This window comes from Chiloscyllium punctatum, chromosome 8, assembly GCF_047496795.1.
Source record: "Chiloscyllium punctatum isolate Juve2018m chromosome 8, sChiPun1.3, whole genome shotgun sequence".
Lineage (NCBI taxonomy): Eukaryota > Metazoa > Chordata > Chondrichthyes > Orectolobiformes > Hemiscylliidae > Chiloscyllium > Chiloscyllium punctatum.
In genome coordinates this window covers 49,855,589-49,978,296 of record NC_092746.1, presented here as the reverse complement: position 1 = coordinate 49,978,296, position 122,708 = coordinate 49,855,589, and the positions used below count along the sequence as shown (strand labels likewise).

At 41.2% G+C, this 122,708-nt stretch overlaps 1 protein-coding gene across 1 annotated transcript; it reads left to right on the top strand.

The window, feature by feature from the left end:
* The first annotated feature begins 5,050 nt into the window (after positions 1-5,050).
* Positions 5,051-91,236, top strand: galnt12 (UDP-N-acetyl-alpha-D-galactosamine:polypeptide N-acetylgalactosaminyltransferase 12). The gene is made up of 10 exons (XM_072575498.1): positions 5,051-5,625; positions 42,736-42,905; positions 56,327-56,516; positions 64,348-64,533; positions 75,288-75,405; positions 77,926-78,102; positions 78,808-78,939; positions 81,639-81,752; positions 87,479-87,634; positions 88,008-91,236. Exons 1-10 carry the CDS (start codon positions 5,234-5,236, stop codon positions 88,146-88,148), a joined length of 1,776 nt encoding a protein of 591 aa, XP_072431599.1. The 5' UTR covers positions 5,051-5,233; the 3' UTR covers positions 88,149-91,236.
* Positions 91,237-122,708: the final 31,472 nt, after the last annotated feature.

Below are 122,708 nucleotides of genomic sequence, written 5' to 3'. Positions count from 1 at the left end.
TCCATGAATTTGAATCCACTTTGTGAATTTGAAAAACAAGCAAATAAAAAGCAGGTATTTTAATGGTGTTAGTGTTGTAAATGCTCATCTGATTCGCAAAATGACCTTTTTTAGGATGGGAACTTGCTGGGTAGGGTTTCTGTTTGGGATATAATTAACAGTGTAAGCAAATTTTGAGCATGTTTTATCTTGAGTTCCCCTCAAATGCATATCAGAGTGAACATCTGACTACACCACAATCTGAATCTTTTTGAAACATATTTACACATATATACAAAGTTTTTTTTTAATGAAAAGATATTCCTCTAGTTTTATGGTGTTCTATTGTTGTGGAGTCAATTACAAGAGCTGAAAATGGGTTTATTGTGTACAATGAGCACTTTACTCATGTGCTGCACTACACAGATTAATCAGACTTCAAATCATTTAAAGTACTTTACAGAAAACTATATAGAGAATTATTAGGTTTGTTCAAGTGTATAGAATGCTGTTTCTTATGCTTGTTTTAACAGCTTTTGAGAATTTAAAAACGTTTACTATCAGTGATGCAATAGTGGCATATGGTCAAGAGGAGTGGTTATCTGTATTCGAGAGAATCTTATTGCATTAAGTCAAACATGGAACTCTCAGTTGATTACCGCCTACCACCCTCCTATAGCTGATGAATCAGTATGATACGAAACAGAAGTTCCAGAATTACCAAGCTAATCACACTTCTACTCAACAAATAAGAAACTGGAGATTAGGAAAGGGTTTAGTTGTGCAGTCCTATGTCGTCACCACCAACAACAGCAAAAGTCCTGTTTGGGGAAAATCAGGAATTAGGAACAAAATTAAAACAACAGGACTTCAAGAATTGTAATGTCTGGATTATTACGTGCAAATTGGCAAAGAGATAAGAGTAGGGAAGTCAACATGTGGGAATCTCGTGGGACTCTGGCAATAGGAGGAAACTATACCATTGGGATGGGCACAATATGAACTGACCTAGGACTAAGATCCTAGTAAAAAGGCTAAATAGGTCTATTTGCAATCTGTTACCCGATTTGGCCTTGGTTGTGCTACCAAATGCAAGTGCACATTATCACTGAGACTTCCATAAACTATCTCAGACACTCTCATTTGTTATCCCTGGACACAGCCAGATCAAACCATTCTTGCCTTGTCCCTCGCATTGTGCCTTGCATAAACTTGAAGTCTCCAGACCTCTGCTGAATGACACTGTCTCTGTCCAACTCCATGACATCTGGGATCTCTGACATATGTCTCTGCCATCTCCACCCCAGTTCTCTGCCACCTCTACATCCCTCTCTTGGATGTCTGAATTTAGATCTAGTGGTACTGGCACATATTTCCTTGAAAGTAGTGTCACAGGTTGACAGGGTGGTGAAAGCAGCATTTGGCTTGCTTGATTTCATTGATAAGGCCACTTTTGGAGGACTGCATACAATTCTAATCACCCTACAATAGAAAGGATGGTACAAAACTGGAAAGGATGCAAAGAAGATTTAAAAGGATGTTACTGAGAATGCAGGGTTTGATTCTAAGGAGGAGGTGGAGAGGCTAGGATATTATTCCTAGGAGCTTAGGAGGCTGAGGGGTTATAAACCTTATAAAGTCATGAGAGGCATAGATATGGTAAATAACCAAGATCTTTTCCCTGGGATGAGGGAGTCCAAATTAAAGGGCACAGGTTTAAGGTGAGAGGGGAAAGATTTAAAATGGACCTCAGTGGCAACTTTTTCACACAGAGGTGGTGCATATACAGAACAAGCTGCCAGAGGAAGTGATAGAGGCTGATACAAGTATAACATTTAAAAGATATTTGGTGTCCAGGTAGCGAGCCGTGGAGACTGCCTGTTCCCCTTCAGCGGTTATGTTTGAGTTCGTGTCTCACGGGAGAGCGAGCATGCTGCCTCTGCCAGTGCTCTCGATGTCTTTAGGGAGATGTGTGCACTGGGGTGGTGGATCAAGTGCTATTTCTCTATCCAACTCTTTTGATTTAGTCCCCTCCTCCTCCCCAATCCCTCCTTCTCCTCCCCCCGAAACTCTCCCCCATCCCTCCTTCACTTTCCCCCATCCCTCCTTCACTTTCTTCCCCCCATCCCTCCTTCACTTTCCCCCCATCCCTCCTTCACTTTCTCCCCCCCCATCCCTCCACTTTTCTCCCCCCCATCCCTCCTTCACTGTTCTCCCCCCATCCCTCCTTCACTGTTCTCCCCCCCATCCCTCCTTCCCTTTCCTTCCCCCCATCCCTCCCCCTCCTCCCCCCATCCCTCCCCCTCCTCCCCCCATCCCTCCCTCTCCTCCCCCCATCCCTCCCTCTCCTCCCCCCATCCCTCCCTCTCCTCCCCCCATCCCTCCCTCTCCTCCCCCCATCCCTCCTTCACTTTCCCTCCCCCATCCCTCCTTCACTTTCCCTCCCCCCCATCCCTCCCCCCCCACCCCCCATCCCTCACCCCCCCTCCCCCCCATCCCTCCCCCCATCCCTCCTTCACTTTCCCTCCCCCCCTCCCTCCCCCCCCTCCCCCCCCCACCCCCCATCCCTCCCATCCCTCCCATCCCTCCCCCCCATCCCTCCCCCCCCCATCCCTCCCACCCTCCCCCCCATCCCTCCCCCCCATCCCTCCCATCCCTCCCATCCCTCCCCCCCATCCCTCCCATCCCTCCCCCCCATCCCTCCCCCCCATCCCTCCCATCCCTCCCCCCCATCCCTCCCCCCCATCCCTCCCATCCCTCCCCCCATCCCTCCCATCCCTCCCCCCCATCCCTCCCATCCCTCCCCCCCATCCCTCCCATCCCTCCCCCCCATCCCTCCCATCCCTCCCCCCCATCCCTCCCATCCCTCCCCCATCCCTCCTTCACTTTCCCTCCCCCCCATCCCTCCCTCCTTCACTTCCCTCCCCCACTTCCCTCCCCCCCATCCCTCCTTCACTTACCTCCCCCCATCCCTCCTTCACTTTACCTCCCCCCATCCCTCCTTCACTTTCCCTCCCCCCATCCCTCCTTCACTTTCCCTCCCCCCATCCCTCCTTCACTTTTCCTCCCCCCATCCCTCCTTCACTTTTTCTCCCCCCATCCCTCCTTCACTTTTTCTCCCCCCATCCCTCCTTCACTTTTTCTCCCCCCATCCCTCCTTCACTTTTCCTCCCCCCATCCCTCCTTCACTTTTCCTCCCCCCACCCCTCCTTCACTTTTCCTCCCCCCATCCCTCCTTCACTTTTCCTCCCCCCATCCCTCCTTCACTTTTCCTCCCCCCATCCCTCCTTCACTTTTCCTCCCCCCATCCCTCCTTCACTTTTCCTCCCCCCATCCCTCCTTCACTTTTCCTCCCCCCACCTCTCCTTCACTTTTCCTCCCCCCACCCCTCCTTCACTTTTCCTCCCCCCACCCCTCCTTCACTTTTCCTCCCCCCACCCCTCCTTCACTTTTCCTCCCCCCACCCCTCCTTCACTTTTCCTCCCCCCACCCCTCCTTCACTTTTCCTCCCCCCACCCCTCCTTCACTTTTCCTCCCCCCACCCCTCCTTCACTTTTCCTCCCCCCACCCCTCCTTCACTTTTCCTCCCCCCACCCCTCCTTCACTTTTCCTCCCCCCACCCCTCCTTCACTTTTCCTCCCCCCACCCCTCCTTCACTTTTCCTCCCCCCACCCCTCCTTCACTTTTCCTCCCCCCACCCCTCCTTCACTTTTCCTCCCCCCACCCCTCCTTCACTTTTCCTCCCCCCACCCCTCCTTCACTTTTCCTCCCCCCACCCCTCCGTCACTTTTCCTCCCCCCACCCCTCCTTCACTTTTCCTCCCCCCATCCCTCCTTCACTTTTCCTCCCCCCATCCCTCCTTCACTTTTCCTCCCCCCATCCCTCCTTCACTTTTCCTCCCCCCATCCCTCCTTCACTTTTCCTCCCCCCATCCCTCCTTCACTTTTCCTCCCCCCATCCCCCCTTCACTTTTCCTCCCCCCATCCCCCCTTCACTTTTCCTCCCCCCATCCCTCCTTCACTTTTCCTCCCCCCATCCCTCCTTCACTTTTCCTCCCCCCTTCACTTTTCCTCCCCCCATCCCCCCTTCACTTTTCCTCCCCCCATCCCCCCTTCACTTTTCCTCCCCCCATCCCCCCTTCACTTTTCCTCCCCCCATCCCCCCTTCACTTTTCCTCCCCCCATCCCTCCTTCACTTTTCCTCCCCCCATCCCTCCTTCACTTTTCCTCCCCCCATCCCTCCTTCACTTTTCCTCCCCCCATCCCTCCTTCACTTTTCCTCCCCCCATCCCTCCTTCACTTTTCCTCCCCCCATCCCTCCTTCACTTTTCCTCCCCCCATCCCTCCTTCACTTTTCCTCCCCCCATCCCCCCTTCACTTTTCCTCCCCCCATCCCTCCTTCACTTTTCCTCCCCCCATCCCTCCTTCACTTTTCCTCCCCCCATCCCTCCTTCACTTTTCCTCCCCCCATCCCTCCTTCACTTTTCCTCCCCCCATCCCTCCTTCACTTTTCCTCCCCCCATCCCTCCTTCACTTTTCCTCCCCCCATCCCTCCTTCACTTTTCCTCCCCCCATCCCTCCTTCACTTTTCCTCCCCCCATCCCTCCTTCACTTTTTAGTTGATGTAACCATTGCTTTTGTCAGTGTTTCATGAACCACAGGATTGTTTTCCTGCTGGAAAACATACAATGGGAAAGGATTTGCGCAATAGTGTCTTTTTCCTGTGCCACTAAACAAGGGGAAAAAATAAAATACATTTGGACGGCTATATGAATAGGAAAGGTATATGGGCCAAATGCCATGAGTTTAATTTGAAAAAAAAAGTAGTCGGCATGGATTAGTTGGGCTGAAGGGTGTATGTCCCTGCTGTTCAAGTCTCACCCCTCACTATCACTTGTGTCGCCCTCCTCCGGGAACTGGGTCATCCTGGTGAACCACACCCCCCTTTACGTCACCTACAGGACCTGCGCATGCGCACCTGCTGTCAGCGTGTCACGCTCTAGCGCCCGCCCCGGTTGGGTCTCCAGGGAAACGCCTCAACATTCGGCGGCTTTCCGCTCTAGGCCCCGCCTACCGTGTGACCGCGAGACACTTCCTGGACGAGTTGCGGAAAGTTTGTGTGGAGCGGCGGCGGCGGTTTGGGTGTGTGAGTGCCGCACGGACCTGAGCGGAAGGGCCGGTAGCCCGGTGTGTGACCGTCCCTGAGCCGCGGGAGGGGCACCCCCACCTCTCCTGTCCTTGGAGGGTGGGGGGCGATGTTGCTGGCACGGAGGCGGCGGTGCTGTAAGCAGTTACTGCTGCTGTGCTGCGGGACGATCGCCCTGGGCTTCGTGGTGCTGAGCCGGAGCGGGCAGCAGGACAAGCGGCAGCCGCGGGCTGAGCGCTGGGAGCCCGCGGCTGACACGGGCTCGGTGGTGGTGGCGGCCGCCGCCGGCCACTCCGAGTACGACCGCCTCCGGAGAACCGTGTATGAGAAGCCGCGGCTGGATGAGAGTGCACTCGGAGAACTGGGCAGAGCGGTTCACCTGAACCTGGAGGGCGAGGAGAAGCGGAAGGAGGAAGACAGTGTGAGCAAACATCAGATCAACATCTATGTCAGCGACAGGATCTCCCTGCGGCGCCGACTGCCCGAGAGGTGGAACCCGCTGTAAGTGAGACGGAGGGACTGAGTGTTACAACTGCAATTCACTGTACACACACACACACACCAACAACAACAACCACCAAACGGTTCTATAGCACCTTTTAGCAAAGGGGTTGGGGGTGGGGGGCAGGAATTGTCCCAAGCCTCTTCACTGGAGGGGTGACTGAGCCACTGAAGGACATCAGATGGGAAAGGATTTGCACGATGATGTATTTGTGTGCGAAGTTGTTGTGAAGGAAGTCATTCTGTGGGGACGCGCAAGGAAGGATGAATGGGACGGGAGGTTTGGGGAGAAAATGCCAGGGGACGATGAGCTTCAGTGTAAGGCATAGCCAGACCGGCCAGAGTTGGTGGGTTTCGGATAAGTTGATTTGCAGGAGACGATGGCAAAAGATTAGATTAGATTACTTACAGTGTGGAAACAGGCCCTTCGGCCCAACAAGTCCACACCGCCCCACCGAAGCGCAACCCACCCATACCCCTACATTTACCCCTTACCTAACACTACAGGCAATTTAGCATGGCCACTTCACCTGACCTGCACATCTTTGGACTGTGGGAGGAAACCGGAGCACCCGGAGGAAACCCACCCAGACATGGGGAGAACATGCAAACTCCACACAGTCAGTCGCCTGAGTTGGGAATTGAACCTGGGTCTCTGGCGCTGTGAGGCAGCAGTGCTAACCACTGTGCCACCGTGCCGACCAAAAGGGAAGAGTTGCAGCCATAGAAATATTTCCCAAGAATGCTAAGAATTTTAAAATTGAGCTGTTACTCAACTGGGAAGTCAACAGGTACAATGGTGACAGGTGAATGAAAGTTGGTGCACCGTTAGAGTGTGAGCATGGGAGTGCTGGATGACTGTACCTTTATGGAGTCTGAAATTGACTGCATTGGAATAATCGTGCCTGGAGATAATGAAGGCACCAACTAAGATTTCAACAACACCTAAGTTAGAGATTTGTTTAGTAAGTGTTTAGGTGTGTAGTGAGTCAAGTTGTGAACAATTTACACTGGAATGTTACCAGAGAGGAATAGAGTTAGGTTGGAATTGCAATTGGTCACCAGGATGGAAGATTTTGATATTTTCAGTATATACTTCAAAGAAATTACAATTTATCCTGTATTGTCAAGCAGTTTAGTGCATATAAAATGGGCAGATAGCAATGTTCGTATTGTAGAGTTCAGTTGAAAGCTTACAATGCCCTGTCCATTTCTGGTGCTGCCACTGTTTTCTGTACCAGCATGGAATGTGTTTAAAGCAGCAGTTCCTAGATAACAGAAATTAATTCATTAGGACAATACAGTAATCTACAAGTTTGTCATTTAAGACAGCTACATTGTCAAGGAAATCGTTTATGACTGGAAGCTGCCCCAATGTATTAGTCAGTTAATATCAACTGAGCTATAAAGAAAGACATAGAGATTGATATCTTTTTAAAGCTTAAGAAAACAAGTGAAAAATATTTTCCCTTAATTATTGTGCATTATTTCTATTGGTAAGTGAATTTTAAAAAAAAGTCCTTGGAAGCATGAGAGTTTTGGTAGTAAAACCAACATTTATTGCCCGTCTCCAAATGTCATTAGAAAGGTGGTGGTAAGTGGTGTTCTTCAGCTGCTTGCAGTCCGTCTGTTTTAGATAAGCACTCAGTATTCCTGAAGGCAGTTGCCAGAATTTTGATTCACAGTGAAAAATTATAATGTTGTGATGGTGGTGAATAGCTTAGTGGGGTACTTGAAGCAGTCACATTTCTGTGTATTTCCTGCTTTTAATCCTTTTCAGTGATACAGACTGTGGGCTGAGAAGGTACTGTCTGTGGAGAGCTTGGGAATTGCTGCTGTTTATCCTCAGTATGAGGCATTGTGCAACAATGATAGTGAATACTTGAATTGAGGAGCTATCAAGAGGGTTGTATTGTCTCGGATGTCAAATTTCTTGAGTGTTCATGAATGTGACTTAGACGTTTAGAATTCATTAAACAATTTTCTACTACTTTTGCTGAAATATAAGCCAATTCACAAGATTGATTGCTCTTTTAATTATGGATATGCAGCTGCCCCTTTTGAATCTCACTTTAGAAAAAAGTTGTTCCAATATGGAAAGTTATTTTGTATTAATAGTAAATGACAGTAAATTTTAGATTAATTGTTATTTTTGTCTAATGTTGACAGATTTGTTAACCAAAGTTATTAAAAGATATTCGGCAAAGGCAAGTATGAGTTAATTCCTAGATCAGCAATGATCTTCTTGAATGACAGAAGATGCTGGAAGGGCTGTATGCTCTGATCCTTTTTTGACGTTGCTATGTCTCCACTGCTCTGTGTCACATCTGACTTTGGAATTCTCAACAGTGCATTGTGAAATAGTTGTTTGATTTGTTACATTTAGGGGCATAAAGTTTGCTTTTGGGACTGAAATTGTTTCTTTGTATCTGGCGATTTGTAAATTGGAATGCACAGCTTGGCTAAGTGGAAGTAGGTTTAAAAGTAAATTTCAAAAAGGAATTGGCTGTATGCTTAAAAAGGAGAAATTTGATTTACAAGGATGTTGCCAGGGCTGGAGGGTTTGAGCTATAGGGAGAGAATGAATAGGCTGGGGCTGTTTTCCCTGGAGCATCAGAGGCTGAGGGGTATAAAAGAATGAGGGACATGGATAGGGTAGATAGGCATGATCTTTTATTTAGGGTAGGGGAGTCCAGAACTAGAGGACATAAGGTGAGGGGGGAAAAATTTATAAGTTACCTCAGGGGCAACATTTTCATGCAAAGGGTGGTGCGTGTATGGAATGAGCTGCTTGAAAAAGTGATGGAGACTGGTACAAGTAGAACATTTAAAAGGCATCTGGATGGGGTATGAGAGTAGGAAGCATTTAGTGGGATAAGGGCCAAGTGGTGGCAAATGAGAATGGATTACTTTAGGATATTTGGTCTGCATGGGTGAGTTGGACCAAAGAGTCTGTTTCTGTGCTGTACATTTGTGTGATTCTGGCAGACAATGCGGGATAATCCAGCATTGGGACTATTTGGATAGCTTTTACAAGGCTGGTATGACATGATATGACTGAATAACTCCTTCTGTGGTCTATGATTCTTGCCATTTTCCCATTACTTGCCATCCTACGCACATAGCAATTATTATATACTGTAACTCTGAGAATAGCAGTGAATATTGATAATGTGAACAAATGACTAACGACGTTAAAGCTAATGATTGGAAGTGTAGATGTTCTTTGAAAGATTGCTCATACGCCAATGAGAATCAGATTCCCTGCAATTGTCTGTTAGTATAGCAGGTGAAGTGAATGGTGGTCACTTCTACATGTGCATTCCTGTATATGGGATTGGAAATCCAGGTGAAGGTATTACATGCTTGCAAGTAGGCTGTGAAGCTTTCCTAATAATTCTGTTTCACTTTAAATCAACCTTTTGGACATTTTGAGACCTGTCCTTGGCAGGAGACTTGCATCAGACTTCAGACCCAGAGGTAAGAGCATTGCCACTTTGCCCTGGTAAGTTTTTTTTTAGTGAGTCTGTGCAAACTTCTTTTGTTCTGACCAGGTGAGAGCTAGTGAACCAGTTCCTCTCTTTTCAAACTATTTGATTTATTGCAATAAATGTTTCGGATTTTTTAAAGCACAAAGTTAACAGGAGAGGCATATAGCTTTTTTATTTGCAGTCATAAAGAGCCAATCGCATGGTCATATTGAGTGAAAAAGCTATTTTATTAGTTGCTGATCCTGAGAAAAATAATAGACATATGTCAAGCATATGGCCTCTCTGCAGTTGCATCTGTGAACTTGCACACATTATGCAGGTACAAAACTAAAAGGGAATAGTGTCCATTAGAAAGGAAGACAAAAGAATATTCAGTTTAATGAATCCTTTTGAAGCGTAGGTTTGAACCTGAGGTCTGGGTTCAGTAGTTGAATACAGCAGGAGGGAAGGTTGCATTTACTTTCAAATTTTTATTTCCCTGACACTCATTCTCTTGCTTTTTTTGTGTTAAACAGAGCAAGTTTATTTTTGTGTGTGAATGAGAGAGAGAACTAGAGAAAGCAACTTTTTTGTAGCGATCTCTGGAAGCCCTCAGAATCTTGTTTCGATAAACAGGATGTCTTGTATTTCCAAGAGATTTCTTTTTGGTGGGTCTTTTGTGATTGCAATTATGATCTAGTAATTTGGCAGAGATGCCTGAGACCGAATGGAATTATGGAAAAAGTGCTGGTTATATATTCATTGAGGTGTAATTGGATGAACACTAGGTGTACATATGGGGAGCAAGCAGTTGATGTGTTTAGAACTTTGCCATATCTAAGTTGAAATAAAACTTTGGAGCATATTGCTGGACCTTTTTGAAGTTTATCAACAGCCATATTATCCATGTCCTGTACTTTACATTTGCCAATTTCTTCCTGAAACCACCATAATCTTTAATCAGTCTAAATTGTGGATTTTCTCTCTTTATGCACTCTTCCTGAGAGTGATTTTTAAAAAAAATTCTGCTTTGAGATGGCTTTGCATTTTTAAGCTGTTAGCCGTGTCTCAATTCAATTTGCAACAGTTCCTCTCCAATAGAAGTTTTAAAAGATGTTGTGCACTGACATAGTGTTGTGCCTTGTTTTGATGTCCTTATCACTATTGAGATGATGTAGCAGACGTTAGGATTTTATGACAACAAGTGTGCAAGTTATTCTTTTAGAGAACAGTGTGTGTGTATTGTGCAGCCTGAACAGTTGAGGAGGATTTGTTTTATCTCAAGTTTTTTTAAACTTCATTCACAGCATAAGTGTGTAACTGGCTAGTCCAGCATTTAGTGCCCAAAGGACACTCAGGAACCAGATGGGTTTTTTCAACAATTGGAAATGGTTTCATGGTCATTGCTGGATTTGAAACCCAGTCTCCAGAATGTTATGTGCAATGATAATACCATTAGGCTATCCCTTCCCCATGTGTGAAAGCAACAAGTGCTACCTATCATTGTTGCCTATAGTTAGTCTTTTCATTTTTAATAAATATTTTCAGCCTATTTTAGAATATTTGTATGTTTGTATCATGCAATCATGAGTTAGGAGTTGAAGAAAGCCATTTTGGCTCCTCTGACTTGTTCTGCCTTTTTAAGATCATGTGGATGTGGCCTCAGGTCCACTCTCCTGCCAATCTCCATATTCTTTGACGTACCTTCTAGCTCGTAAACTATTTAATGCAGCTTTTAATAATATTCAAGGACCTGCTTCCATTATTCCTTTGGGAAAAGAGGACTGCAAATTCAAGTCTTTGGGAGAATGAAATTCTCCATGTCTATCACTTAAATGGGCGAGCCTTTGTTTTTAAACTGTGTCCCTTTGCTCGAGTTTCTCCCACAAGGAAAAATATCTTGTCATCATCGCACTCTCAATTCTGTCTTTCTCTCCCCACTCATCACTTCTGCTCCACCCCACCACCACCACAACCTAGGATACAAAAGATTCCAATAAAATCATTAATCTTCTAAATGCGAATGGATACAACCTCCACATGTCCAACTGTTTCTCAGAAGAGTACCCCTTCATCAGTTGAGTGGACCTTCTTTGAAGTGTTTCCAGTGCAGTGTGCCCTCACTTATATGAGACTAGATCTGTACCCAGCACCCAGAAGTGATCTCACCAATGCTCTGTATAATATTTGCAAAACTTATACTTTTTATTTTTTATTCTTCATGCCTTGGATGATGACATTCAGTTTTCCAGTAACACTCAGCGAGATGGCCAGCGTGCCTGGAGTGGAGTGGGGAAGATTGTTGGACTTGGGGTAGGTGTGGGCAGTCAGCAGCTTGTGCGCCCGGTCAGACCACATGTGGAAGCCTCCTGTGTTGATCTACTGCAGGCTCTTTATAGGAAGACTGTAGTATTTGTCTTTTTAATTTTATTCCTTATTTTTCTGAGGTATACTATGAATAAGGTAACATAATTCTTTTCTTTATTACATATCTTGTACCTAAGATGGTACTGTAAACGTTTCACTGTATTCCTGTACTGCCGTCCTTGAGTACATGTGACAATAATCCTAACTATTGCCTTTTGATACTATCTGTTCATATTTGTATTATCAGAGCACCCAAATCTTTCTGCACCACAGCATTCTAGAATCTCTTGCCTTTCTAATCTTTGTGCCAAATTAGAAAAAGTCATATTTGCTTACATAACCACATCTTTCTCCCCTGCCTCCAACTCCTCACTGACCTTACAATATCCCACTGTAAACTCCATATATTGTCATAAGTTACCGTTCTATCTAATTTTGTGCTTTTAGCAAATTTAGCAGCCATGCATCTGGCCTTCTCCAACTCATTGGCACGTGCTATGTTTATTTGAGATCTGTGACATGATAATACTTTCATCATTCAAGCTTGAAAATAAAATGCCTCTTCTCTCTCCTTCCTGTTAGATAACAATTGAACATAGAACATAACAGCACAGTACAGGCCCTTGGGTCCTCTATGTTGCGCTGACCTGTCCATATGCCTACCCAATAACCACTTAAATGCCCTTTTAGTTGGTGAGTCTACTACTGTTGCAGGCAGTGTGTTCCACGTCCCTACTACTGAGTAAAGAAACTACCTCTGACATCTGACCTATTTATATCACCTCTCAATTTGAAGCTATGTCCCCATGTACTAACCATTGCCACCCGAGGAAAAAAGCTCTCACTGTTCACCCGATCTAGCCCTCTGATTATCTTGTATGTCTTAATTAAGTCTCCTCTCAACCTTCTCTCTAACGAAAACAGCCTCAAGTCCCTCAGCCTTTCCTTGTAAGATCTTCCCTCCATACCAGGCAGCATCCTAGTAAATCTCCTCCGAACTCTTTCCAAAGCTTCCACTTCCTTCCCATAATGTGGTGACCAGAACTGTATGCAATGTTCCAAGTGCTGCCGCACCTGAGTTTTGTGCAGCTGCAGCAAGACCTCATGGTTCCGAAACTCTATTCCTCTCCCAATTAAAAGCTAACACATCGGATGTTGCCTTAACAACCCTGTCAATCTGGGTGGCGACTTCTCCTTGTATTGCTCGCGAGGCAAAGCTTTTTCACTGTGCCTCGGTACACATGACAATAACTTCAATTTAATTCAATTCAACTTTCAAGGATCAATGTTCATGGTCACCAAGATCCCTCTGCTCATCTACACTACCAAGAATCTTACCATTCGCCCAGTACTCTGCATTCCTGTTACACCTTATTAAACTCCATTTGTCACCTCTCAGCCCAGCTCTGCAGCTTATCTATGTCCCTCTGTAACTTACAATATCCTTCATCACTATCCACAACTCTACTGACCTTTGTGGATGACACTAATTTACTAACCCATCCTTCTACACCCTCATCCAGGTCGTTTATAAAAATGGCAAACAGCAGTGGACCCAAAAACACATCCTTGTGGTATGCCACTAGTAACTGAATTCCAGGATGAATATTTCCCATTAACCACCATCCTCTGTCGTCTTTTATCCAGCCAATCTCTGATCTAAACCGCTAAATCATCCTCAATCCCATGCCTCCATATTTTGTGCAATAGCCAACCTTATCAAATGCCTGACTGAAATCCATATACACCACATCAACTCCTTTACCCGCATCCATCTGTTTGAGCACCTTCTCAAAAAGCTCAAAGTTTGTGAGGCACGACCTACCCTTCACAAAACTGTGTTGACTATCCCAAATCAACTTCATCCTTTCTAGATGATGGTAATTCCTATCTCTTATAACTCTTTCCAACACTTTACCCACAACCGAAGTAAGGTTCACTGGTCTATAATTACCAGGGTTGTCCCTTGAACAAGGGAACAATGTTTGCTATCCTTCAGTGTTCTGGCACTATTCCTGTAGACAATGATGACATAAAGATCAAAGCCAAAGGCTCTGCAATCTTCTGACTGGCTTTCCAGTGAGATAATTCCCATCCGGCCCAGGGTACTTATTTTTACACTTTTCAGAATTGCTAACACCACCTTGTGAACCTCAATCCCATCTAGTCTAATAGCCTGTATCACAGTTTTTTCCTCGACAACATTGTCTTTTTCTAGTATGAATATTGACAGACGAAAAGTATTCATGTAGCGCTTCCCCGATCTCCTCTGACTCCACACACAACTTCTCACTACTGTCTTTGGCCCTAAGCTTACTCTAGTCATTCTTTTATTCCTGATATACCTATAGAAAGCCTGAGGGTTTTCTTTTGATCTTATCCGCCAACGACTTCTCATGCCCCCTCCTGGCTCTTCGTAGCGCTCTCTCTTTAGGTCTTTTCTGCCCAACTCATAACTCTCAAGCGCCCTAACTGAGGCATCACATCTAGTCCTAACATAAACCACCTTCTTCCTCTTGACAAGAGATTCAACTTACTTTGTAAACCACGGCTCCCTTGCTTGACCACTTTATCCCTGCCTGACAGGTACACACTTATCGAGGACCCGCAGTAGCTGTTCCCTGAATAAGCTCCACGTTTCAATTGTGCCCATCTCTGGAGTTTCCTTTTCCATCCTATGCATCCTAAATCTTGCCTAATTGCATTGTAATTTACTTTCCCCAACTATAACTCTTAGCCTGAGGTACATACCCTTCCCATAACTAAAGTAAACATAACTGAATTGTGGTCACTATCACCAGAGTGCTCACCTACCTCCAAACCTAACACCTGGCCATTACTCAGTACCAAATCTAATGTGGCTTCGCCCCTTTTTGGCCTGTCTACGTTCTGTGTCAGGAAACTCTCCTGCACATATTGGACAAAAACTAACCCATAACATACTTGAGCTATAGTATTCCCAGTTGATATTTGGCAAGTTAAAGTCCCCATAACAACTGTCACACTCGCTCCTATCGAGGATCATCTTTTGGTATCCTATCCTCTACACCACTGGAACTATTTGGAGGCCTACAGAAAACTCCCAACAGGGTGGCCTCTCCTGTTTCTAACCTCAGCCCATACTATCTCAGTAGACGAGTCCATAAACATCCTTTTTGTAACCATAATATTATCTTTGCCTAAGACTGCCACTCCCCCTTTCCTTTTTCTCAGGTCTTACTGAAACATTAAATCCCAGAACCTGCAACAACCATTTCTGTCCCTGATCTACCCATGTTTCCAAAATGGCCACAACTTCGAAATCCTAGACACCAACCCATGCTGCAAGTTCACCCACCTTATTCCGGATGCTCCTGGTGTTGAAGAAGCCACACTTCAAACCAACTTCTTGCTTGCTTGTGCCTGCTTGTGACCTTGAAACCTTAGTTCTGATCTCACTACTCTCAACCACCTGTGTACTCAAACTACAATTTAAGCTTCCCACCCCCTTGCTGAATTAGTTTAAACCCACCCGAACAGCATTAGCAAATTCCACCCACCCCACTCCAAGATATTGCAATCTTGTTTTCATGGTAATATGTGAATGCCTGTACTAGGACCTCTAACTCCCATGCAATAAACTTGGAATCTTGTCAAATGCTTATCTCAGCTGTCACTTCTTTGTGACCTAACAATGAAATCTCAAGGTGATTGTAGTTGTTTTTACTTTTTTCCTCCCTTTCACCTCGTGATGTACAATTATTTTGAGATTTGGTTTGTATCTTCCACGGTGAAAGCAAACTTTTAACATCTGTTTAATTCATTCACTGTTTCCTTAGTTTCCATCATTAATTCTCTAACCATCCTGAAGGATCAGTGCTCACTTCAGTTATGTTTTCTTATTTACACGCCTTCTAGGAAATCTTTCTTGTACATTTTTATTTCTCTTACTAACTTTTTATCAAACTCTAATGTTTTAGTTTACTTTGCTTTTTTTCTTTAACCACCTCTCTAGTTTTTGACATGACACTGATGTTTGCAGAATTATATTCCCTTTCCTTCAATTGGATACTGTCCTTAACTTCCTCAGTTATTCCAAGATGGTGTTTCCTTCTCTGAGAGCCTTTTATTGGACATTGCCAAGTGCTGGAAAATGAAGTCAGAAAAAAAAATTAGGTGATTGTTTATGTCCTGTACAAACGTGATAGGCTGATGACCTTTTTGTGCTGTAGATCTCTGACTGTAATGATCTTTGAATGTTATGAAATATCACCTTCAATATCTTCCAGTACATCTCTACTGATGCATCCCTTAACTCAATTTCCCACCTCATTTTAGCCAGCTCTGCCTTCACATGGATGGGTTGGACCGAAGGGTCTGTTTCCATGCTGTGCATCTCTATGATTCTATAGCATTATATCTGCCCATTTTTAAAGTTAAAACACTACTTCGACCCACTCGCCTTTCCTTCACGTTGAATGCAAAATTAAATTATGTTGCACTCATTCATTCCTCAAGATCCTTTGTCTCATTACATACTGACAGAAACGGTCTTTTGGTGCAGTGATAGTATCCCTTTCTCTGGAGCAGAAGGTTTGAGATCAAGTCCCACCTGCTCCAAAGCTGTCATAACAAGCTGATTGTAAAAAAATATTTACACATTACCAGATCTAGAACAGTTTACACTAGGTTGGCCTGTAAAACTTATTGCTCAAGAAATTGTTACAGAAGCACTCTGAAGTTATCTTCCAAAATACTTTTGCCATTCTAATTTTTCCAATCTGTGTGTAGACTAAAATTATGTATGATTATTGATGAATATAGGTTTGGATTCCACCATGGGAAATTGTGAAATTTGAATTTAATTATTCTGCAATTAAAGTAGAGTCAGCCTAAAAGTATTACCATGGTCAATTTTCATAAAACACATGTGGTTCACAATGATCTGTACAGCGTAACATGACCACCCAACCCTTATACTCAATGCACTGAGGAATGAAGGCAAGCATACCAAATGCCACCTTCACCACCCTGTCTACATGCAACTTCACATTCAAGGAACTGTACACCTGTGATGCTAGATCTTTGTTTGACAACACTCCCCAGGACTTTACCATTAAGTATATAAGTCCTGCCCTGATTTGCCTTAATAAAATGTAACACCTCACATTTATTTAAATTAAACTCTAATTTCCACTCCTTGGCCCATTGGCCTATCTGATCAAGGTCTCTGACATAACCTTCTTCACTGTCCATTACACACGTTCCTTAATAGCCCACTTAATTTTTGTATGTGTTAGCTGTATCATTATTTTGTCAGGCGTACAAAGTTTTAGTCAAAGCAGTAATTTAATTTTAGAACCATTACCAGAAAACAGTTGATAATGATGAGCCTTTGGCCTAGCACTCATGAAATTGAATTTGCCCAATTAAACTGAGTTTGTACCAAAGCTGCTGAGAGTTATACAATACGCCGTAAATATTCCACTCAGGTCAGTGTCATAAATGAAATTTCTTTCTCTCTTGTAAGAAGTTCTTTGTTCATAATGTACATGGCAGTGATTAGGCAGCCTTAACTTTCCCAATGTTATACAACACAGGGAAAGGTTTTGGCATATTTTCACATCAAGGTGGGTGGGTATAATTTGAACTATGGTCTGCTCCCAACAGACCATAGGCTTATGATTGTAACTGTTCTGAGAAAGAAATAATTGGATGTCATTGGAAATTACTAAAACTTTTGTTGCCATTAATGCAGCATCTTCAGTTTGCAATAGTATCCCACAATACTGCAGGCAGTTAATTAGTTTCAAACTGCAGTATGTGACTCACATATAGAAAGGTTTAGAATCTTGAGTAACTTGTGTGGCGCAAGTGATACCTACGTTTCAGCTAAAGCCTGGAAGCCATCCAAGATGTGCTGCATTTTGACATGAGCAGCTTCAGCATCTGAGTTATCATAAGTGGTGCTGAACATTGTGTAGTCGTCAGCAAAATGACTATTTTTGACATGGTAGAGGAAAGGTCATTGAAGCAACTGAAGATAGTTGGGCCCAGGATACACTACCATGAGGAACTCCTGCAGAGGTATCCTAGAGTTGAAATGAAATGACTGACCCCCATCAACCATAACCACCTTCCTATGTTTGTCTCTAACCAATGGAGACTTTTTGCTCAATATCCATTTCAGTTTGCTGGAGCTCCTTGATGCCACACTCAGTTAAATGTGGCCTTAATGTCAAAGGCAGTCACTCTGGCATTGCCTCTGGAATTCAGCTCTTTTGTCCATGTTTGAACCAAGACTGTAATGAAGTCAGAAACTGAGTGGCCCTGGCAGATCTCAAATTGAGTGTCAGTCAGAAGATTATTGCTAAACAAATACTACCAGATAACACTTGAGGGCACCTTCCATCATGATTAATGGTTTGTAATTGGCCACGTTGGACTCATCATGCTTTTTGAGTATGTGACATACCTGGGTAATTATCCACATGGTCGCAGTTGGCAGTGTTACTTGATAGCACTGACAATGATATCTTCCATCACCTTCATATTAATTGAGAGTAGACTAATGAATGGTAATTTGGCATTTGCAATCTGAAGCTACCTGCAGCATGACCTGAACAGTATCAAATCTTGGTATAATGTGGGTCAAGAAACACTTGTGCCAGGCATTGACAATCTCCAACAAAAAGAATTTGACTGTGTACCTATGACATTTACCTAATTCCCCACCATCGCTATCCCCAGAGCCAATATTAACCAGAAATGTACATGAACCAGCCACACACATACTGTGGTTTTATGTTCTGCCAGGAGCTCGCTATTTCGGGGTAAGTCTTGCCTGCTGACAACTCAAGTCTTTCCACTAGTTGTGTGATTTATATTGCATTCACTTGCCTGAACCAATGCATGTCCAACAATCTGACAATTGACCCAATCCAGGACAAATAGCCCCCTTGATTGTTTCATTGGGAATTCCCAAGTTCCACGCAAAAGAATAACATTATGTAAAGCTATACAATGGTTCAAATTGCAATTAGATTACTTAGTGTGGAAACAGGCCCTTCAGCCCAACAAGTCCACACCTATCCGCCGAAGCGTAAGCCACCCAGACCCATTCCCCTACATTTACCCCTTTACCTAACACTACAGGCAATTTAGCATGGCCAATTCGCCTAACCTGCACATTTTTTGGATTGTGGGAGGAAACCGGAGCACCCGGAGGAAACCCACGCAGACACTGGGAGAATGTGTAAACTCCACACAGTCAGTCGCCTGAGGCGGGAATTGAACCCGGGTCTCTGGCGCTGTGAGGCAACAGTGCTAACCATTGTGCCACAGTGCCGCCCAAATCTGGGGACAGGATGAATACATAGCCATCGTTCAAAGAAGCTTCAAATTTTTGCAAAATACTTAATGTCATAAGGAACAAGGAGCAGAAAGGAGCAGGCCATTTGGCCCTTCGAACCTGCTGTACCGTTCAATAAGATCATGGCTGACCTTTTTATTGCCTCAGTTCCACTTATACGCTGTCTCACCAAAACCCCCAATTCCTTTATTGTTAAAAAAAAATTCATCTTAGCTTTAAAAATATTTACTGAAGTAGCGGCTGCTACTTCACTGGGCAGGGAATTCCATAGATTCACAACCCTCTGGGTGAAGTTCTTTCTCAATTTAGTCCTAAATCTGCTCCCTCAAATCTTGAAGCTATGCCCTCTTGTCCTGGTTTCAGCTGCCAATGGATATATCCTCTCTACATCTATCTCATCTATTCCCTTCATAATTTTCTATGTTTGTATAAAATTCTGCCCCCCCCCCCACCACCACACACACACACACACACACACACACACACACACACACACACACACCTCAATTCTTCTAAATTCCAATGAATATAGTACCGGTCTATTCAGTTCGGTTCATAAGCCAACCCCCTCAACTCTGGAATCAACCTAGTGAATCTCCTCTAGTGCCAGTGCATCCTTTCCCAAGTGAGGAGGCCAAAACTGCACAGGTATGGCCTCACCAGCATCCTGTACAGCTGGATCATAGCCTCCTTGTTTTTAAACACAATCCCTTCAGCAGGGAAGGACAAACTTCCGTTTGCTTTCTTAATTACCTGTTGTACCTGCAGACCAGCTTTCTGTAATTCATACACAAGGACACCCAGGTCCCTCTGCATAGCATGCTGCCACTTCTTACCATCCAAATAATCATCCTTTTTACTGTTATTCCTACCAAAATGGATGACTTCATATTCCCCAAAATACTCCAAATAATCTATGTACACTGTGAAGTTAAAGTGTGGAAGGAAATCAGCATTAACAACATGACAGCTTTTTAAGCAGCATTTGGATTTGCATTGTGAATGCTGACTTTTATCATTGTTTACACAAATGGCCACGTTAATTATCTTGTTGTGTAATGTAATGTTATCTGCAATTTTTAAGTCTTGACTTGTCTTAACTGTCACAATTGATAGACAAAATCTTAAAAGCTGTTCGAGATTCAACTTTAAAAGAAGCAACTAAAATTATGTCTGTGTCCTCTGGATGCTCCAAGGTGCATTTAATTGGATTCAGACAATATCTCAGCTAAGCAACAGAAGAGTTGTTTCTAAAGTTAAGGTGGCACAGTGGCTAGCACTTCTGCCTCACAACACTAGGGTCCCAGGTTCGATTCCAGCTTCGGGCAACTGTCTGTGTGGAGTTTGCATGTTCTCCCCGTGTCTGCATGGGTTTCCTCCGGGTGCTTCGGTTTCCTCCCACAATCCAAAGATGTGCAGGTCAGGTGAATTGGCCATGCTAAGTTGCCCATAGTGTTAGGTGCATTAATCAGAGGGAAATGGGTCTGGGTGGGTTACTCTTTGGAGGGTCGGTGTGGGCTGGTTGGGCCAAAGGGCCTGTTTCCACACTGTAGGGGATCTAATCTAATCTTATCTAATCTAAAACTAGCTATGCCCTGAGCCAAGATATTTTACTGCAGCTGCAATGCTGACATCTGCACATTAAAATGTAAAATTCTCAAGTGTATCCTGGCCATACAATGCAGGACAAATCTAATCAGGACAATTTCACCCCATTGGTTTAATCTTGATCATCAGCGAAGTGCTGGAAGATTTAATCAAAAGCAGTAATAGATATTAGAACAGGCCCTTCAGCCCACGATGTTGTGCCAACCATTGATCCTCGTGTATGTACCCTCAAATTTCTGTGACCATATGCATGTCCAGCAGTCTCTTAAAAGTCCCTTGACCTTGCTTCCACAACTGCTGCTGGCAACGCATTCCATGCTCTCTCAACTCTGTAAAGAACCCGCATCTGACATCCCCTCTATACTTTCCTCCAACCAGCTTAAAACTATGGCCCCTCATGTTAGCCATTTCTGCCTTGGGAAATAGTCTCTGGCTATCGACTCTATCTATGCGTCTCATTATCTTGTATACCTCAATTAGGTCCCCTCTCCTCCTCCTTTTTTCTAATGAAAAAAGTCCGAGCTCAGTTAACCTTTCTTTCTAAGATAAGCCCTCCAGTCCAGGCAGCATCCTGGTAAACCTCCTCTGAACCCTCTCCAAAGCATCTTATAATAGGGCGACCAGAACTCAACGCAGTATTCCAAGTGCGGTCTAATCAAAGTTTTATAGAGCTGCAACAAGATCTCTCAACTCTTAAACTCAATCCCTCTGTTAATGAAAGCCAAAACACCGTATGCTTTCTTAACAGCCCTGTCCACTTGGGTGGCCATTTTAAGGGATCTGTGTACCTGCACACCAAGATCCCTCTGTACCTCCACACTGCCAAGAATCCTATCTTTAATCCTGTACTCAGCTTTCAAATTCGACCTTCCAAAATGCATCACCTCACATTTATCCAGGTTGAACTCCATCTGCCACCTCTCAGCCCATCTCTGCAACATGTCAATGTCTCGCTGTAGCCTACAACAGTCCTCTATACTGTCAATGACACCTTCAACCTTCAAACTTGCTGACCCATCCTTCAATCCCCTCATTCAAGTCATTAATAAAAATTACAAACCGTAGAGTCCCAAGGACAGAGCCCTGTAGAACACCAATCACCACTGATTTCCAGGCAGAATATTTTCCTTCTACTACCACTCGCTGTCTTCTGTTGGCCAGCCAATTCTGTATCCAGACAGCTAAGTTCCCCTATATCCCATTCCTCCTGACCTTCTGAATGAGCCTACCATGGAGAACCTTATCAAATGCCTTGCTGAAGTCCGTATACACCACATCCACAGCTCGACCCTTATCAATGTTTCTAGTCACATCCTCAAAGAACTCGATAAGGTTTGTGAAGCATGACCTGCCCCCCTCAAATCCGTGTTGACTGCATTTAATCAAGCCATGCTCTTCCAGATGATCATAAATCCTATCCCTCAGAATCCTTTCTAACGCCTTGCAGGTGACAGACATGAGACTGACTGGTCTGTAATTGCCGGGGATTTCCCTATTTCCTTTCTTGAAGAGAGGAATTACATTTGCCTCTCTCCGGTCCTAAGGTACGACTCCTGTGGAGAGCGAGGATGCAAAGATCTTTGCAAGTGGCAAAGTAATTGCATTTCTCATTTCTCAAAGCAGCCGAGGACAAATCTGGTCCGGGCCTGACGACTTGTCAATTTTAATGCTTGACAAAATTTTCAGCACATCAGCTTCCTCTACCTCTATCTATTCTAGTATGCACATCTGCTCTTCAAAGGTTTCATTCACTACAAAGTTTGTTTCTTTCAGAAAGACAGAAGCAAAAAAACTCATTTAGCGCTTCCCCTACCTCCTCTGACTCCACACACAAGTTCCCTATGCTATCCCTGATTGGCCCTACTCTTTCTTTGACCATTCTCTTATTCCTCACATAAGTGAAAAATGCCTGTGTTCTCCCTAATCCGTTCTGCCAAACCTTTCTCGTGCCCCCTCCTGGCTCTCCTCAGACCATTTTTGAGCTCCTTCCTCGCCTGCCTGTAATCTTCTAGAGCTGAGCTTCACCCTAGCTTCCTCCACCTTATGTAAGCTACCTTCTTCCTTTTGATGAGAAGCTCCACCGTTCTCATCATCCAAGGTTCCTTTATCTAACCCCTTCTTGCCTATCTCAGAGGGATATATTTATTCATCACTCGCAACAACTGTTCCTTAAACAGTCTCCACACATCTATAGTGCCTTTACCATGGAACAATTGTTCCCAGTCCATGCTTCCTAACTCATGTCTAATTGCATCATAGTTTCCTCTTCCCCAATTAAATATCCTCCTCTTTTGCCTAATCCTCTCCTTCTACATAGCTATTAGATTGTTTACAGTGTGGAATCTCATGGTATTTATCAATATCCATCATAAAAAGCATAATAACATTGGCAAATGTTAAGCAACAGCTCTGATGAAGAGTCATTTAGACTTAAAACATTAACTTGTTTTCTCTCCATGGATGCTGTCTGACCTGCGATCTCCAGCATTTGTTGTTTTGAGTTGGAGACTGTTTGATCTTCCCCAAGGCATAGTAACATCAGAACAGATAGGAATAAGAAAAGAAAATGCCTTGCTCAATCTCTTCTGATTACAAAGCTCTGTTGTCCAAGGAGCAAATTGAGTGAACCTTAGTTGCAATCCCTCAAAACAAATATATACTGTAGCGTAAAGATGTCAAAGGGTTGAAAAGGTTAATACAAAAGAATGTCTTAAGCTTTAATTTCAGATGGGGACATGGGCAGAACAGATTAGAATCTCGAAGAACGAAGATCAAGCATCCTCGTCTGTGTAACATTTTTGATGAGATTAATGTAATATACAACAACCTGCTAACATGCAAGGTAATGCACTTCTTGCTTTATGCGAGAGCTTTTTCTAGTTTGACCAAGAAGTGGCTTTTCTCTATCACATTAGGCTGAGCAAGCCCTCTTTATTGCTACATGTAGGTTTACTGTTGTCATCCTCTATCATATAGTGAGTTGCAGTTTATTTGACTGTTTATAGGATATAGTGAACAATAGTGTGGGGTCTTCAGACTCTGCTAAAGTTGATTGCTAATGCAAAGGTTAAAGAATCTTAGATAGGAAACCCTCTAATTCATATAAAATGAAGAAATCTAGTCAGTAGTAAATATATTTTAGACCTTTCAAGAGGCCTCCTGCAGTAGGGCAAAAGAATTCTCTGGAGAGAGAGCATTAGTTACTGCAACGTAGATACAGATTGCACCACGTGGCAGTGGTTCTGGGAGCAGTTCTTAGTTTGTTTGCAGATCATAAACAAATATCACAGGTTGCTTGTGGAAAGTTTAAAAATCTCTCATGGACAAAAAAACTTTTAATGGATGGGTGCAGGCTGAGAAAATGAAAAAGAAAGAAAATATTTGTAGCTTGGATAGAACATTATCACCACAGCAGGCAGCACCATGGTGCAAGGCTCTTGCAAGGAAAATCAAAGCTGCAGAACCAATTTAAGCTGTTGTCACAGATCTGGGGACTTTATACATCCAGAATTTAAGACACAGATTAGAATCCTACACAGCTACAAATGGAAGAATAAATAAGATTTTAAGGTCACAGCAAATCCTTCGTTCAAACTTGAAAGGCAGGAAGCATTTATTTAAACCACAGAGACCAAGAACAGTCCAGGAATTTCAGAGACGCAGTCTCTGAATTGTTACGGTGCAGAAGGAGTTCTTTCAGCCCATTGTGTCTACACTAGCCTTTTAATTCCGTGCTAATATCCAGCTTTCCCCCAAAACCCTGCACATTATTTTTAATTAAATAATTATCCAATGCCATCTTGAATGCCTGATTTGAGGTAATATCGACCCCACTTCCAGGTAGTGCATTCCATACCCCAACTGCTTGTTATTCATGAAAATGTTTCCTCTCATCAAAATTACTTCTGTTGTGAACCACTTTAAAATTGTGCCCCCACCCCAGTTCTCAATCCATTATGAGCAGGGACAGTTTTACCCAATCCAATCTGTTCAGACCTCTTGTGACTTTGAAAACTTGGTTTCAAATCTCCTTTTGACCTTCTCACCAAGAAACACAATCCTAACATCCCTCATAATGGAAGTGTCTCATTGCAGGAACAATTCTCCATAAACCCTTTCTGCACTTGGGATCTAAAGAATACACTTCACATAATCTCATGCTCAAAATGAGGCCGTTTAGCCCATTGTGTCTGCACTGCCTGAACATTTTAGCTTGCTGCTAACTTCCTGCCTTCTCCTCAAAACCTGAACAACATGCAATACACCCCAATCTGTTTGTGCCTGGGTACTCTTTTGGATATTTGTTTTCTAATGTGGTTCAGTGTTTTTTGTACAAGCATGCATCCTCTCATGTTGGATTTCATTTGTCATCAATCTGCAAATCCAATAACTTGAATTGTCCATTTGAAGTTCAACACTGTTCTCCTCCTGTTGGTAGTGCTTCAAGTTTGTATTGTTTATAAACTTTGAAATAATTATCCAATGCTGCCTTGAACGCCTCAATTGAGGCAATCTCAACCCTACTTGGAGGTTGTGCTTTTGACATCTCAATTGCTTGTTGTCCCTGTGCCCACCATGATCTTTATCATTTGCATATATCAGAAAAATAAGGATTTCAATTCTGTCAATTGGCAACTTCACAGCAAACATTCCACTAGTTCCCAAAAAATCCATCATTGTTACTCTATCTCCGATCACTTAACAAACTGTGTTGCTACTATTTCTTTTATTCCATGACCTACAACTTTCCTCAAGCCTGTTGTGTTCTATTGGATCAAACCCTTTTTGGAATTCCATATACCACAGAAACCACAGCCAGTTCATTGAACACAATTTTCCCTTTACGTATGTACGTTGGCTTTTCTGAATTAACCTATATTTTACCATGTGACTATTTAATCCTATCCCAAGTAAATGTCTCCAGATTTTTTTTTCCCAACACCAATGTTAAACTAATTGGTCTGTACCTGGGCTTGTCTTTGCAACCTTTTCTGAACAAAGTTCGGTTCTCCAACACTCCTGAGTCTGCAGAAAATCGAAAGTCCTTGCCAGTGCTTGTACAGTTTACATACTGAATTTCTTTACTGTTCTTAGATGCATCTCATCCAGTCTTGGTGTCTTCGGGATCTCAGGTATTGACAGTTTATACAATGCCACCATGTCATCAATTTTAAATCCTACTAGTGATTGAGTTTCTTCCTTTGTCACCATTGGCCTGGGCAACGCCTGTTGCATAGGTGAGAAAAGATTCAAATTATTCACTTAACACCTCATCCCTGGCTCCAGCCTCCATATGTAAATCATCTATTTTTTTTCCTAATCAGCCTGCCTTCTCCTCGAGTCATGCTTTTACTACTGATGTGCTTACAGAAAATGTGAAGTTCCTTTTTGAAATAAGAGTCATTTCTCAAAATACAAAGAGTGGGAGTCATTTAATAAAACCAGTGTTAAAATAAGTATCTTTTTTTAAAGGCACAGACAGCATGATCCATTCAGTAAGGCCACTAACAAAAAAGAATCATTTATTAGAATGCAAGGAGAGAGTTCATGAAACTGAAAAAGGTGGGCATCTTAATTTTAGATGTGGGAAAGTTGAAATTCTACATTTGGCCACACAACACAAAACTCTCCTACTATGTCGCACAACAATAACCATGCATTTAATGATAAAACGGAGCCTTTCAGATAATAAAAAGGAATCAATCTCATTAAGAAGGAATAGCATCAGAAATAATATTATGAGGATAACAATTTCAGAGCTAGGCCAAATGGCGAACTGTATTGAGCGTCTTGGAGAAAACAATTCTTGGGATTTTGATTAGCTTTAAAATTTTATTGGAAAATCAGAAGTGAAACAAATAAATGTGTTCTAATGTACAATTGGGAGCACTAAAAACATTTGACAATTACTTTAAGCTCAGAACAAAAATAAATTCTTGAAAGCAAGGTTTTAAAGAAAAGGTTAGCATCAGACAATAGGTAACTTCATTACTAATCTCTATATATTAGTAGAGAAAAGTGACTATGGTGATTTAGAGGGAGAATTGTTGAATAACTGATGAGTCTTTGTCAGACTTATTACTGTATATGAAGATCTGACTTGAGAAATCTTTTCAGAAAGTGAAGGATATGGTAGGCTGAAAGCACTGATCAATCCTGAGAGGAGAGCATAAACTTTGAGCAGGAGATCAGCTTCAGTTTAGTCTTAAGGTATCAAACTACAAATAACTTATATGAGAAGCTAAAGCAGTGAGTAGTTCAGGTGCTTGAGACAAAACATGCTTGTCAGCACTGTGGAGCAAAGAAACCTCAGCTTAGGTAATGCTCAATTATTAGAAGTAACATCTTTACCTGTCTCATAATAGATAATTTTCAGGAAATGTACCAAAATTGTACTTAGTCACAGAAAAGGAAGAAGTCAAATGTGAATTTTAATGGAGTAGAAGAGGCTTCAATAGAACAAAAATCTAAATTATTCTTAGAAATTTTTGGTGATCAAGACTTAGCATTTTGACGATAGACTATTTGCATCGCTGACTATGTCGCACATTTCGTATTCAGTACAGGGGCAAATGTCAACATCTATAAAATAGTAAAAGCAATGGTTGACAATCATTGCCTACACCTGACAACAGTGCAACTAGGAAGTAAAGCACTTAAGAGTAAAGAATGCTATAAGCTATTCTATTTGTGGATGACAGGGAGCAGAAAAGCTAGATGTATTTTACAATCAAGAATTCCGAATATGAATTTATATCTCACCTCCATCTTACAATGATAGAAGGAATTAAACTAGTTAACGACGCAAAACAATTGGACTAGGAGCAGGATCATTTGGTCAAGGGGCAACTTGCAGATTCATGGTAGAACTTAGACACAGGAAACTTGAGAAAGAAATGTTGGCTGAAGAAATTTATTTAATACTGTCATTAAGATAGACACCTGCAACTAAATTTAATCGTGGGAATGTTTTCCACTGCTATCACACTAAAATGAGTTCATCGATGTTTGTGAGCAACACCAGCAGTCCGATAACGCGTTAAGTACACTACACGTGCTCTGAGAGATCTTCACTTGATGTTACTCAGTGCAGTACAGCTTGGTGAACACATTGTAACATCAAATTTGCAGCTGCTATTACTAATGGTGACACAACAGACCAGCTCAGACAGAATTTTAGTTTCTTTATCTTCCCTGGAAGAATCCTCTGTACGAGTGATAGGAATAACACTAAGCAAGAATCATTCATCAAAAAGCAGAAATGAGGAGTGTTCATGTTGGTTTTACCAATAATGCAATAATTGAGAATAAATTAAAGCATCCAAACCAGTCAACAAGCTGGAGTAAAAAGATTTTTACATACTTCAGTGCAGATTTATTGGCAACTTGGGGATATATGTCTGCCAACATAAATGGGATACATACAGCTTATGAAAACCATCACGAGGAAGGGGTGACCACAGGTTCAGGATACTGCAATGAAACAAAAATTCTTTTTCAACAAGTGAGATGTTCTCTACAAAAAAAATCCAAGAGATCAATGATTCTCTAGATAAAGGGACTTGCAGGCAGAGTGCTATTAGGAGAGAAAGTCAACCGTCTTCAACTTGGAAAGCTACCAGTCTTCCAGGTTCAAAGAGAATATATTCAGATTAGATTCCTTACAGTGTGGAAACAGGCCCTTCGGCCCAATGTCCACACTGACCCTCCGAAGAATAACCCATCCAGACCCAACACCCTACCTAAATTTACCCCGACTAATGCCCCTAACACTATATGGGCAATTTAGCATGGCCAATTCACCTAACCTGCACATCTTTGGATTGTGGGAGGAAACCGGAACACCCAGAGGAAACCCACGCAGGCACGGGCAACCAAACAGGCAATCGCCTGAGACAGGAATTGAACTCAGGTTCCTGGCACTGTGAGGCAGCAGTGCTAACCACTGAACCACCGTGCCAATAATAGTGAAACTTTCTAACTAGCTGAGTCCATGTATTAGGAGACGGCAAATGAGATGTGGAGGTAATGAATATAATATAGACAAATATTTGATATTAATAATGGAAACCAAGCGTGGGGACAATGCTGCATTGTTGCCCATGTAAGAGTATAAAGGTCTGAAGAGTTACTGGCTGAAGTACCACCCATTGTGGTGATGTCATAACTTGTGGGCAGTATAGTTTAAGATCTCAATGGAATAAGATCCTGCATCCAGGACTTCCTCCAAATATCTCTTAAACTGTCTATCATATTAATGTAATTTGTATCCAGATGCTGACATGCAAATAGTAACTACTACATGGTCAGAACTAGAGGTGTTTCTTGTGAAACCAGGAGTGATATTTTTCATCTACCATGTTCTTTACCAGCAGATTCTGTAGATGGAATATTTAAAAGGGTGGCTGCAGCAAACCTAGCACATGATGAAATGTAATCTTAATCTAGCTGCACAAACAATATATACCTCTTCACAGTAAGGAGAACCAAGTTGTACACAATAAGTCTAGTATGACTCCCATCAAAGCACTAAATCTTCCAGCAAGACTTATTTACTGTCACATTCAATACCCTTGCAATAAAAATTAAAGTGCTATTTGCTTTCCTAATCCCTTGTTTGTGTAATAGGTCTTAATTTCAAAAGTTAACTCGCACCTTTTTTTATTTTAAAATAGTTTTGATTTTTCCAACTAAAACGATCACTTTCCCACTTTAGCAGTTTTCTTGCCCAATCATTTCACTAGTCTGTACCTTCTTGCAACATGTCTGACATCGTTATGGCATATTAATCTGTCTAATTTTGCATTGTCAATGAACAAGGACACAATACACAGAATTATTACAATACAAAGAGACTATTCACCCCATTGTATCTGTGTTGGCTCTCTTATCAGACCAAATCAGCTAGTATCTCTTCTCCGTTATTTCTCTGTAGCCCTGCAACTTTTTGTTTTGCTCTTTCAGTTTCTCCCTTGAAAGCCATGATTGAATTTGCTTCTGCATATACAAGGAATGAATTCCAGATTCCTCCAGTTGCCTTTGTTTTTTTTGTCTTTCACCTTATACTGGCATCCTTGGATTCTTCAAACTTTTACCAATGGACATAGTTGCTCGGTCAGTGCTGTCTTGACTTCTCATGATTTTGAAGACCTCGATGAAATCTCTTCGAGAGCTCCAGCTTCTCTATTCTCTCTGCATAAGTGAGGCCCCTTTATCTTGGAAGCAATTCTTGTAAATTCTTAATGCATCCTGTCTAATATTTCACAAGAGTGTAATGTCCAGTTAGTGTAAAATTTATTTATAATGGTGAATCACAACTTCCTTGCCACGATAAGCCTCAATTTAGAAAATTCAGGATCCCAAATGTCTTTCTAACTCTTTCCTCAAAACCTACCCTACTACCTTTAATTATTTAAAGACGTGGCATGGTAGCACAGTGGTTTGCACTGCTGCCTCGACACCAGGGGCCAAGGTTTGATTCCAACCTTGGGTGACTACTTGTGTGAACATGATTTGGAGAAGCTGGTGTTGTACTGCGGTGTACAAAGTTAAACATCATACCACACCAGGTTATAGTCCAACAGGTTTAATTGGAAGCACTAGCATCTCCAAATCATGAGGTTTATTTGGAAGCACTAGCTTTCGGAGTGCTGCTCCTTCATCAGGTGGTTGTGGAGGACACAATTGTAAGACACAGAATTTATAACAAAAGGTTACAGTGTAATGTAACTGAAATTATACATTGAAAAATATCTTGATTATTTGTTAAATCTCTCTGTTAGAATGACCATGATTGTTTCACTTCTTTCATATGTAAATCAAAGCTTTTTAAAAGTTACATTCTCAGGTTAACTGTAACAATTGGTGTCAGCCAGATAAGATGTTGAAGGTGTTAACCCCCGTGTTTGGTTGTCTGTGCCATAATATTTACACATTTTATAATCTAAAAAATGAGTTAAGAGTCTTAAATGGATTCGTGCAGTTTTTAAGCAAAGTACAATGTAACTCTGCAAGTACAAATTCACCTCACAAATGTGTGTGTGTGTGTGTGTGTGTGTGTGTGTGTGTGTGTGTGTGGGGCGGGGGGGGGGGTTGACAGTTCTGTGAGAGAGAGTGTATATATGTGTGTATCAGAGTAAAGGGGTTTAAGTCTGAGAAGGTGCATGTGGGAGTGTGTATGTCTGTAGGAGTGTGTGTGAATGTCTCTGTGTGTGTCTGTCTGTGTGTGTGTATAGTGCAATGGTGGTCACCTGTAGTGTGACATGAACCCAAGGTCCGGGTTGAGGCCCTCCCTATGAAAGCTAAGTTTGGTACCCATATCCGAATCATGACCATTGCACTATTCACACATGTGCGCATATACGTTTGTGAGATGCACTTGCAGAGTTATAGAATTATATTGTACTTTGCTCAAAAACTGCATGAATCCATTTAAGAGTCTTAACTCATTTTTTTAGATTAGTATCAGTCTAAACATTATGGCACAGACAACAGAACACAGGGGGCTAACACCTTCAACTTGGGCTGACACCAATTGTTATAGTTAACCTGTGAATGTAACTTTTTAAAAAAAAGTTTTGTGAAACTATCATGGTCATTCTAACAGATGAGAGACTTAACAAATAATCAAGATATTTTTCAATGTATAATTTAAGTTACATCACACTGTAAACTTTTGCTATAAATTCTGTGTCTTACAATTGTGTACTCCACAACCACCTGATGAAGGAGCAGTGCTCAGAAAGTTAATGCTTCCAAATAAACTTGTTGGACTCTAACCTGGTGTTGTGTGATTTTTACCTGTGTGGAGTTTGCATGTTTTCCCTGCGGCTGCGTGGGTTTCCGTTGGATGCTCCAGTTTCCTCCACACTCCAAAGATGTGCAAGTTCGCTGGATTGGTAGTGTAGATGTGGGTTTAGGGAGATAAGGTGGGTGGGGTGCTTTTCAGATGGCCGGTGCAGACCCAGTGGGCCAAATGATCTTTATCTGCACTGTAGGGATTCTTTGATTTGTCTATATGCAATTCTATTTGTTACTTTATGTAGCCTCTCCTCATTCTTCCTACTGAAATATGTAAACACTTCTGTGCATTACTTATTAATTATTTTGCTGTATTTTCACGCTATGACCACTCTTCCCCCAAAATGCCTTTGTTTTCAGTTACTAATTAAGTTTATCTCATTGCAAAGTGTCAGATCTCCATATCTAAGAGGAAAAAAACTTGACATGAGATTGAAACCGGTCCTGAGGTGAGAGGCTGAATAAATTGGTTCAATGCTTTCGGGAGTTTAGAACAGTGGAAAGTGATCTTGTAGGCATGGGGAGGATTCTTAAAGGGTTTGACAGGATAGAGACTGAGAAGTTGTTTTTCCTGGCCAGGGAATCTTCACCATGGTGTCATTGCCTCAGGCTAATGGGAAGGTGATGGCCTTGAGGTGTTATCACTAGACCGTTAATCCAGAGACCCAGATAATGATCTGGGGATCTGGGTTTGAATCCTGCCATGGCAGATGGTGGAATTTGAATGCAATTTTTAAAAACATGTGGAACTAAGTCGCTGATGACCATGTTGTTTGTGAGAAAAACCAATCTGGTTCTCTAATGTACTTTAGGGAAGAAAACTGCCGTCCTTACCTAGTCTGGCATACACATGACTCCAGACCCACGAGCAATGTGGTTGAGTTTTAACTACCCTCTAAGCAATTAGAGATGGGCCATAAAAGCTGTCCAACCAGTGACGCCCTCATCCCATGAGTGAATTTAAGGATGAAATGGGGAAAATTTTCTTCACTTGGGGTTATGAGCACTTAGAATTTTGTGCACTAGGGGGTTGTGTTTGAGACAAAGTTTTGATCTCATGGGATCAAGGGATATGGAGAATGGCTGGAAAAGTGGAATCTAAAAGCGAAAAGTGGTCAGAAGTATGAATGTTCATTGATTGCATCATTTTCAGTGTTATCCTTGACTCAAATACTGAAGCTGTCCATGTTCAAATGCAACAAAATTTGGATAATACCCAGACTTGGGTTGACAAGTGGCATGTAACATTCAAATAACACAAATGCCAGGCAATGATTATCTCCAATAAGAGACAGTCTAACCACTAGACATTCAATGGGTGTCACCATCACTGAATTCCTCATAATAGGGATTACCATTAACCAGAAACTGACTGGGTTCACCTTATATAGTGGCTAGAACAATGCGTTAGAGGCTAAGAATACTATTGTGAGTAACTCACCACCCAAGTCCCCAAAGCCTGTCCTTCAGCCATAGGACACAAGTATGATGGAATGTTCCTCACTTGCCTGAATGAGTGCAGCTCCAACACCATTCCAACAAGTTTGAGACCATCCGGGACAAAGCAACCAGCTTGATTGGCAGTAAATCCACACTCATCCACTCCTTCCACTGATACTCCGTACACACTGCTGCTACTATCTACAAGATGTACTGCAGGAATTCCCCAAAGACCCTTAGCAGCTTCCAAATCCATGACCACTTCTCTCTAGAAGAATAAGGGAGCAGGTACATGGGAACACTACTACCTGTAAGTTTTTCATCGAAACCATCTTGAAAATAAATCACCGTTCCCTCGCTGTTGTTTGAATTCTGCAATTCCTTCCTTAATGAACACTATGGGACAATCTTTGCCAGTGAACTGCAGTGGTTTAAGAAGATAGCTCATCACAACCTTCTCAAGGACAAACAGGAACAGGCAATAAATGCTGGCTAGCCAGTGGTGCCCATATTTCACAAGTGAATAAAAATAATTCCGAAATTCAACCATGTCTCTACGAACAGTTGGAGAAGCCTTGAAAGGCTGCAGTTGACTATTTTTGCACCCATTTCTTAAGCTTGTTTCAGGCAGGCTAAAAGAGCCAATATGGTTTTTGCTAACCTATCAATTTGTATTTTCTATTATTTTTGAGGTGCTTTTGCTGTTGTAAAGGCAATACAATAAATGAATTACTTAAAGCAAGGTCCTGCATTTAGTAAACCTTTTAACCAAGTCTTTTTGCTCTTCTGGCCACTTAATTTTGATACTATTAAAGAAACATCGCATTAACTATTTAAATTGAGTGTTTTCTTTACTTTTTGCATTTCTTCTGTTTACATTCTTAAGTAGATTGTGTATTGATGTATTTGTTATGAGATATTTTTGAAACCTGGTCTTAGTAATTTAATTTTCAGTTGGTTCTCCTAATAAACATACAAGTTTGTCTCTGTCGTTCTTTTTACTTCGCTGTTGCGGAACGCTTGAAATTTACTCATCTTTCAAAATAACACTGGAGGGCAGCAGTGCACTTTTAACTTGCCAGCCCAATCACTTTTAATTATTGAAAAATAACAGAGTGTAAACAAAAAAAAAACTCTTCACAGCAATTTACTCTAAAAGAGGGCATTTTACTCTTGCGTGAACCTGGTTTATCTGACTGCACGTGCAGTGGGTTTGATTTTTAAAAAGTAATGTTTGTGCGGACCAACCTCCCCTGGCTCTTGGCTTGGTTTCTGCTGATACTATCTCTGAATGCAGAGTTAAGCTTTTGTTCAGAGTTGGAGCAAAGCAAGTCTTCATAAAAAATGTTCAGTTTACTGAATGGAGTAATACAAGTCGGCAAGTTCAAGAAAATGAACTTTGGCAAAGGGAGATAACAACTGAAAACATGTTCATTGTAAATTTGTACATACTAAGTATGTCTTAAGTGTTGAATTTGCAATGCATAACTTGCTTTTGCCTTTAGTAATGGTGGTAAGCTGATTAGTTCAACCACTTCACAAAATAAGGAATCTGTTGTACAAGTTCATTGCCATGTAGCTGTTTAAGGGGAATACTTCTATCCCTTAAAACAGAGCTTCCCAAATGTTTTCCCATTCTGATCCTATTTTGAAGCGTGAGGATTGCCATGAGCCCTCTGAGAATAGGAAGGTGGGAATGGAAGATTTGGGCATTTGAGGTGGATGGCAGTGGTGGTGTTTTTTTTTAAAAAAGGGCACACCTGTTATGGTGTCAGTCACTGCCACTTGGGGTCTGGACTAGTCCAGAATATATTACCCACTTCTAATTAACTAGAGGGCAATTACAGGTCAACCGTTTTGTAATGTTGGTAGATTTCCTTTGCTTCAGACGTTGCTTAAGTTATTTCCCACAAGAAGAAGCATTGTCATTGTTTGGAATTTTATCAAAAGCTTTCATGATTGTAAACACCTCTATTAGGTTATTCTTTGGTCTTTTTCTAAGTTCTGCTATTGTCCTTGTAAATCATGTCTGTACCCTTTCCGGTGTTTTTACTGATATGGGAACCAGCAACTGTACATACTTGTAAGTGTGGCTTAACCAGGGATGGAAATAACATAATTTCCCTAATTTGCAATGCTATCCTTTTGGAAATAAACTTTCATGTGTGGCAAGCTTTTTTCCAATCATCTTGGTAGTCTGTGGTGTGTCCTTCAGTGATTGTTGTATTTGTACTTTGAGATCCCCTTCTTTCTTTACCCAACTACAGTTATACATTTTGAATAATAATCTCCCTACTAACATAGTAAGCTATTTTTTTCCTTGTTCCACTAGTAAATTAGATCTTGCAAATTTCAGGCTTAGAATTATCAACAGCTCTAACATTAATTACTATTTGTGGAGGAAAGTTCAAAACTTTTGTCACCCTGTGTGTGTCTGGTACTGTCTCCTAATTTTACTGTTGGAGGTTAGGCTCTTAAGGTTCAGACTGTGTCCCCTTTCCAGAAATGCTTCAAATTGGCCGAAGTAGTTAATGTATCTGCTCTGGCCCCCTTAGCATTATTAAATGCAAAAACCTACAAGAACTCTCTTAGAAGCTTAAAGCTCTTTGAAAGAATGGACTCCAATATGATGTGCTAATGGCCTCCCTTTAAATTGTGGAAGTGGAACAGTGTGGTCTCAAAATTAAACTCATGGTTTTATTTCAGTTACCTGACAACACGCTCCTCCATTTTTAAAAGTATTATTCCGGGGATGTAGGATTTGCTGCCTGGGTTGGAATGTAAATTTTCCTAAATGCCCTTGAGAAGCTGGTAGTGAGTTATGTTCTTGGGCTATGCAGTCCATCTGATGTAGGTACATTCACAATGCTCTGAAGAGAGTTGCAGGATTTTGACTCAGCAACAGCAAAAGAATGGTGATATATTTCCAAACCAGGATGATGCGTGACTTGGAGAGGAAGTTGAAGGTAATAGTGTCCCCACATATGTTGCCCTTGATTTTTTTGAGATGGTGGTGGTCATGGATTTTAAAATGCTGTCTCAGGAGACTTGGTGAATTTCTGCAGTGGATCCTCTACAGAATGCACTCTGCTACTGTGCACTGGTAGTGGAGAGTGAATGTTTATAAATGTGGTGTCAAACAAGCTAGCTGCATTGCCCTGGATGGTAATAAGTCTATTTCTGGATTAGTGGTGCTGGAAGAGCACAGCAGTTTGGGCAGCATCCAAGGAGGTTCGAAATCGACGTTTTGGGCAAAAGCCGTTCATCAGGAATAAAGGCAGTGAGCCTGAAGCGTGGAGAGATAAGCTAGAGGAGGGTGGGGGTGGTGAGAAAGTAGCATAGAGTACAATGGGTGAGTGGGGGAGGGGATGAAGGTGATAGGTCAGGGAGGAGAGGGTGGAGTGGATAGGTGGAAAAAGAGATAGGCAGGTAGGACAAGTCATGGGGACAGTGCTGAGCGGGAAGTTTAGAACTAGTGAGGTGGGGGAAGGGGAAATGAGGAAACTGTTGAAGTCCACATTGATGCCCTGGGGTTGAAGTGTTCCGAGGCGGAAGATGAGGCGTTCTTCCTCCAGGCGTCTGGTGGTGAGGGAGCGGAGGTGAAGGAGGCCCAGGACCTCCATGTCCTTGGCAGAGTGGGAGGAGAAGTTGAAATGTTGGACCACGGGGCGGTGTGGTTGATTGGTGTGGGTGTCCCGGAGATGTTCCCTAAAGCGCTCTGCTAGGAGGCGCCCAGTCTCCCCAATGTAGAGGAGACCGCATCGGGAGCAACGGATACAATAAATGATATTAGTGGATGTGCAAGTAAAACTTTGGATGTGGAAGGCTCCTTTAGGGCCTTGTATAGAGGTGAGAGAGGAGGTGTGGGCGCAGGTTTTACAGTTCCTGCGGTGGCAAGGGAAAGTGCCAGGATGGGAGGGTGGGTTGTAGGGGGGCGTGGACCTGACCAGGTAGTCACGGAGGGAATGGTCTTTGCGGAAGGCAGAAAGGGGTGGGGAGGGAAATATATCCCTGGTGGTGGGGTCTTTTTGGAGGTGGCGGAAATGTCGGCGGATGATTTGGTTTATGCGAAGGTTGGTAGGGTGGAAGGTGAGCACCAGGGGTGTTCTGTCCTTGTTACGATTGGAGGGGTGGGGTCTGAGGGTGGAGGTGCGGGATGTGGACGCGATGCGTCGGAGGGCGTCTTTAACCACGTGGGAAGGGAAATTGCGGTCTCTAAAGAAGGAGGCCATCTGGTGTGTTCTGTGGTGGAACTGGTCCTCCTGGGAGCAGATCCGGCAGAGGCGTTGGAATTGGGAATGCGGGATGGCATTTTTGCAAGAGGTAGGGTGGGAAGAGGTGTAATCCAGGTAGCTGTGGGAGTCGGTGGGTGTGTAAAAAATGTCAGTGTCAAGTCGGTCATCATTAATGGAGATGGCGAGGTCACGGAAGGGGAGGGAGGTGTCAGAGATGGTCCAGGTAAGTTTAAGGTCAGGGTGGAATGTGTTGGTGAAGTTGATGAATTGCTCAACCTCCTTGCGGGAGCACGAGGTGGCGCCAATGCAGTCATCAATGCACCGGAGGAAGAGGTGGGGAGTGGTGCTGGTGTAATTACGGAAGATCAACTGCTCTACGTAGCCAACAAGGAGACAGGCATAGCTGGGGCCCATACATGTGCCCATGGCTACCCCTTTGGTCTGGAGGAAGTGGGAGGAAGTGGTCCTCCATCTCCGTCACCCGCACCAATCAACCACATTTCAACTGCCCCTCCCACTCTGCTGAGAACATGGAGGTCCTGGGCCTCCTTCACCGCTGCTCCCTCACCACCAGACGCCTGGAGGAAGAACGCCTCATCTTCCGCCTCGGAACACTTCAATCCCAAGGCATCTATGTGGACTTCAACAGTTTCCTCATTTCCCCTTCCCCACCTCACCCTAGTTCTAAACCTCCAGCTCAGCACTGTCCCCGTGACTTGTCCTACCCGCCTATCTCCTTTTTCCACCTATCCACTGCACCCTCTCCTCCTTGACCTATCACCTTCATCCCCTCCCCCAGCTACTTTCTCCCCACCCCCACCCTCCTCTAGCTTATCTCTCCACGCTTCAGGCTCACTACCTTTATTCCTGATCAAGGGCTTTTGCCCAAAACATCGATTTCGAAGCTCCTGGGATGCTGTCTGAGCTGCTGTGCTCTTCCAGCACCACTAATCCAGAATCTGGTTTCTAGCATCTGCAGTCATTGTTTTTACCTTGATAATAAGTCTAATTAGTATTGGTGGAACTGCACTCCTCCAGGCGAGTGGTGGGGTATTTCATCAGACTCCTGAACTTGTGCTTTATAGATGCACAGGCAATGGGAAGTTAAAAAGTGTGTTATTGCTGCAGGATCCCTAGCCTCTGATCTGTTTCTGTAGCCACAGTATGTACTTGGTTAACTTAGTTTAGTTTTTTGCTAATGGTAGCCCGTGGGATGTGGGTAGTAGGGATTGAGTGATGGTTAGTTGAATGATACTGAATTTGCAGTTTGCAATAGAATATTGGTAGTTTAGTCCTACTTTGAAAACCAACTATGAATGAAAACAACTAAAAACTGTAAAAAGAATCAAACTTTAACTGCGAGACGCCAAGGAGAAATGACCAATAAGTTACACTTCACCTTGCAGATTTGTTGGTGATAGAACCTGATTTTTGTTTGCAGAACAGAGAAAACCAGAAGCTCTTCAAACTTTTTCATAAGTAAATAGCTGACTGCTGCATTCAATTGCCAAAGAGGAAACCGTGACCACTGATGTTTTGTTTAGAAGTTGAGGTTGTGCCATTGGTTTGGTTTGTGCAATATTTACCATGTAATCCTGCTCCAATTTTCATTAGTACCACTGAGTCGTCTTTCATATTAATCATTTGTAGACTAGGTATTTCATGTAACCTTATGACGATTTCATTTTTGGTAATGTTAGGACTGAAAATTTAATGGCAGAAAATTGTATAAATGCAATTAAACCAAACTTGGACTTAGTTAAAAGGCTTGGCACCATGTTGATTTGAGGTTAACGACTTGAAAGGTGAGATCTTAAAACAGCAAATTAGGTTTAGCGAAAGAACTGGTGATATTGCTGTCTGCAATCTTTATAGTAATGGTGGTGCAGAGAGATGTTTTTGCTTTGAGTTAGAGCTAAATTATTAACTCTGAAGGATTGTAAAAACCATCAACTTCTTCAGGTCAAGAAGAAATCAATTATGAATAGTTAATCTTAGGTAGGTTTGAGGACAGTATTGTTGGGAGTACTGATTTAAAATGTTAGTGTCATTTTGTTTTTGGTAAATTACTGTGTGTTAAGCTTTTACAATTCAGTTTAAAAGTGCTTATTTTTGTGTACATTGATGAACCTGTTTGTGTATAATATATTTATTTTAAAGCCCAGAATCTATATCAAGATGGTAAAAGTTGTTTCAAGTGGAAGGTAGTTGAAGTATTATTTATGGAGAGATGTGAATATGGAGGGTTGTTGGGAAGAGTACTGTTAGGATATGGAAGTTTGCCATTATTTTGGGTTTGAAATTGTGAGAGAGTTTTAGTTTTGAAGCGCTGGGAGATTGGGATGCATGACCGTTTTAGAGAGTTCTGACAGCACTGCCAATGACATGGATGGACTACGTTCTCATTGAAAACGCAATTTTCTCATGTGAGAGCGCTCTGGGAATGTTCTTTTGTTCAACAGTGCATTAGTGCTAGACAATGCTAGCATTGGGGAATAGTGGTATTTCTACATTTTTAATTTTCACCTGAAACTGAAATGGATTTAAGTTGATTTCTGCTTTTTATTTAAAAAAAGCCAATGTTCTTTATTTTTGAGATTTAACTGTTATGACCCTCTTGAAGAGCCCTGAGTCAACTACAATGGATAAACCTGTGCAGTACGAGTCAGTCTATGACTGTATTCATTGCATACCTAGCAATCGTGAGGTCTCATGTAACAAAGATCAGGTATTTCAGTCTCAAGATATTAAGGCTGAATTCTGAGAAACTGAATGGATTGGGGAGAGGAACATTGAACTGCATGAGACTGATGAGGGTGTCAGATCTAGATTTCTTCTTATTCACTTGTGGGACATGGGTGTTGTTGGCTTGCCCGTTCCTAATTTCCCTTGAAGATGGGGGTGAGCTGCCGCCTTGAACTGCTGCAATCCACATGCTGTAGTTTGACCCACATTGCAATTAGGGAGGGAATTCCAGAATTTTCGCCAGCAACTGTGAAAGAATAGTGGTATATTTCCAAATCAGGATGGTGAGTGGCTTAGGGGGGAATTTCTGGATGGTGGTGTATCCAAGTATCTGCTGCCCTTCTCCTTCTAGATGGAAGTAGTTATAGGTTTAGAAGGGGCTGTCTCCAAGGATCAGACACTCTGAAGGTCAGGGAAATTTTATAGGAGCACTCATGGAAATATTTTAATTAAACAAGTTTCTCAAACCAGAGATGGTAGGTACAAAGTGCAGTCATGAAATCAGCGAGAAATGAATAGAAATCTGTGTCGAGAGTGTGTTGTTGGAAAAGCACAGCAGGTCAGGCAATATCCGAGGAGCAGTAAAATCGAAGTTTCAGGCATAAGCCCTAGCTTTTCCAGCACAACAGTCTTGATTCTAATCTCCAGCATCTGCAGTCCTCACTTTCCCCCTGAATATAAATCTGTGTCAAACCCTCTCCATAACCACAGTAATTCCCAAGTAGGTAACGTTTTCATGTTTTAAATCCACTGTACTGAAGAGATTACTATTCTTTTAGGTCCTTGTAAATGTAATTTGTGGTATGCAGTCATTTAAAATAAAATTAAAGGCTTCAGTCACTTCGAAGATAAGGGTGAAGGTTTTACCATGCAGGATCTTTTTTCTCATTGATATATTTTCTTGTTGCCTGGATGTTGTTGGGGTAAGTAATTGGTTGAGATAATGAACTGGATTTTAATTTTGTTGCAAAACCGTATGCAGTCTTCATTCATACTGTGAAACTTCAGGCTTTTGCACATATCCAGTTCCTTGAAGAAAATCAAAGTCCCTGTCAGGGACTCCTCACTCCCCAAGGATTTGCTGTTGAAGATAACCTTCCACTTTTTACATTATCACCCTTAGAATTCTTGGAGTTGGAGGATCTTACTAATGATGTACTAATTCATAATCACTGTTGATTAGTTTTCTGGGCCAGAAAGGTTAATATATAGAATGCCACATTTCTGCATCCCACACTTTGTTTAAAAAAACAAAGACCATAATTGTAAAAGCAATTTTTTTAAGATTTAATATTTCAGTTTTTACTTGCTAGTTATTTTGCAATCTTTATTTAGCATTTTGTAAAATAACAAAAGTGAATGATGAGGCTTATGTGCTGCTTTATTGTACGTTACCTCAAGTTTTGTTCTTTGTGTGGATTATTCAATGTGACTGGCTGCTTAACCTCGCCAAAAGGTGTGGCACTGGAAAAGCATAGCAGGTCAGGCAGCATCCGTGAAGCAAGACAGTTGACGTTTGGGGCATAAACCCCCCTTCATTCCTGAAGGGCTTATGCCTGAAAAGTCAACTTTCCTGCTCCTCAGATGCTGCCTGACCTGCTGTGCTTTTCCAGCACCACACTTTTCAACTTTGATCTCCAGCATCTGCAGTCCTCACTTTCTCCCTGGCTGCTTAACCTATTCAATGACTTCAAAGAGGTATGATTGCAGAGATCCTTTTAAGCTGGCTCCAGAACTAAGGTAGACATTGGGAAATATAAGTAGCATAATATATTTCACAGATTTCTTCAGTACCAGCAGTGTGCACAAAATCCAGAGCACTAAATTAAGGCAGGACAAAATTTAATTTTTGTTTGGCTCAATTACATTTGGGATAAAATAGCTTAAGATTTTTTAAAAATTGTGCTTGAATGTATGGTAGCTGAGTGGTTATATATTCTGATGCCAGGACTATTACTTGAGACAATGAGTTCACACATCACGTCATTGCAATTTTAAGAATCATCTGAGTTCAGTTTGCATGCAATAAATTGGTACAGAAATAAGTAGAAATGACTGAATGAAAATGATAATGCGCTCACAATTGTGAATTCCTTTAAATTGTCTTCAGGGTTATTAAGGTATTATTGTTTAGCGATTACACTTGAACAGATTTCTTTCAGCCAAAAATATTCAAAGAATATTGAAGTATTTCACACTTCTTTTTGGAAAGGGGTTGTGGGATGTGGGAAAAATAGTGTTACTTCTGCAATTCCATTTACTTATACAAAGTAAATGAACTCTCACCAGTGTGTAATTGTTTTAGCCAAGAGCTGAGTCAACAAGAATGGAAACTATGTGGAGGAAATACATAATTGTTTTTGTATTAGCTAAAATTGTATGCCAGAATGAAACGTGACTGCAAAACAATGGTAGATATTACAGACGAATAGATAAGTTGCTGTGAGGGGAGGAAGTTAAGCTAGATACGCCTGTACAAACAGTAGGTATAAACATCTGTTTCCCACTTTTACAGAGACAGAGGAACAAGCCCCAATTAAAAGGGTCATAAGGATCAGTATGGTAGGGGAAGGTACAGATGGAGGGAGTAGATAATGATGAAGAAAGAATATGTCTAACAATGACCTACAGCGGGATGAGGTCAAACGGCGTGGTGAGGCCAGAAATAAGCATTTTGTCACAGACAAGGCAAGAGATAAACAGGAGTAATGGGTGCCGGTCTTAGGGAAGTGGAAGATGTAAACAGGGGAGGAGCAATGTAAAACAAAAGAAACCAAATTCTTTAAATATTGTGTATTAATTGAATTTGGGGTGTGTACATCCCTTGCCTTATAGACACTGGACATCTCACCCTCTTGCAAGAGTAAAATAAAGGACACGACTGATTCAGGTTTTGTCTCGGATTGCAATTATTGAAGTGTGTGAGCTCTGTGTCTCACAGAGTGCATGGTAACAAGTTTTTACTGGGAGAATACTTGCTTTTCAAAATGTTCACATTGTGTAAAGTAAATGCAATGAATGTGCCAAATGTATGCAATATGTTGTAATTCAACTGCAAATATACATGATACTGTTTTTAATGTTTACATTATAGGTGTGGAGAGAAAAAGTACGATTATCGAAACCTTCCTACCACTTCAGTGGTAATAGCGTTTTATAATGAGGCCTGGTCAACACTCCTGAGGACGGTCCACAGTGTTCTTGATACTTCACCTGATATTCTGTTAAAGGACCTCATCCTTGTGGATGATTACAGTGACCGAGGTAGATACAATCTTGTCAATTGCATTCATTTCCTGATACAGTATTTCTTTTCCAGATACAGTAAAGTCGCACAACATTTGTATGTTGCCTATCACCAATTTGCTCGTATGTGCAATTCATACTGGGTATCTTTTAATCCACTAGGACTCGTTTGCCCTTGCACAGCTTTCTGAGGGTAAATCTGCACTGTGCAAATGTAGTTGGGTAATTTTGCTCTTTGAAAATCATCAATTTTGACATTCTATGGGAATGCATCCCTTACGAAGAGATTTTAGTGTGCAAAGGTTTGAGTCCTATTTGTGAAGGAATCCATTCAAGAAACTATATTAGAGGTATGTGCTCAGTACTAATTGAAAGGTGGAATGGAACTTGAGTTCTTTTTTCTCGCCATGTCATTTAGTCTTGTATATAATCCAAAAATCAAGAAAGTATTTGTCCAAATGGTGATATTAGAAATAATTTGCTTCTATGTACATTTTGTTTATTCAGTTGTAAGTATTGATAAATTATTTTCCGTAGTTTTTCTGTTATTTTTGCTTCTGAAATGAATGTTATTTTTATGCATGTTTGTGCAACTCCTTCAAGCATAAGTATAAACAGAAAGCACTGGAGAAACTCAAAAGGTCTGGCAGCATAAGACCCTAGGGGCAGAATTAGGCCATTACAGCCTGTTGAGTCTGCTCCTCTGTTCAATCATGGCTGGTATATTTTTCAACTAGGAGAAAGTGAGAACTGCAGATGCTGGAGATCAGAGTCGAGAGAGTGGTTCTGGAAAAGCACAGCCGGTCAGGTAGCATCCAAGGAGCAGGAGAATTGATGTTTCGGGTATGCCCTTCATCAGGAATTCCTGATGAAGGGCTTAAGCCAGAAATGTCGATTCTTCTGCTCCTCGGATGCTGCCTGACCTGCTGTGCTTTGCTAGCACCACTCTCTTGACTCTGATATATTTTTCAATCCCATTTTCCTGCGTTCTTCCCATAACCCTTGATTCTGTTAGCAATCAAGAACCTATCTAGCTGTCTTAAATGCCCTCAATGACTTGGCCTCCACAACCCTTTGCGGCAGTGAGTTCAACAGATTAACCACCCTCTGGCTGAAGAAATTCCTCTTCATCGCTGTTCTAAAGGATTGTCCTTTCACTCCGAGGCTGTGCTCTTGGGTCACAATCTCCCCTACTAGTGGAAACATCTATCCAGTGTTCTGTAAGTTTAAATCAGATCCTTACCTATCCTTATAAACTTCGAGTACAAACCCAGATTCTCCAATCACTCCTCTCACGACAAGCCCTTCATTTCTGGGATCATTGTTATAAACCTCCTCTGGACGCTCTCAAACACTGGCATATTGTTCCTTAGATATGGGGCCCAAAAATGCTCTTAGTATTTTATATACAATCTGACTAGAGCATTTTAGAACCTCAGCATTCTTACCCTCTTGGAATGAATGTTAGTGTTGCATTTGCCTTCGTACCTGCTAGCTGAACCTAAGGGAATCTGAACTCGGACTGCCTTTGTGCTTCAGATTGCCAAAGCTTTTACCTGTTTAGTTTATGTCTCTCTTCTTCCTACCAAAACTCATACACCACACTTCATCTGTATTCCGTTTGCCACTACTTTCCCATTCTTTTAGTTTGTCCAAATCCTTCTGTAGTCTTCCTACGAACTCAACACTGCATGTTCCTCCACCTGTTTTTTGCCATCTGCAAACCCATCAATGATGCTGTTAGTTCCTTCATCTAGATTGTTAATGCACAACGTGAAAAGTTGTGACCCCAACACTGACCCTTACGGAACTCTACCAGTCACCTGCTATCATCCCGATAAAGACCCCTTTAACCCCACTCTCTGCCTTTTGCCAGTCAGCCGATCTTCTATCTATACCAGTATCTTGTCCTGAACATCATGGGCTCTTATTTAGCAGCCCGTGTTACACGTTATCAAACGTCTTCCGGAAATCCCAATAGATCACGTCCACTGGCTATTCTTTGACTAATTTGCTTGTTTCCACTTAAAAGAATCCTAACAGATTTGTTAGGCATGACCTCCCCTTGACAAAGCCAAGGACTTAAAAGCACTCCATAATCTCATCCTTTATAACGGACTGTAAAATCTAAGCAGCAACTGAGGCCATGCTAGTTGGCCTATCATTTCATGTCTTCTGCCTCTCTCCAATCTAGTGCATTTTGTAGTTGCTTTTTTATCTCCTGATTTTATTTTCTGCCAACATCCTGACTACTGTTATGAGGCATGTAAACAACTTCCATCAGGGTCTTTTTTTCTTAAGTGGTTCTTCAACTCTACCCATACAGACTCTACATCTTCTGACACAATATCACTTCTTGCAATTGATTTAATTTCATTTCTTACTAAGAAGGCAGTCACTCCCTCTCTGTCCACCTGTTTGTCCTTTTGATAGGGTGCGCACCCTTGGATATTTCGTTCCAAGCAGTGATCCTGTAGTTGTAACATAGCTGTGATATCCACATGATTGTATCTGCCGATTTCAATTTGTGCTACAAGCTCACTTTATTTCACATATTGCATGCATTCAAGCAGAACACCTTCAGTCCTGCATTGACTAACCACCCCTTCTCATAGTTGTCCCCTTACCTTCTGTGCCTGAAGTTAGATTCATGATATTTTCCGTGCTCTCTGCTCTATTAGTTGTTCTAGAAACTTTAAAAACATTTCCTGAGCACTCCATCCCTTACCTTTTTCCTTAATTTTCCATGTAACTGAACCCACTCCCCCACTATTTGTTTTAAAGCCCTATCCACAGCTCTAGTTCTGTGATTCGCCAGGTCTCTGGTCCCAGCATGATTCAGGTGGAGCCCATCCCATTAGAAGAACTCCCTCCTTCCCCCATACTGGTGTCAATGTCCCATGAATTTGAACCCGTTTCTCACACCCCCATATTTGAGTCGTGTATTTACCTCTGTAACCTTGTTGACTCTGTGCTAGTTTGCTTGTTGCTCAGGTAGTAATCCAGAGCTTTTCTTCATTTTGGTTCTGCTTTTTCACTTAGCTACTGACTGCTTTTATATTCACTCAACAGAACTTCTTTCCTCTTTGTACTGTATCATTGGTATCTTCATGGACCATAACAATTGGATCCTTCCACTCTTACTCCATGTTCATCTGCAGCACAGATGAGATGAGGTCTTACAGCATGGAAACAGACCCTTTGTTCTAACCAGTCCAAACCAACCATGTTCTCAAACTAAACTAATCCCACCTGCCTGTGTTTGGCCCATATCCCTCCAAACCTTTGCTGCTCAGGAACTTTTCAATGTTGTAACTGTACCTGCAGCCACCACTTCTCTCTGGCGGTTCATTCCACATGTGAATCACTCACTCTGTAAAGAAAAAAGTTGCCCCTCACGTCCTTTTTAAATCTTTCTCCTCTCACTTTTTTATAAAACATGCCCCGTAGTTTTAACTTCCCCCACCTTAGGGAAAAGACCCATGTCATTCACATTCTGTGCCTTTCATGGTTTTGTAAACCTCGATAAGGTAACCCCTCAACCTTCTGTGCTTCAGTGAAATAAGTCCCAGCCTTTCCAGTTTTTTTTATATGTCTGAAACACTCCATTCCCGGCAACATCACATCCTGAACCTGGACACCAGGCAGACAACGCAACCTTTGGGGCTCTAGGTCCTAACCACAGAGAACCGTGTCTATTCCCCTGACTGTACTATCCCTGATGGTAACTTCATTTCTCTTTTATTGCCCCCTTTTGAATGGCTCCCTTTCCCATGATGCTATAGTTAGTTTGCTCATCTTCCCTACAGCCCCCACTCTCATTCACACGGAGCAAGAATCTCAAACGCTGAGGGCAGCACGGTGGCTCAGTGTTTAACACTGCGTCACAGCACCAGGGACCGGGGTTCAATACCTGCCTTGGGTGACTGTCTGTGTGGAGTTTGCACATTCTCCCCGTGTCTGTGTGGGTTTCCTCCAGGTGCTCTGATTTCCTCCCACAATCCAAAAATTTGCAGGCCATGATAAATAGCCCATAGTATTAGGTGCATTAGTCAGGGGTAAATCTGGGTAGGGTAGGGGAATGGGTCTGGGTGGGTTACTTTACAGAGGGTTGGTCTGCACTTGTTGGGCCAAAGGGCCTTTTCCCATACTGGGTAGGGAATCTAATCAAACCTGTAAGATAAGCTCAAGGACTGAAGGTCCTTCTGCACTACCTCCCTGTTCTCTCTACCTGTCTCATTGCTAATCACACCATCCTGTCCCTGACCACTGAATTTGAGGTAGTTAATCTAAAGGGTGTGCTTGATTCAGGAGGCAATGTCCAGGAAACTCTTTCCCCTCCCTGATGTATGGCAGTACTCAAAACTTAGACTCTGTCACATCAATTCTAAGTTGGAATTCCTCAAGCAGCCAATAGTTGCTCCAGATGTGGTCAATATGAACCACAGTGGGGTCCACCAACCCCCACATCATGCAGATGCAACACATCTCCCTGGCCTGAGATTTCTTATTTTAATTACTTCTCAATTTTATTTTTAAAAATAAATCATGGTGGTGTTTTACTTGGTAGCCTGTAAATATTTACCATTTTGTGTTTTTAACATCAATGGAGAGAGAAACCGAATTAACTTTTGAGTCCAATCTGACTTGTCAGAACTGAAAACTCATGTTTGCAATTTAGTGTCATTTTAAACGTTCCACAGGCGTGGCTTCTGTATAAAAAGCAACAATGTTGCTCTTTCAAATCCTGGTAAAGGAAGTATTGTTTGTCATGAATATTATTTTTTAGTTACATTATTGGCATGGTATATATTGTCAATTTTTGATTCCATCATCTGATGATAACACCTGAGACTAAAATGGTTTAAAACTGAAGAAATACAAGAATATGGCTGCGGAGATCACCTGACTTGCCATTTAGCCACCTAAGCCTGAATTTTACTCAGCTTTTGCTGAATATGGACTTTTCGGTATCTGAGCAGTCAGTAATGGTGTTGAACGTTGGACAATCATCAGCAAACAATCCCACTTCTGACATTTTTGATGAGGGGGGAAGGCGATTGATGAATCAGCTGAAGATGGTCAGACCTGATCGATTTGAAGGTGGTCATTGCTTGGCATTTGTATGACATGAATACTATAAGTCACATATTAGCCCAAGAATGGATGTTATACAGATCTTGCTGTATGTGGGCCTGGACAGCTTTTGTATCTGAAGAGTTGTAGCTGGTATTTAATATTTTGCAATCACAGCAAATCTCCCCTCTTAAGAAAGGAAGGTCATTTATCTTAACAAACTAATGCTAATTGGGACTAGGACACTATCCTCTCGAACTGCTGCAGTGATGTCCCAAGGTTGAGATGACTGACCTCCAACAGTCACAACTACAGGGGAACCTCGATTTTCCGAATGTGATGGGTGGGCATGTTTTCATTTGGATAATCAATTAAATGCCTTTCCTTTAGGGCTCCGTGTTTTTAAAGTCTGCTCCTCGTTCAGGATACTGCAGCAGCATGCAGCACATGAGGCCCCACCCCTGACGCCGTCAGACACCGCCCCACCACCTCCAACACCATACAACACCCTCCCCTGTCCCCAACCCCGCCCCCCCCACACCGTGCAACACCACCCCCCTGCCCCACCCACCAACCCCATGCAACACTGCCCCTGTCCCCCTAAAACCACACCCCCAACCCTGTGCAACACCTCCCCCCACCCCCAACCCCGTCTAACACTGCCACCAACCCCAACACTGCACTCTGCCCTCAACCCCACCTAATGTTGCCTCCTGCCCCCAACACTGCACCCCATCCCCAAACCCATCTAACACTGCCCCCCTCCGCCCCCCAACCCCGTACACACCCGCCCCCTCTCTGGGGCAGCTGGACTGGACACCAACAACAGAATGCTGCAGTTGCTGCCTTTGTGGGGATAAGTCTCCAAATAGCACACGCACAAGCAGCTACAGCCCCACAAATTTGTACTGCAATGTTTTGACAGGTTCCACCTTCACTTGTACAGGACAATGTTGGAAAGACTATTTGGGGAAGGGAGGTTTAGGGTACGCCCTTGTATAGAATTGCAGGAAAAGTGTGGAGGGAGAGAGAGGGCGGGAGGTCAGTCATTTGGAGACTATGCCTGTTTAATCACTGTAAACAAAAGACGCGATCATTGTTGGAAACATGCCTTTTATGTAATGTTTCCATCGGGACCGCGAGATCTCCTTTGGATAATCCAATTTTTGGATAATTGGTATTCGGATAATCGAGATTTCTCTATTTACCTTTGTACGAGGCATAACTCCAGATAGTGGGAAATCCTGTCCCTGATTCCTATTGACTTTATTTTTGTGAAGGCTTCTTGGTGTCACACTTGATCAAATATTACCTTGATGTCAAAGATTGTTACTTCATCACTGGATTTCATCTCTTCTGCCCATGTTTTAGCCAAGGTGGTAATGAGGCCAGGAACTGAGTAGCTGTGATAGAATGCTAATCAATGTCAGTAAGCCAGCCATTATTCAAGAAAAGCTTCCTGATGGTACTGTCAATTATTTCTTCTTGTTTATGATCTGGAGTAGACTGTTCGAGTGATAATTAGCTGGATTAATTTGTCCTGCCTTTTGTGGTCAGGACATAACTGGAAAGTTTTCCAAGTTTCTAGATAGATGCCATGTTGGAGCAGTTTGGCTGGGGTCACAAACTTTTAGTACTTTTGTGGGAATGTCCTGACAACTTTCAATTGGTGGTGCACTGGAAATGTTAGTGAATGAGTAATCTAATATTCTGGGGATTTGCATTGGAATCCCACGATGGCACGGTGAAATTCAAAGTCAACTGAAAAACATCAAATTTAAAAGCGAGTCTGATAATGATGTAGCAGCCATTGTCAATTATTGTAAAAATCTGTCTGGTTCACCCATGTCCTTCAGGGAAGGTTGTCAGCCAAACCTACTGGTATGGCCTGCATGTGAATCTGGACTCTCAGTAACCTGATTGACTTTTAACTTCCATATGAAATGGCCTAGCAAGATTCTCATTTGAAGACTAATTGAGTATGGCTAATAAATGCAGGTCCAGGAAGTGGTCTCCACATCCCAAGGATGAATAACAAAAAGAACGATTCGCTGAAGATTGGAATCTGCCATGCTGGGGACCTCAGGAGGAGGTCTAAATTGATTGTTCTCTTGGAGATTCTGGTTACAAATGCTTTAATATGAACTTGTTTGGATGGATTTTGTAGGGCAAGTATATATTCCATTTTCTGTGATCTTTACGGTCTGTATTGCCTGAAGTTTTAGGTTGTTGCACTGAATCACTGTGAATTATATTGCATAAGGAGGAATATACAAAAAACTTGGACAGAAAAACATTTTTTTAATCATGCGCAAGCTCCTGACACACTAATTTACAATATTGGCATGGATTTACTTTGTGTCACTGCATATTATTCCTTGATTGACCCATTTTTAAAACTTAAAAGATTATTTCTTAAGTAAATGTTATAAAGTGTTTTTGTAGAAAACAAAAAGCTTAACTTTTGTTGCTGGAAGTCACAGGCCGATTACTTTACAAATCATCAGATATTTAGACGACTTTGTTTTGTGAAGTATGCGTAGCAAAAGATAATCATGCCATTGAGCATCCGAAGCATTTTGTTTTCATTTTATTCTTATTGTTCCTCCTTGGGGTTTTTTTTAAGAAGAGAAGCTTCAGTAATAATACCTTTACAAATCAATATTTAATTTATGACCATTTCCCAGTCTATATGCAACAAGCTATTTGTTGTTATTGCTATTTTATGTTCTGACTTGTTGTGAAAAGTGCTCTGATATTCAGATGTGTTTTCTTTTGGAGCTAATTGATCAGAGCACAAGGTTCAGAAATCTCAAACCACAATTCCTTAATAGATAAGCAAATGTTACTTGTGCTTTTACAACAATGACAAATGCTTTTATGTTTGAGCTTTAAATGGCTGTCATTGTTATCTAAATACTTTAACCTAATCCTGAAAAGCTGCTTTATTCTGTGTTTTCCATCAATTGAGTAGTAATTCTAGTGTTTGTGGTACAGTTTTCTTCTCAACGTGCACCTTGAGAGCGCTGTTTGGTGAAGAAGCCGATCAATTGTTCTACGAATTGGTTGCTTAGATTGTTCATTTGGAGTGTCCCCTGATGGCCATAAAACATTTGATGGTATTGCTCAAAAAGCTTGGCTGGCATCCATACTTCAGTTTTACAGTCTGACGAAATAGGAAAGATTCTATTTTCTTTTGTGTGATGTGGACTTTCCTAGTTGGCCAGCATTTGTTACCCATTAGAATGTGATAGTGAACTGTTGTCTTGAAATATTGTAGTACTTGTGGTTTGCAGGTGGACACTTCAGAAAGGGAATTCTAGGATTTTGAATCAGCCTAGCACCAAATCAAGATGCGAGCTTGGAGGAGTGGGGGATGGGGGTGAAGAAGAGGGAAGAGATGGGTACTGCAGAAGTGATGTTTGGATGCATCTTTTGCCCTTCTGGGTGGTCGAGGTTGTCGGTGTGAGGGTGCTGTCCGTCGAACCTTGGAGAGTTTTGCAGTCCATCTTGTATATTTTGCTGCCAGTGTCTATCGGTGGTGGAAGGAGTGCGTGTTGAAGATCTAGAATAGGGTGACAGTCAAGCAAGCTACTTTACATGATGAGCTTCTTAACTGTTGATGGAGCTGTCGCCGTTCAAGCAAGTGGAGTCTTGCTCCTGACTGTACCTTGCAGAAACATAGGCTTTCAGAATCAGGAAGTGAATTAATATAGTTACTGCGTTAGGTTCTTTTCCCGAGGTGTCTCACACACGAGGTGCAATTTACACACACCAACTTCTGCAAACAGTTAAAGTTTATTAAAGCCTGTTCAAGCTGTGTGGCCCCCCTTTGACCTCCTCACAGGTGGGTAAAATAGAGTCAAAAGAGTCCTTGAACAAAGAAAGCACATCCCATTAATACAGGTCAGTTGGTAATGTTTCCAGGACCTCTGGCCACTCCCCCATAATCACATGGTACCCCAGGTACAATGGTAGGATGAGGTCATTCTCCGAGATAATGTAAATGTAAATTCCCTAATCATAGGGACTATGTAGGTGTGATATGCCCGAGATAGGGGGATGGCTAGGAAAACATTTCTGAATGGAAGGGATCGAATGAGTTTTAATTTGATATTAGCAGGGCAGTAGTAGTAAATGGCTGGCCAAATGAAGTGGGAGTCATCCACATTCATGCGTGAATGTCACTCCCACTCAAAAACAGTACAGTTTAGCCCTTTAACATTGCATTAATGTCTAGAGAAAGAGTGCAATCTAATCTTTTAACGTTACAACTGCAGAGGTCCTACTCTTTGACTTACTGTTGATGCCACAGTATTCGTTGTCCAGATCAATTTTAGGTCAGTGCTATTCAGCGATTGTGATGGTTTTGAATCTCAAGGGTTGATGGTTGGAGTCTCTATTGCTATTGTTGTTGTTGTTGTTGTTGTATATTGTAATAGCCATATTTTAACTGTATCATGACTATGTTGAAGCTCTGACTGTTTGGACGTGGATATCTTTAAATTAACCTTTCCAGGAACGTGATGCGATGGGACGTAAATCAATGTCTCTGGCTCCAAAAAAGGGCACTAACGTGGCATCACAATCTGATATATAATTACTGCCATATGGAATCTGAGGGCAGTTCAGAGTTATTGGACACTGACATGTCTCCTGATGAAGGCACATGTTTTCTATTTTTATTTGCGATAGTTAATTTATTTGAGTTCATGTATTCTGTCTTGTTACCTATTGTATAATATACCAAGGAGCAGAGGCAACCTCTTCTGCTGTGTCTTATTCATGGTTATTCCTCCACTAAAGATGACTGAGCAGCATAGAAAGGAAGATTGGTGTTAGCATTTAACCCAACCATGAGTCACCAGTGGCAGTTGCCCAGACATTACACTATGATTATAGCAACTGCCAATGTTGCTTTGACAAGGCTCAGTGAGCTCCAAATTGTGTGTGCTTTTCCACTTCTCTCAAACATTATTATATTAATGTTTAAACTCATCATGTGCAAATAAAAGTTTATGGTTGTTCAGTGTGTTGTAATTAAATCATTTAGTGTTTTCTATCTGGCATATGCAGCTTGCTGAAACCTTACTTAGAATCTTGCCAAGTCTGTGGTTGTTTAGTTAGTTTGCCATCAGTTTCAGAGCTGACAAAGCCATGTTCTTGTGCCATATGTGAGAATATAAGTTTGTTCAACCATAAGACACAGGAACGGGAATAGGAATAGGTTGTTTGGCTCCTTGAGCCTGCTCTGCCATTCAATAGGATGATGGCTGATCTAACATTCCTAGCGTCCACTTTCCTGCCCTTTCCCCATAACCCTTGATTCCCACACTGATCAAGAATCTATTTATCTCGGCCTTAAATATACACAAGAGCTGTGCCCTCAAAGCTGTCTGTGGCAAGGTGTTCCAAGACACTGAACCTTCTGAAAGAAGAAATTCCTCATCAACTGAGTCTTAAATTGTCTCAGCATGAAGGGGCATCAATGTCCTCTGATCTTAGACTCTCCCATGAAGGAAAACATCCTCTCAGCATTTACCCTGTCAAGCTCATTAAGAATCCTATATGTTTCAATGAAAACTTTGTAAAACACCCCTAGTTAATCTCATTCTTCTAAACTCCAGTAAGTTGAGTTCCAACCTTTGTTCGTAAGACAATCCCTTCAGTCCAGTGATCATCACCATGAACCTTCTCTAAATTGCTGCCAATTAAATGAGGGGACCAAAACTGTGCTCAATACTCCAGAAGTGGTCTCACCAGCATATTGTATGGTTGCTGAAAGACCTCCTTACTCTTATACTCGAACTCCCATTAAACATTCTTCAGTGCCTGCTGCAGCTGTGTGCTAGCTTTGTGTTTTGTGCAGGAGTCATTACCCATTAGCAGATCCAGGGTGGCCTGTCCCTGGCTGACTCCATGGTGTAATGCTTTAGAAAACTTTCAAATGCACTCTTTGAATTCATTGTCATGGCTACCTTTTCCGATTTGATTAACCCATTAAGCATTAAGATTAAAATCACCCATCGTTTTTGCTCTATTCTTTTTACGTGCTCCGACAATCTGTTGATTTATAGCGTGTCCTTCAGTGTTCAAGGGTTTAGACAATGATCCTCACATAGTTGTCTGTCCCTTGCTGATTTTTACCTCTACTCCAATGGACTCCACATCATCTGGGCCTGCATCACCTCTCGCAACTGTCCTCGTTTCATTTCTTAACAGTGCTATCCCAGCACCTTTTCCATCCCCAAGCCTTTCTGAAAGGTCAAATATTCCTGAATATTATGTTCCCAGTTTTGATCTCCTAGTAACTATGTTTCTGTAATAGCTATGAGATCTATTCATTTAATGTGATTTCATCTGTCAGTTATCTATCTTTTTCCAAATGTTTATTCTATCATCTAATCTCCCTGCACTTGCATGGTTCCTTGGTACAATCTGACATTCATACATTCTGTCACTTTCTTTTTTCGGACACACAGACAGTAAGATATAGAAGCAGGATTAGGCCATTCGGCTAATTGAGGCTACTGTGCTATTCGTTCGTGGCTGATATGTTTCTCAAACCCATTTTTCTGCCTTCTCCCTGTAACCCTTGATCCCCTTACTCACCATGAGCCTATCTACCTCTCTCTCAAATACACTCTGACTTGGCCTCCACAGCCTTCTGCAGCAATGAGTTCTATAGATCAACCATCCTCTGGCAGAAGAAGTAGCTCCTCATTTCACCTCTAAAGGGTCATCTTCACTTTGAGACTGTGCTTTTGGAAACATCTCCACATTCACTCTATCCAGGCCACTCAGTATTCTTTAAGCTGCAATCAAAAATCAACTTGTCACCAACCTGCAATCCTACCTTCTCCTTTACCTATGACAGCTCTTGTTTTGTGATTTGCAAGGATTCTGGTCCCAGCATGATTCAGGTGGAACATGTCCTGTCAGAACAATTCCCTCCTTCTGCAATACTGGTGCCAAAGTCTTGAACAAATTAAGAACTGATAAAATAGAGATGCAGGGCCACATGATGTATTGTGCCTGCACATGGGGGCAGGAGTTTTGAACCAATTTCTATTGCACCAATCCTTGAGCCATATATTTACCTCTTTAATTTTGTTGACCCCATGCTAACTAACTTGAGTCTCTGATAGTAATCTGGAGATAATTACATTTTTTGGTTCTGCTTTTTGATTTAGTCTCTAGCTGCTCATACTACTTCAGCAGAACCTCCTTCCTCTTTCTACCTATGTCATTGGTACCTATATGGACCACAACAACTGGATAGTCCCTTCCCATTCAGAGTTCCTCTGCGACCCCGTTGACAAATCCTGAACCAGGGCACCAGACAGGGAAATCCAGCTTGAGGACTCTCAATCCTGGCCACAGAACAGTGTCTATTCCCCTGACTGTACTATCCTGATTGCAACTACATTTCTCTTTTTGCCCTCTCTTGCATGCCTCCCTTTACCATGGTGCTGTGGTCGCTTTGCTCATCCCCTCCCTCCAGCCTCTGCTCTCAGCCATACAAGGTGCAAGAATCTCAAATCTTTTAGATGATCTCAAAGACTGAGGTGCTTTCAGCACCATCTCCTGGATCCCACAACCTATCTCATTGAGTCGCACAATCCTGTCCCTGACCCCTGACTGACTTCAAGGTAGTTAATCTAAGTGGTGTGAGTGCCTCCTGCAGTGCAGCATCAAGGTAACTCTTGCCCCTCCCTGATGTGTTGCAATGTTCAAAGCTCAGACTCCAGCTCATCAACTTTGAGCTGAATTTCACAAGCAGTAGACACTTGTTACAGATGTGGTCACTGTGAACTACAGTGTGGTCCACTAGCCCCCATGTGCAGGCACAATACATCATGTGGCCCTGCATCTCTATTTTATCAGTTCTTAATTTGTTTTCTAATAAAAATCCTACTGTTATTTTATCTTGTAATCTGTAAGTATTTCTGTCTTTATCTGCAATTGGAAAGTAATTTCTAATCTATTATCAACCCATGAACTGACACACCTCCTGTGATGTCACTCTTTGCTTTGTGCTGGGCCCCTCATCCTGAGTTTCTGTTTATTCTCAGAGTTTACAAGCTATCAACTAAAAAAAACAAGCAAAAAGTACCTCTTTCCTCTATGCACTGAATTTGCATGCTGCTCTGAAATCTGACCTATTACATCCCATACATCCCATGTATCTGATTTAAAGCTGCAGTTGAAGAGTAACTTTAAAAAAAAAGTTGAGAACGATCGTGTTACTGTAGTGAGTTTGTAGTGCAATACATTTGAAAAATTTTCTGGAAAAGTTGCACCAAAACAGAAACCTTTATTGTAATATCTGGCTTTTAATTTCCTGTTATTTGCTTTCCCAGAACACCTGAAAAAGCCTTTAGAAGACTACGTGGCTACTCTTCACAAAGTGCGGTTGATACGAGCACGAAAGAGAGAAGGTTTAGTTCGTGCACGATTGTTGGGCGCATCTATAGCGACAGGTGATGTCTTGACGTTCTTGGACTGCCATTGTGAATGCCATATAGGTTGGCTGGAACCGCTACTGGAAAGGTAGGTTGGTATCTCAATTCTGATTTATCCCATATAAAAGTGTTCACAATGTTGTCAAATGTCAGTTGGTTCATGCTGGCGTTTATACTCCTATCCAATCTCTGTTTTGTCATCTAATTTTCCTTAAGCATAACTCTGTACTTCTTTCATTTATCTTTGTAATTGCATCCATGATATTTGAATCAACCAGTCTCACTGGAGATGAGTTCAGCATTCTTACTACACTTGGGTTGTGAAGTTACTTCTGAATCTGAATTTTCTTTTATTATTGCTATCTTTACATTGGGTTTAGCTGGTGGACCAATTTGCAAGGATGTTGCTGGGACTGGAGGGTTTGAGTTATAGAGAGAGGTTGAATAAGCTGAGATGTTTTTCCTCTGCAGCATCGGAGGATGAGGGGTGACCTTAGAGATTTATAAAATCATGAGGGGCATGCAAAGTTATAGTCTTTTTTCCTGGGGCGGTGGGGGGTGTGGGGGGTCCAAAACTAGAGGGCATAGATTTCAGGTGAGAGGGGAAAGATTTAAAAGGGACTTGAGGGGTAACCTTTTCACACAGAGGGTGGTGCATGTATGAAACGAGCTGCCAAAGGAAGCAGTAGAGGCAAGTATAATTTCAGTATTTAAAAGGCATCTGGATGGGTATATGAATAAGACAGGTTTAGAAGGATATGGGAGTAGGTTGGATTGCGATGTCTGGTTGGCATAGAAGAGTTGGACCGAAGGGTCTGTTTCTATGCTGGATGACTCTATGAAACCAGATTGGGTAAGCAGGCACTTCCAGATTTCCAAGTGGCATGTCTGCTTCCCAATGCAGTTCAGCCTCCCAAAGAATTTGATGGAGTTACTGTGATCTGTTCAGCAGCAACCCACCTAAAACTGTCAGGCCATAAGTTTATCATAGAAAAGAGCCAGTTGAAGCACAACAACAAACTGAAAACCTGTGGTGTCAAAATTGCAGCAGGTACTTGGGAACCTCCAGGTTCCTCTACCAGCATCCACCACTCACCATCCTGGCTTGGAAATAATCATCTTTCATTCAGTTTCACTGGGTCAGAATCCTGGACAAAGGTTTTCAGGAGTATAGCGTGGTGAAGAGATGGACAGATGCAAGGAGTGCATTACAGAAATTGGAAAACAGGCAAGCGCTCAGCCACAAATAGTGGAGCAAATACAATTGGGGATGTGCATGAGGTCAGAATTAGCTGAGTGCAGAGATTTTGAAGGGCTGTAGAGATGGAGGAGATTGCACTGATGAGAAAGCTGAAGAGATATTTGAAATCAGGGATGATTATTTTAAAGTAAAGATGTTGCTTGAATAGGAGCTTCTGTTGGTGAGTGAGCACAGAGAGGTGATGGAGAGCAGGCCTTGGTGTAAGTTAAGATTTGGCAATGGAAGTTTGGCAATCCAGTACGTGAGATGGTGGCAGCTCTGTGGTGAGACATGGAAGTAGGAGTATTTGAGTTATGTGTAATTGGGGAAGGGATCAGAGTTCTTCCTGCAATGCCACACAATGGCCATTGAGGGTATTAAGGTGAAAGTTTGATCTGTAGCTACTTGATTAGTTGGGGGAAGTGAATCTCCGGGGGTTGGTTTGGTTGAGCAGGCAGTCCAGTCAGCTATAGTGCATTTGCTGCGATAGAATGGCATTTCTGGATAAGAGACCTGAGCTACTTCAAGTGGAGGTTTGCATCACGGTGCAGCAATGCAAGTACAGCCTGTTATTATAATGGGAGGCATGTTGGCGATACCCTTTCTAAGGGGTGTATCAACAAAATAAAGCTCCATAGTTGTGACAGAATACTAGTGGCTGTGCTTAGTTTGGCAACTCATAGCAGAATTATGCAACTTTCCGGAGAGACACCTCACTCCTCAGTTTTTTATGGGTGTGCACTGTCTGTTCCTACTGAAGTGATGATGGTGTTGAACGTCTGTGTTTCAAGATCTTTAAAAGCATAGACTGACTTAATTGGTATATTGCAAGCGGGTGAGCATCGTAGCATAAAACAGGTAAAACATGCCTTATTTGATTATTTATTGGATTAAATTGAGCTCACTGCTGATAGGTGTCAGCAACAGTTTGATTGACCTCCATCATCGGACTCTTTCTAATGCAACAAGTTAATGGCTGCATTTATGAAGCCTCCTCCGTACTAGCTGAGCGACTTTGCATTTATGAACATGAAGGGATTCCACTTCCTCCACGTTTAACTGGAGTTTTTTTGCAAGTGTGTGCATGGTATCCTGGCAGCTATCATGGCACCTTCACCCCTTGTCATTTCCAAGAGTGCAGGTACCTCATGATAGTAGATGGAGTATATAGATGGTTGACAGGTAGAGGGTATCAAATGAAGGGATGGCTGATGACGCATCAATGCAGTCTGTGTGTTGTCAATGCTATAGAATTTGGGATATATTCTTGTATGACCATACACTCTTGCTGCATCCAGATGCACCATACAGCTCTCCAAAGGGTCAGCTACACTCAGATTATCTTATTCACTTAAGTACCGAAACATGGTACAATACTTCATGGATTGTAATGAAGTGTGGCAGATATTTTTGATTTACAGAATTTGGGCTTTTTAAAAATGGGCAGATTTTGATTTAATTTATGTGAAGCTGATTGTATTTAACAAAGGCCAAAATTATTTTGAACAAAAACCTATAGACATAATTTCCAAGAAAATGTTCAATTGTATAGAAGGCTTCCATTAGACTAACTGAATGTTTATGGTAAATTGAGAAAACAGTCCAGTGGCTACTTGTTTTTGTCATGCCACCTGTCACTACACTGTACTCTGATATGGCTTCCAGACTGATGTTCGGAGCTACCTAACCTTAATATCATTCAATATCAGTTCATTGTTGATTTTTACTTAACGGTCAGTAGAATATATTGACAGTGGGCTTTGGCTAAGGATAAAGTTCCATATGCACCACTTGTGTATCATATCATGTCTGAACAAACAGGTTAGAAATATGTGTTGACATGGATAGCAAGACATTTATTCAGCACCTGAAAAGATCAAGGACTGCAATAATAACAAGGTCTACATGTCCTTGACTAACAGGAGCTGCTTGTCAACAAAATATTAAACAATTGAACGGAGTCCAAACCCAGCTCATTCATCCTGCAGTGAGGTTATCTCTGACTCAATGATGCATCACTGTGGCATGCTGTTTTGGCAGCACTCCTGGTCAATGTTCTGATTCTCCTCTTCGGATGATTACTGTTGATTTCCAATTCTGTCTACATCTAGGAAAGCTTCTCCCTTTGCTGGCTCCCATTATGAAGAGCTCAGCATACTGTAATGATGCCGGACATCCTTTCTGGGCTATGCTGCAAGACTTTTGGAGCAATCCAGCCCTCTCAACTTTCCCCAATAGGGAAGCATGAGCAACATCGTATCTTCACACTGTCAGTCTGAGGGTTTTGTAAAGATGTCTTGAGCCATGTCCGTTTCCCAGCAACCATCCTTATATGGCCTTAGAACCTTGCAAGCGCTCCAATATTTACACATCATGGCAGTTCCGAAGATATCAGGCACTGATCTCCAAACTTTGGCATCAGTAGTCACATTTAATTTATGCATTGAAAGAGTGGAAGACTTTGCTATTGGTGATACAGCAACATGTGTGCAGTCAATAATATCCTGCAACTGGGGGAATGTGCATGATGGTGGAAGGTCCAACTGACTGCTTTCACTCTCCTTGTTGTGGGAAGAAAGATATAAATGCTATGATCTGGAGAAAATGGCCTCAGTTATATGTTTGGATTCATTTATAGGTTAAAAATTGAATGATGCCACACAGGCTTCAGTTGCAGTGGAATTGAGGGCAGCTGTGAATTGACAGTCACCAGGTTAGGGTCAGTCCTTCTAAGGTCAAGAGCTGCTCCAGCAAATGGCATAGTTTGGTGATTACCCAGGGCATTGTTGTTTCACAAAGTATGTGCTGATTAATAGAGTTGAAGGATATAATAACAGTCATGAAATCTTTGGTCTGTAGGCCTCATTCTCCTTCATCTCCTTTGTGGATATTTACTGCTGCTGCCTGTGGAGATTGTGTAGCAGCTACTGCTGTTTTTACTGGTGACCAAGTTGTAATTACTGTTATATTCTGCGTTGTTTTTGGAGTTGAAGCAAGACCACAAGGACCACATCCATGGCATTGTCTTGTCAAATGTGTCAGCAGGTGATCTATGAGCAACATCTGAAGGATGATGTAATTGTATTAAAGTAAGTCCTGGGTCCCCTCATCCATTGCAATTAACCTTGTTATGCCTTCACAAAGTGTCATGTCTCCATAAGGAGCTCTGGGGTATGTCACCTTCTCCAAATGTATGTTTCACATCATTATTTTCATGGTACTTTGCAGGAGTATAATTCTGTAGTAAATCAATCTGCAAGTTAACTATCACCCACACAAAAAAAAATCAAAGACCATCCCCACGCATCATATATGGACGTAGCAACTGAAATATTGTTCAGTGCATCAATATTTGTTAAATGGAAACTTCAGATTCTAATTTTAAGTGCTTTAGTCTTAGTCATTGCAAGTCATTCACTTCTAAAAATGTGTATTACGAGTTATGGTCTGAAATCTGGATCGGTGCAGGCTTGAAGGGCCTGTTTTTGTTCGGTAATTTTCTTTGGTCTTTTGATTTTTTTGTTCTCTGTTGTGAGAATACCCATCCCCAGACTTCAGTTGCTTACTTTCTGCGAGCTCCCCACTTAAAAGCCCTGGACTATTGTTGATCAAACTGCCAGGATTGACCATGGTGCGCCCCCAACCCCACCCTTGACAGGACCGCCCTGATTGACCACAGTTCAGCCCTTGGACTAATGTCCTACACAGCACCCTGACCAACATACATCTTATCCCCAGATTGGTTGCGCTTGACCTACAGGCTGACCATGGGAAACTCCCTCGACTTGACAGAATAACCGCAACTAATTATGGATTCGGACAAGCCCCTTAGCAGACTATGATGGTACCCCCTGACTGATTGGTTCATCTTCACCCCACTGAGGATTACTCCCCTTTGACTTTTATATGTTGCCATTTTGAATTAAATGAAAGCCTCCGGCACAGTCATTCCACAATGCGTTCTCCACAGCAATACTTCCACCATTCTGAATCTGCTTGCCAACCAATCAGCATCTTCCTTCCATGCTGTATAAATTGTTGTTCCTTTCGAAGTTTGGCATTATGCATCTGTCCGAATGAGTGCAAGACAGAGTTTTGGCAGCATGGATTTTTTTTTTGCAAGACTCAAGTGCTGCATTACCAACCTCTCTTTTTTTTTTAACGTTGTCTAAAATTTTTTGCAGTTCTCCTTAATCTTGATTACTCCTATCAAGTTGCTGTTCTCTGCAAATTTAGAAATTGTGACTTTGATTATAAAATCTAAATCATTAAAATAAATATTAAACACCAGTAGTCCCTTTTCTGATCCTTGTGGGGTTCCAAATCCAATCTGCCATTCTGTATAACTATTATTTGCCATCTTAATTTCTGTTTTGTGTTCATGTATGTTCTGTTCCTATTTAATTTAATGTTTTTGATAATTGGATTGTTCGTCTTTGCCTTCCTGGTTTATCCTTTCCTGTTGTGCTTCCTGTTCTGTCTTAGTTCACACCTCTTTTCTAATGCTTCAATTTCCTATATTCTGTCCATGTGTTTGTTAGTTTGTTCCCATTTTTTAATTCAATAAATTTTTGTGGGATTTGGTGAACATAATTTAAAATTCTTCTTATTGCTGTCCTTTGTTATTGTTACTTAATATTATCATTCTGTTTCTCCAAGTTCTATTCTTGGGCCTCTTCCAGCTTTCCTTCACTCTAAACTGTTATGTTCTTCTCTATCCTTAACTGTATAATATTATGGTTTTCATTGCCTGGATGGTCCCCTATTTTTAATCCTGTCATCTGTTTTAGTTCATTGCCCATTGCTAAATCCAGTAGCTAATCCTTTCATTTTGGGCTTCTTCCAAATCGGGTTATAGCAGTCTTGAACTTGTAGGAATTTTATTTTCTTAACCACATATCTCTTCTGACTGTTTAGTGATTGTGGAAATTCCCAGTGATAATTTGTTCACGCATCTCTTCCATTTGTCCCGCTTCCAAAATTAGGTGGCTTGTCAACTAATCCATGAGTATCATAATTAATTTTCACCATTTAGCATTATTTACATGGATCCTTTTCCTGTTTTTCTGATAGCTTTGTCACTTTTATTTTTACTGCCATTAGGTCATTGCAAATAATTATACTTCTCGACATCCTCATCCTCCCTTTCTATTTGTTATAAAAGTGTTAAACCCTTTGATATACAATTCCCATTCTGGTTTTTCCACAGCTGTACCTCTTGTTACGAAATTGAAAGAGTGTGGGCTTACTTTTAAGATAGAAAGTGTTTTCGGAATTTTAAAGAAAATTTAATGTACATCCACAGTTGCTAGAGTACAGAACAGCTAAGAGATGGCTGTTCCAAAATAGATACATGTAGCAAATGGCTGTTAAATGGATACCTGAGTTTTGGTTACTATTTTGACAACAATTCAAATTTAACCAACTAATTTAAATTATGCTCGGGATACTAAAACCTAATTGAGTTTGAATTTATTGTATTAACAACATTGGACCAATGAGAGGGAACGATGTGGGGGGGTATACAACATGCAGACATGTTGGAAACCGGTCAGAGTAACTGCAATAGAGCCGAAGAGCAAATGCCATCTGCAGAAATAAACATCTTGCTCTCATAGATCGTGCCTGCTGAAATTTCTATCAAAAGGTACCTTTTCCTCTAAAAGCAGTAAGAAGTAGAAAGGCGATCCAGGAAGAAGACAGCAGAATCAGAAGACCAGAGGAAGACAGCATAAGAGGCTGTATGGACTTTGAGAAATTAAGTAAATGTGATGTTTAATAATTGTTATTGGAACAGCATATTAATAGAATTGTGTTCAGCTAAGGATTAGTGGTTAGTTAGGGGAAAGAGTGTTCAGTTTAATAGTTTTGGTTAGTGTTTCCTGTTAGAATTACATAAATAAATTGTCACTTTTTATTCATACAGTGGAAATCAGCGATCTTCTTCCTTTTACACATTTGTAACACATTACTAGGCAAGGTGAGCTTTTCTAGGTGTTTTGGTTTTAATTAGCAGCGGGGTTTGTCATGCACATTGTAACACACTAATCTCTAATGGGACTGATTTGTTGCAATGCGTTCACATTTGGATCCTCATCTTGTTATACACGGTATTGCTGGTTGTGGTTACATTCTAACTTTTCCTCCTCATCCATAAATCTACAATAAATAGCCACTTGTACGAAAAACTATTATACAAGCTTTCATTAATTAAAGGTATACTACAAGATTACTACAGTAGTTGAGTACTGAGAACTCTGTGGTAAAGTAAGTACTGTCATTCAGTATACTGTTGGTTATTTTATGACTTTGTAGAAAACATTTTGCTTCGGTGTAACAACTTCATGAATCCTGAGTGGCTATATAATGAAAGCTTTGAGTATTCAATCCATGAAATTATGCTTGAAGCATTTTGCTGCATCCTTGAATTGCTGAGTTTATTTCCAATTCACAAATGGACACTATTCACCCAATGTTGGCTATAAAATGGTGTTTGAAGGTATTGCAGTAATTTTTTTTCATAATAACGCACAACTGCTTTTAAATGAGAAATGTAGGAATAGATAATACATTATTTGGCAACATTTCTGCTCAAGACAAGAACCTTTTACAATTATTGGAAATATGCAGAACATTTCAGTGACTTGTGTTAATGCTTCATTTATGTTTTTTTTGACAGAATCAATGAAGAGGAAACAGCTGTGGTATGTCCTGTAATTGATGTCATTGACTGGAATACCTTTGAGTTCCTTGGACACTCTGGAGAGCCACAGATTGGTGGGTTTGACTGGAGGCTGGTCTTTACTTGGCATGTAATTCCCGAGCATGAACGGAAACGAAGGCGATCCCCAATTGATGTTATTAAGTGAGTTGCAGATCCTGATTAATGGGATTAGATATTGGATGATTCCAATAACTCCAAAAGCAGAAAGAACATGTCCAGGCAGTACACTTGTTTTGAATTAAACCAAAGCATAATAAGAGATGATAGTGATGGATGATTCAGGGTTGACCTGCCAACCATTCAGCACCTTTTTCCCATGCAGTGTAAATTATGCTTCCTCATAGAAATTTAGCATTCTTGCATCTGCCCTGATAAATATGAGCTTCACCAACAATTTACTTTTCATCAATACTGAAGCATTGTATGACCAAGCGACTCATCTAATAGTATAACAACTGTTACAGCAATTGACTGAACTTAAGTGTATGTCATAAGTTCTCAGCTAATGTTTAGGGTCGTGATACTGGGTATATTGATAGTGACATGCTAGAAAGCTGGTAGATTTCTGGAGACTGTAAATAAGACATAAATGCAATGTGAGCTATTAGGTAGCAAGACATTACCCAACTACTTGAAACTGAAATGAGAACAGATGTATTTTTAGACTTATCTTCACGGTTGCAGACATGACAATTTCCCTTAAATTTGCTTTGAATATTTACAGGATAAGGCTATAGCCTGCTGTTGTCTGTTCCATCCTTCAATAGCACCTATTTTTTAGATGATCAATTTTATTTGAAATGCTATGCATAAGAGAACAAAGCTGTAGACTATCCGGGAATGTTTTACATCCAAGTAATAGAGTAGTTAAAGCCACGATGTTGATGATCTTATGATGCATCTGTTTTCTTGTAGAGCTGAGGTTTAGGGTGCTGGTAGGTGCAACTTTAAAGATTTGTGTTCCTGATGTAAATTGGTAAACTTCTCTCAATCATTGCTTGCAATGCTGTTCAACCCTGATTGTGGAGAGGATTGAAAACTCCATAGATCACCAATGTTGCAGAAGTTGACTAACTTGCTGAATATCTTATTGAGACCAATATGTCTTAATACATTTAGTCTGTGCTGGAGGTTCCTTTCCTTTTGTTTGAGCTGGAATCATTTGTTTAATATATTAATGTGCTGTTTAAACTCTGATTAAAATTGGTTGAAGTGTCAGTGTTCTTTAATGTTAAGTAAATTGGAGTATGTTGAGAGCCTTGCAGTGTTAACTGGAACACCATATATTTTCAATATGCTGTAAATTTATTTCAAGGCTTAACTCAAGTACATCTTTAAAATAGCATTTCACTGTTTACAAAGATGAAAGTAACTATAATCTGGTCTATTTTAATGTCTGGATCCAATTTTCAAATCTGCATTTCTTTGAAGCTATCCCACGGTGAATTACATTGACAGTGTAAGTACCTCTTGTTACTGAATTTGATAGTTTTTGGTTGGGGGTGCCTACAAATTTGTATTTTTTTGGGAGACAGTTGGTGGTTACTGGTGACATTTCCATTTTGAAACATATTCTAATACTTCCATTCTTTTAATTTACTTTGTTTTTCTACTGTAGAGACAACTGAGATATAACAACTCATGCTCTATTCAATGTTTAATAAAAGGTCAAGAATTGATATGTGGATTAATTTTGACATGGTGTTTTTCACATTATAAATCAAGTTAAAAATTCCAGTGAATATCTGAATTTTATGCTACAATGTGTCAAAATAATTGTGCCAATTCATGGAGACAATCATAGGCAACTGATTGGGAAAAAGTTGTATATTCTGTAGGATATTGTATAAGTTTTTAAAAATTTGCCCCTTCTGTCAAGTTCTGTCCTTTTTGTATCTGTATTAGTCAGTATTGACTTTCTAGAGATTGCAATACTAAGGCCAAAAATAGTAAGATGGTTGTTTACTTTTTAATTTCAAACAGCAAAGCACTCACTGTTGGTGTACTTGGTTCCTACATTTGTAATTTATTAGGTACTGACTTTTCTTCAGAATGTCTTTAGAAAGGAAATATGGTGAAAAACTGCCTATTATAAGTAAAATTAATACCCCTCTAGTCCTAATAGATAAAGCTATTTCTGCATTGTGTTCACGAAGCAGTTGGCAAATGTTATAACTTAGTAAAATAATTAAAGGGTTCAGAGATTTTATATTCCAGGAGTAAACCTTAAATGGTTATGTTTTCAGAAACAAGTTGTGGTACTGCAATTCCTTTGTTTTTTTTTCTCTTAAAACTAGTACTTTGAAATCATATTACTTCACTTTAATATATGCAGTTTTTTTATGCAGCCAAAAGATAGCTCACTTCAACTTTGCTTTTGTCTTCAGTCCTTTCCCAATCTGAATATTTGATATTTGATCACACTACCATCTGTGATCCTATGTAGAACTCCCATAACCACCTCAACAGCCTTCAGAAAACTTGAACTTCTCTTTCACAGCAAATACCTTCCTCCTCTCTGGGACTGTTGGTTCTGTGTAAAAACCCGCATTTATCTAAAATTTGAATAATGCTCTTTTAACTGTGCAGTCTTCTGCAGCATGTATGTCACATATCTCAACAGAATGAGTTTGTGAGATGAATTCTCTGCTTGCTTGTTTTCTATTTTTTTGATGTGAATATCCTTTAAAGTTGCTATCCACATGTGACTCCAGGACAATGGCAGTGTGGTTAACTCTTAATTTCCGTCTGAAATGACATGACATAAGGCACTCAGGTATACAGAATCATACAGAAAAACCAAAAAGGATAAAACTGGGTGGAATAGGCTTGCAATGGTTTGGGTACCAGAAATTACAGTCTCAAATCCAGTGCTGTCAACACTGCAAAGTCTGTTTTTTGACATCTGGGGACTGTATCAAAATAATAAGAGCAGTGCTATAGACTAATTAAGAAACAGCCTAAACTTCTCTGAAGGGTCTGATTTCTTTTTTGGAATATCATGTTCATATCATGGTATGTCCTGTTCCATCAGCAGGACAGATGCAGCAAGATGGGCAGTGCCTGGTTCAGATCAAGAGGAAGTTCTCCTGCAACATTGACTCCTGATGCAGCAAAATCTCATGATATCAAGTTAAACAACGGCAAGGAAGATTCCTTGTGATTCCCACCCACCAGCACTTAGCCGATGAATCTGTACTGCTTCATGTTGAACACTGCTTGGGCGAGGTGCTTTGGGTAGTGAGGGCACAGAATATCTTCTAGGTTGTGCAATTCCACTATTGACCGAACTCGCTACATTCTGGAGAATATAATTGCCAGTCTGGGCCTGTGTGATGGAACCAAGGAGGACCAAAAACCCAGGTCCTCCTCCTTGACCTATCACCTTGATCCCCTCCCCCACTCACCCATTGTACTCTATGGTAGTTTCTCCCCACCCCCACCCTCCTCTAGCTTATCTCTCCACGCTTCAGGCTCACTGCCTTTATTCCTGATGAAGGGCTTTTGCCCGAAACATCGATTTCGAAGCTGTTTGGATGCTGCCTGAACTGCTGTGCTCTTCCAGCACCACTAATCCAGAATCTGGTTTCCAGCATCTGCAGTCATTGTTTTTTACCCCAGGTCCTTACCAGTCTACTTGTTGCATATACATCTGTCCATGACTGAAGAAATAGAAGTGACCACTAAACAGTCCATGTGAAGACAATCCCATCTTCATTCTGTTTGTCCCCTCCACCATGTTGTGCAGGATTGAGTGAGAATAGATGAGGCCACTCAAAACTGGGCATCTGTGAGGCACTGTGCACCATATGCAGCAGAATAATTCTATTTGACCAGAATCTTTAACCTTATGACTCAGAATATCCCTCACTCTACCTTAACGATCAAACCAGGAAATCAACTTTAGTTCAATGCACCCAGAATGCAGAATGAATTCCCAAGAGCTGCACCAGGCAATTCTCCAAATGAGATGTCATTCTGGTGAAGTTAAACCTTGGACTATTTTCATGCTAAACCACGAAGGCAGCACATAACCGATCCCACAACTAACCGATGAGATTGAATCTCTGCAGTCCTGACGCATCTGGTCAGGATTTTGGTGACCAATTAAACTATTAATAGGAAGCGGAGGAAGCTCCATTCCCAATGACTGGGGAGTCCAACACATCAGTTCAAAATATATGATAGTGCTACCCTCCATTAATTTACTTAACTCTCTCAAAACCATCCACAAAACTGCACCCTGAAGCCTTTACTCAGTCTTAAATGCTTTTTAAGCAAAAAGAATTGTGTGTTTTGTAGTGTGATGTGCGGGTATACAGGTTCACTGCTTGGCAGCATGTAATGATCACTAGATTACCTGTGCAAGACTTAAGTGCATTGATTTGATTTACCACACTTGATGGCAAGAAATGGTTGAAGGCTGGATACAGTAGTTCTTGGTAACAGTTTGCTAATAATACTGAAAACTTGTGCTCCAGAACGAGGTGCATCTCTAACTAAGCTGTTCCACTGCAGCTACACACATGGCATCCACCTGGTAATGTGAAAATTGTCCAGCTATGTCCTATTCACAAAGAGCAGGGCAAGTCCAATCTGATCAATATTTTTCTTGATATCCAATGGCATTCCCATTGCTGAGTAAATTGCAACCATTTTGCTGGAGGCTACCATTGACCAGAAATTGAACTTGATTAGCCTTATATAATTGTGGCTGCAAGACCAAGTCAGAGGGTCAGAATTCTGCAGCAAGTAATTCATTACTTCACTCTCCAACGCCTATGCATCATTGATGAAGCACAACTCAGAAGTGTGATGGGATGTTCTCCAATTGTGCTGGGAGTGCAGCTCCCAAAAACTTAGGGAGCTTTTTTCAGTAGTTTCGAAGCAGACTTCTGTACTTGTCTCTTCATAGGTTTTGGAGTACTGATGGGGTAATTATGCAGTCTACCCACTGGTTTCTAGCAGGAGTAGTTCCACTGTGTAATAAAATGAACTACAAAGATGGTGCTAAATTAAGTATAGTTGTAAGCAGTTATAGAATTTTGTCATTGTTATGAGATGCAGGGTTTTACTCCCCTTTTAAGATTGTAATGAGTTAGCTGGAATAAACTTTCACATTCACTTGTATCAGTGGTCCCAGACTGTTGAGCTTTGGGAACTACACAGTATTGTTGGATCCAGCCCACAACTAACATTGACACATTTCAACAGTTATCACTGGATTGCAGTCAATACTGAGATCTGAGCTTTGCTTTGCCTTCTCCACCTAGCTCCAAGGTATAGAAACCACTTGTGCAAAGAAGGTTGTTTTGCCTTAGGTCAGCAAACTCGACACAGACCAAAGATGGAAGGTAAACCTTCAGTATCACAGTGGAAATGTTAAGCTCCATTACCATTTCAGAGTACAATTTATTATCCCCACTACCCCAAACTTGTGATATGCCAGTTCTTAAATTAGAACAAATTTCAATTTTGTGTAAATTTAAACAGCAGCCTGCTGTGTGTGACACCATCCATGGAGGGACTTGTGAAATTTTTTTCCTAACAACATTTAAAAATACTTCAGCTTGTCAACCAATTCATTCGGAGTTAAATATGACATTTATTTGCCACATTTAACAGCTAAACTTTACTGTGGGAGATAATTGCTGAATTTCTTTGAGCATGTTCATCTCCCCTAAAATATACCCCAGAGGAAAAAAAAATCTACAAAGCCCCAGGATAATAGTTCAGACGCGTCCTTTGAGTTGTCAATCAAATTGCAAGTCATAACGTGAAAAAATTGTCATCAGTTGAGCAAAGCCAACATATGAGGCTGTGTGAAGTGTTTAAATAATCATTCTAACAGCTCTGGATAAATTGTTTTACCTTCTGGTTATGCAGGGTACATCTCCTGGTGTATTCTTCACATTGGTTTCTCTCCATGCTCTGTGCTTTTCCACTGAGCTATTCCATTAATGGCTTTGATAGTGGCAGCTTGTATAAATATAAATTTATTGTTTAAAAAACTGTGTTTGTAATGTGTTCATTTTTCATACTGTATTATACATAGATACCATAAAAACAGCCATTCAACTTAACCAGTTCACATTGCTTTTAGTATTCCACTCAAGCCACCTCCTAGTTTTCCTCACCTGACTCTATCAGCACAGTGTTCTATTTTCTTCTGTCTCCTATATTTAGCTAGCTTGACTTCAGTGCATCTATAACCCATAGTCTTTACTGGTCTTTGTGCTTGGTGAGTTTGAATTTTATTCTGAAATTTATAACAGATTACTTGTTTATTAGCTTAGATTGCGCCTTGGTTTTATTCTTGCCCAAAAGTGAAAACACCATTTGAGGCTACTCTGTCAAAATGTTTCATAATTTTGAAGATGTCCGTTAGGTCAATCCTTAGCCTCCATTTTTCAGGTGAGAAGAGAAACATCATGTTCATTCTTTTCTGATGGGTATGACATCATGGTTCAGTTACCATTTTTGTTCAATTGTTTTTGTACTCCTGTAACCCAAGGTATTTTACATAAGATGGTAGCTAGTATTTTCACAGTGCTATAAGTATGATCTAACAAAGGTTTGATGCAATTTTAGCATAACTTTATTCTATCCTAGCAATCAATCTCATGCTTGGTTTGAGCATAAGAGGAGGGCATTCGGCCTTTCAAGTGTCCTCTGTTTGACTGTGGCTGATCATCTGTCTCAAAGCTCTTTTCTACACTATGCCAATATTCCTTGATGTCATTAGTCTCCAGAAATCTTTTTGTTTTAAACATGCTCATTGATTTAGCTTCCTCTGTGTGTTGGAGCAGAGCATTCTAACAATTTATCACCCTCTGAGTGAGTGAGGAACTTCCTTCTTATTTCAGTTTAAATGGCTTAGCCCTTGTTCTGAGATTGTCTGGTCTGATTTTATTCATATTAGTCAGGGAAGCATCCTCATCCACACTGTCACATCTTGTAAGAGTTTAAGTTTCAATGTGATCATCTCTGATTCTTCAGAACTCTACGAAATATAGACCTGGTCTCAAATCACTGCTCATAAAACAATCCCACCATTCAAGAATTAATCTCATGATCTTCACTGCTCGTCTTCTTTGCTGAGTATATTCCTCCTTAAATAAGGGGAACAAAACTGTACACAATACTCCAGTTGAGGCTTTACTAATGCTCTGTACAACTAAGCAAGACAGCTTTACTCCTGTACTTGGGGCAGCATGGTGGATAAGTGGTTAACACTGCTGCCTGTCCGCGCCAGGGAGCCGGGTTCGATTCTAGCCTTGGGCGACTGTCTGTGTGGTGTTTGCATGTTTTCCCTGTGCATACCCATGTCTGCATGGGTTTCCTCCAGGTGTCCGGTTTCTTCCCAAAATTCAAAGATGTGCAGGTTTGGTGAATTGGCCGTGCTAAGTTGCCCATAGGTTAGGTGCATTAGTTGGTGTAAATGTAGAGTAATAGGGGTAGGGGAATGGGTCTGGGTGGGTTACTGTTCGGAGGGTTGGTGTGAACCTTTTGGGCCAAATGGCCTGTTTCCACATTGTAGGGATTCTATGATTTTTATGATTTACTCAAATCCCCCAGTGATGAAGTCTGGCATACCATTTGCCATCTTAATTGTTTGTTGCCTTGAAAGCCAACTTGAAGTGATTTATGAACAAGGATACCCAATTCCTTTTATATACTTGCACTTCCCACTGTGTTCCCATTTTAGATATACCCTGCCTTTGTTTTTCTACCAAAGTTAATCACTTCTCACTTATTCACATTATATTCCATGTGCTATGCTCAAGCCCATTCATTTAGTCTAAGTCCTTTTCAAACCTCCTTGTAACCCCCTTACAACTTTTGTTCCACCTAATTTGATGTTGGTTCTGAGATACAAATCATTTACTGTCCACAAATTAGGAATAATTGTGGACCCAGCATTGACTTTTGTGGTACATCATGTGCAACAGTCTGCCATCTGAAGAATGATCTATTTATTTCTACCTTTTGCTTTCCATCTATTAATCTGATTCTCAATATATGTGCTCTAATTTATTTATTAATCTTCTGGTTTTATCGCAAAGCTTCTGAAGTTCTAAATGCATCACATCCACTAGTTGTTCTTTATCAGTGCTACAAATAATATTCTCAAAAGTCCTAAATTTGTCAAGCATAATTTTCCTTTTACAAATCCATGTTTACTTTGCTCAGTTTTGCCATTCTTATCTAAATGTCCAGTCAACATTTCCTTCAGAATAGATTTTCCCCATACTTGCTCTGCTACTGACATTAAAACCAACAGGCTGCATCCTTGCAGTCCTTTTCTCAAATAGTGAGGTTGGATTTGCTATTTTCCAGTCTACAGAAATCTTTCAGAATCTATAGAATTTAGATAGGTATCTACCAGTAATCATGACGTGGAGGTGCCGGTACTGGGTGGACAAAGTTAAAAAAATCTCACAACACCAGGTTATAGTCCAACAAATTTATTTGGAAGTACTAGCCTTCGGAAGTGTTTTGTGTGATTTTAACTTTTAGCAATAATCAGTTCTCTAGCCAACACCTGCACTCTGGGATGAAGCTCATCTGTTCCAGGGAATTTATCAACATTCAATCCAGTTAACTTTTCAAGTACTACATCTTTACCAATACTAATTCCTTTTAGTTCCTCAATTTCATAAGTCCTTATGTTGCCTAGTATGGGGGATTTTCTGTATCTTTTGTGAAGATGAGCAGAATGTAACATTAATTTCTCAGGCAGCATCCATGGAGAGAGAGCAAGATAACGTTTCGATTCGAGATGACTCTTCTTCAGACCTCTTATTTGTCCTAGTTAATATTTTCCTTTTCACATTCCTAGAATGCTGAAATAAGCTTTATGTTCTTCATTGGCTTATTGTCATTTTCACTTTTCCTTTTCTTAACCAATTCCTTCATTCTCCTTCGCTGGGACTTTAAGTACTCCCAATTCTCACTTCAGGCATGCTACGATGATGGCAGCAGTTCACTCGAGCACCAAGCATACATTTCTGCAGTTGATGAGACTTGCTTAATATGTGGTCATCTAGGTGACCTGTTGCATTCACAACTTCCCACATGCTGCTGGACACACATTCAACATGAGGAAGCTGTCTTACCATATCCTAATGTTAAAACAAGTGAAGTCAAGATATTAATTTAGTTTTGTTAATACTTTATTTTCCTCTGCCTTAACTTAAACTACTGAGAAACCTTGAACTGATAAATGTGTCTCATCCTTTATGCACTTTACTATTGCAATAAACCCAATTAAACCACATTTTCCCCTTCTGCACTGAATTCCCACATGAACCTTATTCAAAGATTCACTTTTTTTTAACCTCTTCCTTGATGATAAGCCCCTCACTGGTCATGTAGTTTAAAAAACTGTCTCATATAAATTCCTTTTAAACAAATTTATTCGAAAATGTTAGGGACACTCCTGAAGCAGGTACAACTTGAACTTTGACTTTTTGGCCCAGTGATGGGGATTCTGCACATATCAAGGTTAAACAAACCTGTTCCACAGAAGCCCATTAGTCTACTACACCTGATATTCCCAGGCAGATCCCCCATCAAAGTCTTAACCAGGGTGTCTGCTTAGCTTCTGAGATTGGGTGTTTTCAGACCAGTATGGCTGTAGGCCCTGTCTCTCATAGTTAGTTTGTTTTAATCATTATGTTTGGACAGATTATGACAAAATTCCAGGTTAAATGGGACTTGAACCTGGACCATTTAGTCTAGAGGTAGGCATATTGCCACTGTGCCATAAGGTCTTCCTCTCTTATAGAGAATCTCTAATGAGTCACTAGCTGGTTCAGGCTAACCTTTCTGAACCTGATGTGACTTAAATATGCAGCCTTCCGGTCTGGAGTCAGACACGCTATCATTGTGCTACAAACCCAGCTTCACTAGTTAGATTAGCTTCTGCTAGAGAAATTAACATCAGTTGCTCCGACTACTTTTAGCTAATTGACCAATAATGGCCACTATCAGGCAATTCCTTGATTAGCTACACAATCCAAATTACTTGAAGATTATTGGTTCTATGATTTTTCTATATTTAAACTTGTAACTTTTTAAAAAGTCTTTTTCTATGTGAAACAAATTCTCCCCTCACTATACGTATGTGTCATTTTGTTATCTTCTGGCCTTACTGGCTTTATTGAACTCTGTTGCGTCCTTCTGTGATTTGTACCTTTGTACGTTCAGATGCTTTTGCTGCTTCAACTCAGTTAAGTTCTGATTATTCAAGTAATATGTGACTACCTATTTTTCTTAACACAATGTAATATTTTTGTTTGTCAATTCTGTGCCCATTCTGCAGGTTATTATTAACATCTTGTAATTGATTGCATTCCTTCTTTGTTTTGACCATGATGTTGTCCACCCATTTTGAAATTGTTTTTGATTCTAAACTCTGAAGTCATCAATTTAAGCAACATTGGCCTGCAACACTAATCCTTGTGGGATCCTGCGTTTCACTGAATAGCTATTGTTTACCTGTTCTCTCAATTTTCTGTCTTTCAGTTGCTATTAATTCAGTAACTCATCCCCTGACATGTGCTTAAAATGTATTCATTAGTCCATTATGTGATACCTTAATTATCTCCTACTCTATTAGCATTACATAATATGAAAGAAACTTCAGAGTCATCGTATGCCTGTATAGAACTTAGCTAATTGTTGAGCTGTATAAAATGAATTGTTAATGGAAATATTCATATTTTAGCTTATCAGTATTGCCAGTCGTTGGACAATTGGGACAGTAGACTCTAAGCAGATAAATTGAACATAATTTAAAATTACAGATTTTGCAATTTTGATCATATGTTTTGCTAATTAAAAACCATCCAAAGGCTAATTCTAAATAACTGAAATAACTCTTTCAACAGGTCTCCCACTATGGCTGGAGGGCTGTTTGCTGTCAGCAAGAAATATTTTGAATACCTTGGCACATATGACACAGGAATGGAGATCTGGGGAGGAGAGAACTTGGAATTTTCTTTCAGAGTAAGAATTCTATTTGTCCTTAAATTTATAAGTCTGGAATATTAAATGAAAAGTAATTCCTTTGGTCATGCTTTGGAAGAAAAGTTGGACCATCTTGGATTCATGTTCCAGGGAAGACCTGTCCTACTAGAGTTACCAGTGATATATGGGTTACATTTAACAGTTTATGCAGGCATGTATTTAATCTCGTACTATATTACAATATAGTGGGGACTGTGGTGAGCAATGAGATGACTTTAGGTGTGAGAAGAAAATACTTATCAAGACTGCAGGTAGATTTCCTGATAATCGTTTATTTTGTTACGTGACCTCTACATCCTGATTTAAAGGAAGTAAAGTTGGTATAACTGAATCGGGTGTCAGTGTGCACCATCTATTTATACTTCTATTCTGTATCTGATTAAGTCGTTTTCATAAAGAAATAGACTAGTTGGACCGAAGGGTCTGTTTCTGTGCTGTGCATCTCTGACACGAATAAATTTACTTCCAAATAGTATTTGGTGTTTATAGGTGTCCAAAATTATGATATACATCTTATGATTTATTATAAAGTATAATAGATTTCTGATACTGTGAATATGTCCAGCACAAAGCAACTTGTTTAAAATTGTTAATTTCCTGAAGCCTTTCAATTTCTCAGATGAAGGTGTTTTGGCTGTACTGATGGCTAAATGTATATATTCGCCTTTGGTTTGGTAATGAATTATACAGCCTTGGCATTCATCATAGTCTGTGCGCTGACCTCCTTTTAATGGTGACCATGAAACCCATTGAGTGTCCTTCAGGGAGAGAAATCTTGCCATCCTTATCTGTCTGGTGTGCATCTGGAGTCACATGTACAGCAGTGTGGTTGACTCTTAATTGCCCTCTGAAATGGCCTTGCAAGCCATTCAGTTGTAACAATCACTACAAAGTCTGAAAAAAATTAAACCGGATGGACCACCTGACATCAAGCTAGGCACTGGAAATGACAACAGCAGAAACACCCTCAGAGTTCTCTTACTAACATCTGGGGATGAGTGTCAAAACTGGGAGTACTGTCTCACCGTTTTACTATTGATCAGAAACTGAACTGAACAGACCATATAAAAATATGGCTACAAGGGCAGATCAGCGGTTAGGAATCCTGCTGTGAGTAATTCATCATCTGACTCTCCAAAGGTGTCCACTATCTATAAGAGACAAATCAGGAGATTGATGGAATACTCCCCACTTGTTTGGATGAGTGCAGCTTCAGTAATACTCAGGCAGCTTAATACTATCCCAGGACAAAACAGCCTGCTTAATTGGTATTGCATCCACATTCACTCCCTCTGGTACCAATATTTGGCAGCAGCAGTATATACCAGCTACAGACCCACTGTAGAAATTCACCAAATCTCCTTAGACAGCCTCTTCCAAACTCATGACACCATCCACAAGGACAAGGCAAAACAGATACATGGGAATCCCTCCATCTGCAGATTTTCCACTAAGTACTCATTATCTTGACATGGAAATATATTGTTGTTCTGTGTCTTTGGTTGAAAATCTTGGAACTCCCTGTCTAACAGCATCATGGGCTGACTATAACGAATAGATATTTATTGTTCAAGTAGGCAGCTGATTGCCATCTTCGCAAGTGCATTTAGAGTTGGGCAATAAATGACAAACTAGCAAAGTCTACATCCCATTAATGAGTTCTAACAATAGAAAGTCTCAGGATTGGTGGGGAAGCTGCAATTAACCTCAGTATGTGGGGATGGTGGCTCAGTGGTTAGTACTGCTGCCTCACAGCACCAGGGACCCAGGTTTGATTCCAGCCTCTGGCGACTGTCTGTGTGGAGTTTGCACGTTCTCCCTGTGTCTGCGTGGGTTTCCTTCTGCAGTCCAAAGATGTGCAGGTTAGGTTAATTGGCTGTGCTAAGTTACTCCGTGTTCAGGGATATGTAGGTTAGGGGCATTAGTCAGAGGTAAATATAGGGTAGGGGAAATGGGTCTGGATGGGCTACTCTTCAGAGGATGGGTGTGGACGTGTGGGGCCAAAGGGCCGGTTTCCACACTGTAGGGATTCTAGGGGAAGGAATGAGAAAAAAATGGCCAGTACTGTCAGTTCTGCTATAACACTGTAGTTCCATTCTCATGCTGTCTTATACGAAAATTGTGTAACAACAGCACCATTTAAACTAATGGGGCCGGAATTGTGTTATAAACCAATACATGCTTTAAAAGTTTGTTTCAGAAGCAATGTCCCCAATTCGTCAATTGCGTTATAGCGAATTCACATTAACAAAATTAGCATTATAGCAGAATGACCTGTATTCTTGTCCTAATTATCACCAATTTGTCGACTATCATTCACCCTCCAAATCCATTGTTAAAATGGTCAAGTTTAAAAATCATAGTGTGGAAATTCTGTTTGAAGTAAATTTGGAAAGTAATGAAATGTACTCATTGCAATTAATGGGAGTATAAAACATTGATCAATTTAAGAAATGAAATTGCACATGCTCCATGAAAATAACTTGGTTTTTTTTTCAGATATGGCAGTGTGGGGGTTCCTTAGAAATACATCCTTGTTCTCATGTGGGCCATGTTTTTCCTAAACAAGCTCCATACTCAAGGAGCAAAGCCCTGGCAAACAGTGTGCGTGCTGCACAAGTCTGGATGGACGAATATAAAGAACTGTATTTTCACAGGAATCCACATGCCCGTTTGGTGAGTTGTAATCGTTACTTAAGTGCTCTAATATGAACAAAGTGCAATAGCTAATTTTAAATTTCAATGATTTTGGATCTACTTTAAGTATGTAGAGTGGTCTTATTTTCATATTTTAGGTTAATTTAATCTTTCAAGTGAATAAACTCAGTACTAGTAAAGTCCTTTAAATGTTGTGCTTTAATTGAATAGAGGTGGTGGGAGCACATCATTAATATCAAAAAAGTCAAAAATGTGTACATAATTTTGAAAATTAATTTATATGCATACATTTTTTTCTTTGATAATTAAAGTATCAAAACTCAAAGTTGAAAGAAAAGGCTTGCATAGAAATGGTTTAAAAATCCATCGCCCCTTTTCTTAATATTAATTTCGAGGATAATTCATAAAATATACAGACTTGTGAAAACATAAATGGGGTGAGCATTATTGAGCTGTGGTTTGTTTCAGAAGGTGGGCTCTTTCATTTAAATATTTAAACTGGGTGGTAAAATAATTCATTTTAGTTCAGTTACACTTTTAAGTTTTCAGTTGTATTGATCATTTTGAAGTGCTGTTTTATCACCATCTCAGATTTTCTTTGTCTAGGTCATGAAGATTAAGAAATCAGTAAGCTAGTTTAACATTGTTAAAAGTTGTTATTTCATAGCTATATTTGTAGCTCCTGTGAGGTTAAATTATTTCCCTACATTTTCTGATTTGCAGGAACCTTATGGTGATGTATCAGAAAGGATAAAACTGAGAGAGAAACTACAATGTAAAAGCTTCAAATGGTTACTGGAGAACGTTTATCCAGATATTCATGTACCTGAGGATCGGCCAGGCTTCTTTGGAATGGTACTTAATCTTCATCCTGAAATATTAAGTTGTCTTCCAAAGTTAGTTGTTTTGCTTGGAGCGACAAACATTAATGACTTAAGCTTTCTTCCTTTTAAAGCTTATTTGATTTCATTTTGTCAGTTTTAGCCTGGTATGGTATCACCCTCATTTCTGTGCCGTAAGCTTGAGTGTTCCCATTTCAGAAATATAAACGCGAAAATCTAAGAGTGACATTCCATTCAAGTACTGACAGAGTGCTTGGAGGTGCCATCCTTCAGAAGGCAAATTAAATTAAGACTCCATCTACTCTCTGTATGATGTAAAACATCTCTGGGCACTTTTAACAGAAGAAGAGATGGTCAATATTTATCCCTAAATCAGTATCTCAGTGGCATTTGACAAAAAAACTTTTCATTGTCATGAAGGAATTTGGTGGACCTTGGTGTGAGTAAATTAGCTGACATAATTGCTGCAACTTATGCAGTACTGCACTTCACAAATACAACTGACTGTGAAACACTCTGAAGTCATATAAATGCAAATTTACCTATAAAGCACAGCATTTTCCTGATTTTCTACTGAAAACTTTAGAAGATAGCAAATGTCACTCTTTATTCAAAAAGGAAGGGATCCAGCAGGTAACTACAGGCCAGTTATCTTAACAGCTGTCATAGAGCATATGTCAAAAGGTGTTATTAAAGAAGTTATAGCAAGGGACTTGGTTACATTCAAGATAATCTCGGTTAAATCAGTATGGTTTTGTGAAAAGGGAATCACATTTCACTGATCTGTTGGAATTCTTGGAGGAGGTAAGACATGCTGTGAATAAAAGAGAACCAGTGGGTATACTATACTTGGATTTACAGAGACATTTGTTAAGGCTATGGTAGAAAATAAGCACTCCCTATTGTCTATTGCAAGAGGAATTGAATACAAAAGTACTGACATTATGCTTGAGTTATACTGGGCACTGGTGAGACCACATCTGGAGTAATATGTTTATATTATTCACCATGTTTACGAAATGATATAAATATATATTGGAGACAGTTCAGAGATTTACTGGAATAATAACTGGAATGAAAAGCTTGATTTAGGAAAAACTGAACAGGGTAGGGTTGGACTACCAGAATTCAGAAGAGTAAGAGGTGACCTGATTCAAACTTAAGATCCTGAGGGGCACTGTCTGGTATATATAGAGAAAGTGTTTCCTCTTATGGCAGTATCTGGAACTTGGGGTGACTGTTGATCATGCTCACCCACTTAAAACAATCTTGAGAGGAAATTTTCTGTGGGAGGTATTTAGATTGATGGTTTGAAATTGTTTCTTGAGGATATTTGTTAAAATGTCTTTTCACTCTGATCACAAATAGTACAGTACACTTACTAAAGAATACTCATCATTATGACACTGATTATTATTATTATTATGGTGAAAAGCACAATGTCCTTCCCTCAGAGTGTTTTCATTCTGCAGTTCAAACAAAGGGAAATTTTGATTGCTGCATTGATTTGACCAAGAGTATTATAGATTCACTATACTTGACCTTCACCTATTCGCCTGCCACCCCAATCCCAGTGCTGCATCCCTACCCCTCCCCTTCTCTCCCCCTTATTGTCCATTCTCCTCAACCACCACCCTGCCCACTCTCACACTTGCCTTAGATATTTTTATGAAGGTGTAGAGGTGGACTATACCTTTGAGAGTTGAAAAGCTAACAAGGACTGACAAAGCACAGTGTGTCCTGAACAAAGTAACAAACTTGGGGAATCAAATAGCTACAGCTGAGTTGCCATTTAAATTAAATTTATATTATCAGTTTAAAATATGCCCAAGATACCAAAGTCCAATCAAATTTGAATTTAGTATTTTGATGATATTAAAACCAAAGAAACAATCTGATGTTTTAGGGGTATGAAACTGGATATTTTGAATAGTTATGAGGAGAACTGCCAAGGCACCAACAAATACAAACTGCCAGCAGAACAACTCTCTGAAAGATACCGGTCTATAAGAAGTTTGCGCAGCAGAACATCGAAGCCAACCTAGAGAAAAATCTGCAGGGGAAGATCTACAAAGGACAATCAACAAAGCTGATTGGTTTTGAAATGTGATTTCTTTCTTGTAAATCTTAATCAGGATTTTTTATTGGATCAATATTGTAGAGTTGGGTAGAAGTTAGTTTTAAGAGAAAAGAGTTGTAAATAGTTGTTGTTTTTGATATTCTCTGTTGGACTTAAAAGTAAAAATGAACAATTTTATTCTTTAAATAGTGACTTCTGGGATAGTTCTTTGCCTCTTGAATTTTAACAGATTATGACGTGAGGTGAACTTTATCTGTGTGACTGGTTTAAATTAGCAGAGGGGTGTACCCTGTGTTGTAACAATATTTATCTCCTCTCAGCAGTCAGTGTTACTTATTGGAATCTGGCAGTTATTGCTGTGAAAGAGGGTGTGTCTTGACCTGCTGCACTGAGTGGATTCCCACCTAATTTCCAAAAGTAGAGTCAACTGGGGAAGGTCAGACTCAGAAGTCTGGCAGTTCGTCTTGTTGGCAGGAAATTGGACAATCAACAACAGGATTCATGTCAGCCTGATCTGTTCTGATGCTAATTGGAAGTTGTGATCCATAATATTTCCAATTGGTAAGAGCTGCTTGGTTTTATTGGTCCATTGCAATATAACTACATATCCATACTACTTTTCTATTCTCTAGCTAAAGAACAAAGGGATGGTGAACTATTGCTTTGATTACAATCCACCTAATGAACACAACATTGCAGGAGAAAAAGTCATTCTGTATCAGTGTCATGGCATGGGACAAAATCAGGTGAGTGACAGCTCAATTTTTTACTTACCGCTGTTTGAATCATATTGCCATGTTGGCCGTCGTTTGATGGGAAATTAACATGTACTCAAGATGGCTTGCTGTGTCCCTGGGGAGTTACTTACTGTCACATCCCAATATCAAATATGTCTCCTTTATTTTAACTATGCCTCCTAGCTCCCAACTAGGTGCGTGCTATTTCTAATAATCTCTTATGCAGCATCTTACCATATGCCTTTGAGGACATCCAAATAGACAAACATTCTTAGACAGAAAATTCAGCTGGATTAATTGAATATGATCTACTTCTCACACACCCGTATTGAATCTCTTTAATCAGCACATATTTTCCACACGTTCAGACACTGTCTCTTACAGATTCCATTAACTTCTCCACAATTGACATTAAACTGGTCTTCCTATGCAACAATCTTAAATAATGTAGCATTTTCAATTTTTCAATACAATCCAAAGGCACATAAAGTTTGGACTGCTCTGTGTGCTAGATTGTTGGATGATGATTAGTATGGCGCTGTCCTTGTATGTCAAATTCTATTTTACTTTCGGAAATACCCAAATTCCCTGCTGGTAAATCATGGCCCATTATCTGTGGCCAACTCTTCTGTGACTCACTGTATTGTGAAAGATGTGCGCGGTTTTCTATCAGCGTCCCCGTGTGAAATGCATGGAGGCTATGCAAGTCCAACTACTTTGAGTGGACGTCCACAATGACTAAGAACATAGAATTTATGAAAAGACATGCATGGTTGATGTGCAGCTGAGTCCAAGACTTACCTGGCCATTTCCACAAATTATTGCCAGCAGCTCCTCCACATTTTCGTCCTTGTTGGCACGCTGTGTCTGCATCCAGGCCTGGCGACCAGACATAACCTCTCACCAGCATCTTCATTTTGGAGGCCCATGGTGGAATAGTCAATGGTTGGCAGTGTGCTTTGCTCCATACAATCACTCTTGCTCCACAAAACAACATGTTGTCATCTTCTGTGAGCTGGTCCAAAAAGGTTTCACTTCTAATTGTAATAGCCCTTTGGTTTCCCCCATCACCACCAGTTTTTTTCAGTTTTGAAAGGACACAATCTTTCTGCATCCAAAGGCTGATATTGTCAGCTGTGATTTGGAGCGTGTCCTGAAAATTGAATATCAACACACTGTTTCACTGATGTACCTGCTCATGGGAGCCTGCTCAATGCATCTGTGTTTGCTACTCAGCCTCCTGGATGGTATTCTAACTTGTAATTAAAAGCACTTGGTAAGTTTTAGAGCCCACTGCTGAATATGGCCCAGAGCTATCGCGAGCACTGCTTTTTCCTCTTTAAGCACACCAAAAAGGGGCTTGTAATCTGTGACTGTCACAAATTTTTGGATTGTAAAAAGATATTGGTGGAACTTCCCTGACTTCCAATATAACCACTAATCTATCTTTCTCTGTCTGGGTATATCTATGCTCTGCATTCGCTAAAGTCCTGGATGCATATGTTGTTGGGTGTTCCTCTCTATTGGGCCATCAATAAGGTGGTGACACACTGGGAGACATCTCTTGTCAACACCAGATCTTTCGTGGGATCATAGTGTGCCAACATTTTAAAGGATGATAGAGATTCATTGCTTCACTGAAAGCTAAGGCGTGTTTGTGCAACTATTTCCCTTTTTTAGGAGATGATGCAAAAATGCAAGGATGGAGGCCAAGTTTTGTATAAACTTTCAGTAGTAATTTACCAGTCCAAGAAATAACCTAAGATCCTGGACAGACTTGGGAGCTGGGACACCTTTGGTCATCCTCACTTTGTTTGCCAACGGGTGTAACCCAGTCTTGTCAGTTCCATAACCCAAGTAGGTCATTTGCCTGGAGCACATCTGTCCCAGCTTAGGCACACCACCACCTTGGGAAAATGCCTTAGGACTATGTCTAAATTCTCTAAATGCTCCTTATTGGTTTTCCATGTTATTAAAAAAATCATCTAGGTAAATGGCGACCTGAGGTAGACCTTGCAAGATGTTCTCCATTGTCAGCTGAAAAATTGAACAGGCAGATGATAGCCCAAATGGCAGTCTTATACATTAATACAAGCCCTTATGGGTATGAATTGTAGAATACCCCTCTGGTAATCATAATCCAAATGTAATTGCAAGACAGGATGGCTCATGTCCAGCTTCGCGAAGGACAAGCCCCACCCCCAACCCCCGCCAGCCTTGCTTATCTGAGGGATCGAGTACTTATCCAGCTGTGAAAAGCTTGTTGTTGTTTGTTTAACATCCCCATGAACCAAGCTGTAGGGCTTCAAAATCGGTATGATCGGTGCTACCTGTTCCTCAAATTGGACTGGTTTGCTAATTCTTTCATTTCCCAGCCTTCAGATCTCTGCCTCAAGGCAAATGGCAGGCCGTGCAGAATTGTGGAATTGCTCCCTGGTCAACATGCAAGGTGGCCTTGGCTCTTCTGAGAGTGCCAAGACCTTCCTGGAAAGCATCTGGGTATTTAATTAGGACTTCACTTGGGTAGTCTTTTTCTATTTGCTCAATATTTTTCAATCTCAGTGAATCTCTCTCAGCCAATTTCACCCCATCAAACATGGGCACAAGCCTTTTACTACAGTTAGTGTTAAGTGAAGCAGTTGTATTTTAAAAGAGACTGGAGCCAAAGTTATATCCTTAATCTGGAAAGGTTCACCAGTATAGGTCCTCAGCCTAGCCTAGATCTTGTGGAAACTTACAGTGAGAGTCCAGAGCAAATTTTGTTAAAGACTGGTTCTGCGCTTACTGATACAGCTGAGCTGATTAGTCTTTCTTCTGTACTGAGAATCATTGACCAGGATTTCAACTGCATTATAGTGTTCTCCAATGTGCATTAGAACCAGATGACCATTTAACCAGATGTTTATTTTGATTGCCTAACAACATCATAATCAGAACCAGTGTAACCCTTCGAAACCAAATGTAGGTAGACATTCCAGATTATGAATTTGCCTGTATACCAGTCTTATCAGTTATCTTACTCAATTGTCTTGAGTCCGCATACTGGCATTGGCTTGCTGGCCTGGATACTGAAGAAATTTTAACCTTTTGGCCTAGGCAAGGCTGTCCTGTTTGGGGCTGTGGGCTGACCTAGAATCCCTCTGATCAGGATATGTCCTGAGCAAGGCTATGCAATTGTCAGTACTTCAAGTCAGAGATGTATAGCATGGAAACAGACCCTTCATTCTAACTTATCCATGCCAACTAAATGTCCTAACCTAATCTAGTCCCATTTGCCAGCACTTGGCCCATATCCCTCTGAAACCTTCCTATTCATTTCCCCATCCAGATGCCTTTTAAATGCTGTAATTGTTCTAGCCTCCACCACTTCCTCTGGCAGCTCATTTCACACAAGCACCACCCTCTGCGTGAAAAAAGTTGCCCCTTAGGTCCTTTTATGTCTTTCCCCCCTCACCCTAAATTTATGCCCTCTAGTTCTGGACTCCCCCACCTCAGGGAAGAGACTGTCTATTTATCCTATTCATGCCCCTCATGATATTATAAACCTCTATAAGGTGACCCCTCAGCCTCTGACTCTCCAGGGAAAACAGCCCCAGCCTGTTCAGCCACTCCCTATAGCTCAAATCCTTCAACCCTGGGTAACATCTTTGTAAATCTTTTCTGAGCCCTTTCAAGTTTCACAACATCCTTCCGATAGGAAGGAGACCAGAATTGCACGTAATATTCCAAAAGTAAACTAACCAACGTCCTGAATAGCCACAACATGACCTCCCAACTCCTGTACTCAATACTCTGATCAGTAAAGCATGCGAAATGCTGCCTTAACTGTCCTGTCTACCTGTGACTCTACTTTCAAGGGGCTATGAGCCTGCACTCCAAGGTCTCCTTGTTCAGCAACACTCCCTAGGACTTCACCATTAACGGTATAAGTCCTGCTGTGATTTGCTTTCCCAAAATGCAACACCTTGCATTTATCTATATTAAACTCCATCTGCCAATTCTCAACACATTGACCAATCTGGTCAAGATCCTGTTGTAATCTGAGGTAACCTTCTTCGCTGTCCACTACACCTCCAATTTTGGTGTCATTTGCCAACTTACTAACTATACCTGTTATGTTCACATCCAAATCACTTATATAAATGACGAAAAGTAGTGGACCCAGCACAGATCCTTGTGGCACTCCACTGGTCACAGGCCTCCAATCTTTCACCACCACCTTCTGTCTTCTACCTTCGAGCCAGTTCTCCCTGTATTCCATGAGATCTGACTTTGCTAACAAGTCTGCTATGGGAAACCTTGTCGCACTCCTTACTGAAGGCCATATAGATCACATCCATCGTGCTGCCCTCATGAATCCTCTTTGTTACTTCTTCAATAAACTCAATCAAGTTCGTGAGACATGACTTCCCATGCACAGAGCTGTGCTGACTATCCCTAATCAGTCCTTGCCTTTCCAAATACATGTCAATGCTGTCCCTCAGGATTCCCTCCCAACAACTTGCCACCACCGATGTTAGGCTCATCGGTCTAAAGTTCCATGGCTTTTCCTTACCGCCTTTTTTAAATTATGTGGTGTTCTTCAAGCTCAGTCGGCAACTTGTATGCTCCAACTTTTGCATTTTCCAGTGATAAAGCCATTTGTAGTACCTTTTTGAAGTCCAATTGGGCTTCAGCTAGTGAGCATTTTTGCATAGTGACAGCATTAATCCCACATACCAATGGTGTCTCAGCATCTCATTAAGAGTTAAACCAAAGTCTTAGACTCCTACCAGTTATCCCAACAGAATCAAAAATTCTGATTGTAGATAACCCTGGTTCTCAACTTACTGGGTAAAAGTGATAGCGTCTCAGAATTAGAGGCTGGGGGTTCCAATATTCCTTAATTAAATCTGTCAATTCTTGAAAGTTTTTAGTATCTAATGCCTCCGAGAAAATTAGGTTCCTAATGGTGCAAAAAGTTGCAGCTCCACAGATTTTCAGGAGAGTTATTTGTTGTTTTTCATCAGCCACAAATTTGTTTACTTAGAAAAAATAACGCATTCTTTCCAGAACTGGGCCCAGTCCTTGACGGCAGGATCAAATGAGTCAAGCTTCCCAAACAAAGGCATGATACAAGAAATCCTTCCTTCAACTCAATGATGACCGTTTCAAGCTGTCGTCATCACTGAAATAACTCGACAGCAGCTAGTACCTTGTCTCCAAGTCACCCTTTATTTACACATGAATAGTCCTTGACATTCATACTGCCTCTTAGAGTCAGCTCTGAGTGGCAGCATCTCTGACAGCCCTCTTTTCGTCTGTCAACCAGAGATCCCTGATTGGACCAGAATAACAGCCCCAATCAGGGAACTCCTATGAGTTCCTAGCTGACCTCGTCAAAATCACTACAGAGACCAAAACAAAGAGTATTTCAGGTGTGGTCCCACCAAGGCCTTGTACAAGTGCAGTAAGATAGTCTTTCTTCTGTACTGAGAGTTACAATACTGTCCGATGTGCTGGCTGGGTATTGCCGTCAATGTCCTTGTAAGTTCACAGCCTTTTGGAGATCTGCATATGGTGAATGGCATGCTGACACTTGGTTCTGGGAGTTGCTGCCATAATGCACAGACTTGGACATCCTTGTGGACGTAAAATTAGTGGGAATGCTAATTGCAATAGGCTGATGAAGTATCAGAAATGATGCTCTACATTATTGGTGTTCTTTAAGCAGCAAATTGTTTTTGTGCTTCTAGTTTTTTGAATTCTCTTCACACAATGAAATCCGTTATAATACTCGCCAACCTGAGGCGTGTGCTGCAGCAGATCCGGGGACTGACCATTTAACAATGCATCTTTGCCAAGAGAATAAAAAGCCTGTGCCTGAAAATCAGAAATTCATTTTTAAGGAGGTAAAAGATGTTATGTTTATTTTAAAATATACATTTAAAACTGCTCTTGTTATTCATTATGTACTTTCAAAGGAAATCATAGTATGTATAATTTAGAATTTTCAAGTCTTTCTGAATTTTTACTAAATTTTATGTAACTGTGTTAAATATAACTGTAACTGCTGTCAGTAATAAATTCAAAAAGACTGAAACGATGACCGCCACATGTAACAGCTCATCAATGAAAGACAAACTCTTTGAACTACTTAAGTGGCAAATTACAGATATGCAGGTTAAAACATGGTCACAGCACCGCATTTTGTCAGACATCTTATTTTAATTAGTTTGTAGTCTCGCTTATTTTTGTTGTAAACCTTTTCTTCTGTCTTCGAAGGATGGCTCAATCTACCACATCCAAACGGAAAGGTGCCTCCAGGCTGTACACAATGCATTCAGTAATGGTCGTCCAGGACCATTACTACGGCCTTGCACAGATATCGACCACCAGAAATGGTTCTTTCAAGAAAGAAAATGATTTATAGATATTCAGGTTCATTAACAACTTCATAAAGCTACCATTACCAAAATGCGACTGAATTTTCCTATGAACGATAGGATCACTTCAAATCTATAAACTGTCTCCTTTAGAATACTTCAGGATAGGATGTTCAGATCTGCATCATATACTGAGATCTTCATACAGATTTTATCACTGAGAACAGTTTAGTTTTAATAATGCCTTGAAATTATGAAAAGCTCTCAATTTCCAAAGGACAATGTGGTTCTTTAATGCAGTTGGTAATAACTTGATTGCATCCCATTTGAACATATGTGGTGAAGAATCCATTGATTTCAACAAGATTTGTGAAAGGCTTTGAAACAATTATTTGCAAGAGTGAGCTTATGTTAATCTTCTTTTGGACGTCTTGAAGTCTGTTATCTATCATGTCACAGCCATGTGAGAGAGACAGCACTTTGCTCCAATTTTTATAAATAAATAAGGAATCAATGTCCTTTTATTTTTTGCTCAAACTAGGGTCAAAAAGAGTGAAAATGTTCATATTGTTCTATGAAACATTTCGATTTTGAATGTATCATCTGGTTTTAGTGCACTTAGGATGTGTTATGTCTTTGAATCATGGTTTTTTGAGTCCCATAATCTTGCTGCATTCAGTCTGTTGTGAAATTGAAAGTGTGTTCACTACTTGAAACTAAAGAGGACACTTTTTGGAATTTATTCTCATGATATTTAAGCATATGATGTTCAGTGGTAGAAATTTCATGGGAATATCTGTGGACTTTAAAAAGGATAGGGTAATATCTTAAGTTTACAGCTGATAATGATACTCTTATTTCTGGCATTGATCTGCATGAGGTGATGTGAATGTTTGCACCATTATTGGAGAATGCTAAGGTCTAACACCAAATCTGCTGTCACACAGTTTCTGAAAACACTTAACCTGACTTTGTAGGACACAGTAAGAAACTTTATTATGAGTTCCAGCTAATGAAATATTTTTGAAGGGCAGTCCCTGCTGTTTTGCAGTCAGTGAGAGTAATGTCTTGTTAATTTATTTTTGCAGTGCTTGTTGAGAGCTAAAGAATGACCTGGAATGACAGGTGGAAAAAAAACTCTTGCTCTTGTTCAAGTGGTGCCTTTGGGATCTTTGATATCCACCTCAATAGGGAGTTGGGGCTTGGGTTTAATATCTGAGGGCTAGCATCTCATACATCACATGCTAAACATTATATTGAACTCTGTTTAGATTGTGCTGAAGTCTGAGGTTTGGGCTTGAGACCATGACATCAAAAAGTGAGAGACACCAATTGGCGCAATTGTCATTGTGCACCTTAGCCAATCTTTTTTAACCTTTTGAAACATGGGACTCAATCTAAATGAGATATGAAATGGGGCACAAGAAGGAATTTTCATAAACATACCTTGTGTACATGAGCATATTGATATATTCCATTGTGTCACCATATCTTTTCATTTACAATTAAATATTTAGATGGGCACTTGTTAAAACAATTATTAATCATGAGTTTGAGATTAGGATCTGGAAGTGCTCGAGCTTTACATTTTAAATGATTCTGTGCCTGGTTATGGAATGTTAAACGTGCTTCAACTTGTCCAGAATTTGAAAAAAAGTATAAGACGACTGTCCTTAATTTAATGTTAATTTGTAACCACTTCAGGATAGTTTGTATTAAAAAAAATCACGTTTTAGATTAATGTTCATTGGCTCACTCCTGCCTATGTAGCTGTAATATCATATCACAAGTGAAAAGTAAATGTGCAATGATTTGTTTGAATACAGTAGATGCATTTTATTTTGATTAAACATTTGAAGGACTTCTATTTTTGCACTCTAATTGCAAAGTGTAGTTCTGAGAATTAATATTATAGTACTAAATATAAAAAATATTTTCTTCCCTCAATGTATAAATTGAAGTAAATAGCCAAAAATGTTTATAGAATTTTCAAATGCTGTATATGTGTATGAAAAGACTTGCTTACCAAACAGTAGCAATATGTCTGTGGAAGGATGAGTTGAATGGCTTTGCACTTCTATACTTAACTTTGATATTGTGATACCTGAATGCTGGAGAATGTACTGATCTGTTTCAAATAATTGCTTTTGATAGATATTCATTGACCCAAACAGCAAATCACTGTGTTCAAGGGCTTATTGACTTCTAAAAATTATGTCCTGGGCTTCCATAACATGTAATATTCTGATTTGTTTTGTCTTATTGAAAGAACTTTGTTTTTATTTAAATCTGTCCATTGTACATATATTGACATACATTTCTACAGCAGTTTATGGGGCTTAAATTAAGGTGAAAGATTGTACAATGTTCCAGTTACTACCACCAAACAGATATGCTGAGACTAGAACCTGGTCTTGAGGGTAGTTGAGTTGGACTGCAAATGTTGATAAAATTTACTACTTTTGGATAAAATATAAATGTCAAAGGATTTGTATTTGTGTTTCTTTGGTGGATATCTTCCTAATGGACACATTTTTAAAAATCACCCTATTTTAGAAATTGTCACTTTTGCTACTATGCAATATCAGATACCTACATCTATCTGAGTTTCAATAAAAGGACTGCACAATTTCTTGTGAATTGTATATTGCCCAGAATATCTGAGCATTAATGTGATGAAAATGGAGTGTATATATTTTTATTCTCCAGTTGTTTGCTTGCTGAAGAGCTGGCAACACTTTTTAAAAATACAGTTGAGACTGAAATCGTGGATTGATTGCCATTTTTTAAAATGAAATATCTGGTGCATTTTTAAATAACATTTTTGAGCGAACAATCACAATGCTTTCATGTGTTGCACAGATGTTGAGATTTAACACAATGCTTCTTATCTGAGAATTCTCCATGCAACTGATTTAAATTTTGAACATGCTTTAAATTTTTAAATAAAATAAAATATTTCTTGTGAATTACAAAATGCATATCTTATAAATCAAGTCTTTGTGATACTTTTTAAGAATGTCTTAAGACTTTTAATGGGAATTATGGGAATAAATTTGCAAAATGTATGCAACTGTGTCCAACTATTTTCTTCAATAAATCTATTGCAAGGAATTGCCAATACTGCATTTAATATTTGTGAGCTGGTGGATTTGCTTGAATGTTTTTGTGACCATTGGAATGTGATGGTAGATCTATATAGAATCTTGAAGCCACAGAGGTGTACTGCATGAAGTTTTGGATTGAGTGGGAGTGCATCTGATACAGTGCAGAGTTGTTTTCTCGTACGAATTTCCTGTTATAGATGGGACACTGGTGGTGAGATATCTTTTACTCCTTTTTCTTCACCTTTTGCTCACCTGTAACGAGATGTAGTTTTGAAACGTAAACAAAATGAAAACATTCGCTCCCTCAAGTGTAGACAAACAGGAAAAATGACGACTAGAGATGAAGCATTCACCTGTGCTGTTAACAAAATAGCAAGGCAAAAATCATGTTTGAATTAATCCCTTAAAATGAGGAACATTCCAGACCTGACAAGTTCCTTCTTTTGATTCTCTAGAGATAAATGGAGGTTGAAATCCTTTGGATTTTCTAATGGAGATATGGCTAAGTTTCTGTGGAGATGGCTTTAGAGGTGAAGTCAAATTAGCTGCTCTCAGTATCTGGGGTATTGCTTGCATCAGGCAGGGTAACTTCTTTCTGGATGATTGTGCCTCTTCTGTTGATCTCCTGCCTGTCTTGCTGCAACTATCTCAAGTCTAAAATCTATTACCTAGCGTTAGAGCTTGAGAGATCATTGTGTTTCAGTTTCTATGAATACTCTGACAACAGGAGTGTCTTCCACAAGTAGTAATTGCCTATTTTGAGCATCTTTTTGAAGGAGGGTCTTTTGCCAGAAATTTGCTTTGGTTGTTGTCTGAGCTGGATGGTGCTTAAAGAACAGTTGAGTCTGGCACTGGTGGTGGTGAGGCAGTGAAGGAAGGTTGCCACAGATGGTGCTGGTGAGCCAGCTCAGGGCACCTTCAGTGGCTGTGGAGCAAGGAGACTCTCTTTCAGTCATATCTTTTTGTTCTCAGAGTAATGTCCTAGGGCCAACCTTTTCAACTACTACTTCAATGACCTTCCTCCATCTTAGGTTATAGATGATTGTTCAGCTCTAGTCTCATCTCTTCAGACACTGAAGCTGACCATGTCCAAATCCATCAAGAGCTGTACAATATCCAGGCGTGGACTAACATTTCTGCCATATTTCTAGGTTTATACCAAGAGAGAATTTAATGATTGCCCCATGTCATTTAATGGCATTACCTTCCCTAAATTCCCCTCCTATCAACATCCTTGATGAAACTAAATTGGATGATACATATAAATACTGTGGCTACAACAGCAGAGTGCGATGAAATACTCTCCACTTGCCTGGATGGGTGCTGCTTCCACAACACTCAAGAAGCTTGACACCATCCAAGACAAAGCAGCCTGTTTGATCGGCACCACATCCACAAACATTCACTCGTTCCACCATCAACACATAGTAGCTGCAGTGTGTACCATCCATGAGATACTGTAGAAATTCACCAAGGCCCTTTAGGCAGCAACTTCCATACCCACAAACATTTTCAACTTAGAGGCACAAGGACAGAAGACAATTGCGGCACCATCATCTCCAAACCCCCTCAGAAGCCACCCGTCAAACAACTAGGAAAGATATCAACATTCCCTCTGCTACTGGGTTGGCAGTCTCAGATCCCTTCTTACTGGCATTGTGGGTATGCTAGACTGCAGTGGTTCAAGAATGCAGCTCATCATCATCTTCGCCAGGACAGTTTGGTAGAGGCCCATATCCTCAATTTAATTTTTGAAGAAGTTTCCTTTTTGAAACAGTGAAACTATATTAGTTTGCGGCATATCACAGAAGTGTCGCAATCTTGCTGCACCCAATCTATCTCCCCTTTAACCATTGCTCAATTCTGCCTCCCCAAGCCTTCAGGAAGAGGAGTTATTGGCTGAATCAGGAAAACAAACAAGGTGAAAGAAAGTCATGATCCAAAATGGGCTGTTGGTCTCAAAGGGGGAGGTGCACGTATGGTTGAATGGGTTGGTAACATGCCTGCAAAAGTATAGTTGAGTGGAGGGCCCAGTAAGGCTTGGACAGTTGGGATTTGGATGTGTAGATGAAAAAAGAGCTTTTTTCCCATTTGGGTTTCGTGGGTATTGTGGGTGGAGAGTGATGCAAGAAAGTGAACAGAAATGGCCTTATGTGTGATTAATGGTATGAAAGCGGTGAGGCTACACGCTGGTAAGGCCAAATGGCTTTTATTCTTTATTGGCGTGTGGACATCATTAGCACGGTAAGTATTTGAGAATATCCATTCCTAATTACCTTTGAGAAGATCATTGTTAACCATCTTCTCAAACTGCTGTGGTCCATTTCATGCAGTGGTACAATTCCAGGTCAAGATGGTGTGCCCCTTGAAGGGGCAGTTCGGATATAGTAGCATTTGCCTACATTTGCTGCCCCATCCTACGTGGTAGAGGTCACAAGTTTGAAAGGTGCTGTTAAAGCAGCCTTGGTGATCTGCTGCAGGGGATGTAGTAGATGCTTCTGCCTTGGTGTCAGAGATGAAGAGTGGCTGTTGAAGGTGAAGAATGGGTTACTTGTGGAGTCAGCTGCTGCTTTCTGGATGGTGTCAAGCTTGAGTGTTGTTGGAGCTGCTCTCATCCAGACAAATAAGGAAAATCCATCAGTTTCCTGAATTGTGCTTTGCAAATGGTTGTCAGGCTGAGGGAGTCAGGTGTTTGGCAGATGGAAGCAACGTGGAGGTTGAGGTAGAGGAGGACCAGGGGATTCAAAGGAGAGAGAACACATTACTTGATAAAGAATTTGAAATCATTGATTTTGAAAAGTGACTCAGTGCAGAGACTGACAGAAGAAATCACCAAAGGTATCTTAGTGAGAAATGTCCACATTTGTGGATGGGCAGTGTAGAGAAAGGGGAGAGATTTGGAACAGAGATGTTCAAAGGAAGAGATATTGGCAGAGGAGGAGCGGGAGCAGCTCAAGGTGTGATTTGGCAAGATGGCCCTAAAAAATCAGGATCCATGTGATTCTTTCCTTCAACATATTCAGCCTGACATAATAACGCAGCTGAAGATGATCATGATCTGATTTGTTCCTCAGACTCCGAGATTTATGATCATGGCCTTGCTGTTATCTGATGGGCAAATAGACTGTGTCTGGGTATATATGCTCTGCACCAATCTTGCCAATCATTTGTGGTGTGGTTCAGGAGGAAAGAAGAGCCTGCTTTTACCCCCCAACCCCCAAACCTTTCAGGATATATTATACAATAGATGGCGAAAGTCACACAGATCCCTTTTTTTTTGTGTGTGTGAATTCTCTCAGCTGCTATTTGCTATAATGGTGCAGTGAATTCAAATCACTGGCTATGAAGCCAGTCTCAGGGCTTGGTATTGTTCTGGTAGGTTATGCTATGAAATAATCTCAGGAGCCTCAAGGTACAAGCCAACGGATCATTTTATTGAGCCAATACTGGGAGAGACTAACCCAGAAAAGTTTCCAAGGGTCACTCTAACAACAGGGATTCATCCGATATTTCCACAGTGTAAGTCATGCTGACAGCACATTACTCAAATTCCCAAATGTTCTGTTTTAGACAAACAATTTATGTAATTATTGCTTAGGAAGTTAATGAAAGCTCTCCACCTTATTCTGATCCCAGTTTGAGAATGATGTGGGATTTGCCCATGCTAAATCATTTCATATCAAATTTCCTCCTAACAGTATTGAGACACTCATTACATTATTGAGGATACCTGAACTTTTTTTTTTAAACACACAGGAATGCGGCTTCAAAAGCAAAGAAGTTGAGAACTTTGCCTTATCATTTTCAGCTTTTAATGCAGTTTCCCATAATGTTCTCCTGCAACACATCTCTGCAGTCCAGTTTCTGCTCTGATGAAAGCTAATTTTCCTAATTCCAAACCATTCACTCCCTCAGGATTAGGCACATGAATTTGCTTCTGGTTGGGAGGAGACCAAAATGAGGGATTGTTAATACAAGATAGTCACTACTCAAGCCCAACAGGAACTCAGGAGAAATTTGGTTATTCAGAGCAGTGCGAATCCTGTTGAGTACCTAGGAACATTTATTCTATTAAAGACACTATATATATGAGATGTTAAGTCTCACTTCTCACTGCGTAATTGTGATGAGGTGATAGTAAACTAAAAATAAATTTTACTAAATGTTTTGGCCTCTACATCACTTTGCTCTCTATTCCTATGGCTTCACAATGTACAGTTTGTGCCATTAACAATAATGTTGTTCTGCAGTTCACTGACATCCAGTTACAGACTATTGTCGTTGATATCTGCATTAGCAGAAAGATCAAACTCAGTTGTGGTGAAGCATTCAAAATCGCAAGATGCATGCAGTGTAAGCATTTCCTACAAATGAAACATGTGATGTGGTTACTGGACTTCATACCTTGCAGTGCTGAAATTGAGGATTTTCTAAATTTTCCTTTGTACACCCCAGGAAAATAAAATATGATTTTGAGGCTTGGGAACTGGCCATAACTATGTGATTATCATCCGTCTGCATATGACCTTGTGAAGTGAGGTTAGATTTTCCATCATACTTAGAACAGAGTTGAGGAGAAACTTCTTCACCCAGAGAGTGGTAAGTGTATGGAATGCTCTGCCCCAGAGGCTGTGGAGGCCAAGTCTCTGGATACTTTCAAGAAAGAGTTGGATAGAGCTCTTAAGGATAGTGGAATCAAGGGTGATGGGGGTAAGGCAGGAACAGGATAGTGATTGAGGATGATCAGCCACGATCATAATGCATGAAGGGCAGAACGGCCTACTCCTGCATCTATTGTCTATACTTATGACTAAGTCGGTGTCCTTAATGTGATGCTGTCTTGTGTTGCTTGGGGTATACAAAGTTAAAAATCACACTGCACCAGATTATAGTCCAACAGGTTTAATTGGAGCACTAAATCAACATTACATCAAAGTATTTATTTTCTGTTGATTTAACTTTTTGGATATTTAACTCTGGATAATATTAAATTTAAAGCTGCTCATTTATAGCTAAACAACATGAACAAATTGCATCTGTACTTTGTGATGCAGTTCTTTGATAATCTGCATTTCCAGTAAACTTATTACAATAGTCTTCAAATATTTGAGCTACATTTTCTATTGGACTCTAATGGCTAAGTGTCCACTGGCTACTTGACTAAAGAGTGCATGCCAGTTGGGTGCAGAATGTTAAGAATATCATGGACAGAAATAAACAGTTTGACAACTTAATAACAGTGAAGGAGTGGAGAGAGGTGGTGACTAGATAAAGCTGGGTTTTGTTAATGCACGTGTGAAAACTAACACTGCTTTTCTATGATGTTGCCAACAAGCAACATATGGCTGACATATAGGAGGAATGGTACTGGAGCACAATGGATGCAATAAGAAGTAGGAGCAGAAGTAGACCATTTAGCCTATCAAGTCTGCTTTGCCATTCAATGAGATCATGACTGATTGGATGATCTTCAAATCCACTTTCCTGCCATTTCCCCATAACCCTTGTTTCCCTTACTGATTACAAATCCATCCATCTCAGCCTTGAATATCCTTAATGACAGCCTCAACAGCCCCCTATGATACAGAATTCCTCTGACTCACTAACCTCTATCAGAAATAATTCCTCCTCATTTCCTCCTTAAATGTGCGATCCCGTGTTGTGAGATTGTACCCTGTGGCCTGAGACACCCTCACAAAAGGAAGCAACATTTCCGCATCGACACAAAGAAGCCTTCTAAGAATCTCATATGTTTTAGTAAGGCGTCCTCTCATTCCTCTAAACTCCAGACGGCATTGGCCTCAACCTATTCAACCTTTCCCTATAATACTTCTCTACCTGAAATTAACCTCTGAGTATTTTCTGGACTGCTTCCAATGTTTGTACAGTATACTGTTCCTTAGATAAGGTATTAAATTTGTCAGTACGATGTGACCCATGTCTCATCCTTAAATTATGGGGGATAACATTATCATCACAGCATAATGAATCATCAGTATATCACAGTAAATCATGATATGGTGTCATATCATATTATAGTGGCACCTTATGTCAAGACTGAGGGAAAGTTTAGTTTTGTCACATTCCCATAAGGACGTCATTTGTGACTTTGTTAGGCCTAGTTTCAATACTGTGGCAGGGACAGCACTCTATTTGGAAGGAATTCCAGGAAAGATAGAAATGGACTTGGGAGGTGGCAGAATATCCAAGGGTTTTGTTGAGGAAAGAAAATGCTAGTATCTCTCTAGTTGAGGAATACCAAGAGCAGTTGTTGCCAACCAACTAATTTGTCAAGTCTTCATTGACAAAGAATAGGCCTGACTCTGCCTTCTTCCTTTCCTTTATATGACACTTAAAATGTACCTGTCATAACATCCCATTATAACCTGATGAGATATCTAGCCTGGATTGTTATCTCTCAAAGAAATGGGGATTGCAATCAATATCAGTAGATCTGGGTTAATGATGGGATAAAAGTCAATCAGGGCTCCTGTTCCTAGGTGCCGTTCAGTGACCCCCAATGGGAACTGCGAATGTCAACAATAGGTAAAGGGTGCTGCCTGGATTACACCTCTTCCCACCCTATCTCTTGCAAAAATGCCATCCTGTATTCCCAATTTCTCCGCCTCCGCCGTATCTGCTCCCAGGAGGACCAGTTCCACCATAGGACACACCAGATGGCCTCCTTCTTTAGAGACTGCAATTTCCCTTCCCACGTGGTTAAAGATGCCCTCCAACGCATCTCGTCCACATCCCGCACCTCCGCCCTCAGACCCCACCCCTCCAACCGTAACAAGGACAGAACGCCCCTGGTGCTCACCTTCCACCCTACAAACCTTCGCATCAACCAAATCATCTACCGACATTTCCGCCAGCTCCAAAAAGACCCCACCACCAGGGATATATTTCCCTCCACACCCCTTTCCGCCTTCCGCAAAGACTGTTCCCTCTGTGACTACCTGGTCAGGTCCACACCCCCCTACGACCCACCCTCCCATTCTGGCACTTTCCCCTGCCACCGCAGGAACTGTAAAACCTGTGCCCACACCACCTCCCTCACCTCTATCAAAGGCCCTAAAGGAGCCTTCCACATCCATCAAAGTTTCACCTGCACATCCACCAATATCATTTATTGTATCCGTTGCTCCCGATGTGGTCTCCTCTACATTGGGGAGACTGGGCGCCTCCTAGCAGAGCGCTTTAGTGAACATCTCCGAGACACCCGCACCAATCAACCAAACCGCCCCGTGGCCCAACATTTCAACTCCCCCTCCCACTCTGCCGAGGACATGGAGGTCCTGGGCCTCCTTCACCGCCGCTCCCTCACCACCAGACGCCTGGAGGAAGAACGCCTCATCTTCCGCCTCGGAACACTTCAACCCCAGGGCATCAATGTGGACTTCAACAGCTTCCTCATTTCCCCTTCCCCCATCTCATCCTAGTTTCAAACTTCCAGCTCAGTTACTGTCTCCTTGACTTGTCCGACCTGCCTATCTTCTTTTCCACCTATCCACTCCACCCTCTCCTCCTTGACCTATCACCTTCATCTCCTCCCCCACTCACCCATTGTACTCTATGCTACTCTCTCCCCACCCCCACCCTCCTCTAGCTTATCTCTCCATGCTTCAGGCTCACTGCCTTTATTCCTGATCAAGGGCTTTTGCCCGAAACGTTGATTTCGCTGCTCGTTGGTTGCTGCCTGAACTGCTGTGCTCTTCCAGCACCACTAATCCAGTATTTGATTTTCAGCATCTGCAGTCATTGTTTTTACCTAATAGGTAAAGGGTGCCTGGCTTTGGCTGTGATGCCCATAGAAAGCAAGAAACCTTGTGCTGCTCTCTGGCTAAGGTAGCATGGGGTGGTCAGAACCTGTGGAATTTAATCATGGGAAGGAGCTATAGTTTCAGGGAAGGAAGAAGAGAAAGAATAGTTAGATCGAAGAATTTTAAGGTACACTGCCCATCTTAAGTTAATATCAAAGTTCAATTGCATAATTGTCACTAATTATCTTCATTCTAAGTTGATCAACGTACATGTCAGATAGCGGCCATTTGTCATAAAACCCAAATGAGCAAAGATTTCGTTCTCAGTTTAAAAACCACTTTAATTTTCAAAGGAAGGACTCTTTCAAGTGAGATGGTAATATGTAAATATAGTCGTGTTTTGTTGATCTATAACAATAAGGATTTAGTTCCATGAATTACATCAAAGTAAGAGATTGAAAATGCTAATATATATCAGGTGACTAAAATTTGCTCTGGCTTCGTTTATTAAGATTTTGAAAATCTCGTCTTGATGTGAATATTCATGAACCATTCATCTTTCCTTCTTTGATGTGGTGAGTCTTAGATTGCAGTGGAAAGGAGTGTTGTTATGGAAATACTATCTGCTAGTTTCTTGGCACAAATGGCTTTTTAATCTTCAGATAAACAATGATGCCACATTATAGTGCATTTTTGTTTCTTAGTAATAAGGCAGTTATTACCTTGTAATGCACTTTGTACTCTCATCATATTGCAATCAAACAGCTGTCAAGGTGCAGGAAAGGCAGGGGAACTAGGTTATTTACAGGTTCACTGTTGATTGATTTCTGCAGGCTATACTTTACTGATGCAATCTATACTATACTGGTTAGTTTAAAAGTTCCAAAACTACTTTGAAAAGCTGCAGAAAGGTGGTGAGACAGTTGGAGGTGTCTGGGGGATAAAATGGTTCATGTGAGTAAGGTAGTGAGGTGGGTGGAGGTAAGTGGATAACACGATAGGCTGGGTAAGAGGGTAGAGTGGGTAAGGAAGTAAGGGAATAGAGTGATGAAGGGTAGGATGCAGCTGGGTGATAAGAGCAGTTCAGGGGCAGTGAGATTGGGTTTGTCTGGAATCAGGATCAGAGGAGTCAGGTAGTTGGGGTCAGTCGGGAACTTAGGAATTGCGGGTTGTTGAGGAATCTGAGGTGGTAGTTGTGTGTTGAGGGAATCAGGGGTGCAATGAGTGAATGCACTGCCTGCAAGTTACACTACGTTCAGTGGCTGATAATTCCTAACTGCTCAGATTTGACCTTGATCTGTGTTGACTTGATTGGCCTCAGTCAAGGCTGTGGTGTTTCACACAGACGCATTAATCCTGGTTTAGAGAGGGGAAAGGGCAACCCACATTTCTGCTTGTGCTAGTTATTCTATGATGTCCCTCACACCCTGGTAGAGTATCAGTATTTACTGTTAAGGCTAACATAAAAAGAGTGGTCATGTGCCCAACAGTGCTTCAGTGTAAAATGCTCACTGTTAACAGCAGGAACATCAAAATGACTGTTGATAGACAAGGAAAATAAAAACTAAAATATGTACTTCCCAATTCTATATAACATCAGAAAAAAGTTTGGCTCTGTTTTCAAATTGCATTGTCCTGCAAGGAATTATTGCTCCATATAAAGATATGACTTTGTTTTTATATGATTGTATTAATACTTTGTAAAATAATGGTAAATATGGATGGATTTGTTCAATCCAAGTATCTCCATTATTTGGGCCTTCACCCTTTATGTTTCTGGAGGTTTATCTGGGTACTGAGCATTTGGTAATACCTGCTACTCTATTATGATGCAGTGGGAACCACATGTAAACATTCTTATAAAATGTCAACTCTCAACAAGTGGAATTAATTCACTAATGTTCCACTTCCTTTTCTTGTGTCTGTGTCATAGACACTGTTGCTGGCTCATAACAAATAGAAGGAAGCTGTTGCCTTTTGTTTTATTGATAATACTTGTCACTAACCATTTGTAAATGGACATACAGCGCAGGCAGATATTGTCCATCTGGCAGTATTCCAGGCTGTACACTTTTGTTTGTGATCTTGTGAGATTCAGAAAACTAAATACAACATATACACCTTTTATTATCTTAACCCTAACCCCACTCCTAACCCTGTCCTTGTGACGTGTGAATAGGAAGTGATAAAGTCAAAAGTGTGAGGAAAAGACCAGCTTGACTGATGGGTGTGGTATCGAGATGTGAAATGATTTCAGAAACAAAACAAATGACTCAGAAACACAAATGCATCTTAAAGAATGTAAAATAATCATCATGGACATAATGAGTGAAATAAATATCCCAGTTAAGAAGATCCTTAGAAAGGCGAAAGAGAATAAGAAGGAATAGATATCTCGCTAAAATTCAGGGCCATTAGTTTGGGTTTGGTTTAAGGTAATCAAGGATTCACTAGACCCTAGAAAACCCAAAGACTGGAAGTTTTTGCAGGAGGCTCAGCACAATTTTCTCCTAGGTAAAAACAATAACTGCAGATGCTGAAAACCAAATACTGGATTAGTGGTGCTGGAAGAGCACAGCAGTTCAGGCAGCATCCAACGAGCAGCGAAATCGACGTTTCGGGCAAACGCCCTTCATCAGGAATAAAGGCAGTGAGCCTGAAGCGTGGAGAGATAAGCTAGAGGATGGTGGGGGTGGGGAGAGAGTAGCATAGAGTACAATGGGTGAGTGGGGGAGGAGATGAAGGTGATAGGTCAAGGAGGAGAGGGTGGAGTGGATAGGTGGAAAAGAAGATAGGCAGGTCGGACAAGTCCGGACAAGTCAAGGAGACAGTTACTGAGCTGGAAGTCTGAAACTAGGATGAGGTGGGGGAAGGGGAAATGAGGAAGCTGTTGAAGTCCACATTGATGCCTTGGGGTTGAAGTGTTCCGAGGCGGAAGATGAGGCGCTCTTCCTCCAGGCGTCTGGTGGTGAGGGAGCGGCGGTGAAGGAGGCCCAGGACCTCCATGTCCTCGGCAGAGTGGGAGGGGGAGTTGAAATGTTGGGCCACGGGGCGGTTTGGTTGATTGGTGCGGGTGTCTCGGAGATGTTCACTAAAGCGCTCTGCTAGGAGGCGCCCAGTCTCCCCAATGTAGAGGAGACCACATCGGGAGCAACGGATACAATAAATGATATTAGTGGATGTGCAGGTGAAACTTTGATGGATGTGGAAGGCTCCTTTAGGGCCTTGGATAGAGGTGAGGGAGGAGGTGTGGGCACAGGTTTTACAGTTCCTGCGGTGGCAGGGGAAAGTGCCAGAATGGGAGGGTGGGTCATAGGGGGGTGTGGACCTGACCAGGCAGTCACGGAGGGGATGGTCTTTGCGGAAGGCAGAAAGGGGTGGGGAGGGAAATATATCCCTGGTGGTGGGGTCTTTTTGGAGGTGGCGGAAATGTTGGCGGATGATTTGGTTGATGCGAAGGTTTGTAGGGTGGAAGGTGAGCACCAGGGGCGTTCTGTCCTTGTTACGGTTGGAGGGGTGGGGTCTGATGGCGGAGGTGCGGGATGTGGACGAAATGCGTTGGAGGGCATCTTTAACCACGTGGGAAGGGAAATTGTGGTCTCTAAAGAAGGAGGCCATCTGGTGTGTCCTATGGTGGAACTGGTCCTCCTGGGAGCAGATACGGCGGAGGTGGAGAAATTGGGAATACGGGATGGCATTTTTGCAAGAGATAGGGTGGGAAGAGGTGTAATCCAGGTAGCTATGGGAGTCGGTGGGTTTGTAAAAAATGTCAGTGTCAAGTCGGTCGTCACTAATGGAGATGGAGAGGTCCAGGAAGGGAGCGAGGTGTCAAAGATAGTCCAGGTAAATTTAAGGTCATGGTGGAATGTGTTGCTCACCTTCCACCCTACAAACCTTCGCATCAACCAAATCATCTGCTGACATTTCCGCCACTTCCAAAAAGACCCCACCACCAGGGATATATTTCCCTCCCCACCCCTTTCCGCCTTCCGCAAAGACCGTCCCCTCCGTGACTACCTGGTCAGGTCCACACCCCCCTACGACCCACCCTCCCATTCTGGCACTTTCCCCTGCCACCGCAGGAACTGTAAAACCTGTGCCCACACCTCCTCCCTCACCGCTATCCAAGGCCCTAAAGGAGCCTTCCACATCCATCAAAGTTTCACCTGCACATCTACTAATATCATTTATTGTATCCGTTGCTCCCGATGTGGTCTCCTCTACATTGGGGAGACTGGGCGCCTCCTAGCAGAGTGCTTTAGGGAACATCTCCGAGACACCCGCACCAATCAACCAAACCGCCCCGTGGCCCAACATTTCAACTCCCCCTCCCACTCTGCCGAGGACATGGAGGTCCTGGGCCTCCTTCACCGCTGCTCCCTCACCACCAGACGCCTGGAGGAAGAGCGCCTCATCTTCCGCCTCAGAACACTTCAACCCTAGGGCATCAATGTGGACTTCAACAGCTTCCTCATTTCCCCTTTCCCCCACCTCATCCTAGTTTCAGACTTCCAGCTCAGTAACTGTCTCCTTGACTTGTCCGGACTTGTCCGACCTGCCTATCTTCTTTTCCACCTATCCACTCCACCCTCTCCTCCTTGACCTATCACCTTCATCTCCTCCCCCACTCACCCATTGTACTCTATGCTACTCTCTCCCCAACCCCACCCTCCTCTAGCTTATCTCTCCACGCTTCAGGCTCACTGCCTTTATTCCTGATGAAGGGATTTTGCCCGAAATGTCGATTTCGCTGCTCGTTGGATGCTGCCTGAACTGCTGTGCTCTTCCAGCACCACTAATCCAGTATATAATTTTCTCCTAGAACATTTCAGGGAATAAGGTACCTCAGCAGAAAGTTGTTTGAGTAAATTCCAGATCAGGAGTGTTTGGTTAGATATTGACAGACTTTTAAATGATTGAGAAAGTATACACTTTCAGTAGTCTGCAAGCAGACTTCACAGTTCACAGAAAAAAAATGGGAGAAGTCAGTTGAGCTGAACTTAAATATTTGAGATAGAGGGGTATTCTCTCTGATTCAGTGCCATAAAGAGGTCCTGGAAGTGGTGGAGGCTGGTATACTTGCAACATTTAAGAGGTATCTGGATGGATATATGAATAGGAAGGGTTTGGAGGGATGTAGCCCGGGTGCTGGTACGTGGGACTAGATTATGGTGGGATATCTGGTCGGCATGGATGGGTTGGGCCAAAAGGTCTGTTTCCATGCTGTACATCTCTATGACTCTATGTGTGTCTTAAGATTTTAGTAAACTGTGTTCTGCTAAAAGATATTGACTCATATAGTCTGGCGGCTGGATAATTTTTGCAGTGGAGTGGTATGTCAGGGTCATGTGAAAACCCAGATAAAGCAGACTCAGTGGAAATAGCCCAGGCAATTGAAGATTCCAGTTGGTCTGCATCTGGAACTGTCTGAAAGAATCTGTTATAATCAAAGAACCTTTCGGGTTCTGCTTTAGTGAAGTTAACAATTACTCGGGAAAAATTAGAGTGTTGAGAACCTACTCTAACTCCTGGAAAACTATGGAACTGATACCTTCAACTCATCACTGACTGCTTCAGCTACACTGCTCCGATACCCTTTACATCCCCAGATCTCTGATAACAACCAGTATCCCACCCCAATCAGACCTCTCTCAAACCCAACATGATTCCAACCTTTCCATGGGCTTGACAAAGCTCCCCCAATCCCCCAACCTACCTGGCCAGATCCAACCCCCACATGGTAGACTAGACAAACTCCACTGGGCCTAACCCCTTTCTGACAATATCAACATGCCCCTTCCATGCTGAGCTGACACCATTCCCTCCCCAAGATCCAAAACACCCAATACTACCCTATGTATTTCATCATGTACCTGGCACTCTGTTCCTGACATCCTCACACCTTACCAACTAGCAACACACCCACTTGATTATCTAGCCCCTTGCTTGCCTTGTATTATACTGGGTTTATCAGCAGTAATGAAAACATTCAGGACCATTAGTTTGGTTTTGTTTTAAGGTAATCAAGGATTCATTAGAGCCTAGAAAACCCAAAGACTGGAAGTTTTTGAGTAGTTTTTGGAGGAGGCCTGTCTGTGATTAGAAGCATAGCATAATTTTCTCTTAGAACATTTCAGGGAATAAGGTACCTCAGGAGAAAGTTGTCTGAGTAACTTCCAGGTCAGGAGTGTTTGGTTAGATATTGTCAGACTTTTAAATGGTAAGTATACATTTTCAGTCATCTGCAAGCAGACTTCACAGTTCACAGAAAAAGATGGGAGAGGTCAGTTGAGCTGAACTTAAAGATTTGTGATAGAGGGGTTTTCTCTCTGATTCAATGCCCCAAAGAGGCCTGGGGAATTGGTGAAAACTTTGTCTTCATGTATCTTAAGATTTTTGTAAACTGTGTTTTGTATTGAGATAGCTTAGTTATTACAATCCTTTCCCTCCTACATTATAAACTTCTGATTAATTATGAAAGAAAATCAATAGTTTTGTGAGCCTTCTTTTCAGTGAATCACTGCCATATTACATTTTTAAAAATATTATCTATCAAGCCTGATTTCTTTCTGGAATTTGACTTGTTCAGTAATATTATTAGTTGGGATCATAACAAGAGGGGGAAACGGGATCCTGAATGAATAGGGCAAGTAACATTGCATCAGATTGATAGATGAGCCATAAATGCAGGAATGATGCAGATTGCAGATGACAGTGTTGGTTAGAGGCATTGATTTCAATACCAAATTTCTCACGTAAGAGAAATAAAAGGACAGAAAGGAAAATTAAGAGAACTGCTAGTTTTAAATTTGACACTTAAGAGATTTCTAACAAGTAATCCTGAAGGAATAAGATATCACACATTTAATAATCTTTTTAGCACCAGAGCAATTGAATGGCAGTAATTGACTGTTATCAAACAGGTACTAGCACTTGTAATGACAAGTTTTACCTTCCTGTGGTGAATTTAGGTTGCATTAACCGTGAACGATACTGTACCCTTATACCCTTACTTGATGTTCATTGTGAATCAGAGAGCAAAATGCCTTTTTTTATAAAACCAATAGTAAAGTATTGCAGTTTGGATAGTATTTTTTGGTCTTGACATTTAATTCCAGATCATTTCCTCACTTGAAGTTGGTACCATTTGCACAGAAATAGTAGTTTATGTTGTTAACCCTGCTGTTATATTGACAGAAAACCTGTGCAATTACTTTTTAGTACTAACAAGGTAACAAGCCATTTAGGGATGTGTATCAAAACGAAATTAGTTAAACACCTAGCAGCAAAGAACCTATTACAGCCACATTAATGTGATTGAATTTGCTCTTATTGTGTAGAAAGGAGAGACAGCAAAAAAGGAAGGAGAGACAATAAAGAACCTTCAAAATTTAAGAAAGACAAACTTTGAAGGATTTAGGAATGACCTGAGCTTGGAAACTGTATTGGGCTGTTAACTGATGAAACTGCAGCCAAACACAGGATGGTATTCACAGAATTAGTTGTTATGATACAAAAACATACATTCCCAGAAAAGACAAAGGCTCAAACCGCAATGAAGCAATCACGGTCAATAAACCAGATAAAGTAGTAATGCTGTCAACCGTAAAGAAGAGGCTTGCAGATATTTAAGGAGGAATGAAAACCTAGTGAGCTGGAAGACTGATAAAAGCAACAAAAAGTGCAAAGATGTTGCAGTGGTACAAAAATGGCTAGATTAAGAAGTGCAGATGTTATGGAAACCAGTAACCAGGTGTTTTTGTAACTATAGCGAACAATAGTGGGAAAGGAATAGTGATTCTGTTAAAAACAGATGCAGATGAGCTTAATTTGGAATATAAATGAATTTAAACTTATTAAATAAATATTCTCATCTGTTTCAGAGAAAGCAGACAAAATACTGATTGTATAAAGGAAATTAGAAGCAAATCAAAGGGATCTAATTTAAGTGAAAAATGGTAATGGAAAAATGATAGACAAGTCTTCATGACCTGATGGTTTCCATCTCAACGTGTTAGAAAATGACAAGGAAATTACAGATATGTAGATCATAACTTGACAAAGTTCTCTGGATTCAAAGTTTGTGCCATTCAAAAATGTAAATATCACTCAAGTATTTACAATAGGATGGCAGATGAAACCAGAAGACAACATTCTTTACAGCTTAGTGTCGGTGTGAATATCTATTATCAGGAACAAAGTGACCACATCTTAAATAGGTATGAGGCAAACAAGAGGAGTCAGCGTGGATTTGTGATTGTCATGCCTGGCTAATCTAGTTGACGTTTTCCAGGACATCATTAGAATTGTGGGTGGATAAATGTCTCAATATTATATCTACAGACTTCCAGAAGTGATTTGATCTGCACAATTAAACGTGCACAAAATTGGCAATAACCTTATGATGTGAGTTAGTATTTTGTTGGGAGGTAGAAGACAGCAACTATGGATCAAGGAATCATTTCTGATTGGTGGGATGTGATAAAGGCTTATATGAATGTAAGAAATAGAAGCAGAAACAGGCCATATGACTGCTCAACTGACCTTCACTAGTCAATAAAATCAGCAATAGTCTTTTACATTTCAGTTCCTATGTCTTACAGTCTCACATGAGCTTCACTTTCCCACCCTCATTCTATAGCTCTTGATTGTTCCTGTATTCAAAGATCTAAAGAACATAGAACAATACAGCGCAGAACAGGCCCTTTGGCCCTTGATGTTGCACCGACGTGAACTATTCTCAGCTCATCCCCCCTGCACTAACCCAAAATCAACCATGTGATTATCTAAGGTTTGTTTAAATCTCCCGAATGTGGCTGAGTTGACTACATTAGCAGGTAGGGCATTCCACACCCTTAACACTCTCTGTGTAAAGAACCTGCCTCTGACATCTGTCTTAAATCTATCACCCCATAATTTCTAGTTATGCCTCCTCGTACACGCTGACGTCATCATCCTAGGAAAAAGACTTTCACTGTCTCCCCTATCTAATCCTCTGATCATCTTGTATGTCTCTATCAAATCCCCTATTAGCCTCTTTCTTGCCAATGAGAACAGGTTCAAGTCTGTAAGCCTTTCCTCATAAGAATTTCCCTCCAGACCATGCAACATCCTGGGTAAATCTCCTCTGCACTTTCCAATGCTTCCACATCCTTCCTGAAGTATGGGGACCAGAACTGTGCACAATATTCCAAGTGTGGCCACACCAGCGTTTTGTATAGTTGCAGCATGAATCCCTCTATGAATGAAACCTAACACACCGTATGCCGCCTTAACAGCACTATCCACCTGGGTGGCAACTTTCAGGGATCTATGTACATGGACTCCAAGATCCCACTGCACATCCACACTACCAAGAATCTTTCCATTGACCCAGTACTCTGCCTTCCTGTTATTCTTCCCAAAGTGCATCACCTCACATTTAGCTGCATTGAACTCCATTTGCCACCTCTCAGCCCAATTCTGCAGTTTATCCAAGTCCTCCTGCAACCTGTAACATTCTTCCACACTGTCCACCACTCCACCAACTTTAGAGTCATCTGCACATTTACTAATACATCCACCTATGCCTGCGTCTAAGTAATTTATAAAAATGACAAACAGCAGTGGTCCCATAACAGATCCTTGTGGCACACCACTAGTAACTGGACTCCAGGCTGAGTATTTTCCATCAACCACCACTCGCTGTCTTCTTTCAGAAAGCCAGTTTCTAATCCAAACTGCTAAATCACCCTCAGTTCCATACCTCTGCATTTTCTCCAACAGCCTACCATGTGGAACCTTATCAAAGGCTTTACTGAAGTCCATGTATACCACATCAACTGCCCTACCCTCATTTACATGCTTGGTCACAAAAAACTCAGTGAGGTTTGTGAGACACGACCTGCCCTTGACGAAACCATGTTGACTATCTGAAATCAAATTGTTGCTTGCTAGATGATTATAAATCTTATCTCTTATAATCCTTTCCAAAACCTTTCCTACAACAGAAGTCAGGCTCACTGGTCTATAATTACCTGGGTCGTCTCTACTGCCCTTCTTGAACAAGGGCACAACATTTGCAATTCTCCAGTCCTCTGGTACCAAACCTGTAGACAATGACGACTCAAATATCAAAGCCAAAGGCTCTGCTATCTTCTCCCTAGCTTCCCAGAGAATCTTTGGATAAATCCCATCCAGCCCAGGCGACTTGTCTACTTTCACTCCTTGTAGAACTGAGAATACCTGTTTGTAACTAACCACAATCCTTTCTAGTCTAATATCTCTTACCTCATTCTTCTCTACAATATTCTCCTTTTCCGGAGTGAAAACCAATGAGAAAAGATCATTTAGCACCTCTCCGATCTCCACAGGGTCCACACTCAACTTCCCACATCTCTCTTTGATTGGCCCTATTCCTACCCTAATCATCCTTTTGTTCCTCACATACCTTTAGAAAGATTTAGGGTTCTCCTTTTATTCTATTTGCTGAAGACTGCTCATGTTCTCTCTTTGCTCTTCTTACCTCTCTCTCTTTAAATCCTTCCTAGCTGATGTGTAACTCTCCATCGCCTATCTGAACCATCTTGCCTCATCAACTACACCTTCTATCTGACCCTCTAACTATTGAGTCCCCAATGACTAACACTCTCCTCCTTTCCCTCCTTCCCTTCTGTGCAACAGGGACACGCTCTGTGCCAGAGATCTGGGCCCCACTGCATACCCCTGGTAAGTTGGCCCCTCAACAGTATCCAAAACAGTATCTATCAATATCTCTATTGAGCATATTAATCTCTCCGCATCAAAAGGATTATTGGTTAAAGAATCCCAAAACTTCACACCTCTGTCCTAAATCACTGATCTCTTAGCTGAATTCAAGAATCAGTAGCTACTGAAAGTAACGTCTCACATCTATCCTGCCAAGTCCTCAAGAGATTATACATTTCAGTGAGATCATCTCTCATTTTTCTAAACTCCACAAACTATATGTCCCTCTCAGCTCATTTCATATTGTTGTCCCCACACTCAGGAATCAATCTACATTGCATTCCCTCTAAAATAAGTATAGCCTTCCTTAAGTAAGGAAGTGCAAGCAGATAATCTCACTAAAAATTAACTGCAGCAAGATTCTTCATTTTTGTACTCCTGACTCACTTGCCATAAAGGTTACCATGCCATTTACCTTCCTGACTGGATGCTGTATCTCCTTGTTTCCTTCCTATGATGCCAAAGCCTTGCAAAAGCACCATTTTCAGCAATTCTTCTGCTTCATTATATTCCTATCAAAGAGAATGATATCACATTTACTCACGTGCCATCCATTTGTAAATTTCTTCCCAATCTTCTGACTGCGCAATGTCCCTTCACAATTTCCTTCTGCCTGACTCACAGCTCAGCTTTGTTTATTTGTTAATAGACTATGGCTGTCATGGGCTTGGCCAGCATTATTTCAATTGTCCTTTAAAAGTTTGTTTCTTTAAAAGCTATATTTCACAGGATGATGGTGTACTCCAGTGGTGGTAAGAAGGGAGGTTCAGCGTTTTGAGAAACTATGAAGGGAGGGATATGTTTCATATTTGGGATGGCATGGTTGCTCAGTGGTTAGCACTGCTGCTTCACAGCACCAGGGTCCCAGGTTCAATTCCAGCTTGGGCGACTGTTGGTGAAGGAGTTGTAAATAGTTGTTAGTTAATTATTCTCTGTTATACTTTAAGAAGCAAAGTTGTTAATTTTTACTTTAAATAGTTCTTGACCTCTTGAATTTTGACAGATTACTACATGGGATAAATCTTTTCTGTGTTTCTGGTTTAAATTAAGCAGGATGGTTTACCCTGTGTTGTAACAGTATGGGGGCTCGTCCGGGATTTGAACTGGTTTAGACATATGTGAATAGATTTGGGCAGTGTGAAAAATCGCACCAGATTTAAACACTTGCAAGTTAGTGTCCGAGATCTTTAAATAAAATGCAGGTGAGACAATTTATTTAATTTTGTTGACTTGTGATTGATTAAATTAAAAGTGAGAGAAATGGCTCTTATAATCACTAAAGGCATTCTGGGATTTGAAGTTGAATCTCAAATTTGCCAAAGAGGTTTAGAAGAAAAGAAAAAGGCCACACTTTTGGAATTAGCAAATAAGTTAGATTTGAGTTTAACCAAGGACAAAAGTAAAGCTAAAATTGTAAGGGAGTGAATTAAACACTTAGATATGTCAGAGAAACAGACAAGTGCAGGAGAGTTAGAAAAACTTAAATTACAATTGAGGAAAATGGACTGAGAAGATAAAGAGAAGGAGAGAGAAGAGAGAGGGAGAGAAGAAGAATAAAGAGAGATGAGTAAAGAGAGAGAGAAAGTGAGAGAGAAGAAAGAGAGAGACAAAAAGAAAGAGAATTTGAGCTTGAGAAGTTACGACTTAGCAAAGTTAACAGGATGGTGATTAAAAGAGAAGGTAGTGATATATACAAACATGTCAAAACTCTGCCATATTTTGATGAGAAAGATGTTGAAACCTTCTTTATTTCATTTGAAAAATTGGCGAGGCAGATGGAGTGTTTTGAGGATTTATGGGTAATGCTAGCTCAGACTAAACTGGTAGGCAGAGCTAATGAGGTATTTGCTGCGCTGTCAGATGAGGGGGGTCAAGAGATTATAAAGAGGATAATCAGGCTATTTTAGAAACACAAAGGAGGGGCTAGGTCACACTTAGGTCTCATTCCTCCTCGGATGCTGCCTGACCTGCTGTGCTTTTCCAGCACCACTCTAATCTTGACTCTGATCTCCAGCATCTGCAGCCCTCACTTTCACCCAGGTCATGCTTATGTTGAGTTTGAAAGAATTATACATAGTCATTTTGATAGATGGGTGCGTGTTTTAAAAAGATAGGATATTTGAGGCTCTAAGATAGATTATTCTGCTGATGGAGTTTAAAAATTCACTTCCAGAGATGGTAAGAATTCACGTGGAGGAGCAAAGTTCAGGAAGTGAGAAGGGCAGCAGAATTAACAGATGAGAACATGTTGGTGCATCAGACAAGTTTCCGGCCTGAACTTTGTCCTGTGAGGGATAGACGTTAGGAGAAGGGGAGATCTTACACTACTAAACCAAGAGCTGAGCACACTGGTAAGAATTTACCACAGGTTAAAAAAGAAGCCCTAGAGGGTGAAAAGGAGGTGAAAGGCCTCAAGTGTTTCCATTGTGATAAAGTGGGACACATAAAGTCACGGTGCTGGCACTGTGGGAAAAGATGTGGTAAAAGAATCTAAGCCAGTGACATTAGTGAAGGTAGTAAAGGAGACCCCAAGAAGAGCAGAGGAACTGCAGGAGAGTGCACAGCCTAGACAGGGGCTGGGTATGGAGATAGTACCTGATCTCTACAAAGAATTCACCTAACTGGGTAAAGTTTAGTCAGAAAGAACAGGGGAGAAGGACAAGAAGTTATAATTTTGAGAGATGCAGGATCAAACCAGTTGCTGATGGTAAGGAATGAGCGAATATGTATCCTTTTTGATCTGTTTCCCGAGAGTCTGTAATTTGTGGGATAGATGGACAGAAGTTTAGCATTCCCCATGTAAGATCAGGTTGAAGTGCTATGTCAGGACTGGGGATGTTACAGTGGGAGTGATAGACAGAGTGTCAGTTCCAGGAATTCAGTTTGTTCTTCAGAATGATTTGGCAGGATCCAAGGTGGGAGTGACACCCCCTGTTGTGGAGAAGCCCAAGCAAGACCAAGAAACTGAGGAGTTAAAACAGAAATATGCTGGTATTTTCCCAGACTGTGTGGTAACCAGATCCCACGAACATAAGTCACAGCACGAAGCAAAAAGTAAAGAGAAAGATGGAGGAGTAGAGGTTCAGTTAGCAGGTACCCAGTTTGACGTAATGGTGCAGGAAAATCCTGAACAGGCAGAGGGTCAGACAGGAGTGTTCAGTCCTAACAAGACAAGACGATAAAAGAGGCATATATGGATGTGTACTCCGAAAAAGAGAATATTCCGGAGGGTTATTATCTGAAAGATAGAACCCCAAGATGGAAATGGAGACCATATCAGGTTAGTGCAGAGGAGAAATGGGCCGAAGTGCACCAGATTGTGTTGTCGGTAGCATTCAGGCAGGAGGTGTTACGGATAGCACATGTAACCCCAAATGGGCTATATCAGTTTAAAGTGATGCCCTTTGGAATGAAGAATGCCCCTGCCACATTACAAAGACTTATGAACAGAGTGGTGCTGGGTTAACAAACTGTGCAGTCTATTTGGATGATGTAGTGATCTTTGGTAAGTCCTGGAAAGATCCCATGGTACAATTGGCAGAGCTCTTTGAATGACCATGAAAAGGAAATCTGGTAACAAACTTAAACAAAACTGAATTTGCAAAAGCAGAGGTGACGTTCTTAGGACCTAACATCAGTCATGGAAGGTTGACCCTATGGAACGCAAAGACAAAGGCCATTGAGGAATTTCCACGACCTACCTTGAAGAAAGAGGTGTTTCGATTTTTAGGACTCAGCGGATTCTATCAGAAGGTAAAAGTGAAGACCGCAGATGTTGGAGATTAGAGTCGAGAGTGTGGTGCTGGAATAGCACAGCAGGTTAGGCAACATCCGAGGAGCAGGAAAATCAACGTTTCGGGCAAAAGCCTGGATTTCATTGGATATTTGTTCCAAACTTCAGCAGTGTTGTGGCACCATTAACTGATTTGTTGAAGAAGAACACAAAGTTTCGGTGGACAGAACGATGTCAGGGGGCATTCGACCATTTGAAAGCCAAATTAATGACCGAACCAGTTTTAACTCCACCAAACTTTTCAAAACCTTTTAAAGTCACCATCGATGCTAGTGACATAGGAGTTGAAGCTGTACTGCTACAGGAAGATGAGGATGGGATTAAACTGCCAGTTGGTTACTTTTCAAAGAAGCTCAATATCCACAGAGGAAATACTCCACGATCGAAAAAGAACTATTGAGTTTGATACTGGCCTTACAACAATGTGACAGAGATGATTGTATGCACACATCACAATCCTCTTACATCTTTAGAACACTATAAAGACAAGAATATGAGACTATTCTGTTGGAGTCTTATGTTATAGACTTTTACTTTAAAAATTGTACATTTTGTGGGTCGTAAGAATGTAATCACTGGCGCATTATCGCAGATTTCGCTGATAAAGTTTAGATGAGATTTGTATTTATTTAATGTTAAAGATATATATATATGTGTATATGCACAGGTATATGGGAAGAAGTTAACGTGAACTTAGATTTAAGTTATCTGTATGTTAGGGTAACGTGTTTAAAGAATAGAAAACAAAATGAAGCCATCTTTTCATGATGATGGTTCATTTTTCCTTAGGAGGGGAGTTGTTATGAAGGTGTAAGGGGTACTGTACCTTTAAGAGAGTTAAAAGCTAGCTGAACTACCTGACACAGCACCAAATGTTCTGAATAAAGTAACACTGTAACATTTGGTTGAACAGCTAGATTAGCTTGGTTGCCTGGAGATGACAAAACAAATTCAAATTTGGCCAATCAATTTAAATTATGTCCCAAAATATCAACCTCCAATCAAGTTTGAATTTAGTATTTTGACAATATTAAAACCAATGAAATGATCCGATGCTTTGGGGTATAAAACCGGAAAAAAATTGAACATTTGGGGGAGAGCTGCCAAAAGGCAGACTGATAGTCAGAACGCTCTGAGAAGGACCTGTCTAGAGAGAGAGTTCGCACAGAAAAGCAAAATCTACACTGACTTGGCGAGCAAATCTACAGAGGAAGATGCAAAGAGAAGATTCAACAGCTGGCTGGTTTTAACATTTGAATGTTTTGGTAAATCTTACTTGGAGGGGTTTTATTGGACTAGTATTATAGAAGGGAAAGTAAAAGATCGGCTAGAGGAAGGAGTTATAAATAGTTGTTAGTTAATTATTCTCTGTTATACTTTAAGAAATAAAGTTGATCATTTTTACTTTAAATAGTTCTTAGCCTCTCAAAGTTTGACAGATTACTACATGGGATAAATCTTTTCTGTGTTGCTGGTTTAATTTAAACAGGAGGGTTTATCCAATGTCGTAACATTCTGGATGGAGTTAAGCATCTTGAATGTTGTTGGAGTTACTGATCCAGGCAAGTGAACAGCATTACAACGCATTGCTGACACGTACTTGGTAAAACAGGCTGTCAGGAGTCAGCAGGTAAAATACTTCCGAATTTCTAGCCCTTGATTTATTAATCTAGCTGGTCCAGTTCAGCTTTTGGTTAATCAAGTGGTTATTGGGCTGAATGCAGAGAATAGGGTTTAGAAGATCATTTTCAAGGTGCAGGCTGTCGCTAGTGAAATGTTGCAAGGATCAGTTCTGGTACCTTCGCTATTTCAAATTCTAAAAACAAGTATTTAGATCCGGGGTTGGCATCCACGGCATAACCTGAGGCTCTGGAGCTGCATGTAATTCTTTAATGTGTCATTTACAGCTTCTGTTTAATTCTGTTTTGTATAAATATGGTTTGTGAGTTGAATTTTCTTTTGGCTGAGAGTTGTATCGAGTTTCAGGGAAGGTTTCTGTCCATGGCGCCTAGCAAGACCTTTTGACCATCTTACTGAACTTGCCTCATTAACTCCCTCCTCTGCCTCTATGGTGTTCACCATGCTTGATTCGAGCCCCTTTCTACCATCCGCTAATCAGAAAGAACTCACCACTCACTGGACATGTGCCAAAAGACAAGCATCCCTGGTGCCCTTGCCATCTTTACAAGGCTGTTTTACACTTGGCCAAATGCTGGCATCCTGACACTGCCCAATTCGATGGATGGTCGTTCTAAAAGTGCCAGAGAAGGAGTAAATGGTTTTGCAATTCTCTGACTGGGTCTTGGAGATCCTGGTAGATCGGGTGGTCTAAAGGAGGGCTGGCAGAGGAAGATGTGCCACCTGACCTTGGCAGCTTGTTCTGAGGTTGTCAACGGGGTCACTGCCATCTCTAGAGTGTGGAAGAAAGACAGCAATGCATGAAGAAGCTCCATAATCTTGTCCCCACCATCAAGGCAAGTGCCATACTCTTCTATCTGCTACTTCACACTCACTGTATCTTTGTTACTGCACCCACCTTCCATCAAGGCACATGCTCTTCAAAGTTTGGGAGAAGATTTGTAGCTCAGGTGCTCGTTGTGGTTCTGTTCGCCGAGCTGGGAATTTGTGTTGCAGACATTTCGTCCCCTGTCTAGGTGACATCCTCAGTGCTTGGGAGCCTCCTGTGAAGCGCTTCTGTGATGTTTCTTCCGGCATTTATAGTGATTTGTATCTGCCGCTTTTGGTTGTCAGTTCCAGCTGTCCGTTGCAGTGGTCAGTATATTGGGTCCAGGTCAATGTGCTTATTGATTGAATCTGTGGATGAGTGCCATGCCTCTAGGAATTCCCTGGCTGTTCTCTGTTTGGCTTGTCCTATAATAGTCGTGTTGTCCCAGTCGAACTCATGTTGTTTGTCATCTGAGTGTGTGGCGACTAAGGATAGCTGGTCATGTCATTTCGTGGCTAGTTGGTGTTCATGGATGCGGACCGTTAACTGTCTTCCTGTTTGTCTTATGTAGTGTTTTGTGCAGTCCTTGCATGGGATTTTCTACACTACATTGGTTTTGCTCATGTTGGGTATCGGGTCCTTCATCCTGGTGAGTTGTTGTCTGAGAGTGGCTGTTGGTTTGTGTGCTGTTATGAGTCCTAGTGGTCGCAGTAGTCTGGCTGTCAGGTCAGAGATGTTTTTGATATATGGTAGTGTGGCTAGTCCTTTGGGTTGTGGCATGTCCTCATTCCATGGTCTTTCCCTTAGGCATCTGTTGATGAAATTGCGCGGGTATCCGTTTTTGGCGAATACATTGTATAGGTGTTCTTCTTCCTCTTTTTATACACAACTCAGCTGGAACTGACAACCGGAAGCGGCAGATACAAATCAATATAAATGCCAGAGGAAACATCACAGAAGCGCTTCACAGGAGGCTCCCAAGCACTGAGGATGTCACCTAGACAGGGGACGAAACGTCTACAACACAAATTCCCAGCTCGGTGAACAAAACTACAACAGGCACATGCTCTGCTCATCACTCCTGCATGCACCAACATCCCTCATTTGCACTCGTTCATTCCCCCTCCCACACACCATTAACCCTGCATGGCCTATGCACTACCTCCTCACTTGCTTGAGACACTTCACCATCTTTTTCCTCCATGCTCCAAGTCTAGCAGCTGTGCTAGCCCCTTTCAGCTCACTGAATCCCACCCTTTCTCCCACTTTCTCCCAGCATTTCACACACCATTTGCTGTAAGACCTTCTCTCTCCTATCCTGAAGGTGCAATAGGATGGCTAGGGCCCTGGCAGGGAGATGGCCTGCTGTGCTGGTAGGACCTCTGTGACCCTGAGGAGGAGAGTTGGGAGGCTCTAGAGGAAGCCTTATCAAGGCTGCCTCCAGCACCCCACCCGGCCCCCAACAGCGGCTCAGTTACAGTCACCTCGCTGGTAATGCCATGCATACAAAGTCGGGAAGCACAATCTGGTGAGCATCTCCTAGTGACAGCTCTGCAGCTGGCTGAGGAAGAAACATTCCAAGGCACTGGCCCTTGGGGGACTCTCCAAGATCACGTACCTGCTCAGGCAGGAAAGGATCCTGTGGTGCCTGTAATCAGGGTTTTGGTCAGAATGTACAGGGAGGAACAGGAGACGCAGATAGTTAGATGGGACACAGTAATCCACAGTGCCCAGAGCTACACTAGGGGGGGGGGGGGGAGACAATCCCTTAGGCATATGATTGACCACCTCCAGAGATGGGTTAGCAGCTGCCCTGGAGAGCTGTGTCCAGCAGTGGTCGGCTGGTTATCTGTATACAATCCTACCCTCCATCACCCCGACAATTGGTCCTCATGGTGGCGGGGGATGGGTGGGAAGGCCCCTTCCTCACAAGGAGACAGGGAGATGCCAGGAGACACTCAGCCAGAGGAGGAACAACATTCAGGGTGCTCAGGCATTTCCTCTTTTTGTCAAATCTTAAAATGTAAAGGCATTGACTAGCAGTTCACAATACTCCTGAGGCTGGAAAAGGGCTCACCTTTTTACAGATGCTGAGCTTTCATACTACTTTCCAGGCTTTACACCTGTTTACGCAGCTTCTCCAATATTTCCAAAACCTTCTGTCCCCTTCTCAAACTAAAAAACTGACTTCTTTTTGAGAGTGATTTGTTCCTTCTCCCCACATGAATTGTGTTCATTCCTGTTTTTGTCTCCATCTACCTTCTTGTTGAGTCTATATCTGGGTGCACTGATCATCTCCACTCTTCTGCAATCCTGTGTGTTGTTCTCCTTTGTGACTGATTGCAGCCTCCTGTTAAGGTAAATATCACTTACATTTAACCTGCATAGAATGGCAAGTTCACATAACGTGTTGTTCAAATTTTTGCAATATCTTGCCTTTCCAGGATGATATTCTGCTAAGTACACAATTGAACAAGGGGGGGGGGGTGCACTTCAGTCCCAATGTTCGGCTAATGTTTCTTCATTTGCTCGTGCACATTTTCCAGAGGACTTTTTTTTAATGAAAGTGAGAAAAACATCAAAAGTATCTGGAATAATCCAATGCCTCATTTAGTGGTACCTAAGAGGTTTGTTATACCCAGAGTTCTTTCCTCTCTCCTGAAATTAAGTAGCCCACTTTTTCATGTGGATCACTCTGTGTTCGGAAGAACTTTCTGACATAAATTGCTCGTGTGCCTATAACCTCCTCACACTACTGCCAAAGTTGAATAGAAGTAATATTCCAGATTCATCTCTTCTATAATGTATGTAATGAAGTCATCTGTTTGATAACATTTTTCAAGATTACAAATCTCCCATTTTGTCAATTTTCTGCATAGTTCAGTTTCCTTCCATCCAGCAAGAAATTAACAAGATCACAATTTCCTGCTCTCCCATTGAAGCAATATGATCTCTCATTTGTTTTGACTGAACTATTATTCTATACTTTTCTTGCTTATTTTCTCCATAGAGAGATGAAGAGCTGGCAAGGATGAAAATCACAGCATCCATTGTGGGAGAAAAATCATCTTTTAAGTCATTACATGCACACTCTTTAGATGTAAGGGGTGCTTTGGTTTACTGTTGATACTCTGGCCTCAGTGTGGTTTCAGGTTATGTTCTGGATGATTGTTACCAATAAGAAATTCTGCCTTGTGAGGAAGATGCCATTGGCAGAGAAGAACCAGTGCCCTGTTGAACGAAGAGCATGTGTGGTTTCCTGATGTCCTGGACAGAATTTATACCTCAGTTAATATCCCCAGAAGAAACTAACATATCATTTGTATCGATGTATGGTAGAACAGTGCTGTGTGTAATTTGGTTGTTGTGTTTCCCTAATTCATAACTGCAGCTAAACTAGTGAATATATATTTCATTGCCAGCAAGTACTTTCCTTGCTGATGACATTAGTCCAAGTTATTTGTTTAATAAGGCCTTCGCTTCTGGATTGCTACACACCAAACTCTGTTTCACACAGCTCAACAGAAAAGAAAGGCATACCAAGACCAGACAACTGAAAATATTTTATGCAGCTTAAAAAATGCCAGCATTTCCACACAAAATTAATTTTCTGAGAGCTGTGCTTGTTGTAGTAAAGCAATTCTCATTTCATTCAGCCCAATGACAGCAGATGGAGTCTGCACTATTCATTGTACAGCCAAGAGCAGCTGTTCAACAAGTTCTGCACCTCCTGCAGAGTGATTAATGTCCTGGACACATCACAAAGTAAAAAGGGGTGCGATTACAATTTATTGTTTATTTTAGTTTGCATGTATGCACATTCAACCGTAATTATTTTAGCCACTGACTTATGGTTTCTTTCTAAGTTACCATCCTTTGAAGTTGTCCAACTCAGGTAGAATGAGCTCAGAGCTTGAAGATATTCAATTATTTTAATTCAAAGCGATGAAGCAACAATCCTATCAATGGGTTCACCACCAGGTGCTTTACATAGCTCAACAGGCTTGCTGGGCATCTTAAAGAGATATTGCTTCATTATAGACATGATGCCTCTGGTTGAGAATGGTTTGTTTCAGTTCAGGTTTGATGGGTTCAGAGCTACATGATAAATTCAGTGTGTGATCAGCAGCATGTTCTGCCCATAGAATAACTTGGAGACTGGGGCAATGAGGCAGTTGGAGATTTGTGCCATTAATAAATATGAAGAACGTGAACTTAGAGCTTATTCAGGCATGTCATCATTCTCTCCTAGCCAGTTCATTTCCTTCTTACTCCTCACCTGACATCCTGCCTTTAAACTTTATGATTCCACAAACTGTTTTCCTTTAGAAGTGCAATGGGTCGTGCTGTGTAAAAGACTGTTTTACTTGGGCGAGTCAACCCTCACTCCAGAATCATAGTTTAAAAAAACTGTCTCAACACCCTCCATAAATAATGTTAGCAAAATAAACTGAAAAACATCAGTCTAGCTTCCAAGAAACACTGTTTATGTTTCAGATCATAACCTTACATCAGGAGGATTTTATTTTTCTCTTCACAGATACTGCCAGACCAGCTGAGTATTTCCAGTAATCTGTGTTTATATGCTGAATTTTTCAGCATCCGAAGTCTTATATTTCATAATGTTTGTGATGTGGTTATTTTGCAAATAAATCAAAGTTGTTTTTAATGTAAAAGAATTGAACTTTTCAGTAAGGTTATTTATACAGGAGAGTAGACGATGTAATTTTAGATTAGATTACTTACAGTGTGGAAACAGGCCCTTCAGTCCAACAAGTCCACACCGACCCGCCGAAACGTGACCCACCCAGACCCATTCCCTACACCTTTCGCTACGGGCAATTTAGCATGGCCAATCCACCTGACCTGCACATTTCTTTTTGGATTGTGGGAGGAAACCGGAGCACCGGGAGGAAACCCACGCAGACACGGGAAGAATGTACAAACTCCACACAGAGAGTCGCCTGAGGCAGGAATTGAACCCAGGTCTCTGGGTGCTGTGACGCAGCAGTGCTAACCACTGTGCCACCGTGCTGCCCAGTAAAATAAAAATTCAATTTAACAGATACATATATTTCAATCTAACAGATGATTAAAATTAAGCAACTTCTTGTTAGGAGGAATGGACTCTGGAGAAAATGAAGAGGGGATGCTGGGAAAATGTGAAGGGGCAGCACACCTCCATTTTCAGCTTTAATAATGCCTGCCATAACTTCCCTTGGTCGATGTGAAGTTATACATCCTTTCAGAAATGTTGTGTGTTCGTGCCTCATTTCAAAATGAAGCCACAGTAAGTTGTTCCTTACTTAATTTATTCATTCTCTCAACAGAATCAGAATATTATTTAGTAGGACAATGAGACTAAGAATATTATGTGCTGGCAGCCAATGAAATAACGATATGGAAAAGTCTCTGCCATTACTAAAAAGCTTCAACCAAGCTGCAGGTCTTAATCTGAGCAGAAGCTGACACCAAAGATGTCATTGGCATTGCATTTTTTCCAGCCTTGCTGTGAAACCAATCAATGATGAGGTCAATATGCCAGTGGCTTTGCAGACAATATCAGAATTACTCAAGGGATTGAAGATCAAAAAGCTATGCTTGTGGACGTAGTAACAGCACTCAATGCCGAGTTTAGTTCTGTGAGGAAATAATATTGCTGAGTGGGCTAAATTAGAGTGTCAGCAGCAAGGGGTAAACAGAGTTACTTTTATCAATGATCTGTACAGAGTGGCATAGAACTCTGTCTACTGCAGCTTGGAAGATGACTTTATTAGGGACAGAATTGTTGTTAGACTCTTACATGAAACACTGCTTGACCACTTAATGTGAAAATATGACAACATTTCCAAAAGCAATTCAACTGTGCAGACAAGCTGAGGTCAGGAAGCAAAACTGAGCAATGATTCAGGGTGATAATGAGAACAATGTCCCAAAATGACTGACTCAGTGGAGTATATCAAGTTCATAAACAGAAAGATGGCCATGTTAGAAAATAGGTTCTTGCATGGTATCTTGTAAATGATATTATTTTTGCTGGTAGTATCTAATGAACCTTTAGATTCATTGCCTGCTGTTTAAGAGTGTGGATAGGTTTGTGGGCTCCTATCATACCAAGGGGTCTGAGTGGTCTGGAAGTCATTTCTGATATGTCTTTGACGTAAGGTAATTTGGCTATAGTTTTTGATTGCGTTGTGTCTACAAGCAACCTGTAAAAATCTGTAAAAAATACTGCATCGGACAAACTAGCAGGAAAGTTGCCACCAGGATACATGAACACCAACTGGCCACCAAAAGACATGACCCAATATCACTAGCTTGCATACATACAGACAGAGAAGGACACCACTTTGACTGGGACAACACACACATCCTAGTACAGGCAAAAAAAGAGACACACGAGAATTCTTAGAGGCATAGCACTCTAACCAGTACTCCATTATAAATACATCGATTTAGATCCTATCCACCTTACCTTGAAAAAATATCCAAGAAACCAAGCCCTATAAATAGAGAGGTGGGACACACCACCAGCGCTTCACCAGAGACTCTCACTGATGATATTACCTGGAATGGTGATGAAACATCTGAAAACAAACCTTCAAGCTCAACGAGCTAACATACATACTTATTGAAATATATTTCCTGCAAGAAATGCAGGGACCCAATGGAATCTATAGGAGTGTTGATATCACTGTAAAGGGAAACTAGAAATGCTTTAAGTTATGTGCAAGTCTTGCAGTTT

What these genes read in the sequence shown, in the direction of transcription:
- galnt12 (XM_072575498.1), top strand. Translation starts at nt 5,234, where the DNA reads ATGTTGCTGGCACGGAGGCGGCGGTGCTGTAAGCAGTTACTGCTGCTG. An exon ending in GGATGATTACAGTGACCGAG is followed by an intron (nt 42,906 to 56,326) that starts GTAGATACAATC and finishes TTGCTTTCCCAG; the next exon opens with AACACCTGAAAAAGCCTTTA. An exon ending in AGAAATTCATTTTTAAGGAG is followed by an intron (nt 87,635 to 88,007) that starts GTAAAAGATGTT and finishes CTGTCTTCGAAG; the next exon opens with GATGGCTCAATCTACCACAT.